Here is a 105,047-nt window from a genome sequence, read left to right on the forward strand (position 1 = left end):
AATATATAACGAAAGAAATCACCATTATGGTCTAGTTGCTTTAAAATTTCTTGGCAATCAAGCAGTTGAAAAAGGAAAATGCTGTAATTGATTGCTTGCAAAGCGTTGGATTTGAATTTATGAGCAGTCACGCAATTGATAAAACAAATAAATTTAAAATTTTTAAAAATACGAAGATACTATCACGATATAGGTGGCATAGGGAGGGGGAACATGAAGAATTTGGAGTTCCACTTGAAAAAGCTCTTGATTGAGATGTGTTATATGCTAGTGTCAATTATAGTGTTTTTAATTTGATCTGATAGCCTGAAACACAAGGAGAGTATTGTGTCTTAATTCAGCTGGACGGGTGCTTTCCAAATGTTAGCTTTATTTTGTATCCTTCAATGTAAAAACATGATAATATCCTCTCTCTCTCTGTATATTGAGTTCTCTCTGTCTGAAGCCGTGTATTTGTGCAACTAGGTAGCAGAGGACCAATTGAAAGAGGTGATTACCAAGGCTGGGGAGGAAGAGGACTTGTATTCTGAACTCCCTCAAACTAGTAATGAATGTACTTGACAGTAGGTAATATTTGTTTTAAAGAATCAGCTTCTGAGTAGAATAATTGGAAATGCCGAGATAGTCATTTTTAAGCTCCTGCATGGAAATTTTAACTTGGCTGATTTGTTTTCAGCAATTTTCTTTTAGCAGTTGTATGGTGCCTGTGCCTGTTTTCTGTTTATCATTGTTTAAAATTACAAAGTGCAGGTTATTGGGTTTTTCTCAATATGACAATTGTAGTATTTTACTTGTATAATTAATATAAGAATGAGTGGCAATAAGATTTATTGGCTATAACCTCCCTGTGCAGCCTCTGTATCTGAAATTCAATCCTCATGGTTTGGGTTTTCAATAAAGAGCTTGTAGAGCCATGTCTTTTTCAGATCATCAAGCATTTAACCATCCTGTGGCATTTTTTTTTTTTTTAAAAAAAAAAAAATTGTTATAACCTTTTGTCATGTTTCTCCTATCTTCAAAACTTTCTGTGTTACTTGTGGTGCTATTTTGGATACATATACGAACTTTTTCTTATTTGTTGCAGGCCTTTTGGTTGTTTCTTAAAAAAATGAGCAACCCGTTGAAGTACTTGTTGACCTTTTTAGGGCATCCTCACCGGATATTGCATATGTAAAAATAAAGTTATTTTTTCAACAATTAGAGATAAAAGCCACTACAATAAATTATTCATAGTCAAATATTTTAGCTTTAAGCTATAATATATGTATATGTAAAGGAAAAAACAAATTTGATAGTTAGTCTTCAATAAGCAAATTTTTATTTTATTATTTTTGTAACTCTTCCTCTTTCTTGATTTCCAACCCACAAAAAGCCACCAAACTCAAGAAAATGATCTTGGGTAGAATAAAATTTGGAAAAATATGATAAAATAGTAAAATAAATATTACTAATAAAATAAATAGGTAGAATAGTAAAATATGATAAAATAAAATAAATTTATAATTAAAAAAAAATAAATATTTTTAAAATTATTAATTAGTCATTACTATATAATAAATAAATTGATATTCAATGTAGAGATTTAATGTGAATAGTCAAACTCAAATTTATTTTATATTATTTTATTGTTATATAATGAAAAAATAGCTATTCTAATGTAAAAATTAATATAAATAAAATATCCAAAATCTAAATTCATCTTACATTTATAAAAAATATCTTTTACATATACATAATTCAATAACAATGATCTTAGCGCATGTAAAGGCAGAAAATTGCCGCTTTTGTGTATTGCGTCGCTTTCGTTTGTTTTTAGAAAAAGAAGTTCTAACTTCTCTCTAGAAAAACAAATCTCTCCGTTTGTTTTTGTCGGAGAGGAAGGTGTGAGTTCCGGCTCTACCTTCCTCTCCATTTCGTTTCCTTTTTCCGTTTATTTTCTACTACCTATATGTGAATATGCTTATATGGTAGTGTTTTTCTACCGGTTCAAATTTTCTCAAATCTATAGCTTTCTAGCCATGAACAGTCGACACGCGCCCCACCATCACGTTCGCCTTCCGCCGATCTTCTAGAACGACGTGGAACTGCGCCAAAATAATTTGCGCGTGGCCCTCATGCGCGGCTTGTTTCCGCACGTGGCTCTCACGCGCCGCCGCTCTCCGATAGCTCCGCCGGCTACACGGGTCATACCAGAAGACTCCCCGCCCTCCGATCCTCCAGATCGGCTCGTCCTCTCATCTTTTCATCCGGCGCGTGGCCTTCACGTACCACTCCAGAGGCACTGCTCGACTTTTCTGTGATTGCTTTTCTGCCCTTCCGATACTAATCTATTCGGAGTTTTTCTTTTCCTAACCGATGATCTTGTGAAAGAGACTAAGGATCTCACCAACAAATACTTCAAGGTTTTCAACTACAATACTTCCGCTTGCACCGCCTTTGGCGGTGGTTTACCTTCAAAACGTCTTTTAAGACGATACCCTCTTTATAGGGTTTGGATAGAGACTAAGAAATTAGTCTCAAAATCCTTTTTTTTTTCTTTTTTTCTACCTCGTTTGTATTATAATTGTTTATTTTGATAAATTTGTTGAGGAACCCCACCCTCTCTAACTTGTATTACCTTTTATTTCAATGTTATATGCCTTCTTAAGAAAAAAAAAAAAAAAAAAAAAGGCAGCAAATTGCCTTCTCTACTCAACGATGGTGCGGATTTTGAAGCATTAGTAGTTGGTGCACGATGATCGAGATGGTACTCAAGAGAAGTGCATTGGTTTTTTCCTTTCTTATTAGAAAAATATAGTTACAAACATAATTGTACACTAATCTATGCATCAATGTGATGTGATTGGTTAAAAAGTAGATTTTATTAAAAATAGTGTTAATTTAAATTTTAAGTATGAATGAATCAATATTAATACACATATTAATACGCGACTGTGTTTATATATAATAAAACTCTTTCTTGTTATGTTAGAAAGTATTGTACGATGATTTGTCATACTAGCATTATATGCAGATTAAAATATGGAAAGCACGTAGTTTTATGCACATCTTATGGACAAATTAGTAATTCAGGTACCAGAAACAAGCTATTGACTATAACACGATCCAAATGAGGTGAACTTCCAAACCGAAGCCTGAATTTAGTCAGGCTAGTTATTTATGTTTTGAACAGAAGAGTGTTACAACCTTGAAATATAGCTGATTTGGGGTATTGAAATAGTTTTTCTAAGGCTTCTTTAACTTGTATCTGAATATTGCTTGTATGTGGATGGTTGACACTTGACGCGAGAGCTTTATTCATCCATCATAGTATAAATTATGATTGGAAATTATATGTCTCTGTCAACTGAGACTTGACTCATGTCATTGCAAGATTTCCTAATTTAGGTGGATGTTTTACCATAGGTTTTTGTAAGTGTAATTCGTGTCACCAGTGCTTTCAAACTGTTAATCACGCGGTTGTATCATCTCAATCCCGGATTGTCATTTGGTACCATGAATTCCCTTTTTGAGAAAAAGGCTATGCCACTGATCTGTGATGTGCTTCCTATTTTGAGCTTTATTTCTTCTTTGCAGAGTAGCTAAAATTTTAACAGAAATGAGGGTTACATTTGGCTTAAATGACTGTCAATTACCTTTACATGATTTCTTCTCAGCAAGAGCTGGTTGAACATCAAGAGAATCCTTGTGCTCCTCGTGTAAGTTACTTAACAACTGGAATTTGTTTTGTCTACCATGAGATGATATCTTCTCGCTTTTGATTATTACATAAAGTGAGTCATCTTTACGAGTTATCCTAAAAGACAAATGCCTTGAACAAATTCGAGCCAACCTCCCCCAGGCGTAGTCCAACGGGGTTGGTTTAAGCATGAACATCATCGTAGCAGTAGAACTGAATCAGTATTCTGTTATACGGGTCCTAAATGTGCGCGTTCAATGTGAAAAATAATTTCCCATCTCACCCTGGAACTTGATGAAAAAGACTAATTAAACAGAGTATAATCGGATCGGAACCATATCCACTTGGTTTCTTGTTTGTTTGTTTGTTCTATAGCCTTCCGTGTAACTGTGCGAGTAATACGGGCGAGATAACTCCAAACTAATGCGACTCGATTCGTAAAGATATTTGGTATCTGTTTCGTGAAGGTAAATGAGATCCATCAAAATTAAAAACTTTATTTATTTATTTATTTAGTTTCGTGGAAACAGTGGTATCTACCGATAATTAATTAGATGAAAGTTTATGTTGAAAAAAATGCAGGATAATTGAACATGTTTGTGAATAAAGGATAATTATATATTAAACACGCATGGTCTAAACATAAGAATGGAGTATCAAAGCAGGGGAAAAAAAAAAAAAACAACAAAAAGAAAAGTACACAATTAGATTCCTATTAGTTATAAAGAATAAGAGATAAGATAAAAATTAAAAATTAAATAAAATATTCTTAAAATATATAGTTTTATAATTAAAAAATAAAAAATTAATTATATTTTATATTATAATTTTAAAAAATTATAATAATGATAGAAGAGGACTCCTCTTGATGTACCAAGAATTCAACTCCAAACCCAGCTGCCCAAGGACTCCAACGGCAACGCGCTTTCCCCAGGAACGGATCCTGGACACGCCAGCACCCAAATCTGATCCCACCCAAAATTGGACAGGCGAACCTTCTCATTTCAATATTCAAATATCAACGCCTTTACTCGGAACGGAGACCCTTTCACCCACCTATCTCTCTCTCTCTCATATTTGATTGTTTTCTCTCTCCTTAAAATCCACTTCTTCTCTCTCGCTCTCTCCTTCTCTATCTGGCCGCCACGAAAAACTGCTTCAACCCATAAAGTAGTAGTGGAACCGAGACCCCCCATTTGAGCAGCTACCCTCTCTACCCTCTTAGATTTGTAGCACTCTCTTCTTCAAGTTTTGCATATTTTCCCAGATTTATTTGTTGTCTTTACCAGCGAAGAAGATGAATGACCTCTTCTCCAGCTCCTTCTCTCGCTTCCGAAGTGATGACCACTCGCCGGACCACCACGTCATCGAGATGGCCTCGTCGGGTTCCACCGGCGTCAACCTTGACAAGTTCTTCGAGGACGTCGAGTCCGTCAAGGACGAACTCAAGGAGCTCGACCGCCTCAACCAGGCCCTCCGCAGCGCCCACGAGCAGAGCCAGACCCTCCACAACGCCAAGGCCGTCAAGGACCTCCGATCCCGCATGGACGCCGACGTCTCTCTCGCCCTCAAGAAGGCCAAGCTCATCAAGGTCAAGCTCGAGGCCCTTGACCGCTCCAACGCCGCCAACCGTAGCCTCCCCGGCTGCGGACCCGGTTCCTCGTCCGACCGTACTAGGACCTCCGTGGTGAACGGTCTCAGGAAGAAGCTCAAAGACTCCATGGAGAGCTTCAACACTTTGAGGCAGCAGATCTCCTCCGAGTACAGGGAGACCGTACAACGGAGGTACTTCACCGTTACCGGTGAAAATCCCGATGACAAAACCGTTGACCTTCTCATCTCCACAGGTATGCGCGCTCGCAGGATCTTTACCTTTTCCATTTCTAAATCCTAGTATGATATTTGTTTTGTGAAATTATCTGATTAAAAGGACTGCTTGGAGAACAAAACGAAAACTCATTTTTTAATCAATAAATGATTCTCCCAATCGGTTCTCAGATTTGGTATAGATTTTAGGCAAATTAGCAAAACTCGAGATTTTGACATCAACAAAAAATATGTGACAAATACATAACAGGTGAGAGTGAGACATTCTTGCAAAAAGCGATTCAAGAGCAAGGGAGGGGAAGAGTTATGGACACTATACATGAAATTCAAGAGAGGCACGATGCGGTCAAGGAGATGGAGAAGAACCTGAGAGAGCTCCACCAGGTGTTCTTGGACATGGCGGTGTTAGTCCAGGCACAGGGCGAGCAATTGGACAATATCGAGAGCCATGTCACCAGAGCCAACTCGTACGTTAGGGGTGGAACACAGCAGTTGCATACAGCTAGAGTGTTACAGAAAAACACCCGGAAATGGACCTGTTTTGCTATCATATTAGTGCTGGTTATCGTTTTGTTGGTGGTGCTCTTTACGGTCAAGCCATGGGAAAACAATGGCGGCGGCGGCGGCGGCGGCAGCTCTCCTGCATCTGCTAGCCCACCCCCTCCTGCTAGCCCCAGCCCTCCTGCGTAGGAAGGATCGCCGACTCTGTATACATGGGTCTGTCCTGTGCTGCAATGCATTATGGTTCATCTTTGTATTGAAGTTTGAGAACTCGACCTATATATATTTTTTTGTATTAATTGATTTCATTTTTTTATATAAATTTTGTGGGATTGAGATAAGATAGACTTGGTTGATTAGATGATTTAGAGACATAGATACGGTGGAGCTACCTACATACAGGAGCACTATACGATATACATTGCCATTTTAAGGCGGGCATGATGCAGAATAACTGTTGTTCGTCGCGGACAACCGAATTTGAGGCAGGCTTTAATGGAGAACACACCCCCAAAACCACTATCTCTCTCTCGATTTAAAGATTCATTTTCGTGTAATTAGTCTTCTATTTTTCTTGGTGTATTTGTATTTAGTTGTATCTTGTTGTTTGTAATGTGTATTTTTTTGGGATCCTCTCCCCTATACATATATGCATAACAATTTCCCTTTTTCTTTTTCTGGTTACGAGTTTGCGTAGAATAGCCAAATAGAGGTCTCTCTTTCTTTTTCCTTTGTCTTATTGTGGAGTTGGGGTCCCAATTATCAGTCTTCTTCGAATATACTTTTCAATGAGGAGCCACTACTTCTGCTTAGGGTTCACACGGAGGAGACAGAGGAGAGAGATAGAGGGTGTAAGGGTTTAGAAACCCATCCAATGTTTTTGATGAATCTTTCGAAGAGATGGAGGAGGGAGAGGGTGGGGATTGGGAAGGGGAGCACGAGATGAGTCTCAGAAATTAAGAAAGTGAAACTGGGATCATACACATCGTATTAATTTCCATGTAGATGATTCGTGCGTATTCCTGAGTGAAGTCTGCTGTACGAGAGTTTTCGTTAATCATTATAATTTTTTTAAAATTTTTAAAAAATTATTTAATATTTTAAAATTTTAAAATAAAAATAATATTATAAAACTATATTTTAACTTTATAATATATATTTTTAAATTTTTTTTCTCATTTTTTAAAACTTAAAATATACTCAATTCAAGTTATCTCATTACTACTAACAAACTATCTTACTATTATTCATAAAATTTTTATCTCATCTTATTCTCCAAATGAGCCCGTAATAAAGCAGCATTTGTGATAGTTTTTACTTTGAATCATTTAAAAGAATAATGAGAAACATCAATATCAAATGATAAAAAATAATAATATAGAGGCAATTTGTAACTAGACAGAATAATTTGAAGCAATGTTATATCTATACTTATATTATAAGCGAGAATCGATTAGCTACAGTAATGCACAGTAATTTTCCCTTTCCGTTTTAATTTATGTATTTTATAGTATTTATCTTTTTTGCCCTTTTCGTTGGTCTTGTGTGTGTCCGTGTCTGTCCGTGTAGTTGGGGTTTTATTGTCATTTGGGGTTGGGGCTTTTTGGTCATTTCGCTCCATGGGTTTAATTGTTTGGCTTTTCATTTCTGTCATTCCGAGTGTCCTTCGTCCGTTCAGTTCTTCTGAGTTCTTCGGTTTGCTCTTTTCTTCTCTCCTCTGTTTCATCTTCTCGGGCCGATTGTTTGATGCTGGTTCTGAGTGTCCTTTGTTGGCTTTTTGATGTTGGTTCTGATTGTGTTTTGTTTGGTGTGGATTTGGTTTCGGCTGTTTTGGGTTTTCTGGGTTTTCGGATTTCGTTCCGGGTGTGTTTATTTTCCGTTTGCTTAGTTTAGGTTTTTCGGTTCTTTTTTTGTTTCTTTGATCTGTTTCGCCTTCTCCGGTGGTTTATTTCGTCTTGCTTTTCGAGTTTTGTAGATTTTTTTTTGCATCTTTTCCGTCGGTTCTTGCCTTTTCTGGGTTTTTGTGGGTTTTTTCGATTCTCCTTTTGTTTTTGGTTGCGGGTGGGTCCGAAAGGGGAGAAAAATTGTGTCTTTTGTTGGTGTTCGATGTTGATTTGTAGTTCTCATTGTTTGTGGTTTTTCGGAGACTTCGAAAATGAAGAAAAATGAGGTTTTTTTCCTATTGTTTGGTTGTGGGTGCCTTTGGTTCGATTGTTTTGGAAACGAAGAAAGATGATTTTTTTTTTTTTACAATGTGCTTGTATCTGTTTGTTGTGGTGTTCCTTTGAGTTCCGTTCTTTTAGATTTTCGATTCTTTTTTTATTGTAGGTGTGTTCTGTTTCATCTTCTCCGATCGTTTGTTTGTGGCCTTTTTTGAATGTTCATTTTTGGATTTTTTATTTGTTATGTTCGGTGTGTTTCTTCTGGTGCTCATTGTGCTTTTTCGATTGTCATTGTTTGTGTTTTTCCTAAACGTTGGAAAAGGAAAAAAAATTTTGCTGCTCTTTGATTTTCTATTTGTGCCGTTGTCATTAATTGTGTTTTGTTTTTGGTATTGTATTAAAGTTTGGACTTATTTTTTGGGTTTTTATGCCAAAAATTTTTTTCCTGCCATGTCGGTTTGCATACGTGTTTTTCATGCCGTGGTCGATGATGAATTCTTTATTCTTTGCCTTTTTACCTGTAGTCAATGATGGATTTAATATTTTGGATTTATTTTCGTTGTTGTATTTTAAAGTTAGATTATAGTTTAGATCTCTTTTCTGATTTTTAAGATTTTTAATCCGCGGTCAATGATGCATTTCATATTTTTAAAAATTAAGACATATCTTTGTATGTACTTATAGATATGTACATAATGTATATGTGTACTTATATTATAAGCGAGAATCGATTAGCTACGACTGTCTACATTAACTTTTGCTTTCCGTTTTTAAATCCTTTGTTTTATAGCATTTGTCTTTTTTGCCCTTTATATTGTCCTTCTGCGTGTCTGTGTTTGGGATTTTATTGGTATTGTCGGTTGGGCCTTTATGGTCATTTCGGTTGGCTGATTAATGAATTTTGGTTTTATTCGATTTTTAGTATTTGTCTTTTCTGTAATCAATTTCCTTCATCTGTTTTGGATTCTCAATTCATTAATTTTATTTGAATATTTATTTTGATAGGATGGCAACTTAATGCTTCCGTAATATTGATGCGATGGAAACTGTAGTGTTTTTATTGTTTTGCCGCAGGTATGCTTTAGTTTAAATGCTGTCCTGTCCTGTCTTGTCCTATTCATGTTTCGTTTGGTTAATTTAGTCGGTTTCTAGCTATATTATTTTTTCAATCTGACGTGAATGTAATGAAGTTTTGTTGGTGATGTTTCTGTGGTCAATTTAGTATAAATATTTAAACATATTTAGATACTTTGAATCTGACTTCAGATTAATATAGCTGTATTTACTTTTTGATGATTTGCCGGCGTGGTAGAGATTTGTTTAAGAGATTTTTTTTGCCGGATTTGTCTTGTTACTTTGCTACTTTATTGGTAATTGCAAAACAGTGACTTATTTTATAAAAGCCTCTCAGCTCTGTATCCAGATGTCAATCGTTGTTTTATTGCTCGTCCTTTCTTTTACTTTTTTTGTTTACGTCTTTAACCTACTTATAAAAGTTCCTTTCTTAATTTCATTTGTATCATTTATTTCTATCATGCTTCCATCTCTCCTCAAATGTTTGCCGAGCTTCTTTTGGTTTTATAAGCAAATCTTCTGTTGACCTCAGAAGTTCTACCTTTTCCGTCGAAGGTTATTTATCATTGAGTTTCTATTATTTCTTTAATGGTTCAGGTTCTTAAATGTTGTTTTCATCAATTTTTATGGTGTTCATGTGTAGGGAATTATCTTATTTATATTTTTGCAGTAATGTTTTTTATTTTCTTTTTATATTATATTGAAGTGTTGCCTTTTAAGTTCTGTGCGTGAATTTACTTCATTTTTAGCTACGCTAAACTATAGTAAGTTCTGCCTTCGCTTTTTAACTTCTGTGTTTTATAGTGTTGCTCTTTTTTGTCCTTTTTGTTGGTCTTGTGTGTGTCCATATGGTTGGGGTTTTATTGTCATTTGCGATTGGGCCTTTTTGGTCATTTGGCTCCATCAGTTTAATTGTTTTGGCTCTTGCCTTTCGGTCATTTTGAGTGTCCATCTCTCTGCTTCGTCCGTTCGGTTCTTCGGTTCTCTCTTTCTTTCTCTTCTCTGTTTCATTTTTCTTTATTGATGTAAAGTTCATTTTTTGTGTTATTTTACATGTTATTGTATCTATCTGAGACCGCAGAATTTTTTACCTTTTGTTGTTTTCTGAAATGTTATGAGATCACCATTTTTGCTCGTTGTGGAGCTGGTTTTTTAAGCATGATATGGTTAATACATTACACCCTATTGTACATGCGGCTTTAGATTTGAGTGTATCTATCTGAGACCACAGGATTTTCTTGATGTTGTTCTTTTGCCATTTCTCTGAGACCACGATTTTTTTTTTTGTTATATTTTATAATGCATTTTTTTGTTTGCTTTACTGACTTATTCATTTCTGATTTCAAAATTATGTATAGAATTGTTGAGTTTTTTGTGGCTGGAATTTTGGACAATGTATTTTGTTCACTACCGATTTGTATTGTCACGGTTGATTCAAAATTTTTTTTTTTCGGCATTTTGTTTGCTTATGTTGTGCATTTAATAGTTCTAATTTGTTTGTATTTGATGCAGGGAATCGGGATTTCTTGTTTTACAGTTCAATTTCTTTAAGGTTTGTCTCTTATAGTTTTGTGTTAGATGTGTTTTTATTGTTTTGATTTGCTATTTACTTGTTATAGTTTTAGCTGTTATCTTGATGGCAGTTTTATTGTGTACTATTTTTTGTTCATATATTTCAAACTAAGTTATTGCATTACATCTTTTATGTTAATTGATGACTGACCAAATTATACTAAAGATATTGTTAGATAGCTTGTTGTTTTGATTTGTTAAGGTTTGTAGATTTTATAATTTTTTTAACTTTAATTTTGTGGAATCCTCATTTTTATTACGTGTATTTTTTGAAGAATAAGATTTAAAACTTAAGTTGGCTGGCTGCTCAATTTTGTTATAGTATATTTTTGTGATTCATTCAAACTTATGAATTGGACAATATCTTGGATATACAGATATTCAAAGTTTTCTTTTGTTTTTATTCTTTTTGGTTTAGATATTGTAATTTGTTTTTAGTAAATATAATTTTAGATTAAATATAATTTTAATTTATTTTTAGTAAATTCTATAAGTATTCATATTCTTGTATGTTAGGTTTTGTTGATAACATCAGGTATCAAATTTATATAGTTGTTCGAACATGGACTTATATATCTTTAGTTTTCTTTTTTAGTTATATTATATTTTGGAAGTATGAATAGATATTTAATTTAATTCCTTTATTCTTTTTGGTGCTTTGAAGTTTTGAAAACTTTCTGTTTTTGCACTGCTGTTTAATCCTTTAATTCCATATTTGTTGATATGTCTTTATTATATAATTGCTATCTCTAATTTTCATGTTCATTACGAAATTGGTATCTCTAATTCCACATTTCTTCATACGCGTTTATTATATAATTGACTAATTGTTTTGTTGAACTTTAAAAGAATTAATCATAAGAGTATCTTTTAAAAGCGACTTTAGGCTTGTATATTTTGTTGCGTACTAAAACAAATGTTCTAAAAAAACATTATAAAGCGTTCGTTTGCACACAATGTTTTTATCTAAGAAGAGAATGTAATTGATCTTATCCTGAACATTAACATGGTTTTTATTAAGTTACCGCTCAGTGTTATCAATTCTGTTTTTAATCAATATTGAACACCAAAATTGAAGCTGAAAATGTGTACTCATTTTTTTAATATTCCAAAATTGTATCTTAAGTAAGGTGATTTTCAACGAAATTCAGAGTTATTTCACATCCACCATTAATATTCTTTTATGTTTTCTCAAAAGTGAAGCAAATTTGTTTAATTTGAAACGGAAATATGGTTTTATTAGCGATGCCAAAAGCCTCTTTTCTGTGTCTGGTTTAAATTTTCTGTACTTATTGTGAAGTTTTATTTTTTTTAAACCGATCCAAAAAATTGTGATCCCTAGTGAAAGACAAAAAATAAACCTTATTATCATTCATCATGAGAAACGTGTTCTTCTTTGTATTATTATTGGGACTATTTCTTTGGAAGATATCTGTGTATGTTACCGGACAATTGGACTATGTATTCGTTACAAAAGCGCTGTAATAATTCATACTTTGATGTAAATTAGTACATTTTTAGTTTGATGTAAATATTTATATAATTTATTTGCATCAATAACCTCTAGAAATTGTTTTATATCTGTTTTGTAATATGTAGCAAATTTTTGCGTCATGACAATTAAATTCAAAACATTTAGAATATTCTTCCTTGCAAGTAAAAGTAAACAAATCTACTGTAATTTCTATATATATAGATATGTAAATGTTGCGGATTTAATTAAATTAAATTGCTAAATGAAAATTCATTTCCAAAATTTATTTAGATCCTTACATAATATTTGCTATATAATCTGAGCAATGCATTTATTTGTAATTATATAAACGAAAAGTATTCTCAGTGTTTTTTCTTGAAATTTTTATATTTAGTAAAATTTTTTAACATCTTAACATTATTCTGTTATCAAAATGTAAAAATAAAAATCGTTGTGTTTTTGAAATTTGTTGCTCACGTAAGGTTTATCACGTAAAGTAATAGTCCGAACGGCGCTTAAATGAAAATTTATTATTTAACCTTAATTATGGTGATAGATATCCATTCGAAATCTCGATTAATTTCATTAATTTTGGATGACGGTAGATATCCATTTGAAATCTCGATTAATTTAGAAAGGAAATGACGTAAATAAATATTTAAGATGTAAAAAGAATTGAAATAATTAATTTAACTATGAACTTTTATTTTATTGGTTCTTTAAATTTTAACCATATCCAAATGATGCATTATATATATCGAAAACAAACAGTTGTTTTTATTCATCAATATTTTTTTGAAAAAATAGAAATAGATAAATTCAATATATTTATAAATATTATTTAAAATTTAAAATTACTTGTTAAATGTAAAATATGTAAATAGTGTCGTTTTATCTAAAATCGTTTACTTTTTTATGAAGAAGTTGATAGAAAAAACATAATTATCTGAAATGTTCATTGTAGTAAAATTATGAGTATATCATATTAGTAAAAAAGAGAGAGATAATATTGTAAAATTAAATTATAATGATTAAAATTTTTAATAAAAAATTGACAAATTTAATTTTAGGCCACCCATATCAAATTTTTTAAATAATATTTTTATAATTGTTTTTGTTCATTTTTTGTTTAAGTATGAAATTTGTTTAAATATCAAATTTAAGGAGTTATCGAGTGACATATTTTTAAAATGAATGTTAAAAGTTTTAAAAAAATTTATAAATTTTTTGATAATATTTGGCAAAATAAATAATAATATTTTTATATAATAAAAAAAATTTTTATGTGTACAACAATTTATTTAAGAATCTATAAATCAATAAAAAAATTTAAATATATCTAGATAATTTATTTATTTTTTGTGCATTTTAAATACATTTTTCATAATTTGTATTAATTTTTTGATGAATCAATTTTCTTTAAAAAGGTTTAATTTTTATCTATTTTGCAAAATATTTTTTCTATATATATATCAATTCAAATATAATAATTATATATTTTGCAATTAATTTTTGTGATAAGTTTTTTTCAGAACACAAAAATAAATTGTTTAAACTAAAATTTAGTAATAATATTACGTATTGTTTAAAATTGGGTGAAGTTATTTAATCCTTCAATGAAAATTTTAGATAAAAAATAATATATATTTAAATTTGTAATTCAATTAATTACACCTTTTACTTAAAAAATTTATTTTGTATAGGAAAAAAAAAGGTGTATTTAAATTAAAATGTTTGCAATGATTTGAGAATAAAAAATATTTTTAATAAAAAGAAAAAAATATCACCTATTTATATAATTTTAGTACTAATGTCTGCAGAAAAAAAATAGAAATTTCATTTATTTTTAAGATTTTTGTAATAAATTTAATGAAATGTTTAATATTTATTAAATTTGAAAATAAAACCTAAATTCAAATCTTTTGATGATTCTTTTGTGTCAAAAATAGGAATTCCATTGTTATCTAAAGCTAAAAAGTACAAGGAAGACTAATCTTTCATCAAAAAATTGGTAAGTCTTTTATTTTACTGTTAAAAAAATTCATCATGTATTTTTAACCATTTTTTTCTTTGTTTGTATTAATTTTTTGATGAATCAATTTTCTATAAAAATGTTTAATTTATGTCTATTTCACAAAATATTTTTTCTATATATATCTCAATTCAAATATAATAATTATATATTTTGGAATTAAATTTTGTGATAAGTTTTTTTCAGAACAGAAAAATAAAATGTTTAAATTAAAATATAGTAATAATCTTACATATTGTTAAAAATTGGGTGAACTTATTTAATTTTTCAGCGAAAATTTTATATAAAAAATAATATATATTTAAATTTTTGATTCAATTAATTACAATTAAAAGATTTTAGTTAAAAAATCTATTTTGTCTAGGAAAAGAAATGTCTGTTTAAATTAAAATATTTGCAATAAATTAAGAATAAAACATATTTTTAATAAAAATAAAAGTAAATCACCTATTTATAAAATTTTAGTGCTAATGTTTGTACAAAACAAATAGAAATTTCATTTTTTATTAACATTTTTATATAAATTTAATGAAATGTTTAAAATTTATTAAATTTGAAAATAAAAGCTAAATTCTAAATCTTTTGATGATTTTTTTTTGTCAAAAATAGGAATTGCACTATTGTCTAAAGCTGCAAAGTACAAGGAAGATTAATCTTTGATCAAAAAATTGGTAAGTATTTCATTTTATTATTAAAAAAATTCGTGGTGTATTTTTATAATTTTTGCATTTAAAAACTTTTTCTCTTAAATTTTACATCTTTTACTTGTCATCTTATATTGAAATATCTTTATTATTTATTATTATTATACTCATTTTAAAATTGTCTGTCATGCATAGGTTTAATATTAATTATTGTTAGGCTTTAATTTATTTCGTTAATATATTTAGTTTTTAATTTTTGTCGAACAAATAATAGAATTTTCTTTAAATTCATAAGTTATTATTTCTTTTTATTGTAATGTAACAATTAAAATATTGTTATTGAAGCTTCTAAAAAACAATTAACAAAAAAGATGTTATATAAAGATTTGCCTGAAGACAAAAAAGCTGAAATTCGTCGAAAAGCTAGAAAAAGATATGCTCAGAAAAAAGCTGCGAAGATTAATTCAATTGAGCCAATATGTTTAGAACTATCATATATGAATCAAATCAATACATCTATTGATGGCACATCCAATGATTATCTACCGCATATCAGGAATGTTCAAAATAGTAATTTTGAACAATCACAATCCAAAAGATGTCGTCTTTCTGATGTCAACAGCATTTATGAAATTTCTTCCTCACAAGGAGCATCTCATGGAATTTCTTCCTCACAAGGAGCATCTATTTCTAGAACTGTTGATCTCTCTACAACAAATTCACTTGAATCTATAGTTTTTAATACTATATCAGATTCTTCAATGTTTCCAAATTCATCTATGGATTTGCTGAGCGAAAGTTCTGCATTTACACGGATACAAACAGCACAAATATCTGAACATCTAACAAGCCAACAGGTTTACTATTTTTTTTTCTTTATGTTAACATCTGATTTTTTTTATCAAAAAATGATCTTCTTGCTCAAATAGGATCCTTATGTTTTGGAAGCACAGTCAACTCTTCAGACGACCTCTGCAACAATATCTTTAGGTAAATTAAAAAAAAAACAAATTAAAATTATTTTAAACATTATATTATAGTATTTTTTCTCACTTCTAATATATTGGTAAATTCATTATTATTTTATTAACTGTAAATAATTTTATTATATTATATTTTTATTTCAATTTAATAGGTACAAGATGTCGTCGCTCTTCTACACATAGACAAATACTACAAAATATTCCTTTTGAAGCTTCTTTTTTACCAAACATGCCATCTTGCAGACATTGCAAAGCAAAGAAATTCTTCCATGAAACTAACAATTTTTGCTGTGCTGATGGATCAATTTCTCTGGCAACAAATGCTGTTCCTGAACAACTTTATACTTTGTTTGTCTCAAACAATCCTGAATCTATACAATTTCGGGCGTACGTTCGAACATATAACAACAAGTTTGCTTTTACATCTTTTGGAGTTAAATTTGACAGAAACTTAAGTCAAAGAAATAGAGGTATTTACACATTTCGAGTTCAAGGACAGATCTATTATTATCTTTCTGATTTACTTCCTTCAAATGGTCGGCCTTCAAATTTACAGTTATATTTCTATGATGCCGAACATGAATTTGAAAATCGGATTCTTGATTCAACTAGAATGGATCCATCAGTTATTGCACAGCTCATGGATATTCTTCGTGTCAATCCATATTCTAGATTTTTTCGCTCTCTTGGAGATTTACCAAGTTTGGAATGTCAAAAAATATGCATTAGATCAGATCCTGGTTTAGATCAACGTGTATATAATGCTCCTACATCATCAAAAGTTGCAGCAATTTGGGTTGAAGATGATACTCTAGAACAAATAACACCTCGAGACATCTTTGTTTACAACCATGTTGGTGGAAGTCACATTGTTCAATATTACTATGGATGTTATGATCCACTTCAGTATCCATTATTGTTTCCTTTTGGTGATATTGGATGGCATCAAGGTATACAAAGAATCAACAGACAAAGTGCATTTATGTCTAATCATAGTCATACTGCACAATCAATTGATCCACATCAATCAATATCTGCCGAAGAATTACTTAGACAAGAAGATCAAGGTTATACGTACAATTCCAAATGATTTATACATTTTATTTACAATTTACTTATTAAATATCGAAATTGTTAAATTTTTAGCCATAATTTTTTGTAGTGTTTCGAAGAAAGAGGAAAGATTCATTTGTTTCATGCCGCGAATACTATTGTTATAAGTTACAAATCAGGGAAAATATCAATTCTATTCTTCTGGTCTCTGGCCGACTGCTTCAACAATTTGTTGTTGATATGTATATTAAAATTGAGACATCAAGATTAGATTATTTTCGTAGCAATCAGCAACACATTCGATCTAAATTATATCAAGGCATTGTGGATAGCATCAACGTTGGAGAAACAAATGCTTCTAGAATTGGAAAGCGAATAATTTTACCATCATCTTTTATTGGAGGTCTAAGGGATATGCAAAAAAGATACATGGAGGCAATGACTTTAGTTCAAAGGTATGGCAAACCAGATATCTTTCTGACAATTACATGCAACCCAAATTGGAAAGAAATCTCTGCTGAATTGAAACCACATGAAGAAACTCAAAATCGTCCTGATTTAATTGCCCGAGTCTTCAAAGCAAAGTTAGAAGAATTGAAAGATCAATTATTCAAGCGGGAAATATTTGGAAAAGTTTCAGCATATGTTTATGTTATTGAACATAAAAAAAGAGGACTTCCCCATGCACATTTTTTGATCATCCTACATCGAGATTGGAAATTATATGAACCTGAATCTTTCGATCAAATTGTTTCTGCAGAATTACCTGACAAAAACAAGAACTTACATCTTTATACAGCTGTTACAAAGCATATGATGCATGGACCGTGTGGAATTTTGAATCCTGCAAATGTCTGCATGAAAAGGAATGGTCATTGCAAAAATAGTTACCCAAGACAGTTTGTCAGAAATACAACTATTGGAAATGATTGTTTTCCAATATACAGACGAGCTGATGACAAAAAAGTAGTCAAAATCAGAGGTCATGATTTGGATAATCGATGGGTTGTTCCATACAATCCTTACTTGCTTGCAATGTTTGACTGCCATATCAATGTCGAAATATGTTCTACAATAAAGGCAGTTAAATACCTTTATAAGTATGTTTACAAAGGTCATGACCGTGTTGCCTTTAATTTGGTTTCTGAACAAACCAATCAACAAATTGATGAGATTCAACAATTTCAATCAGCCCAATGGATTGCTCCGCCAGAGGCAATGTGGAGAATATATGGATTTATTATCAATGAGGTGCATCCAGCAGTCTACAACTTACATTTACATCTTGAAAATCAGCACCAAGTAACTTTCCGAGCACATGAAAACTTGACAAACGTTATTAATTCTGATCTTTCTGCAAAGTCAATGTTGACAGAATTTTTCTCTACAAATCAAGTTGACCAAAATGCCAGAAGATTGTTATATAAAGAATTTCCAGAATTTTATGTTTGGAGTCAACAATACAAAATGTGGACTGTTCGAAATAAACAAGTTGTTATAGGCCGAATCGTGACAGCAAATCCTTCTGAAGGTGAAAGATATTATTTGCGAATTTTATTGAATCATATAAGAGGACCATTATCATTTGATGATCTCAAGACAGTTAATGGTGTTTTAGCTCCCACATTTCGTGAAGCAGCTACAATGCACGGTTTATTACAAAGAGATAACAGCATCGAAGAATGTTTACAAGAAGCATCTCTTTATCAAACACCTTCTAATTTGCGGCGACTATTTGCAACCATTTTGGTCTATTGTAATCCAGCAAATCCAAGATATCTTTGGGAACTTTTTGAGCAAGACATGTCAGCTGATTTTCAAACAACTAAACATTCTCTATTAAATGTGAGAATGCAGGTTTTATACTCCATCTCCACAACACTTGAATCAATGGGTAAAGATATTAATTCATTTCAACTTCTTGATCAAAACATTCATTTTGATGAAGATGAATTTTTGTCTAGAGAAATTGATGATGAATTAGCTGTTTCAATTCCAGAAGAAGATATACTTGCATCAACATTGCTCAATACAGAACAACAAGTTGTTTACAAGTTAGTTCTAGAAAAAGTTTTCTCAGATCAAAATGCTGCATTCTTTATAGATGGACCTGGCGGAACAGGAAAGACTTTTTTGTATAAAGCACTTCTTGCAGAAATAACATCAAAAGATTTAATTGCTATTGCAACTGCTTCATCTGGTGTTGCTGCATCAATTTTACCTGGAGGTCGAACAACACATTCACGATTTAAAATACCTCTAGATAGTAACAAAAATTCTATATGCAGCGTCAGCAAACAAAGTGGACTTGCAAAATTGCTACAAGTAACAAAATTGATTATATGGGATGAAGCTCCAATGTCAAGAAAGGAAGCTATAGAGGCATTAGATAGAATGTTAAAAGATGTCAACGATTCAGAACTACCTTTTGGTGGAAAAGTTGTTATATTTGGAGGAGATTTTCGTCAAATTTTACCCGTTGTTCCTAAAGGCACAAGACAACAACAGATTGATGCTAGCTTGGTTTCTTCTTATCTATGGCCCATATTAACAAAGATTCATTTGACTGAAAATATGCGTGCCAGATTAGATCCAGATTTTTCAAACTACATATTGAAATTGGGCAATGGAATGCCACCAATTACAATTGACGAATATGTCAAGATTCCTACAACAATGTTAATCCCATATCAAGACGATAGTACTTCTTTGGATCAACTGTTGGATGCTATTTTTGATGATATTTCAGAATATTCAATGAATATTTCAAACATGATGAATCGTGCCATATTAGCACCAAAGAACAGCTATGTAGATGAGATAAACAATTTATTGATACAAAGATTTCCAGGAGAGATGAAACAGTATTACAGCTTTGACGAAACAATAGATGCATCTGAACAAGCAGTCATGGAAGATTTCTTAAATACATTAACTCCAAATGGATTCCCTCCACATCAATTGTTGCTGAAACAGAATTGTCCGATCATGTTGCTTAGAAATATTAATCCTTCAGAAGGATTATGCAATGGAACACGACTGATTTGTCGTAATTTTGATCATAATGTGATTCATGCAGAAATTGCAATTGGCCATCAGAGTGGCAAAAAAGTTTTTATTCCTGAAATTCCATTTTTGCCAAGACCAGATGAGAACAGTGGTTTCCCTTTCAAGAGAACTCAATTTCCTATCAGATTAAGTTTTGCAATGAGTATAAACAAATCACAAGGACAAACATTAGATCTTGTTGGGATATACTTGCCTCAACCAGTTTTTTCACATGGATAATTATATGTGGCTTTATCAAGAGCAAAGACTATTTCTGCAGTCAAAATTTTAATACGACCAATCTCAATAGAAGAACCAGAAAATAATTCAACAAAAAATATTGTATATACAGAATTGTTAACAATTGCTACTGCTACTTGAAATCATGCAGGTAATTAAATATAAGTTTTATAATAGATTTTAATCTCTAAAACAAAACTATAAATTTACTACAATTTTTTTTTTTAACATTTTATTAATTCCTTGTTTTTATTTTACATTTTTGTTAACTTCATTTTCTATATACTACCTTTTTATTCTATTACTTACACTTTATTTTTTTAACTTGCAGCCTTTGAAGATGCGGCCAATTTTTACATCAATCAGAGATATCACTCCAGCCACAAAAAAATGGAAAATCAAAATGATTGTCGCAGAAAAATCTCCTAAAAGAACTGCACAACACTCATCAGTCAAATATCAAAATTTGACCTTAATTGATCAAGAGGTATAATATCTATTTTTACAATTTCTATTTCATTAAAAAAATTAGATTAAATTTTAAAATATTTATATTTCCTGTTATTTACATTTTCTTTATATTTAGTTCCATTTTATTTTCAAAATTACTTCATTTTAAAAAAAAAATAAATCAATTCTTTCAAAATTATTTTAAAAAAAATATTATAAAATATTCTCACTTAAATTTTTTCAAACAACGCAAGGAAATCGTGTTCAAGCAACCATGTTTGGTAATGATATTGATTCAAGAAAAAACTCTCTGCATATCTTCCAATCTTATTACATCATAGATGCATTTGTTAAGCCGTTAGATCCAAAATTCAGAACAGAATCATACGAGTTTCAGTGGATTTTAAATTCTAAGACAATCATCAAAGAAGTACCAAATGATGAAATCCATTTAGAGCTACCGAAGTACAATTTCATTTCTATTGATAAGTTGGATCCCTACAAAGACTCAGTTGCAGAAATAGGTAATTTATTATTTGTCTTAAATTTTTTTGCTATAAATCAATTAACATTTTAAATCTTTTTTATCAGATCTATTAGCAGTTGCCATTCAGATGAAACCATCCAAAGAAATAACATTAACAAATGGACCAATTGCTATTCAAGAAATTTATGTCATAGATCAAAGGTAAAACAATCTCTTAATTTTATGCTTCAAGCATTCTTTTTTATTTTGACTCTAATAAATTTTCTGTTAATTTCTATATTTTATGTATTATAGCTTAAATCCAGTCAGCTTAACTATGTGGGGCTGATTCGTCAAAGATGAATGTCAAAAAATTTCTGAAATAATTCAGACAAAACCAATCATACTTGCAACAAAACTGAAAGTTCGTTCATACAATAGTATCTTAAATAATTTTTATTATTATCTTTTTTCATAAAAAATATATTTATGAAATAATAATAATCAATATTTATGATACAGGTTTGTCCTTATCATCACGGCCAACAAGCATCTTTACAATCAATCCTCTTCTCCCTGAAGCAGAACAATTACGAAAATGGTAATTAATATTTAAATAATTTTATTTATTTTTCATTTTCTTACTTATATTTACTTTTCATCCATAAATTAAAAAAAAAATAATCAAATTTATATTTATTTTTGTTACATATTTTTAATACATACATGTTAAATATTTAAATTATTTTTTTTCATCCTTTTACTAATTTGCATTTTCTTTTTAAATTTTAAGGGCAACAATCAATGATGCACCACTTGATAAAATTATTGCAAGATCATTAACATATCCACCTGTACCATTATCGTCAATTGATCTGCAAAAAATAACAAAAAATTGTGATGTTGCTGCATCAATGAAAAGTTTACAGCCAATGGAGGTAAAACATTTTTTTTTTGCTTTATCATTTCAAATTTTTATTCTTATATATTATCTAACATATTGTTTATTATATGCTACAGAAAGCAAAATTCTGGATCAAAGCAAATATAAACATTATCGATTTTCGCCAGATATTTTTTTATATGTCTTGCATCAATTGTCATAAAGGAATTGGACATAACCATAATGAAACTTTCCCCTGCTATCACTGCAAACACCAAACCGTTGCTCAACCACGGTATATATTTTCAAATAATATTATTTAATAATTCTTTTTAAAAATTTCTCATGTATATCTTTTTGTCAATATTAACAAAAAATAATGGTCTAATTATATGTAGCTGTCGAGCATACATTGAAGTTGATGATGGAACAGGAAAATTGGCTGCAGTGATATTTGGCGAAATTGCTGAAGAAGTATTAGGCTACTCTGCAATCGATTTCATGAATCACAACGGAGAGGTAAATTTTTCATTTCTGCAATTTTTATATTTAACAAAAAAAAATTACTTATTACAATAAAATACTCATTATTTCTTTATATTAACTTTTTCTAAATTAATTATATACACATTTATTCACTTTTTAATCCTATAAAATTTTTAACATATAGGAACATCTACCATTTATAGAAACAGTTGTAGCACAAGTTTCAGAAAAACAATGAATGATTCAACTTGGTGCAGATCCAGAAATATTCAATCAATAAAAACACAAAAATTTCAATATTCTCTCTGTTGGCCCTGTTCAATATGGCCCAGAATTGCAATGATCATTGCAAAAAAAAACAAAATTCTATCTATATTTTTGTTCTTTTGTTTAAATGTACACTGAAAACTTTTTTGTAAGAGACAATAAAAAAAAAACAACTAAGCAAATGTTCACAGCACGTTTCCCTCCACTAGTATAAGTTATAAATAGAGAAGTTTCGCATAGACATTTTATAAAAAAAATAAATTTCACTGAAAAAAATTATATAATTTTTAATATTTTTTAACGTGGAATCCACTTGTACGGAATTTGTCTGTTGTAACTTCTACAGATTATAGTAGATCTCTTATGGAAACCCAAAAGATTGAACCCTTACCAGAAGCAAGACCGGAAACCAGCCGACGGAAACAACGACGAACAACCAACACAGACTAGGGCCAGTCCCATGCCCAGTTGAAACAATGCGTGGACCTGAATATAACTCTCCGACGAATTGTTGGTCTTTCGACCCATAAAGTAAACGAAGTAATTTTTTTTCCCTCATTCTTTTAAGGGACTCCATCTTTATTTAATATTTATACTTTTCATTTCAATTTTCCCACCGAAGAAGAAGAAAAGTACCCGATTACTCTTCAACGCGTTATTCAATAACACTTGCACACCTAAAATCTCATACCATTACTCTGCAACGCGTTATTCAACCGCAGCTGCTGCACTCGGGGTGGTCCTGTAGACTAGACCCATTCCCCTGCAGCTATCTCTCAACTCCCTCTCTCTCTCTGATGTTTCTCTCTCTCTCTACAAACTGCTTCAACCCAAGAGAGTTGTTAAACCAAATTAAGACTCCATTCCAATTTGAGCAGCTAGCCCCCCCCCCCCTCTGCCCTCTTAGAACACTAGTATTAGCTTTATCAAAAGTTAATGTATTTTCAAATTTTGATAAATTTATTTAAAATGAACTTACATTAGATTCATCAAAGGGGTATTTGAGAAATTTTTAATTACATTATTTATTGCTCTTCCTTCAAATTTAAAGGTCTACTATTCCACCTTTAAATTAATATTTTATTCTAATTTTAATAGGCAATGGTTTTATTTTATTTTATTCTAAATTAGTTGGGATCGAATCAATTATTTAAGTACTAAATTAAATTATTAATGTCTATATGGTTATTATAATTACAAAATATGAAGAAAAAAATTAAAAATATTATTAAAAAAATAGTATTATATTATTATTTTGATGAATTTAATAATTAATCCAATGTAAAATTATAAATATGAAAGTTTTGGATTTATGAAAAATTTATACTTTTTATCAAATTTTAAAAATGAATTTGACGAGTCGAATGCTAATTATATATATAGTGCCCCTCTTCTTAAAAGTTCGTTATTACTATACCGTTTCTATAATCTCAGAATTAAGTTTTCCTCTCTACCAGCGAAAAAAGATGAGAAGTCTCTTCTCCAGCTCCAGCTCTGGCGAGCAAGCCTCGGCGGAATACCACCTGGTCAACCTGGACAAGCTCGTGGATGATGTCAAATCCGTTACGAACGAGCTCAATGAGCTGGATGGCCTCGACCAGCCCGTCCCCAGTGAGGACCTCCGATCCCGCACGAATGCTGCTGACATTGCCCTTGCCCTCCAGAAGGCCAATCTCATCAAGGTCACGCTTGAGACTAAGCTCATCAAGGACCAGCATGACCGCTTAAACCGCTTCTACACTCAGCTGATGATTATTACTCCAGTATTGATGTTGCTGGTTTTGGCCATGGCATTTGTGACCATGTATTAGAAAAATTCGATGCAATTAGGAGCTAATTATTATATGGTATGAAAAGTTGTATGTCAAATCCGTAGGTACTGCTGAACTCATATTCGATTACTTGTAACAATAAGTATTAAAGCCATGTTTCCTACTCGTCTTTTGGCCTTGATCATGATGATGATCAAGGCGATGGGCAATTTAATGAAATCACGACAACATGATTATGCGCATATATATTTTTGTATTACTCTTATCTTATTTGTTAATACTATACAAATAATCGATTTATAATATAATCTTATTTATTTGAGTTAAAAATATTATTTAGTTGACAAAAGACAGACAATTACTTATGATCCGTATACAAGAGTTATATTTCATTTTAGTATGATCTCTTATATTGTAATCCGATTAATTAAGAATGTTGAAAGTAGTTCCCACAAATTCATTTGATCGCTGATCAAGGTTTCTTAAATTACCATAACAAAGGAGAAGAGAACTGGGAACACAAATTTATAGTTAGACGTAGGGCTCACATATCAATGTATACTGGATTTAGATTCATGATCTTCATAAAATCAATCATTTGTTGGGTTTTGAATAGTTGTATAATGTTACTTGATTAATTATAATATTGCTATGTGTATTTTCTATGGATGTCTTAATAGATAAGACAATAATTAGAAAAGTCAATTTGAATAAGGCTGCTCATGATTGAAATCTATAAGTAACTATATATTACAAGAAAAATGAGTATTTATGACGAGTTATTTAAAATAAAAATAATTATTTGTGATAAAAATAGATTTATTGCGATAAAAAGTAATCATTTTAGTATTGTTAAAATAACTTAATAAGTATTGTTCTTGTAGTGCTTATGGGGGGTTTCAATCATGAGAAGCCTTGTTTTCGTAAGGACATATGCTCCAAGTATGCAGCTGGAGGATGGAGCTATTTTCATACGGACACTACAAGAAAGAAACAACATTTGTACCACACGTCTTTATTTTGAAGCCTTCAAGGAACATTAATGGGAAAATTAATGGGAAACATCGAAGAAGAAGAAGAATAAAATTTCAAATTAATATTCAACTACGCAGCTGCTGCACTCCGCGTGGAGACCTTTTCCCGGCCGTCAGGCGTCAGCTAAACTTTAAGCTTCCTAGCCTCTCCTTCACTGACGTTTCCTCCTTTTCATCTCCTTCCCTTTCCTATACGAAAAATACTTAGATTAGCTTTTTTAATTTTTTTAATTTATATGTTTTTAACATATTTAAATATTTTTAAAAAATATCAAAAAAATATTAGTATACTAGTGGTTGCTTTCTTAATCCGTAAATAAAAAAAATTAAATATAAGAACAGTTAAAATAAAAATATAAAATAGCGTTATTTTTTTTTTAATCAAAGAAGAAGAAAAGTATCCGATTACTCTGCAACACGTTATCCATTGAAGAAAATAAGAAGGAAAATTCCAATTCAATATTCAACTGCAGCTGCGGGGCACTCGGAGTAGACCCATTCCTCTCCAGCGTTTTTCAACTCCCTCTCTTTTTCTGATGTTTCTCTTCCTCTTCTCCATCCCTGTACGAGAAATACATAAATATCCCAAAACACCTCTCTCTCTCTTTCTCTCTCTCCAAACTGCTTCAACCCAATAGAGTAGTTGTTGAACTTAAAACCACCCCACCCTGCCCTCTTAAATATATATATATATATATATACTACCCTCTTTTCAAAATTTTCTTATTACTACACGGTATACCATTTCTATAATCACAGACAGAATTAAGTTTTCCTCTCTACCAGCGAAAAAAGATGAACAGTCTCTTCTCCGGCTCCAGCTCTGGCGAGCAAGCCTCGGCGGAATACCACCTGGTCAACCTGGACAAGCTCATGGATGATGTCAAATCCGTTACGGACAAGCTCAATGAGCTGGATGGCCTTGACCAGGACGTCCCTAGCGGCCCTGATCACGCCAAGGCCTTCAAGGACCTCCAATCCCGCATGATTAATGCTGCTGATGTTGCCCTCGCCCTCCAGAAGGCCAAGCTCATCAAGGTCACGCTCGAAACCAAGCTCATCAAGGACCAGCACGACCGCTTAAACCGCTTAAACGGCTCCTTCTTTCCGATTTTGATTGTTACTTCAGTACTTGCACTGATGATCATTTTGATTGCACAGGCCTTTTATTAGAAAAATTCGATGCAATTTGGAACTAATTATTATGCGAAATGATTTGGAATTAATTCATTTTTACAGTCGTGGTTGTGCAAGCGGCATGCAGTCGTTTTGAAAAAAATGAATTAATATAGGACCCACATAAAAAAAACTAACTTTTTAATCGTAGACCTCATTTTTTTTCAAAGCAATTGCGCGGCGTTTGTAATTCCACGACTGTACGTAGCATTGATGAATTATTATATATATCATATATAAATGAAAAGTTGTATGTCGAATTTTGAGTATATTAATTAATAAAGAATGATGCATGTTTGTTTAGGAGGCTTGTGGTAATTCGTACGTACTGTTGATCTCATGCATATTCAATTACTTATAACCATCGGTATTCAATTCGAGCCGATCTTCCATGCATGATTCGGTTGGGCGATGCTTCAAGTAAACCACGCAGATAAGCACCAACTAATTAATTAAGAATGGAGAGGGATAAAACTTTTAAGACAAAATATACAAAAGGTGATAAATGTAAAAAATAAAAATAAAATAGAAAAAAATGAGACTGAGAATGGAGAAATTCTTATTCGTTAATACTATATATAAAAATAATCAATATATAATATAATCTTATTTATTTGAGTTAAAATTATTTAGTTGACAAAAGACAGATCACAACTAGTGTACTAGCTTAATTATGTCCGTACGTAAGAGTTGCATGTATTTCACGCAGGATCAATGAGTGTACATTGTTCGTGGCCGATAATAGAATTGGAGGTAGACTTTCTTGGAGAAACGTACGTGGGATGCATGCACCCTTGGATTTAGATTCATGATCTCCACAAAATCAGTAATTTAATTTGTACGTTGGTGGTTGAATATAAGTTGTATAATGTTGCTTGAATATTAATTCTATGTATATTTTCTATGGATGTCTTAATAGATAAGATCACAATAATTAGAAAAGTACCTATATTCAAACAAGCTATATATATAGGCTGCTCAATATTGGAAGGAAAATGATAGCATATTTTACATCGATCACTAATTAAACGTGTCCATTTATATTTTTTAATTTTTTAATTTTTTAAAAAAAATTTCTTAATGTTTAAAAAAGTGACTATTAATAAAATTATATATATATTTTTTATTTTTTCTTAATGAACAAAGATGTTTAAAAAATAATTTAAAAAAAAAAAACTATTTGAGTGTGCATAGCAGCGTGCGCCCTAGCATTTTCCTTGGTGAAACCATAAAGATCGAACCGCGACTCCATATATAACATTTGTAACACGTCTTTCCTTAGAGGCCTTCAAGGAACATTAATGATCACAGAAGTCAATAACAACGAAAATAAAAGAAGCGTTGATAAAAGAATACCAGAATGGTAAACGAAGAAGAAAAGAAGAAAATTCCAATTTAGTAGTCAACTACGCAGCTGCTGCACTCGGTGGAGACCCTTTACCCTCCAGCTATCTTTAAGCTCCCTAGCCTCGCCTTCTCTGATATTTCCTCTTCTCCTTCCCTTCCCTGTGTTGTGCCTTAAGCTGCCCTGAAAATAAACACAAAATAGATAGAGATAATATTTAAGTGGTTCGGCAATTTGCCTACGTCCACTGAGCAGAAACACTATATTCAAAACAACTCTATCTCAAATGGCACATACACACTTCTCACACTTCTCTCTCTCAATGGGATGGTTTTCCCTTCATATGACCTCTCCTATTTATAGGAGAGGTTGAACTCATCTCCCTCCACATATGTGCTGGAATGCACAAGCTAAACACTCAACAATTCACATGTGAGGAACACAATCATGTGAATTGGATACCACCAACACATGGGCACACATAGTGGATGGCACACATGGGGTGGGTGGATGGCACACATGGGGTGGTCCCTCAACAATCACCCCCTCCACCCAAGTGTGCCACATTAGGATACTGCATGTTGTATCCTTCCAATGATTTCATCCCTTTATCGAAATGTTCGCTTGCCATGAGAGATCTCCGCTACCAAATGCGCCCTAAGGCGCCAATGCACCCGTAGGTGCTCAGCAGTATGAGATATTAATCAAGTCCAAACAGTGTTGGAACTTGATCCCGGTGACGACCTTTGTTAACATATCTGCTGGATTATCTTCAGTGCCAATCTTCTGAAGTAGAATGTCCCCTTCTTCCAATATCTCACGTACGAAGTGGAAACGGACATCTATATGCTTTGTTCGAGAGTGATATACTTGATTTTTGGCCAGATGAATTGCACTCTGACTGTCACAGTAAACGGTAACCTCTTGCTGCTTAAAGCCCAAGTCTGTTACCAATCCCTGTAACCAAATGGCTTCTTTCACAGCTTCTGTTACAGCCATGTATTCAGCCTCAGTTGATGACAGTGTAACTGTTGACTGCAAAGTTGATCGCCAACTAACTGGTCCTCCAGCCATAGTGAACACATATCTAGTTGTCGATCGGCGTTTGTCAAGATCACCTGCATAGTCTGAGTCAACATACCCAGTTACTAGACTATCTCTACCATTCTCGAACTTCAAACCAATATCTACGGTTCCTAAAATGTACCGTAGAATCCACTTAGCCGCATGCCAATGAGTTTTTCCAGGATTATGCATATAGCGGCTAATTAAGCTAACGGCCTGGGAGATATCAGGTCGTGTACACACCATGGCATACATTAAGCTTCCTACAACACTTGCATATGGGACATTTCTCATGTAGTCCCACTCTTCATCAGTTTTAGGAGACTGCAATGCACTGAGCTTGAAATATGGGGCCATTGGAGTACTCACCGGCTTCGTCTTTGAGTCGATGTTGAAGCGTTGCAGTATTCTCTTCAGATACTGCTTCTGAGTAAGGTGAACTGTACCTTTCATCCTATCTCTGCTGATCTCCATCCCCAGTATTATTCGAGCTTCTCCCAGATCTTTCATGTCAAACTCACGACTTAACTGAGTTTTTAAGCGATCTATCTCCCCATTGCTTTTACATGCAATTAACATATCATCTACATATAAAAGCAAATAAATGAAAGATCCATCTGCAAGTTTTCTGAAATATACACAATGATCGTATTGGCAACGAGTGTATTTCAGATCCATCATAAAGCGGTCAAACCGCTTATACCATTGCCGAGGTGACTGCTTCAAGCCATAGAGAGACTTCTTCAGACTGCATACCCAGTTTTCTTTGCCAGCTTCTTTGAATCCTTCTGGTTGAGACAGATAAATCTCCTCTTCCAGATCACCATGCAAGAAAGTTGTCTTTACATCAAGCTGTGCTAACTCAAGATCATATTGTGCTACCAAAGCTAGCAATATCCGAATGGATGAATGCTTCACAACAGGAGAGAATACTTCACTGTAGTCAATTCCCTCTGTCTGAGCGTAGCCCTTGGCTACCAACCTAGTTTTGTATCGCACTCCATTCTTAGCAGCTTGATCATCTTTCTAATTGAAGATCCACTTACAGCCAATTGTCTTCTTTCCTTTTGGAAGCGGCACAAGCTCCCAAGTCTGGTTCTGGTGAAGAGACTGCATCTCTTCATTCATTGCCTTTGTCCATTCAACTTGTTCACTGGACTGTATGGCTTCTTTGTAAGTGGTTGGGATCTCACCCCCTTCAGCTGGTAATGCATATGTCACATAGTCTGTATAACGTGACGGTACACGTTTCTCTCTTCTCGGTCTGTTGGTTGCTATTGATTCAGGTTGTATTGGAGGTACTGTGACTGGACTATCAACCTCATCTTGTCCGTGCTCTCCATTTGTTTCTCCTGAATCCTTTCGAGTGAAAAACTCCACCTTTTGCGAATCACCAGGTGTTTCGCTATCATGGCTGCATTCACTGGAATCTCTATGCTTATGTGACTTAAGCATCTCAGATTCGTTGAAGGTAACATCTCTACTGATGATCACCTTTTTAGACTCTATGCACCAGAGTCTATACCCTTTTACACCAGTACTAAAGCCCAAGAATTTTGTTTTCTTGGCTCTAGGATCAAGCTTACTCTCTTTAGCGTGATAGTAAGCAGGACATCCGAAAACGTGTAAAGAGTTATAATCAGTAGCATGTGTACCTCTCCACATTTCAGTGGGTGTCTTTCCGTCATTGGCAGATGCGGGTAGTCGGTTGATGAGGTGGCAGGCATATGTCACAGCTTCAGCCCAAAATTGTTTACTGAATCCAGCATCCAGCAACATACATCGTACTTTCTCTAGTAAAGTACGATTCATTCGTTCTGCCACACCATTCTGCTGCGGTGTACCTCGTACTGTGAAGTGTCTGACAATTCCCTCTCTCCGGCATACTTCCATGAAGGGATCTGAAGTGTATTCTCCTCCATTATCAGATCTGAGCCGCTTGATCTTTCTGCCGGTCTGAGTCTCAACCATTTTCTTCCAATCAAGGAAGATTTTCAGCACTTCATCCTTATTCTTCATCGTATACACCCACACACGACGAGAATAATCATCTACAAAAGTTACAAACCAATGTTTACCTCCCAAAGATGCATTTTGGGTAGGTCCCCAAACATCGGAGTGCACATAGTCAAGTATTCCCTGTGTATTGTGTACTGCGGTTCCAAACTTGATCCGCCTCTGCTTCCCCAATACACAGTGCTCACAGAAAGACAGTTTACCAGTTTTGGCACCTTTGAGTAAGCCTTGCTTCACCAGTGTTTGCAAAGCTTTTTCTCCTGCGTGTCCCATACGCATATGCCACAGACTGGAGGTGTCATCATCAGTCTCATCTAGCTTCTCACAGCCTGTGGAAGCTCTTCCAGCAACAGTACTTCCTTGCAAGAAGTACAAGTTTCCTCGCCTCAAACCCTTCATAGCCACCTGAACTCCCATTAGTACTTTGAGAGTTCCGTCTTCAATGGTGATTCTGAATCCCTTTGAATCCAGAGCTCCCAGTGAGATGAGATTCTTCCGCAAGTCCGCAATGTATCGAACTTCTGTCAGAGTCTTGACGCTACCATCGTGCAGCTTTAGCCGAATGCTACCTATTCCCTGAGTCTTACAGGCACTGTCATTTCCCATAAGTACTGTTCCACCTTCAATCTTTGTGAAGTCAGTAAACCAGTCCCGATTGGGACACATGTGATAGGTACATCCGGAATCCATAATCCATTCATCGGAATGACAAATGGATGATGAGCTTATCAAGGAAAAATCCGAATCATCATCTCTGTCCACGACATTGGCTGTGGTGGGTTGATTCTGTTGTTGTCCCTTCAGCTTGGGACAATCCTTCTTTCAGTGTCCTTTGTTTTGACAAAAGGAACACTCGTCTCTGGCGAGCTTTCTTCCGACTGATGAACCACGTGATGTGGCTCGGGTTTTCGATTGAAAACCTTTCTTCTTTCCGGGATACCTTGACTGGGGTCTCCCTCTTGTTGTTAGCGCTTCACTTGATGTATCTTGTTGTACCTGTTTATCTTTTCTCCGGTACTCATTGCTAATTAAAGAGCTAGATACATCTTCAAAACTAATCTTTTCCTTCCCATACAATAGAGTAGTAATCAAATGCTCATATGTATCAAGCAAGGAATTTAGCAAAAGTAAAGCTTTATCTTCATCTTCGATTTTAACATCTAAATTTAACAAATCAGCAAGAATTTGGTTGTAACTATTCAGATGTTCAGTCATTGAAATACCTTCACGAAATTGGAATCTGAAGAGCTTCTTCTTCAAGTGCAAACGGCTCTCAATGCTCTTCTTCGTGAACTTATTCTCCAATTTCTGCCAAAGTACCCTAGCATTTGTCTCTCTCATGACAAAATACTTTTGTTCTTTGGTAAGGCATAATCAGATTGTACTACAAGCTTGAGTATTAAGCTTCTTCCAACCCTTATCAGTTATATCGTCTGGCTTTCCTTCCAACGCAATATCCAACTCTTGTTGGATCAAAACGTCCATAACTTCACACTGCCACATGCCGAAGTTGCTTGTTCCATCGAACTTCTCAACTTCAAACTTGGCATTTGACACGGTGGACCGACGTCCAGAGCTACTGGCATTTTCAGAGCCCCTATCTGTTCCAGATCTTTCCATTTGAATTTAGAAAATTTAGACACAAAATTTCAAAATTCTAACCGTACGGATGAGTCTGGAATGATCCAAATAGTCGGAAAGCACTATTTGATTGTTGAAATCAGACTCCAAATGGCTTAGATCAAGCCCAAAATAGATATGAAAAACGGACGGTTCTGATCGTCTGGCGCGTGAGATGCACGCGCTGTGTAGGGCGACTGGTCGGCGCGTGGGCGCGTGGAGTGCACGCGCATCAGCTCCTGTTTGCGCGTGGGGGGCGCGTGGGAGCGTGTACTACACGCGCTGAAGCTCTGTCTGGCGCGTGGGGGCGCGTGAGCGAGTGTACTACACGCGCTGAAGCTCTGTTGGGCGCGTGGGGGCGCGTGAATCACACTCCCCACCTTCTAGAGGCGCGTGCGGGCTCCTCTAGTGTTCGTTTTCGATGCCGTTTGCGGCAACGGATCCGTCTTGACGAGAGGAACGTTGTGGTGTGATCAAAAGTTGATTCCGATCAACTGCAATTTTCTGGGTAGCACGAACCGAAGCTCTGATGAATTTTTACCGTAGAAATGAATAGTACCTCACTAAGTCAGTTCCCAGGAATGATTGGAGGGTCACAATGGACACACTTAAAATTTCCAATCTCCTAGACAGAACCTCCTTAGACTGTACGTATCCACACTACCACACCAAAATTCCACCCCACAAAAAAAGAGCCTAATTGGCTCTGATACCAATTGTTGTGCCTTAAGCTGCCCTGAAAATAAACACAAAATAGATAGAGACAATATTTAAGTGGTTCGGCAATTTGCCTACGTCCACTGAGCGGAAACACTATATTCAAAATAACTCTATCTCAAATAGCACATACACACACTTCTCACACTTCTCTCTCTCAATGGGATGGTTTTCCCTTCATATGACCTCTCCTATTTATAGGAGAGGTTGAACCCATCTCCCTCCACATATGTGCTGGAATGCACAAGCTAAACACTCAACAATTCACATGTGAGGAACACAATCATGTGAATTGGATACCACCAACACATGGGCACACATAGTGGATGGCACACATGGGGTGGGTGGATGGCACACATGGGGTGGTCCCTCAACACCCTGCACGAAAAACACATAAATATGCGTTAAACCCGGCCTCTCCTTAATTTTCTCCCTATCTGCCTCCAAACTGCTTCCACGCACAGAGTACGTAGTTGCTAAACCGGTAGACCCCATTTGAGCAGCAAGCCCCGGCCTTCTGCAGTACTCTTAAATTTGTAGCATCCTCTTTACCAGCGAAAAAGATGAATGGCCTCTTCTCCAGCTCCATCTCTCGCTTACAAGGCGAGGAAGCCTCGGCGGACTACCACCTGATCAACCTGGACAAGCTCTTCGATGATGTCGATTCCGTTAGGAACGAGCTCAAAGAGCTAGATCGCCTCAACCAAGCCCTCCCCAGCGCCCACGAGGAGAGCCAGACCCTCCAAGACGCCAAAGACGTCAAGGACCTCCGATCCCGCATGAATGCCGACGTCGCTCTTGCCCTTCAGAAGGCCAAGCTCATCAAGGTCATGCTCAAGGCCAAGCTCATCAAGGTCCAGCTCGACAAACTCAACCGCAAGCCTAACTATTTCGTGATGTTTTTGGGACTTATACTGCTTTTCTTCTTGATATATGTTGTCTTTCCGAACCTCCCGTAGGAAAACAATAATAGCAAGAGCCCCAGCCCTCCTGCCGTGTATGAAGGATTGCCATCTTCTCTTTACGACCATAGGCCGCGGAAAAGAAATTATTTTATCTGATTCTACTTTCGTCCTCATTTCCATCGTAAATAATTTATTATAATTTTTTTTTTCCTGATGATACATTTATTAATACTATTTAATTTTGATGGGCCTTGTGAGTTGTGACAGTATGCTTTAAATGGACCAAGCTATATAAAATGATTTGATATTGGAGAAATTATATTTGGAGACATATGCGTATGCGCCGTGATTTTTTTTTTTTTTTAAACAGTGAGTAAAGATGAGATTTATAGAAAAAATTTAATTTTTAAAGATAGATTCTTTTTTTTAAGTGAGTATACGACATTTATATAACACATGATTACATCTAACATTACTCTTATATTTTAGATACAAGAAATAAATTAATATTTTTTAGTAATATTATGCTTGCAACTCTTTTGTAATTAATTTACAATTCGCTTTATAATCAACTAATACAATCATGCCACACAATTAAAAATAAATTTGAACAATTTTCCGAGACTAGTCTCTACTTTATATAGAATTGTAAAAAGCTATTTTCCTAATGATTTTGATATGACATGGGACAATCTCCCATTTTCGAGAAGTAAAGTACAGTAACGATGACAAAAAGTCATAGCTAAAGCCTTATAATAACGAATAGAGGGTTCAATCATATGGGGAAGGAAATATGAGTCATGCAGCGCCTGGGTCACAATCAAACATATACAAGCACTTTATAGGATTTCTTGCTTCAATATTGTATATAGATTCACAGCATCGTGACTTGAGTGAATATTTTTCTTCTTCAACAAGGCAGCCTAGCCCTTCCGCATTGAACCCACCTGGATCCTTGGTATTGTAATTTGTACCTCACAGCAAAGAATCAGAGAACTTACTCATATTATCAAACACCTTCACTGGGTTTTCTCATTTTTCATTGGAAATTCACCATTATATCATTCTAATGATCGTATCGAGTCATTGGCAGTGAATGTTCATGATTCTACCGGATCCCAGCTTGTTCACTACCCAAACATGTACTTTCCACAAGACAGTGGATCTTGACAGGCCGAAGAACACCAAGATGAGGATGACAACGCTTTTATTTTGAGTATTCTGCATGTTCCTTTGCTGTTTGTTTCTTCCTTGCGTTTGCCATTATCATTATTGTTAGTTACTCCAAACACATTCCATCACCCAAGCAAAGCACGCGTGACTAGCTAATCAAGAATAGGAAAAATGCATTATGCTTCAAATACAGATGACAAGAACACCAAATTCTTGAGTAAGGCTTGGTGCTTCCAAAGTTTAAGATAACAAAACAGACGCCTAGTTATAGGCTACATTACTCCAAAAGTCAGACAGAGACATACTAGATAATCAAACTTTAACAACGTCACACTTTTATCTCTAATTCACAAACTCATATCCAGACCTTGATGCTCTTATTTAATTAGCTAAGGAGACTTACTTATCAATTACTCCATTAATCTACAGTACATTAAAGTACATCAGGCATCTCTAACCACCTTAAGCCGGAAAGGCTGCAAGGAATGTCAGACGACAGCCTCGATGCACGAGCCAAGAATGATTTGCCTTTCATAGCAACCATATGGTGGGGACAACCCTCTCAACCGAAGCCTGTTGCAAGAACAAGTTATTGCAATGAAACTTCTCCATCTGGTTGCAGCGAGGATGGACATTGGCGCATTTAGTACCAACACCACCCGATCCCTTGCTATCAGACTTTGAGGCTGCAGCAGTTGTCTACTGCTGCAACCCACTTACCGGGCATAATAATGCCATGCCCACCATCTATCCTGCCTGATAGAGAGTGGACAGAAGGCATGAGATGGTTGATTGGAAAGTGATCAAGATCTCCCCTAGAGAACATACTAGTCACCTCTGACACAGAAATATTTGAACCACTGCCATTAGCATCCTTTGAAGTGTTTAAGGTACCACTATCAGACTGCAGGACTTCAGAACTCTGGGAACCAGTCGCCTGAGAAATTTGTCCATCACTGGTTTTGTTCACTTCAGTTCCATTCTTTCGTTTGTTCAAAATCTTCGTGTTCAAGAAACGGCCACCACATCCCCTTGGTCGGCGCATAGCATGGAGATGGCGTGATTCATGCATATATGGCTGCAAAACAAATAAAGAAACTAAGAATTATAGCTCAATAATTCATGCATATCTGCATTTTATTTGAAGATTCATTTTCACAGGGAAGGATGGGCATACTTGTCTCAATAAGTACCAGAACCTAGAACTGGAAAAACCAACACTATGCTACAATTGAACTTGGAAAAGAACGAAAGTTTAGGTTTTAAACAGTAATTTGCAGAAAGAAACAATGAATATATTTCGTCTATGATACTCTAGACCAACCAACTGAATGCGGGCATGCTCAGGGGGTCATAACAAGTCCCGTTTTCTGTCCACAGAGAACTTGAGAGCCAACATGGCTCAAATGTGTTGCCCTTGACTTGAGGTACACAAGTTTGTAGCGAAGGAAAATTATCAGGGTGGGTCAATATCATAATCACAATTGACATGCAAAGTGATCATACCATAATAGACCAAGAGATTGAAAATTAGGTTATTTCAAACAATCCTGCCACGACTTTCAACCTTCACATCAATCACATTATATGAACATTTCCTACAACAAGAAGTAAAACATTAAGATCAGAAATCAAGTTATCCTACCTTACGAACTCTAGTCAACTTATTCTTCAGTGCTGCCTTTGCACGGGACTGCCGGCGCCTGATAATCCCATGGTACTGCTTAGCATTAACATATATGGGTCCATCATCAGTTGTCAAGTTCAATGGCAGCATAACTCGGCCCTAACAATTGTGAAAAGATTGGAAGGTGAATCAGTGAATACTGCTACACGTGCTGTTGTAGGGAATCATCAATAATATATAGAATAACTTTTGCTCCTTTTAGGATAACATTTGGTTTTACTTTTTCAGACAAAATTTCTTGCATTGGAAACAAGGAAAAAGATCCTCTTAAGTTTTAGCCTGAACTTGAGGGCTTAAAGTGGGAGAGAGATAAATACATGAAGTGAGCTCTACAGCATTATTGCTGTCCATAAGGGTTTTTTGAGCAACATTAAATATTAAAAAGATCCTCTTAAGTTTTAGCCTGAAATGAAATTCATTCGGATTATAATGCTGTCCATAAGGGTTTTTTGAGCAACATTAAATATTATAGGGCCCTCCCTCCCTCCCTCCCTCTGTGAGATCCAAATGTTTGGGTAAGAACTCGTGGATATTTTGATCTGAGATGCAATGGCCACAAGTTCTGGAATATAGCATACATGCAAACACACACTAGTTCACAACCAAAGCAGAGAGAGAAAGAGTTCACCAAACTTACTATTTCTCAGACCACTATTTTTAGGAAGAGCAAAGACCATAAATCCTCAAATAATCAGGATTAAAAATCCAGAGCAAAATTTTGATTCATAGGAATAGTTTACTTGCAACAACTCTAAATCTGCACAATTGGGTAGCCAGAAGAAATGAAGAGAGACAAACCGGAATTTGAGGTCCACAAGTTGGGAAGACTCCATAACATTGGTCCCCATAAGGATATTTTGCATAGATCTACAGTTTCAGTCCAGGAGAATTAGCAAACAATTACCACTCAGCAACAAACGACTAAATTAAAATTAGGGCCAAACAAGTGCTAAGGAAAAGTTTACCGTGGGCTGCCCAAATCCTAGCTCAAAGCAACCTCGATATTCTGGCAGAGCTGATTGGGGAGAAATTGCTACCTGAGATTTTTGCCCATCCCCTGACCTTCTGCAATTATCTGTAAGGGAGACTACTTTGCCAGTTAACAACAGTCAAATTGCAGTGCCTTGAGTACAAAAGAATTGCATGTGAGACGAAGTCAAACTTATGCTCGTACACTGGATATGAAAACTTGTTTGGATTTTCTATTATGCCAATAATCAAAATAAGCCAGCATCTAACAATCTACTAACTGATGGTTTTCCTTTGGAAACCACTAGGGAATCATCACCAACCGATGCATCAAGAAGGCCATTACCCGGCTCATGGATGCTACTTTCTCAATGCATACATATATATATATATATATATATAAAAGGTGGTTGGATGCTGCAATCCCAAAACTTCCCTCCAATAATCATTGACACCATTGAAATTCACTTCAAATTTACCAAATGAACCATTTGCTAATTAATGTTTTAGACCAAATGATGCACAACTGGGTTCATAATTTACTAAATCACATCTCACTTGCATTCAGAAAATATTTGGTGCCAACCAAATATATCGATATGCGTATTTCAAATACTTCTTGGATTCCATTCTAACAGCTGTTTCTATTTTCACTTCTTTTGAACTATAACAGTAAAATTCAATAAACAGTAGTACCATTTAGGCAAGCAAGAACTGCAAGTCACTCCTTTCTATTTTTGTTTTCTAGTCCATGCCATCATGAAGGATCAACATTTTGACTGGGCCACGAACTCTCTTCAACAAAAGGTTCACTAGCTTATATTTTCGTAGGTCTTGAAGTTCATGAGGATACCCATACAGAAAGCATCCAAATAGAGAAAAAAATTCAATATGCAGCATAAATGTACAGTGCTAGTTAGCTTTCAAGGCTCGTAGGTCTTGAAGTTCATGAGGATACCCATACAGAAAGCATCCAAATAGAGAAAAAAATTCAATATGCAGCATAAATGTACAGTGCTAGTTAGCTTTCAAGGCAAAGCCGCCTGGTGCTAGGAGATTACTATTTTCATTCTAGAAGGCCAATCAATTTAGATATGGCTATCTTAGTGACGGCTAGACAGTTACTACTACTCTTGATGATACCAGTGATGCAGATGATGATGATATAGAATACAACAAAATCCTTTTTGTATAGTTGTAAACTTCTATCATAATATGCATAACCGAACTTAATAAATCCAAGAAACGAGACAGTAGTAAATGGTCAGAAGCTATAGCATTAGATTACCGGGAAAGAGAGTGAACTGAGTTGTATTTGCTCTAGCCGCTGCTTGGGTACCCCTTGCTGCTTGTTTGTTGGTAATCAGTTGGTCTCCACCACTGGGGTGGTCCATGGACAAAGGCTTCAATTGGCCACAGGCTTCCCCATAAACCGATGGAGAAGTGATGGCACTCCACCAAGGCGCTGACAGCTGCCCTATTGGATTGTGGACAATCCCTTCACGTTGTTTGAAATAGAATGTTTCAGCAGCCATTTTAACGCTCCAAAATGGTCCGAGCAAGGTTTCTGAGGTTAACTGTAATTGGAAGGTTCAATCTACTCCCTGCAAATCTGCAATTCAAACAACATCCCAGCTAACCGTGTTAAATACAAATTGAACAAAATATGAAAGACTATGAACAAATAGTTATCCTCTAGGTACACCAAAGATCTTGAAGAGTTTAAATACACCATGATGCAATCAAGCCCATTTCTTAATTTCGTATATAATCCACAGGAACATCAATAAAGCGGGAATTAAAACGAGAGAAAAATGACCAAATTTTGTTATAAATATCAATATATCAATTCAAACCCATAAGAATATGATGGTGATCGGTATTTCAAGAAAAGAAAAAAAAAAAAAAAAAAAGGCACAAGATTTCCACAAACGCCAACCAAAATTTCAGGGAAAAAAATACACAGAACCCATTTGCTAAAGAACAAAAATTCGATAGACAAAAACAAGAAAGAAAATAGAACCAGATTAAAGCACAAAAACGTTACGCCAACAAGAGCCATACGTCGGAGAGTGAAACATAGAAACAGCAGAGCAAGTAAAGGTACAAAGTCAAGAGCTGGATATTCTTGTAAAACCCAGAAACGGAATGGTTTAGCCAGAACAAACTCTCAAGAATAGAAGAGAAGAATGAGAGCGCTCCCTCTACCTCTCTTAGTAGAAAGCAGCAACTTTGAATCGCCCCCATTTGGTACGAGCCATGTCTGTACAATTTCAAGCGAGTATACAAGAGAGAGACACAGACGGCCAGTAAATGGGTACAGGTGTAATGGAATACCACGCCCTCGGCCAATTAGCTTTAGCTTTCATGCAGCCTCCTTTGCATCATGTGCCGAATATATAAAACACACACTCTCTCTCTCTCTCTCTCTCGGGCGCAAGCACGGACACTCCCGGGTTTTACTAGGGGCCTGTTTGGGATTACAGCAAGAGATCTGTAAAACGGTATAAAATATTTATATAATAAAATTTATCTATTTGATAATTTTATATTAAAATATTTTTAAATAAAAAAATAAAAAATTACGTTTCAACAAAGGTCAGAAGTACTTCAGAAAAAATAATCTCTATTTTATCATAATATGTATATTACGAAATGACTCTCATCATTTTAATACAATGACAATTTTACTAATTTATATTTTTTATTATTTTCGTATAATCTATTCAAAACTTTACCTATCAATATTTTCTATTCTTCTGCTATTACTTATGTATCATTGAAGAAATTTTCTTTTTCATTATAATTATTGAAAAATCTATTAGACTATTATTATTATTATTTTATTATAATATTTTGTTTTTATCAAGTATATATCCTTTTATGTCATTTTTATATCAAAAAATACTTTTTAAATTTATTTCTAAACAAATTAATATGCTTAAAAGTGTTATAGATATACGGATCTCAAATAATAAATAGCTTTTCAATAATAAAATTTATTATGTTAAGTTAAATTATAAATTTTAAATTAAAAATAATATTTTTTATCCCAACTTCAAACATACATTAAGCGTAAAAATATCTACTTGGACTCTCGGCACCTTTTTAAGGCTGCTAATTTTCCTTTTTTTTTTTTTTTTTTTTTATTGGGAATGGTGGCCAAACACAATCCAAATTATAAAACCCGCCTGCAGGCTGTGTTAAAGAACCATCTGGAGGCTGGGCTTCCGCTTTTACACCGTTACAAATTATGAGGACAAATATAGAAATAGGCTTAGAACTTTTGAACATGTTCAGAGGCCCTTCCGAGAATCCGAGGCCTATTTTGGGTCCTATAGATTGTTTGTTTCTCGGGTTTGCTAATTCACACAAGTTGCGCATCATCTAGATTCTGGGTTGGCCTTTAACTCATTCCCCGGGTTGGGATGACATTATCTTTTCACTTCCTTTTTTTCATTCCAGTTTTCGTTGCCTAGGAATTCTACACAGTTACGGCTTTCGATGCCTGCTTTAAACCATATTTAAATGTTCTACAAAGGTTGACTATAACTTTCTAACTGATCAATGGGGAGCATTTGCTTTATCACTGAGAGGAAGAAAAGTGGTTTTATATATGTAGCATCCAAAAGAAAGATCGTAAAAAAAAATGAAACCATGATCACAGAAACCTAGAGGTAAGGAGGAGGACCAATTCTGCATAAACTCGATATTATTTTTGCTTGACCATGCGGAGATAACGTTCAGAAATAATAAATTCCAGTATCCACTTATTATTGCATGCTTTGATGATTTCAGCTTTTGACAATGAAGCAGTACCAAGCAACCCTAATATATAGTTGACCCCATAGAAATTATATATCTTAAATCTGTAATAAGATAGCAAAAGTCAACCAATATCCCCTTGGAATTTTGAATTTATAAATAATTAGTTAGGGCTCCTATAACTCATTTTAAAAAAATGCTCCCAAGACAAGCCGACCGTTTATTGTGAATGTTAAGATCAATAGACAAAATGATATTTGCAGCTTTAAAGCGTGTAAGTCTCGTGTACTTTTTTTGATAAAAAAAAGTAGACAAATCTGAAATTTACATGATTTTGTTTTTAAACGATATACCCTTTTTTTAATGTTCCAGCCAGTAGTACTATATATATATATATAAGAAAATGATAATATGACTCTCATATAGGCCTATTTATATTTTTATTTTTATTTTTTAATAGTTAAGGAAGTGACTATTAGTGAATTTTAATTTTATTTTTATTTTTTCTTAATGATTATGGATGTATATATATAGTTTTACAGGGATATATGATTATCAAACAGGCACTATGCAACTCCTTTTTTCTGTCTTTCACGATTGAACTTTCTGTCAAATTGGTAAATTTGAATTGAAAATAATATTAGAAGGTCAAATCTCAACCATCTTTTTTAATTAATTGGCTGAATTGTTGGAAAGATGTTGTGAAAAGCAATATTATAAGTCTGGCTAGGCATGCAACATCTTCATGAAGATCATACAATTATTTGTGTACTTAATATATACCATTTAGCCTAATATTGGTTCATTTCCATTGTTGGTTAATCTCGCTTGCAGATATATAGAAAAGGCTGCGAACCACCTTCTAGTTCTATATATGCGAATGCGAGATTCATTCTTCAAATCAACCCAACCTATGTTATATTCATGTAGGTTTTATATTTTATTTATTTTTTTAAAACAATGACACGGTGATTACAGAATTGACAGTTGCAAATATCTTTTCTCCTTAAAAAGATGGGCAGTGTCCGGGAAGGGATAATTAACATGAGCCTCTCAATTATAAGCTTAGCTTTTTTTCCTTTTTGTTGTCGCATATGATCATTTCATACCTACACGCCTCATTATATCTAGCTACTTGCCATGAAACGTCATTCATGACGAAACAATACCTAATGTATCGGTGCTAAAAAATAGTCATTCCTCGAATGTATACTTCTCCTTCATAATATACATATTTATAAATATGATTAGAGTTGGAGCATTGACGTTTTAAAAGGTTGGTAACAACCGATATATAATTATATATGAACACATCAAATTGAGTGTAGGCTTATTTTGAACGCATCATTTATCTCTTGATCAAAACATCAATATTATCGAAGGCAGGACACTATGATTGGACCATATTGCCCGACCTAAGATCCGACCAGAAATACTACTAGATTTGTTACTCTTTGGGCATGATCTGTTAGTTCTCTCGCTTTACAGTAACCATATTGTATTGAAATAAATCATGATAATCTCGAGGAGTACTACTCGTTATGACAACATATCATGTAAAGCAGGAGCTAAAAGCGTGGCAAAAAACAAACGTGTCATGTAAATTTAGGAAACCCCCGCACATGATACTTCTAACAAAAATCGAACCAAAGATAGAAACTCCAATCCTCTGCGACCAGGCGTTCTGAATCATGTGGTAATTACAAGCTGCTAGCTAGCTAGGTAGCGGGACCCTTTTATATACCTTTGCATCCTGTACGAAGAACATGAGAAAGATCTAAGACTGATTATATATATATATAAAACTAGTACTGATTCTTTTGGCATTTATAAGTACTATATGTCTTTTCGATTCGCTTTCTTTTTTATCATCATCTTCTTTGGTTGTTTCTGTTTGTGTTATCTTTTATTCCTTAACTGGTCTTTTAAATAGGGAAAAGGTTCTTCCACTTCCATGGTGTGTGACGGGTGCCACACGTCGCTTTGGGACCCCCCCTTCTTCCAAGAGTGGTTGCGGTTGGCAAGCACAAGAGCTATAGCTAGCTATACATGAAGTGGAAATCTTCTACAAGGGCACGTAATTAGATCAGGAAGTGGGTGTTCTCCTTTTTAGGTTGCTGTTATATCTGCAATACACATCAGATGGAGCCTACTTTTGCACTTATTTAAAGCTAGCTAGCAAACAACACAATTGTACGTGCTTTGTTTGGATATATATGCAGAATATGGCTCTTTATCATTGCTTTCTTTTTTCTTGTCGTTTTAATTTTCTTCCATCCTAAAGTAGCTTGCACCATATTCCATGGATTAATTGAGTGGGCATTTGAAACATTTTTTTAATGCATGTGCTGCTGACTATATATTAATTTTGATTGTTCAATATATATAAGATTATAATCAAGAGATTATGATCTATGTGATCAATCTTACAATTACATGAATGAGTTCAAAATTCAATTAATTAAAAGCACAAATTAAATCGACTTTAAGGCAAACCATAATCATGTCAAACATAGTCATGAGTATGTATTAGATATACGTGGTAGCAAAAAAAAGAGAAAAATTGTACCACAATTTCTTGTTAGTGCATAATTCTGATCCTCTCACTTAAAGTAATCATCAATCCTTATCATAGGAGGAAATGGATAACTGATCACCATGCCACTAATTAAGTAATTATTAGATTAATGTTTCTTGATTTTTTTACCACCTGGTCGTGGCGATTAGATCTTCTTGTACACTATGGTTGATATAATTTTAAAATATCTCCGATAGATTCTAATCCAACTTTTGGATTCAAAGAAATCTCTCTTGAATTATTCTGCGCGCGGCTAAAAGTTTGAGAATATTCCTTCTTTGTGATGGGAAGGACTGGGGGACCAACAAGCCAGCCATAGGTGGGTGAGGTCCTTATTGTTTTGTTAACTATAATGGTAGGCAATTTTCGAGAATTAGACAGCAAAATAATCATTAATTAAGCAGGCTAGACAAGACTTTGACATCTCTCATTGGTGAACAACGTAATTAGCACTAAGTGATCACTTATAACATTAATCAATCGCATGATAAAGTTATCTGGATTCTATAGTTCCTGTCTGCTGTGGTAGGCCTCAGCCTTCTTGAGCTGCATTATGTGATGATGCCTGCAGGCAACCAAAAAAAAAAACGGTTAAAGGGGAAAAAACAAGTATAGAACTAATTAAGATTGGATGGTCATGGACGTAGAAGCATGCATGCAGTTAGAAGTGAGTGTGCCTAAGCAATATGCTTGAGCTACTTCATTTGAAGCTGGTCAATGATCTCTCTCTCTCTGTATATATACACATCCCGCAAGTCGAGCGCTACAATATTTTTATCCTTTATATATATATATATATGCTGGTTTCTGTTACCAAACTTTTGCTTTCCTTTCTTGGTTTTGCTTTTCTTGTTTTGGAAATGACAATAAAGGATGTTTGATGTGAATTTGAGAATGAACACAACAAAATAGAAAGCGATGTGGTGGCCCTTGGTGACTTTTTGGACTGAAACTTTGGAGCCGAAAGTCATGACAGCTTTGAGAGGTAAGGGATATTTTTTTTTTTTCCTTTTAATTTTGTGTTTTAACAATTTGATTCGAGAGTGGCGGATTGGAAAAGGAAAACAGCTGCTTCTACTTTTACTACTTGATCATTTGATGGAGGAAACCATCAATTATTTATGATCAGTGGCGGATTAGGTCCAAATCATGAGGTATATACCCAGACTGATGATAGTGAAGAACCATTACATGGCTGGAAATGGTCCTTTCAAAGTCCATCTCTGTCCTAAATGGGCCACGCCACCCTATTCGGGCCGTGAATTGGGTCCATCACAGAACCCCTGTGAAGACCCCAGAAAAGAAGAGGCAACTTGTTCAAGTAAAGCATGTGGAAGAATGGCTTGTTAGATGTGTGTAGATGGCATGGAGTCCTTAATCTAAGTTGGCAATAAATACTTGCAAACCAAATCATCCAGTAATAGAAAAGATCAATCTCCTTCCAAGGTTATATTGGTATATCAAATGGGGAAGAAGAGTGCAAGTCTCCTCGATAAGGGGGTGATTTATGGGAGTATAAGGTGGTGACAATCATTGTTATCAAAATTCTATTGATATTGTTTCCATCTGAATCGACCAAATAGCAGAGGAAGTTCATAAAAAAACTTTAGAGTTGCCTGCAAAAAAGGTAAGTTGAATATGTTTCTCTCTCTTTTTCCTGTTCTGTTTTGGATGAAGATGAGCATTTTCTTTTAGAAAGAGAGATGGAAGAAGGAATAGTACACATATCTATTCCTTTTGCTCGTTCTTGACCATAAAACACTTGTCTCACACAATCTGTTGATTTATATCAAAGCACTGTCTTTGTCTGTGACTAGTTGATTTCCTATATGCTTCTTGCTAGAGCTAGCTGCTATTCTTATTTCAATCCCTTCTTGTTTAATCTCTTCATTTCAATCCCCTCTTAATATAAGAACAGAAAACAGCACACAATTCCTAAAACGATTTTTTCCCTGAAATATTGTTCCTTGGCATGAATTTACACCATCAGTATCCACACAATGGGTGTAACTTTTATTTTTACTGAAAATTTAAATTCATTTTTTCACTTCAACACTTTGGGAAACAAATATCCAAATTCTGTCACAGCTTTTTTGTAAACTAAACCAGTTGATCAAGGTGGTTCACAGTTTTATGAAACCTTTAAAAGAATGTAGTGGAAATGTAATTGATCCTAGACACAAAGTACATCAAACTTTTGAAAAATTTCTTTAACACTCTTGATTTCTATTAAACTATGTTACATTAATGCAAGCAAACTTAAGATACAGAAATTTCTATATAAATTCATAGAAATTTGAACACTTGGCAACACTCAAGATTACTTTGGATACTTTCTGTTTAAATACATTCAAAGCTCTCACTACAGAAATCCAAGTGAATTGATTCACTTTTGAAAAAAAAACAAAATTCAATGAAGTATGTACACTTGTATTGAATCATAATAAATATGTTCTTATCTAAGGGGGAAATAGAGCGCGTGGCTGCAACGCACCATACGATCTAGGCTCTAGTCCTTGTGAGATCGATCGATCGTTATACTTTTCAATCATGACCAATGATTGAATTGGACAGTTTATAATACTTTTCACATCTAATCTTGAACCGTTTCAGTCCATCAGATGCTCCTTCTGTTGTGGGCAGTGTTGATGATCAAGAATGGTTTTCTGTCCTATACTGTCTCATTCACTTTCTAATATCTCTCCTCTATGAATGAAGGTTCTGTGTGACTACATACAAATTCAAACCATTAAAAAGAACCAAAGGCCTGGAAATTGTCCAGCTAAACTTTCAACACCTAGCATTAAATAATAATGACTTTTCCTATCTCAGCCAGCAATATAATTAAACTCTCCCACTAATACGCCATAATATCATAATCTTCTGTACAGATTTTTTAACCTATACGTATAGAATTTTTAATGGTCAAAACGGCCTTGAACAAGCCCGTTTTCTTATTTTTCCAATTCTACCCTAAAATATTGAGGGTCCAGTCTTACCCCTGCTCCCTATATAAAGCCCTTGATTGATAGAGTTGAGTATAGTCATAAAGCAAGAGTTAGAGCCACCAAAGCACCAACCATGACAAGGAAGAAGGTCAAACTTATGTGGATTGTCAATGACAGTGCTAGGAAAGCCAGTTTCAAAAAAAGGAGGGGAGGACTACTGAAAAAAGTGAGTGAGCTGACCACCCTATGCGGTGTGAGTGCGTTTGTCATCGTCTATGGTCCAGACGATCAAGAGGTAGCGGTGTGGCCGTCCCAGCAGGCAGTGCAACAACTGCTGGCAAAGTTCCAGAGCGTGCCGGACATCGAGCGGTGCAAGAAAATGATGAACCAAGAGACATATCTCCGGGAGAGAACAACCAAAGTGCATGACCAACTGAGGAAGCAACAGAGGAAGAACAAGGAGGTGGAGGTGGGCCAACTTATCCGCCAAACCGAACATGGTAGGAAAGTGGAGGAGCTTGAGATGAACGAAATGGCTGGTTTGGCTTGGATGCTGGAGGAGAAGATGAAGGAGTGCCGGAAAAGGCAGGAATGCTTTGAGCCGGTTCCTCATGACCAGGGTTCTTTGCCTTCACCAAAGAGTGCAGCGCTTGTGGACGAGATGGGCGGAATGGGAGGTGGTACTACTGCTGCACAGGGGAAATTTCCCACTGAGTCTTTCATGTGGGATCAGTGGTTCCTTGACATGATGAGGCAAAATGAGAACGCTGCTGGTAGCAGCAATGTTAAGACTGATATAGGGCTCTCATCACATGCATATTTGGGTGGTCCTAGCGGTGCAAGTGATGTGGGGCTGCCCTATGGGAACTTGGGGGGAAGTAGAGGTGGGATTGAGATGGGGCTGCCTCTTGGAAATTATAGAGGTAGCAGTCGAGGAAGTGAGATGGGAGGCCTTCCCTATGGGAGTTTTGGAATCAACAGTGGTGCGAGTGACATCGGGCAGCCTCATGGGAGTTTTGGAGGCATCGGTGGTGGTGGAGGTGATATCTGGCTGGGGCTGCCTTATCAATATTGTGGGAATATGAGAGGCGGTAGTACTGCTGCTGCAAGCGCTGTGGGGCTTGGCATGCCTCTTGGCAATCCTGGCAGCAGCAGTGCCGGAGTCGACATGGGGCTGAATCCTGGGGCGTTCATTGGAGGCAGCAGTGCGGGAAGTAATGCTGGGCTTCCATACGATGTCACCAAGCCATGGCCTAACATTTTCTACAGTTAGAATTGCAGCGCATTTTCTCGATCTAGTGTTGCTGTTTGATGCAAAGCGTTATGGGGTCATTTCTGATTTCATGTTGTCCTGTGATTTCTCTATTCAGTGATGTTATGTTTCTGTGTGTTGATTTTAAAGTAATAGTGATGCATGTAAGTGTGGCAGAAAAGCCACAAGAATTAAGTAAATAAATGCATCTTCTTAAGGCGTGTCAAACAAAATAAAGATTCGTAACTCCATGTATTTCTGTAGTTAAGTACATGTCGTACGAAATTGAGTCTTCCTTGGCTCTTTTACATGCCATTGCTGCACTGAAGCATACATATTAACCACACGACTGTTGTGATCTTAATGGCCGCCAAATGTCCACTTCATTTAAAATTACGAAGGGAAAACGTATTGAGAATTGAACATGCAGTGGAGAAAGTCCAGACTAGCAACCGATATTGTATGTTCAACGTGAAGTGGAGCACATTAGAGCAAATGAACGTTAACAAGTCATTAAATGTGAGTAATCTGTACAAATTAGCATCTTTATTATTTTAATTATTGTAGTTTTCTGCCATGTACGTCTATCTAATAAATTGGGTGCCCAAGGGAATATAATATAACACCAACCTTAAAGAAACTTCATATAGTTATTAATTTTTTGGTTTCTCATACATTTATATTGTTGTCGCCATTGGTGTTCTAATGGCCATTGTAAAAGTAAGCTGTCTAGGTCCTAGGAGGCAGCGGCCACCACAATGCAACATATTGCGAAGCACTCTCTGGCAGTTTTACAGTGCAGATTTCGAGTATGCTAAGAGGTCAAGAGTAATAATATAGAGATCAAATCCCAGGGCGAAGAAACAAGGAGGTTGCACCGTTGCAATATACATCTTCTAGTTCCTTGCACAATTTCTTTTTTTCATTTTTAATGAATCCTTCCACAATTTCTTGTTTGTTGCTTCAGCAGACAATTTCCAGTGATTATTTTCCTGCTTATATGTCTTCCAACCATACTAGTTTTCTTTTCTTACCCGGGAAATGAATTCCAGTCATCAAAAACTTTTCTTGATGTGTGGCTCTGTCGGATCATTCGACGGAGTTGTTTATGAGAGTTGGAAGACATTAATGTTTGATATTGACAGGTTTGATATTAATGTTACATTGGCATCCACCATATTTTTGTAAGTCCTTGCCAGACGAGCTGCCAAACTTGTGAACGTTGGATAGACATTTCCTAGAATTTTTTAGCATATTCTAGGGTCCAAAGTGGAAAAGAAATAGACACATGAAGTGAAACTTTGTAGCATTTAATGCTGCCAAAATAATTTGCTCAGGCAACTAGTAATGTTGTGGGGTCCGCTTTATATGTTTATCTTTCTCACTCTAAATCCTAAAATTCGGTAGAAGATCTAAAGCTATGAACATGATTGGTGATATCGGGTTGAGATTTTCATGAGATTAAGAACCCGTTTATTGTGTCATGAATAACGTTTATCGACCAGTAGGTCCTAGGCGAGTATACTTTAGAAGCAAGGTAACCAGTCTGTATAGAAAGGAGTTGGAGTGATGCTCTTCTCCAATTCTAAAGCACGCTTACCTGAAGAGAAAAACGTTGAAATGTTTCAGGAGTGTGGAAATGGGTGCAAGCTGTGCGGATTAGGAAGTGGGTGCTAACAACTAACAAGCTTGAGAGTTCATGCCCCTGTTTCTGTTGTTTGGTAGTGGAGAATGGGGGGATACAACTGAATCTCATGAGAAATTTAGTAGTCGTGTCTTTCGTGAAACTGTATAAAGAGTTTCAAAGTAGAAATTTTATTTCTACATGCTTTTGAGTTTTGAATAGAAGATTATGGGTACTTTCACAGGCAATTGTTCATCATCGTCTTCTAATTTCACATAGAGCATATACCATAAAACAATAAACTATATATAATTACAAAATATTTGTGAAAGTTATGTGATGATACCAGAATTTAAAATTTAGCAATCTGCAACCAAGCAATTTAACACATTTGTACTCCCTAATATGCTAATTACCAGTAATAAAATTTCATACTCATACCGCATTCTGAATCGGTGTTTGTATTTTAGGTAGGCACTTTGTGACATTTAATCCTCCTCTCTGAAATGCTAACTACCAATTCAATTTTGAGATATAAAGATCCTTGCCCCACAGTTAAGCATTTGACTGAAATTATTTTTCTTACACAAACCTCAGATCACAAAATGAAAGTGCAGATGTTTTTGGACTAGATAATCACCAGTTCACAACGTTAACTAGCAAGATTGGGATAAAATTATGGAATTGAAGTGTGTTAAGGCTGCAAAGTCTGTTAAATCCTAGACAAGTAGAATAAAAACTTACAAAAAAAGGTTTAAGTATATAAATTTTACAATTAGAAGGGAAAGAGTACATATATATATACAGTCCATAACTCTGAAGATCGTTTATCGTTTATGGAAGATCGTTTACCAGCCCAAGTGCAGTTAGAAGATCTTGTCATACTGGCTAGTGAGAGAATCCTTGAGATTTGAATAAAGGCCATAAAGTGAGTACTGACGAAGGTTTTCCACTTCATACCATGAGTTGAGAGCTGAAAGGTGCTTATCTGTGCCGGAGAATGCCAATTGTATCCCAAGACTGCAGTCTACAGTGCCTCCACGGATCTTGCAACTGGATGTTTTGATTGCGCAATCCCGGTTGTTGAGGCAGACAAAGTTTCCAGAACATTTGGCGCAACCATCCCGTTTCCAATATAAGTTTTGCAGCCTGCCCTTCTGAAACTCAAGCACCTGCATTGCAAAATGTAATTGTTTCTATTTTTTTCCACGATGATTATGAAAGAAAAACCAGATCATGAATAATGAATGAAAGATGGATCTTCGACTTACAAGAGTAAAACTAGTTACGGTGTATGAACCATTTGCAACAAAAGCAGGAGTGGACCTTGCAGCATACTTCCGACCCGCAAATGCAACCATATACCCGTAAGAGTCCTCCTAAGTGGTAAAGGAGAAGAAACATTACAAATGATATTCCATAGATACATCTCAAGATTGATTGATCAACTTACAGTAAAATACCAAATCAAGGGTGAAAACGTCTCTTCTATTTGAGTAATTAAGCCCAAAACCATTCTTTGGTCGACACAGAATCAATTAAAAAAATTGACTACAGCAAGCAATTAATCCCACCCGAGCACTCCATTTTCTCATCAATACTTCGCAATGCTATAGAGAGATTGCTTTAGGTGGGAAGCAAGACGAGAAATTTATGGCAGATAAGCACATCCAAGCGATATATATACTGTCCATTGTTGGGTTTGTGGAGCTTGATTTTGTTGGTGTGTCAGCCCAATTTGCTGTACCGACCCAACAAGGATGTGTTATGATTTTTTGATGGATTTTCAAGGAGGCTTCGGTAATGGAGCATAACTTGGGCCGGACAACACCCCAGGGGAAAATTTTTTGGCACTATTTGTAATATAAAATAAAATAAAAAATGCTAGGCAAAAAGTTTGCTCAACACTCGCTTCAACGAAACTCGGACAGAGAGTTCACTCTAGGTGCACTCAACACTCCACCCGAGCGAATAATGCAAAAAAGTAAAAATTAGAATTTCCATTGTGCGACACTATAAATATGTACTTAATGAATAATTTAGTACGCCCTAAGTATTCCGAATAGTGAGATTTCGCCCCAAAGTGTATTTTGTGATTCTTCAGTATAATAAAATCCTCTCCAACTTTGTAAACGTAGGCACATTGCCAAACTATATTAATTTTGTGTCATGTGATTAATTTGCTTGTGTTTGCTTTCATTTGTTTGTCATCATCGTCGCTCCATGTTAATTTTGTATCGTTGATTATTTTTTTGTATTTGCTTTCACTTAATTGTCATCATCACTGTGTTTTCACAACATCCATTAGGGGTGTACAGGAACATATCAAACCGGCCTTCATAAACAGGAATCGGTTGCCATAGTCAGGAACCAGGCAGAGTCGATTGATCGGCGATAGGAATTTGGTGAAACCGACGTTAGCTGGTTTGTTCTCGATTTGAACCAAGTTCAAACCATCGAACCAGCTGATATAATATATATATATTTTAAGTCAAACAATTTCATTTCACTTAAGTGAAATAGCGTCGTTTTACACATATTGTTTAGGAAAAAAAATTAAAATGAAACAACATCATTTGGTTTAATAAACCAAACAACATCATTTGGAATTAGGGTTTGAAAACCCCTAGCCCCTCCCCTCCCTCTTCTTCTCCCGATCTCATTTCTCTCTTTACTTTCTCACTCCTCTCTAACTCTCATGTAGCAGCAACACATCTCTCTCTCTCTCTCTCTCTCTCTCTCACACACACACACACATCACGACTCAGATGCAGCAATGTGGCACCATTCTCTCTCTCTCATCTCTCTCTCTCTCTCTCATTGGTCTCATCACACCAAGACTAATGTCGCCAGTTTACTCCCCTTAACCAGCTGGTTTTAAACATGTTTAAAAGTTGTCAGTTCAATTTCGGTTTTGGACTGTAGCTATCGGTTTTCACCCTTAACATCCATCCCAACAGCACCAACCCTCCCCCCACCAAAAAGAAAATTACAAAAAAGGCCTATACATGGGAGTTTGCATTTAAAGGTTGAAACCAAAAACAAAATGTCTCGAACACCACTAGAGTTGCCAATTAGGAACTAATAAAAAGAACTTTTGAAGCTTGTCAAGAAAATAAAATTAAAGATCAATTATAAAGCTTAAGTCAATGATGCTAAAAGTAGGCCTGAGCTCCAACTCCAACAGAGTCGGATGAGTGCTTTCCGACCTCCGACTGGAGTCGGGAGAAAAATTTAACTCCGACTCCGACTCTAAACCAAAGGTTTGAATACTGTACCAGAAGCCGTACCAGCCAAGGCACTGGAACGAAATATTTTGGTACTAATACCATTTCGTGTACCGTTTTGGAATAGTCTATATATGAATAGATTATATATAAATACATGTATATATAAATTATAAATAGCTTGATTTGAATTGGATATCAAAAAATGAGTTGGTAATTTGAATAAATGAAAAAAATTAAAAAATTAAATAAAAAAAAGAAGAAGAAAAAAAAAAAGTAAAAACTGAAATATCGGCCAATACGGGCTGAAATATAAGTTGGTACAGGCCGAAATCTTAGCCGGTATGGCCGGTATTTGGGACAGCATGAAACAACTCATTTTTTTTGTATCTGCTAAACCATAAAAATAAAATATTTTGACCATACGGCCAGTACGATACAAAATTCAAAACACTACTCCAAACAAAGTTCGGAGTTCGAAGCTCCAATCGGATTAAGTTCGGAGTTCAATCCGAAATACGTACGAAGCTAAATCCTAAGTTGTTTTTCCTTGTCACCTCCTCAATCCGTAAAATGTCTTCGTCTTTCACCGACTCTCTCATTATCTGTATTTTAAACTCAAGTTTTGAAATCTACTGTGCGATCAATTTGGATTCGATATCTTTGACTCCAATCAACCCCCCGTACTCGGAGCTCGTAATCATACATTACATTCTTGCTCTGTTTTCTCAAAGAATTAGGTACGGTCTTCAATCCGTCAATCGGACTCTCGCCATGATTCAATTCTCCGCCTATGTTTCTTTATCTCTTTATTTTTAATTGTGTCCTTAAAAATTGTTTGCATGAGATCGTTGAGAATCTGGATTCTCTGTTTCCCATGATTCATTTCCTTCAGACTCATCCTTCAGACTTATTTAATGCCATGGGCCCATGAGATTTTCTGCGTGTGGCTTCTTTTTCCTCTTGAGCTCCAACTTTGCCGTATGTATTTGTTTTTACCAAAAAAATTCGGAGTTCTGAGTCTCCGAACTCCGAAAATATTTTCGGAACTACTCCGATTTTCGAACACTTCCATTCTTTCGGAGTCAAAATCGGAGCGGAAGTTAGACGGAATCGGAATAATCCGAGCCCTAGCTCAGAGAAAGAACTGAATGTATATCGTTAAAATAAAAAATAAAAACTCGCTATAATAGCATGAGTCGTACCAAAAGTTCCTAGTAAAGAAGGAAAACAGTACCGATCAAAAAAAAAAAAAAAGTAAAGGAAAACAGTAAGTTTTGGCACGAAATTAAGTCCTTAGAATAAAATCAAAGTCCTCTAGTATAGACGCATTAATTAATTTTTTTGTTTCAAATGTATCAAATCGTTTCGAAATTGAATTTTCAGTTGCTCAGAACACCACGGCACACAGCAACAAAGCAAACAATTTCAACTAATCGTAGAGAGAGAGAAAGAGAGAAAAGCTAACCGGAGTGAGGGAGGAAGAGTTGACGGTGAGGAGGGAGATCTCGTCAACCTTGGGCCTGAAGAGTGCGATCTGAGAGTTGGAGGAGAGGCCGAGCCTGCTGTCGCAAGGGGACAGCTGGAGGGTGTTGTTGTAGAAGAACGAGTTCCTCGACGCGAACGCGATCGCGAAAGTAAACCCGTCAGACCTTGCCACCGTCGTGTCCAAGCACGGTGAGAACACCCGATTGTTGTCGCTCGCGCAGACGGATACCGCCAGGAGCGCCACGGCTATAATAGTAATCTTCGTAAACGACATCGTCGCCATGGCCGATTTGGAGTGTTCTCAGGTGTCTGCTTATCTGGACTTGGAGGAGAGTCAATCAGCAAAGTTGAAGTACAATACGATGCCCAACGCTATTCTATTCGAGGGACGATTCTAGTGCTTCGTCAATAGAATTGGCAAATAGTACTGGAAAATTGTACCGTCAGATTTATGTCAACTTTAGTTTCTTGTCGAGATCGTGTGTCTCTACATTTAGTAACTAGTTGAGACTACTGTTATAAAAAACAGAAAAAGTTAAAGTTGAGTTTAGAAGAGATAAAAATTAAAAATTAAATATAATATTATTTATTATTATTATTATTATTTTAAAATTTGAAGAAATTAAGTTGTTTATTATATTTTATGTTGGAATTTAAAAAAATTATAATGATTAGATGATATAAGTTAAAGTGGGTTGAGGATCCAAACTAACCCGACAAAGGGTTGATCTAACTGTAGATCTCGATTTTGGTTTTTGATTTTTTGATTTTTATTTAATGATTAAATTCTTTTAATTATATTATAATTTTTATAAAATATTTAAAAGTATTAAAAAAAACACAAAAAAAGTAAGTAAAAAAATATATATGTTGCCTTATCAGATTCCAGGTGTGATTGTAGAGCCACTCTATAAAAAAATATATATATAAAAAAATGCGATCCTTTTTGTCTACATAAAACCTCAAACTCCACACAAAAGTTAAAAAAGAAATTTTTTTAAAATCATATTATAATTCTATTTTTATTTTATTATAAAAAATGTGATATATTTATTATTAGATAATTTTTTATTAGATATTTTTTATTATTTAATAATAATAAATATATAACATCTTATATAATTAAATAAAAAAAAATGAGAGTACGTTATATAATATCACTTATAAATGTACAACTTCCTGAGATTAAACCTACCTTACTCCTCATGGAGATGAACAGCATAATGGAATCTGGTGTACTTCTTGTCAACGTCGGGGGTTTTGACTATGCCATCGGAGTTCACCCAATGCCGACACCCTCTCCTCGCACTTATGGCAGAGGTCATTCCATTGGCAAGAAGGGATTGATGGATTGTCCCCCATAATTATCAACTGATAGCAGCCGTCTACTTGGTTCACTTGTCTTTATTTCACTACTACGAACGGCAAATTGATGGGCTTCAACACATTAGAAAACGTCAATATATCCCTTCATAATTCTATCATGATCATCAAATTCAAAACTCAGGACTCCTCTTTCCCTCCATTTCCATACAATGGCATGTGAATTGAAATCAAAGCAAGTATTATATATATATATATATATTTTACTACGGGTGAAATCATTATTTTATTTTAAAATTTAAATTTATAAAAAGAAGATAGATTATTATATTTTTAATATATCTTTACATTCGAACATAGGACAGTTGATCCCAAGTACCAAAAGTTGTAATTTACAACGAAATCCCATATAATAAAATATACCCATTTTTTCTAAACCTTATTTATTTGCAGATCCCATGACAGTCCCTCTTAACAATATACTCATAACAATATACTCATGGAACCATTGCTATATAGTGTGTTGACTGTTGAGCAAAATTTAAGCATCGTTCATCGACGGCTTCTAAAGAGATTTAATTCCCTCCTCTTTTCTTAAATTCACTCGATAGTCTTTTGGGCTTAAGCCTAAACCCAAACCTAAGTCAACAAGTCCTGATTCGAGAATTCAAGTTGTTAAGATAATATGATGATAATTATTCTACAATTTTAAATAAGTCGTCATTTGTTAACCGCTTCAAAAGATAAAAAAAATTCATATAGTTATCTTGTCATTTGAATTTTAAATAAAAGATTAGATGGTGCATACACCCAAAGGAATGCATTGGGATTTCTATTTATACTCGCCCATATATGACAATGAAATCATCTTCTACTAGAGATCCCTATTATCTTTCTTAACTTGGATATCGAAGGCATTTCTACACCCTCTCAAGGCTTTTCTCCATTTGGTTGCAGGTAATTGTGTGCGAGGCAGTGTGAAACAGGCCCATAACAGCCCCAATGCAATTAACTGGAAGATTATGTATGTCTCATAGAATCTTTTATCCTAAAACTGCATAAAATGCGTTATAACGGCGACAAAAATATTAACAAAGCGAAGTCTAATAAGAAGCATGCTTCGAGAAGCAATGGAAACCTAGGCAGAAAGTCAAAACAGAGAAAAATATATAACACCTACCACCTAACGTTCCAATCCCAAGCCCAACTACCAGTACTAGGTCTTCTTCTTCCCTCTCTTTGCCCGATAAGATTATAAGAACCTCCAAAATCCAATTTTCTTTCACTTTTGTTTCCTCAAATCCTCAGAAATCGGAGTTCCTTGATCACTATAATTTGCGCGAGTATCATTTATTTTGACAGATTGCAGAGTCTACTCTATGGAGGCCGTTCGGTTCAATCTCCTAGCATCCGTCCTTCTTTCGCTGAGTCTCCTTGTATCTTTGACTCTGGCAACGGACGTCAAGTACTGTGGTCAGTCTCTCGCTGCCTTTTTGAACCTATGCTCTGTTCCTTCGCCAAATTTTCAATTGTCCCAATTATTTTTTGCTGGTAATCTGTTTTATTTTGAGGACTTTATTAATCTGAAACCATGTTAGGTTTTTCTTTTCCTGGTGAATGGCTTACATGTATTGTGACTGATGTCGGGTTTCAATGATGTCGATTAAGAAATTTAATGTTATGAACTATATGTTGTCGCTCATGCGATCTGTTTATTTTGACTGAAAAACTTAATATCAGCAATAATTTCAATAAACTTTTTCTTTTTTAATAAATATAATAAAAGAAAAGAAAAGAAAGAGAAGTGAGAACTGTGATGCTAAATGAATGAGTTACATGATGTCTAGTAGTTTGATGGTGAATCTGAAGCTGACATAAATCAAGAAATTTATAAATTTTTATTTTTATTTTTTGTAGATAAGAATGTTGACTATGATGTTAAAGTCAAAGGAGTTGAGATAATCCCGGATCCTGTTGCTAGAGGCAAGCCAGCTACCTTCAGCATATCTGCCTCTACAGGTACTTCCTTTGCTGGTTGTTATTCATCGATCTTTCCCGTTCTGCGCATGTTTGTCACCCGTGCTTTAGATGATACGAGCTTGATGGCATGCTTATTCAACTAAAGCTGGAAATTATTGCTTTTGGTGAACCAGAAGTTATATGTGCATGATAGCCAATTGCATTTAGGTAGGCAAATGGTATTTCCACACCCCAAAATATGGGGTGGTGAGTAAGGTATCGGATGGATTCATGCAGAAATAAATAAATAAAAAGAATCATATATGCATGATGGATTGGTACTGACCTCAGAATCAGGTCTAGGCCAGCTTCCACATTCTTCGTTCTTTTTCTTTCTTTCTTTTTTCTTTTGGGTGATAGGTACGTTTGTCTGGCCTATCTTTCCAATTTTGTAATGATGTATACTTTGTTAAAGACAAAGAACAACTCTAAAAAGGACTTACCAAGAATGAAATTTATATAGACATTTATGTTTGAAGGTTACAGGTGTTCAATGTACATCTAACTAGTATATTATAGCTGTTATGGCTGTTTGGTTGTTATCATCATGGCATGATAAGTGAAATCTGCACTACCTTTTAAATTTCTAATTGGTAGATCGACAGCCATGTGAGAGAAGAAAATAACCGAGAGAAATTATAAATAAATTGCAAGTTTATTTAACCAATTGATGTTTAAAACCAATTATCTTGTGATGGATATGCAAATGACAATCCTCAAAGCTTCTTTGTTCAACGACCCCCCCCCCCCCCCAAAAAAAAAAAAAAACCCTGTTTTCTTGGTAGCATGTTGTGCTTGCATTACCGATATTGAGGGAAAGGAGTTCTTTTCCTTTTATTCCACCCTTTTCCATCTATTTAGGGTGATTTTATATTGGAAAATTCAGATCCATGAAGCTGCTGAAATTATGATAAAAATGAATACAACCAGGGCATGCTCACAACCTGGACGTAGCATTCCCTATCAAATAGCTTTTGGGATTTTATTTTTGACATGCAAACATGTATATGCAATACAGGGAAAGAAATTGCTGGAGGAAAAATGGTGATCGACGTCTCATATTTTGGATGGCACATCCACAGTGAGACCCATGACCTTTGCGGAGAGACATCTTGCCCTGTTTCGACTGGCAGTTTTGTGGTTTCTCACTCACAAGAGCTACCTGGATTCACTCCACCAGTAAGTCGTTATTCTATTAATTATTGAACTTTAACTTGTATTTCTTTTGAGTTTCTGTTGTGTTGCAAGCTGGAACAAGCCCTTCTATTAGTTGCTTAGGGTGTTACCTCAGAAGGAATTCACCCTTGTGAATTCGTCTAATAATAAACCATAGCTGGTGGTAATGTTACCATATAATTTATAATCTCCAATTGGCCCATGATATCTGTAAATCAACTTGCCTTTAATGATGGATATGAAATCCTTTCATGAGTGAATTTTTATGTTGACCAAGATATACATAATTTAAAACTAACAGGACAGAAATGCCTGAATCTCAATGATTTAATTTCTGTCTCTTTATCCGTATGTCTTTGTGTCACACCACATTCATCCACTAAATTGCTTGACTGCTAATTTCACTCTTGTCAATAGAGTGCCAAGTTGGGATGGAATAGACTCAGTTTTATTCAATGTTTGTGATTTTCAAACGTCTCTGACCATGTTTAACATATGCAGGGCTCATACTCGCTTAAAATGAAGATGTATGATGCAAACAAGAATGAGTTGACTTGCATTGGTTTCGATTTCTACATTGGCTTTGCCTCATCTGTGGCTGATAGCTAAGCGCGTTCAAGAATTAATTATACACTCAACGTCTCCATAAGCAGCGTATGACTAGCATGTAAAAAGGAATTTCGCCACAGTTGGTTCTTTCCCTGTACTGTCTACTTTTGCTATTAACATCTTATATATAATTATGACCATATCTACTACTCGGAAGGCTATGAGAAGTTAATCCTGCAGAGGAATTATGACATATTCTGCTGTTTTATGCATGATAAAGTGTTCTTGCATGAAGATTGGAACAATTTTTTTTACCTTTTTTCTTTTTGGTATGTGAGAGAGATAAGAGGGGGGCAATGATTGAATTATCAAGACTCGTTTGGCAATTTCTCTCAAGTCCACGGTGAAATAGGGCTCACGGCTCACGTGCTCGGATTGTACACGTTTTCTGTGCAGGATGATTCCTGACACGCATGTTAATAGGTAGATTGAACCCTACGTGTCCAAGGCCTCATTCTAAAATGCGGATATGACCCAGCTAGTGCGAGTTTAGGTTCGATATAAGATTTGCTAGGGGTATCCACTCCAGAGCCACTGAAATTTACTAGTAGCTCCAGAATGCCTTTGTCTTGAAACATTCCTTGCATGTTTAGATAATTGTGTGGAAACAGAAAGCCTTGGAAGAGTTACAGTAACATTTTGGCCGCGATAATTGCAATTGATTGCGGGTGGAAGGGTGAAATTTCGTAGTGTCAGCTGGTAAAAAGGTTGTAGTTGTCATGGGGAGGGTGCCAATTGATAGAAAAAAAGGATGAAAGGGAAAGATGCTGTTGTATTCTTGCTATTGAATTATTGCCATTTCCACACCTTGTCGCCCACGAATTAGCTGTGGGCCTGTGGCACCCTCTGTAAAAGCATTTGGAGGCCAATCAAATTGTGCCATATGCAGGTCGAGAGGGCAATGTCACCATTGTGGTAATCATGCATGGGCATTTTGGCCATAAGATTGTTTTAGTTTTGTAGTTAATTTATCCACCAAATGGTTGGTAATGGGTCAGTGGAAGCTAATGGGGGATTGGAGAGGGGTATTACATGGACATGCCAGCCCCATGCAGTGATCATTCAAACCTTTAAAAAGCAGCCCCAACATGGCTTTTCGGTATCCACTTTCCTGTCACTGCAAACCAAAATAGAGATACCTTCCATCCCTCCTGTCCTCTAATATCCTCAGTATCCATTCTCACCCTAAACTCACATGGATTGTGCTCGGAGAACTATAGAAATGAGAGGAAAGTTCTTTAGAAAAATGAAATTCATCCCCTCATTTACCACCTTGAAACAAGGTCTAACCCTTCAGCTAGACCCCTCGGAGAAGGTTTCCAGTCAAAACTATCAAACTTCACCAGTTTACAAGGAACAAGATGGAAAGAGCAACAGCCTCTCGGAGCTACTTGTTGGCGGTGCTGGCATATCTGAACAAGATAAACATCTTAAAGATGAAACGGAATTGGATTCCAATGCTGATAACAAGTACAGCTTTTCATCCTCCCTGAAGTCCAAAGACACAGTGACTGCCAAGGAAAATCCAGAGGTTCCAATTTTGTCACTTAGCATGCAGGACAGTGAAGAATGCCCATCTCTGTTAGATTTTGAAGAGAAATGTCCACCGGGAGGAGGCGATTCCATTATTCTGTACACAACAAGCTTGAGAGGTATTAGGAAAGCATTTGAAGATTGTAGCACTATCCGGTTCTTGTTGGAAAGTTTCAAAGTATTGTTCTACGAGAGGGATGTTTCGATGCATTTGGAATATAGGGAAGAACTGTGGTGCATCTTTGGTGGAAGAGTGATCCCTCCGAGGATTTTCATAAAGGGTAGATACGTTGGAGGAGCCGATGAAGTGGTGGGATTACACGAGCAAGGCAAGCTGAAGAAGCTCTTGGAAGGTATGCCACTTGACCTGTCCGGTTCCTCGTGCAGTGGGTGTGCCAATGTGAGATTTGTGGTGTGCTACGATTGCAATGGCAGTCGGAAGATCGTTGCAGACGGGGAGAATGGTGAATCGTACATTAGATGCCCTGAATGTAATGAAAATGGGCTGGTTAAATGCCCAACTTGCTGCTGAAAATCTAACTGATGTTACCTTGTTCTAGCTCTTAGTGATCTGGTATTTACCATATTTATTTCCTTCTCTTAGTTTTCGCTGGTCTTGATGTTGCAGTGTCTCTGCAAACTTGTATAATACTCACTTCTAATTGTTTTTGCATCGGCTTGTTTACGTGAAAAGAAGTATGCACACCATCCATGATGTTGTAGAGTTTTCAAGAGGGAATCTTTCATCTCGGGGTTAAATTTCAAGAGAAGAGAACGTTACTGCATTGGGATACATTATGCATTGAATTCGATGGAGAACATCTCCTAAATTATATCCCTAATGTTTTTTCATATCAGCCTGAATATTTGCAGAGATTAAGAACCTTTATGGGAAGATAAGCGATTGGATTCAAATAATTATATAAAATTATGGAATGATGAGTAGGGAATACCATATAATTTGAATGATGAGTAGGGAAGAGGATGCACATGGGTGTTGATAAGATTAAGAAAAAGTCATTGTTTTTAAGTATCAAGCATAAAGGAGGATTTGAGGTTATTATGAAGCTTCGCACCAACCACAAGACGTTGAATTGTGGACATTGCTTTTCCTCATGTTATTTTCATTCTATTCTTTGATGGTCAAGAAAGCCATTTTTTAATCAATTTAAAAGTAAAAGATGTCCTTCTTCGTTTTCGACTTTATCATTACCAATCATACTAATTGATATGACACATTTTAAGCTAATCATTCAAATAATATCACTTAAAATACGACACATCAATTCGTGTAATTGAAGATGATAAAAAATATTTTTACATGATGACAACTGAAGAACAAGACTGGATTTTGCATTTATAACATGAATCAAATAATACTTCACTTAACAGATAAATAATAAATAACTTAAAATACGACACATCAATTCGTGTAACTGAAGATGATGAAATTCGAGATGAAGAAAAGCATTTTTACACGACGACAACTGAAGAATAAGACTCGATTTTGCATATATAATAGGAATCAAGCAATACTATACTTAACAAAGATTGTGAATAGTATACAGTGGTGGAACTAGGAATTTTTTTGAGGAGGGGCCAAATTTTTTAATATGCGATACATTAAAATTTAAAAATCATAAAAACATAAATATATATATAATTAGATCTCGATAATTTCCAATATACATATAGAAATAAAATTATAAAAATAAAACATCTTAATATATATTTTAGATTTTTTACAATAATGTTTCATAAAATAATATTCATATATTATTATTTTTATAATAAAATACTTAGAATTTGCTTACTTCGTATAAACTATCAAATAATCTTTTAAAATATCATCTTTCATTCTAGTATATATGTAAGTTAGTTTATTAAGTTTCATGTAAATTTTAGATATTTTCATGTCACAGTAAGCATATAATGCTATAACAAAGACTTTAAATAAGATTTTTCTTGCTCAATGAAGTCTAGAGAATAAAACCTCTTAACTATTTTTCATATAGATCATCAACCTTAAATGATTTTTCTTGTATTTTCACTTTAGATTGCAAATTAAGAAGCCTAATACTGTATAACAAAAAAATTTGGAATCCATATTAATAAATTTATTATTTCTCCTAAACTTAGTTTTGATTTAATTTTGATGAGACCATACTCTTGAAAATAAATAATATATAGGAATTATACAAAATTTTAAGATTATAGGAAAAAAATTGAAGAGACATTTCTAAGTATATTAAAATATTATGAAATTTTATAATGAAATTTTATAGAGTATATAGAGATTATAAATTTTTTTGGGGGGATTATTTTCTATATTTATAAAATTATGATTAAAAACTAAGGTATATTTTGTTTTTTTTTTTTTTTAAATTATAAAATTAGATAGATGCAGTTCCGCCGCGGATTCTAACCCAATCGATCATGCATGCTATAGACAATGAGGAAAACCATGTGTATGTTCAACTACTTCCCACGGGGGCAAGAAGAAAAGGTTATTTTGGTCATAAATATGCGGGACGTTAAATTATTAAGAGCCGAGTGATGAAGGATCGGCCTTTCAATTTCGGCCTTGTTCTAACATTATTCTCACGTTTCCATAACAGGGCTCTACCATTTAAATCCCGGGCTCACGAAGATTTAGTGGACCGGACCGGGTTTAGGCTTGGAACTGTATTGACGACAAAAAAGCCCAGGGACCAGAAATTTAGCAAAACTTTCAGCAAAGCTGAAGATGAGACCCTTTCGTCTGCTAGAGTCTCTTCTTTTTCATTGACCGATATGGATAAAGGAAAATAATTCAAGCTTAAGAGCGTGGAAGCTCAGTAAATCCATTTGAAAATGAGATTTTCTATTCATCATTTATTTTATTTTATTCTTCTTAAATTAATTAAATTATTCTAATCATTATCCATATTTCATACGTTTGATATGGGAAAAAAATAAAAAAAAAATAAAAAATTATATATAGTGTGTGGTGTGTGGATAATGAATAGAATTTTTCTTTGAAAATAAGACTTATCATTAAAAGTAAGGTTTTATTTATTTATTTTTTACGTGGATTCTAAATTTGTTATTTACCAAACACTCCTTCCATTCCAACCAATCTTTTCGTAAAGGTTCTTTTTCTTGAAAAAAAAACATTATATAATTCATAATTATTTTGCTTTATTTTTTTGAGTGAGAATTTAATCTTTCTATTAATTTTGAATAGGCGGTTAAGGTTAATGGAAAGGCTTTTCTATCCTAAATGTTAATGTCTAAAAATTGCACAACAGGCCGGAATGAGAGAAAGAATCATTCTCGGCCCATTGCGACGATTTGAGCCTTAATTGGTGTAGTATGGAGTCTTGAACAATAAATAAATAGTAGTTTGGTATAGTTGTATGGTATCCGTGTGTACATCAATAGCAGTGAATAAGAAATAAATATAAGAAAAATAAAGATATAGAAACATTCAAATTTATGTAGTTCAGTATATATAATGTCTACGTTCACAAAAGTTTGAGAGGGAAGAATATACTATAAGACTTCCCTATATAAAGAGGGACATTTCCCTATATAAGACTTCTTTAGTATAGCTCTATCATGCTATCTTAGGCCCCTCTTTGTCCGTATTTTTCTCATTCAATAAAAGGTTCCCAAGCCTTGGCTATGCGCTAGCTATGATACCTCCAAGGTTAAATATTCAGCTAAAAGTTCCAAGTCATGCGAACTCGACGCCCTATCTCCACATTAAACTGAAATGGTTAAAAACTCTTAACCTGACTTTAATATCTTTATCATCATCACTATAATTGCTGTAAGAGAAAATGAACTAAATAAAAAGTGAACAGAACAGGCCGAAATGGGAGGAGTTGGCATTGAATTTGAAAGAAGATTGTCTTCGGCATGTCGTTTTCAGAAATTAGGCCCGAAAGGGACTTCTCCTGACTATTTTTTTGGGATAATTTTGTATTTTAACGGGACCTAAAAAAGAAAATTGGGTATTTGGGACAGTCTCGCAGAAATATATAATATACGAAGGATGACATTAACGTGCACCAACGGCCAGCTCATGGGAACTATTCGCTGGGACAGAATAAATACAATGGAATATTCTAAACATGCACTGCTAGTGCTGGGACCCCATAATAGAGTTAAGTTGCTCACAAGGTAGGTACAACGAAGAAGATTTTCTTTTGAGGGAATCAAAATGAAACTTTATAGGCTCAACATTTTGTCTCAAATATTTATATAAAGGCGCAAAATCGGAATAAAAAAAGAATAATGATAGCATTCCAACTAAATAACAATTTGTATACAATTATGTAATAGAATATTAATTTTTTAAATTTTATTTTGATTTTTACTTTTGATTTGATGTGATTAAATCTAATAAAATATATTATTTTATTTAAAATTGTCTATAAGATGTGAATAGGTTGTTCGGGTATCGCTACTCATAAAAATACGTTCGACAAAATGGTTGTCAGAAATTCGGAAACTTGAGAGTGTACAGGAATTTTGATTCTCGCCGTATAAGGTACAGGGATACGGTATATTTATGTCAATTGGCATGAGTAAGCAGCTGCAAGGACAGTTGGATTATGCCTTTTACCAGCCTGCAAAAGCTATCAACCTCTCAAAAGTGGAATTTTTCGAAATTCTCAAGAAAAAGTTGTGTTCATATGAAAAGTTCGGGCTGACTCAGTCGAGGAGGAGATCACGGTGGTGTACAGAATATCCCTTTCCAAGAAAGATAAGACGAAATAAGATGAAAATGCCAAAAGAAACAGGGAGGCACAACGCAAGCTCCATAAATTGAAAGCATACAGACTGTTCCATTTCCAGTCCAAATTAGAAGGGACAACCCCCTCTCTCATATACCACTCAAAAAAAAAGATCACATGGGCTCCTCTTTGTTAAACAAATTCACATCAAAAGACACCCCATTATCGAAAAAGAAAGACTAGTTAGAGTAATCACACTTCCTACAATTTACAGTAACTCCTACGAAGCAAAAGCTAATGGATCATCGACATTTTCTATTGTAGCTGCAGTCATTTCGGCTGCTGAAGTTTCAGGTCCTGGATTTAAGAATTGGGTGTAGTGGAATTCAATCTGTAACCGATGATGAATAGGTGTTGATGTCATTAGACCTTTCTTTATATCCACTTGCAACTCCCTTAATGGAATAGCAGCCAAGAAGCTCTTAATGTACTCTTTGCATGACTCCTTCCCTCGGCATACAACCTCCCCTTCCTCCTCAATCTTTAAGGGTTCCTCCAGCTTGGTTACTACCACCCCAGCTACAGGACTGTCTTCCTTCATGTTGGCCATTTGATTCTTGGGTTCTGCCGCTGTTGCAATCTGCTGGTCATTAGCTGTTTGTTCCTCAGCAACATTGGACATTTTGTAAATTACGGTGCTGCGATCAAATTTCAAGATATAGGCTTGATTGCATCCCTCATATAGCCTCTCCCCCAACGTGTCAATAATGTAATAAGCTTCAGGCTCAACCTTGAGGATGAAAAAATGGTCATTCCAACTGACAATATAAACCTGAGGTTCATCATTGCCAGGGCATTCCAAACCAGTGCGGCTAATCTCATCCCAGATGTTGTCAAAGGACATGGCACCATGCAGAAAGTCAAATCTTCCCTCATCCATCCCCTCTGGATGGAAAAACCCAATAAAGGACTTCCCAGTAACAACAGAGAGAGGGCGTATCTTGGCTTGAAGGACGGTTTCAAGATCAAAGTGCTTGTCAGGGAAGCGCTCCATGTAGGTTTCATTCTCACAAAGGTTCCTCCACTCCAATGAGCCTTCTCTAATTAGGCTATCAAATTGGGATTTTATGGGCATGAGGTCGTGGTTGTTCTGAAACCAGTCTGCGATGACGGCAACAAGGGCTGTACATGCACTCTCACCTGCTGCCTGCTCACTCCGCTGATCAATGGAAGCAAAGAAAACCTGGGTCTCAAGTTTCATGTGTCCATCACGACTAGTAAATTCTTTCTGCTCCCAACTGCCTATAGCAAAATTGTCATCCCCAAACTCAGAGACTGAGGATCGATTTGCAGATGAATCCTCCTCTGTCTTGTGCCACTGCCAAGATGGTTGCAATCATTTGATTTTAGAATTTCATCAAACCATTAAATTGGTACTGATTTTTATACCAAAACAAAAAACAAACTAGTAAAAGATTTTTTTTGATAAGTAACAAACTAGTAAAAGATTAAAAACAATTGCCACATATGTTTCAAAATTTAGACACGTCTAATTTGAGAACAATGAGATAATAAACCTATATATACATTTTTTTTTTTATCAAGTTTCAGTTTGCTTCTTTGATGTGCAAAAATTTTACAGCAAGGTAATGTTCTTAAGCAAAAGGTTGAAGATAGTGTTAATCATAAGAACACTACAAATCATCTTTCAAGATAATAAATGAAGTTTTCCCTTATTGTCCCTTCACCTAACAGTAAATAAAGAATGTGCACAAATCATGAGCTTCTTTCCTAAAACATAAAAAGATGCAATTAAGAGCAGACTCTTACCCCAAGAGGGAGAGATTCATCAGAGCTAAGCTGTCTACGGTCAAAATCGATGTCGTCCCCACCTTCTTCTCCATAGGCCTTCTTCAATAATGGTTCTCCTTTCGCTTTAGGAGACCTGAAGCTCAGCTTCCTCTTCCTCCACGGTAGGATGCTGCGCTTTGAACTTTGCAATAGAGATGGCTCAGACACTGATGTAGTTGAATCCTCAATGACGGAGCACCCAACATCAGATTTGCGATTGCTATAGTAAACCCAATCCTCATCTTCATTGTTAATTCTCATACTGGAGTAAAATGATCCTCCAGCATAATTAGCATATGCCAGAGAGCCATAACTAAAAGACTTCCTAACGCTGGTACTCTCCTTTCCCTCATCTGATTCTCTATCCTCGAACTCCTCAAGCGAGTCTGTGTCAAATGGGTAATTATACTCACCATCCTCGCTCCTGGCAGAGCACCTGCCCTCACTGCCCTCATCCTCACGGCAGGCCTTTTTAGCTCTCCTGGCAGACACGTACCCTGTAAAAATTTTTACTTTTCGAAGACCAGCTTTAATTGCAGAAAGCTCATCCTTTTCTGTTGAGACAATTTCTCCCGACTGGGTAGGCGATGGAACAGACACTGTTAATCTCTGCACCGGCTCCGTGGTTTCTTGAGCAGTTCTCAGTTCTAATAAGCTCAGAGATATCTGTATAAAAAATAAAGGTTAAGCAGAAGATATAACATGCACATTGAAATGAAAAAGAAAAACGCTAAGTATGTTCCCCAAACAGGTAACAGGTCATAAACCATGCTGAAATTGCCAAAGCAACAAATTGAATGACAGGGAAGGCAGAAATAGGCAGTGTAAAGTGATTAGAAGGCACATACACAGAGTGAAGGTGAAGGCTCCACAGCATTGCCAGAGTGTGTGAGAGGGATGTTTAATTCAAACTCTTTCTGATCAGCTGCAGCAGCATATTCAGAAAGGTTCAATGAAGCCGTTCCAACAACAGGAACCTTGTTCTTTGTCCCTTGACATCGATTCAATCCCTGAAGAGAAAGCATCAAAGTAGTCATTAAAATTTAATTGACAATTCTCTGGAAGCAAAAAAAAACAAAGATGGTAAAATCAGATAAAATGATTAAAAATCTACTAAAATTTCCAACCAGAATTATAAATTATTTTATCATAAGTTATTATTCTAACAACAACAAAAACTTATTCTTGATCATTGATAACTTAATCTTTTTAAAATTATTCTAACTAGAAACTAATCCCAGAAATGAAATAGGAACAACTTCGCTGTTAAAGAGCAAAAATTATAAACTAAAAATAAAAAATAAATCAGTCTTGGTCTCAAAATGTGGAAACGCTAAAAAATAACAATTACTAATTAGCTCCAAACCCATGAAGGGGGAATACAACCAACAAGTTTCCAAAACTTGACACATTTTCTGATACCTCGGTCCGTCAGAACCAGCTAGTCATGAACACAACCACCGGTCAACTACCCCCCAAGTTTAATCGATTACCACAAACCTTTGCCAAGTCAATCGCAGAATTAAAGACTTGATTATGATACCGAGTCCAGCCATTCCACAGACGAGGTAAGGAACGGAGAGATAATTGCAGAAATATAAAATACTTCTCACGTGCCAGTATTCGTCAATCAAGAACCATATTTACTGGCTTTGTTCATTTGCAAATTGATACGAACAAGAGAATACTTTCAATAAACTCAAACACGGCCCAAAAACGAAAACAACTAATAATCATCCAATGAGAATTAATCTCCTGAATGCTACTAGATTTTCAAGATTCACACCCTAAAAGCCAAAACAATCAAATAGGAAAAGAAAAACAAAAAAGCAAAATTTCTTCGACGAGATTAGTCACAAAAACTTATCAATCCATCGAACCCCTGAAATCCCCACAATCTTTAATAATTTAAAACCCGCTAGTCTATGTTTGTACTAGTGAGACATTTTCTCACAAGAAGACCACAGAGACAACCCAATAAAAGGAGAGTTTTAGAGAGAGAGAGAGAGAGAGAGAGAGTTCACATTGAAGACGGTGAAAGCGATCTCCCACGGATGAAACACATTGTCCTTGTACGCGGAGAGAGTACAGAGGCTCTGAAAGTCCTCGTCCCATTCAACGACTCCATTTAGTTGGGATGCAGTATCAGCCTCCACCTCCACCTCCCTCGTAAAGTTCCTCTTCACGGTCGCCCTCCGCAACGAACTCAGCGCCAATTTCGGGCCCTTCCACTTAATCTCCACAGTCAATCTGGGAGCAACACCTCCCTTATCTGCACTCTCCCGCTCCAGATCCCACCCCTCCAACCTCCGTACCACCAGCCTCGCCTCGTACTTCTTCGACACCAGAGGCGGCCAGGGTCGCCACCTCATCATCTTCGCCACCATTCTTCAACAAGACAAACGGGAACCCCGAGAATCTGAAGAAAACCTTAAGAAAATAAACTTCCAATGGTAGAGGAAACAAGATTTGCGAAAATCCCCAAAAGTAGCTGGAGTAATTTGAAGAGAAATCTTCCGGCAGATAAAAATAATCTTTTTAGAAAGAATCCGAAGGATTATCCTTTTTTCCCGAGAAATACTCCGGTAGAAAGAGTGAGAGAAAGACGGGGGTATACTCTACTTTATATAGTGGAAAATGAGAGAGAGAGAGAGAGAGAGAGAGAGGTTGATGGGATTGGGGCTGGTTTGGGAATGGGGGGAACCATGCAAGGGTCTTATTAACCATTGTAAAGAAATGACGGACCAACTCGGGTTAAGGGGATTAGAGGTATCTCCGGGAGTAACGCCGTATTAACGAGGTAGTTGACTTCCGTTGTGCTCTTTTTGGTCTTTTATTTTTTATTTTTTATTTTTTTTTCTAATCTACTGGGAATTTGGGATGGGATTTCAAGTTTATGCCTTTATGCAGTCATAATTGCCATTTATCCTTTTAAAGTAATTTTTTTTCTTTGTATTATCCGTTAAGCATCCATCGGAGTTTTTCTTCTCTGCTAAGTTGCCAACAGACAGGCACGGCAATGCCCTTTTTTGTGTTTCTATTATTTTTATATGCTACGTAGAACCTATAATTTAATTTATAAACATTTTTATTTTAATATTATCTTAGAATTTTAGATATTTAAAAACATTATTATATAAATTTTTTAAAACAATCTAGATTGTTGCTCTATTTCTTTTAATTATTTCCTATTGTTTTTCTGACATTCCTTATAAATCATAAATTCCAAACGACTGAAGAGTGAAGACAAACCGTATTCACATTGACGAAATTGCTGGGAGGATATATCTAAGCAGCTTATAATCTTCATCCTTTTATTTTAAGTCAAAGGAATTGAAAACATGGTGGTCATCCGGTACAGGTTATCATTATCCAAAATTTTACTTCTAAGCTAACTTACAACAAACCAACCCCAATGAGTCTATATATATCTTTACCTATTTTCGAGCTTAGCGTAACTTCTCATGTTCTTACATCAAATTTTTTTATATATACATTTTACTATATGGTATTTACACATTTTACGATTTTATGATATACCGTAAAAGCGTTTTATTAATAAGTCAACGTTTTAGCTGGTCCAACCAATTGTGTTTTGATTGATTTATTATGGAGTAAGTGAAGACTTTTTGGCTCCGAGCTTTGACTCCATGTGCAACATAATTAAGCTTGATCGATCGGTGCACATGTCAATTTTTATAATTTATTTATTTTGGATTGAAAAGGATGGGATAGGAATTAGGAATCGATCGAAGACTTTTGGGTACGTATCCGTTTATCATGTGAACATAAAATTTGAGATCGGGCACACATACAAATATTTGATCAGGAAGTGATTCAAGTTGAAAGCAATCGTAACCTCATATTGAAAATTGATGATTAATATGTTACAATCAGAGAAATAAAAAGATAGAAATAAAGAAAGAAAAATTGGCACTTAATATATACGATGATAATTAATATCGTAATTCCTAATACGTACGTGCATTGATATTTTTTAATTTTATTCGTAATAATTTCAGAATGTATAAATTTCGTGTATTCTCTTAAAAGTAAGCTTTATCATTAAAAAAATAATTTTTTTTTTATCTAAGTCTCAAATCTATCTATATTTTTATAAGAGAATGTATTTGCAGTCTTACGGTACGCAAGTCTATAAATCAAATGCAGTGGTATGATTAACAGCAAAGTCTTTCGATTTAATTTTTTTCTCGATTAAAATGTTAGATTTTGGCTATATAAGAAAGAAAAAAAATCAAATGGAGTAGTATTTGTGCAATTAAGAATAATTCTTCTGTTTTTAATGACAGATCAAAACTGTTGATCTTTAAAGTAGTTTGTAAACATGTATATATGTCTCTTTCCGACTCTCTATCAAAGACATTAATATTATGGAGCTAATTACTTAGAGATTGACGTTGAAAAGAAAATGAAGTTTGAGATCTAAGTTTAATATTTGTCATTATTGGTTATATATATATATATTAACTCAATATGACCATGTATAAATCTCACACAAATTATTATATTTTTGTGGAAAAAAATGAATGACATCGGACCTCATCACGCTTGTGACGTATAAAAACATGTCTTGTTCTTTTCATTATCCACTTCGATCGGCAGGGCTAAGTCAATGAATACCGAGCACCATGCATGCACGCAATATAGCAGTGGGGATCATCTCATGCACTCAAAACCCGCCGTTTTGGAATTGCGGTTCTTAATTTTTCAGTCAAGTAATATTATACATCATACTAATTTTATTCTACTTTCACAAGGAAATTAAGTGCAATACGTTCAACTATTTTTAAATGTATCATCCGTGCATGTATATATGTGTGTCATAATCCGAGTAAATTAATTTATTCTGGTAAAAGTATAAAACAATAAGTTAGTTATCGCCGTGGAAGTTATAGAGGCGATGTTAGAGTACTAGTAGTGGCCTCAATAAATTTTGGCCAAAATTTGATTAAGAAATTCACTTTTACAAATTTAGCTAGTCACTTTTCAATGACACCAAATAATAGACTCAACAAATCTATCATTATTTTATTAAAATATTGATTTTAAAATTTTCATTTATTTTAATTTTAAGTGTAATTTAAATATTTATTCATTATTTAAAAATTATACATTAATTTTTTAATACTTATAATCAAGAACTACTTTTTCCTTAAAAAAAAAAAAAAAAAAAAATTCAATACTAGAAATTCAATCAATTTCATAATCAATAACTCATTAATACATATGTCTCTGTATATGTCGCTTGTGTGTGTGTGAGAGAACCAGCAGGTAGCAACTTGAGAGTAGAGGCAGCATGAAGAAGTTTTTTAGTCACAAAATAATATTTAGCTAGTTGGAGGGGCTGGCCAAATTTAGCCAGTGAATTAATCTTTAGTTTTATAAATACTGTTCATTTATTGAGTCTATTACAGTGCATTAATCGTGTATCCTAACTATTCCTTAGCTAAAATTTAATTTTATTGAGTCCATTACTAGTACTCTTAGTGCCAAAACAATTCTAAAAAACTATATTTTAATCGTCTTATTATATATTAATATGCCAAACTCCATAAGGTAGAATTGGCCGGCCAGCATGCCTGGTGGAATATTCCCATGGATGTTCACGAAGCTACTCGTAGAAGACAAGCTAGATCAATGTGACCATATGCTATATTATAATTTGGGTATTATAATTAATATATTTAATACATACAATTAACCAATATTATTCTTTTTGCTTTTATTGACAAATAACAGTAATTGTTCAAGCTACCCATTGTATATTCAGTACTCGTGCAAGAAAATGCTTTCAGGAACCCAAATGACATAAACTGACTGGACTATGAATTTAGAAGAGTGATATTTGCCTTAGGTTGTGTAAGTTCATTCATTTAAAAAAGTGTATAAATCTGAGAACTATATAAAAAAATAGTTTTTAATGATGGACCCTTTCTTTTTTAAGAAAAAAGAAAAGAAAAAAAGAGTAGTTCAGCTTTTATACACAAGTAAACTCATGTATTCAACATTTCTCTTGAATTTATACATCAAAGCCGCTTCTAAGCGGTTGGGCTGATAACGGGCAGTTAACAGCCAGTCAATAGAATTTAGACACGTCAGTTATTACACCTTAATAGAAGTAGATCCGGTTACACAGGATAAAAGGCAACAACAAGAAACGGAGTGAAAAGAACAGCAGCCCTATCTCTGAAACTCGAACGATGATGAACCTCACCCCAACATTTTTCCACCTGAGCGCCGTCCACCTCGCCAACGCCACCTCCACCAGTCCACCACCACGATTCCGAGGCTGAGCCGTGCTTGGTTTGCCCACGATTTAGTCGGCCACGAAGCCGATATTCACGTCCAAGCCTGAGCGCCGACCACCTCCCGATGCCACCTCCACCAGTCCATCACGTCCATCACGATTCCGAAGCTGCCACCTCTGCCAGTGGGCTTTGATTCCGAGGCTGCCACCTCCACCACAATGCCTGAAAGTCGACCGATTGTCGTTCTCGCTTATGGGATGGGCAGGGGAGTCAGATTTAGATTACGGGAAGGGGTGGGTGGGGGGGGGGGTTTCGTTTCAAATTCAAGGAAGGGGTGGGGGGTGCTGCGAAAGGAATAAAGGTGTAACAGCCCGCTAGAAATTCAATTGTGAAATTTCTATTAACTTTAGGAATCTCGTAAAAAATCCATAAGTTTTCACGAATCCATTAATCGTATAGGTTTTTGTCTAACTACATAGTTAGTGTTATTATTTACTATGGTATTAGAAGTGTATTTTTGATTATTGGAGATAGTTAAAAGTGTCAAAATGTATTATGGTTTGTGCCATTAGACTCGGAGGGTTATTTAAAGTCTTATGGCGCAATAACATTTTTTCATATTTTCGGACAAAACGTCTGTTCAAAACTGTAGATATTATTGGATAAAAAGAAATATCTTGAGGTAATTTTTCGTGAATATTATTAGGTAAAAGTATTTTGAGTTGTTTTTTTATAGATATTATTAGATAAAAATATCTTAAGTTGATTTTTGTAGATATTATTGGATAGAATATTATGAGATAATCTTTTATAGATATTTTGGGTAGGAGAAAACCACACTTAACTCTCAACTCCAGCCTTATCACCTCCCTTATCTCGTCCATAAATGTGTCTAGCCAGCACCCATGAACTTATCTTCAATTACTCCTTCTAATAAAAGATTATCAAACACTCTCTCTCGGACAGATTTTAGGAGATCTTTTGCATGCCCATTTCGAAGCTGTTGTAAGTGTTTTATCATAAAGTCTCCTTCATATAAGTTGTTCCTTTTTTAGTCTAGTTTACATGGATATCTTATTTGCCCCATTTGAAGATCATTTGGTCAGTCAAATATTGTGTAAACTATAGAAAGGTCATTCTAGGAGATAAACTGGAGAATATGTTATAGTTTGGAGTTTTTGACCAAGCTAATGGATAGATATTGGTCCGAAATTTTTATGGAGTATTTTTAACATGTATATGTGACTATTGGTTGAGGATTTTTGCATGATTAAAGATTTTGATGAAAGATGTTCTTAGATTTAGAAACTTAGAAACTGGAAGAGGAAAAACAGTTTCTGTTTTGAGAAAGTTTAACTCTTTGGTGGTCTAAACCTATTCTAATGACTTTGATAATTTTATTGGAGGATCCTAAACATCTTATATACATGTTATATTATTATTTTGAAGATATTTGATGTTAGTTTCAAAGATATGAAATTTTATACAAAGAGATATTCAAATAAGTCAAAGTGTAGATATTCTTGGCTAAATTTATGTTTTGGTTAATTTCTAACCATATGATCTTGAATTAGAAGCTTATATATGTTTTAGGACATCTTTTTAAACCATGTGATGGTTTGGTTTGAAGATCATATATTTATAAGTCATAGATCAATAGATTTATCAAAACTAGTTGAGGGAAAAGTTTATGTTTTTGAACTAAGTGTAAAACCAAAAACTCCAAATGTTATTTTGTGATTTTGGTGACTTTAGTTTGATTATTTAAAGCATGGTTGATGTTAGGATGATATTATGAATATGTTAGAAGTAAGATTTGATTTTTTGAAATTCTTGGAGATGTTTTGATTTAAGGTCAAAACTTGTGATTCAAGTGCTTGGATCTTTTTACAAAAAAGTTTGGTGTTGATTATTAGCTTGTTCTAAATGGATGTTTTAAGTATGGTTTTGAACTTAGGATTGGAAGATGTTTGTTGCAAAATTTTGGTTTAAGCATGAGTTTTGAAGTTGAAAGGAATTGCAACAAAAATAAAGGGAAATGGCCTATGGATGTTTCGACCATAGTGTGTTCTTCATAGTTGTATTTTGTTTTAAATTTTTCTGAGTTGATATTTAAGTTTAGGACAAGATTTACATGAGGAATGTAAATTTTGGAAACTTTTGAAGTTAGTATGCAAAATCTTTAAGTTATGGGTAAAATGGTCATTTTCCCACATGTAGAGAGTAAAATGAAAATTTTACTCTTTAAGTTAGTATTTTCCATATTTCAAATTATTAGTGATTTAGTTCTAACTTTTAGAATCACTAATTACAGTTCCTCGTGATCGCACTTGAAGTTTTATAAGAAACGCGGAGATCGAGGTAAGTTAGCTTTTAACTTACTAGCAGTCTACTGTGTATGTGTGCTAAGTAAAAGAATTACAGTGTATGTATGTATGTTATCATATATGTCATGCCATGCCAAGTTATCATGTAATTGTCTATTATACAGAATTTATTCTGTCATCAATTTTTATCTGTTACACAATATATTCTGTCATGTATTACTATACATTACAAATATGTCATGCTAAATATGTTGTCTGTTATATGTTATGCCATGTTACGAAATGTTACTATCTTAAGTTGGTTATATATTTCAAATTATGTTCAAGTCACATTATGTTACATCAGGGCTTCAGTCCTTTCATATTCCAGTCACGTTTCATCTTGAGTATATTCAGTTTATGTAGAATACATGGGGCCACAACAACTGTGGAGTATGTATTTAACTGCATAGTGATGTATAGAATACATGGGGCCACAACAACTGTGGAGTATGTATTTACACATAGAATACATGGGGCCACAACAACTGTGGAGTATGTATTTTTAATGTTAAGTCAAGTTTGTGTAGAATACATGGGGTCACAACAACTGTGGAGTATGTATTTACACGTAGAATACATGGGGCCACAACAACTGTGGAGTATGTATTTTTCATGTTAATTCAAGTTTCAGAGCAAGTTCATGCTAAGTCAAGTTTTAGATCAAGTTCATGTCAAGTCAATTTCAATTCATAATTTAATTTAAGCTATGTCAATTATGCTATGTTGTACGCTAAGTTATACTTTAATTACTTATAAATTTGATTATGCATTTATGCTTTTACTGTCATACATGCATCATTAGTCTGTATGGAAGTTTTTTGTTAACTTGCTGAGATTTGTAATCAAATCTCACTGTGGTAGTCCCAACTACCATTCCCCCCGAATGGTAGATCTTGTTACAGGACCTGAAGGAGGATCAGGAGCTGACCAACTAGACACAGTCGACTGAACGACGGTCCGTCGTTAATGTTAATATAGTAGTTAAATTACTACTTGTACGATGGAGTTGCATCTCACTTTTGGATCATAACTATTTTGGAATAGTGCTGTGATCTTAGTTATTCAATGGATCTTTATGTATGAAGTATGTTTTAAGTATTGGGATATTTTCAGTTTGGTGCATAGTATTGCTAAAGAAAAAAATTATCCGCTGCGAATATTGCATAATGTTAGATGCATGTTAGGATTATTGCATCTTATATGTCATGAACGGGGGCAGGTAACCTTGTGTTGCATGTCTCGACGCTTCAAATGTCCGTCCGATCCCAAACGGAATTTGGGGGCGTCACAAAAGGGGTGGGGTGCGGTGGTTTGTTTCGTCGGCAGGAAAGGGGTGGGGTGCGGTGGTTCCCTTCGTCGACAGGGAAGGGGTTCGAATTATACAATTCTAGGTCTCGTTGGGTGGAAGGGCACGGGCACGGGTGGAAGTCTATTTGATGAGGATGGATTTCACTTAGAGAATTCTATTCAGTGTATCAAAAGTCCATATTAGTTCAGGTGGAAGTCTTACGTGTCAAAATATTATTGGATGGCTGTTAAATGGGGAAGGTCAGCTCGACCGGTTAGAAGGAATTCTCTTTATACATTTCACTAGACATTAGGTTTATCAGTTAATTTGACCAAATATTTTATCTGATTAAATTTAATTCAGAGAAAAGATTTATAAATAAAATTGGAGTTAAAAAAAGAAAAAGAAAAAGAAAAAGAAAAGACAGAAGAGAGGATCAATTAATCATCTAAACATATTCACATATTTATCAAATTTAATATGTAAGGTTTTTGGAGGAGGAAGAGAACATTTGCCGTGATTGATTACGTAGTTTATATAAAATAAGATGAGATATTTTGTTAAAATTTAAATAATATTTATTTTAAAATTTTAAAAAGTTGATGATTTATTATATTTTGTAAGAAAATTTTAAAAAATTATAATAATAAGATGAGATAGTTTAATTTTATATAACTAAATCAGCTATAATATTTTTAAGAATGATTTAATACTAGGGATGGACATGGTCAATTGAGTTAAGGGGGGCAAAAACCATGTACGGTGTGAATCTAAAGCAGCACTTGACTTTAATTATTTTTAAGAAGTATTTAATTTTTGTTCATAAACAGATCTCATCGTTAATGAAACGAAACCATATACAGCTCCTACCGTTTCACGACGACATTTCCCATGATCTTACGTTCTAAATATTAAAAAAAAAAAAAAACAAACAAACAACAAATGTGTCCCTTGTGACTTGTCAACGTTGTGAACGTATTAATGGTTAAGAAAGTCCAAATATATAATTCCATCATGTCATGTCATACCATGTCATTATTATTTATATAATGATATGTTTTTTTAAAGATTATTTCAAGTATTTTCCAATCTTTATATTTATACATGTATATATGTTACGTCGAGCCGGAAAGCTAGCTTTCTAGAACGACCGTAGGAAAGTATCCCAACCAGATACAGCTAACGATCGAAGGAAGGGCGTCCATCCTAAACAAGATGCAGGAAAGACTAAAGAGACAAAGGGAGTAAAAGTGGCCACAAACCAGAGAAAGTGGGAAGAGTGGGCACCACAAAAAAAGTAAGACCAATGGCGATCGAAACTACTAGCCACTGGAAACATCAAGTCATCGTGTAGGGGACAAGGACTTCCCTGCTATTGCTCTGTATAGGAAAGCGGCTTCTCTTCGATCGCCACCACTTCACATTTTTCGCATTTATTTTTTTAGTTATAAAACAGTTAAAGACACTATTAGTAGTTGTTGTGGCATGTCTCTACGTCATCCTCTATATAATTAATTATATATTTTAACGTGTCAAAATAAAAAAATCTTATATATCACCATTTTTATTTTATTTTTTAAGATATGAAAAATTTATTATTATCAGATGATCCTTTATTAAATAATTATTTATTATCAAATAATAATAAATATGTCGTTTCTTATATAATGAAATGAAAATAAGATAGAATTAATATGATATATAGCATTATTTGTCAAAATATAGACTTATATGGTTGTAGTAAGAGATTTTTGTAATCATATTATTCTGTCTATCTTTAGGCTTGCTTTGGATACTTATAAAACAGGAAGAACTCCGGTTTGTGGAAGATTTTCCCACTTTTTTTATTCATTTATTATTATTTTTTATTATCTTCTTGCATTAGGAAAAAAAAAAAAAAAGGTGCGAATGAGACCCACGTACATGATAAAGTTCCAATTACCTATATAGTTGTATTATTATGATTTTTCTCTCGAAGCAAGGTGACTATCAGCTAGAAACCCTTGTTGCTTTTGACTTAAAAAAAAGGGGTATATGTTTTGTAGCATTATTTTGCTATATATTGGTGCTGTTTGGTACCACCTAGCATACCCAAGTCCTCCTGGCCACACGTTTCGGTAGTGAGGTGGTCTCGTTTAGATATATATAAATAATAAATTATGAAAAAGTAATGATAAAATATTAAATAATAATAAAGTGATCCGAGCCTAAATCTAAACCACATAAGTGATATGTTGATTGTCAAACTATATATGATACAATATTGTGTTAGAAATCGTTTTCAAAATTCATATATACACATACGGATGCATGTGTATTGTATAAATTCATTTTTATTATAATAAATTTTTGTTATTAAATCGGTGTATATATAGAACATACATAGGAAAATATTTATATGGAATAATTTAATTTAAAAGATTAATTTTATAATTTAAATGATGTGTATAATATTTAATATGTATATACAGATTTGAAAATAGTATAAGCCTAATAAATATTGTCAATCACATACCCGTGTGTGTACAGTCATATCGATATTGGCTGACTCTGTTTGTCTACTTTCAATGGCTAGGTTGGCACTTGGCTGTATCCTTTGTTTTAATTCAAATCTCTGCAATCAGTGGGCCAATAAGAAAACCTTTTTCTACGTAGACCGGACGGGGTGCTTGAACAATTTTTTTGTCATAGAAATATGTAATATATATATATATAACTTCTGTTATATATAATTATTTTTTTATATATATATTTTTATATATTTTATTAATATGAATGGTTAAAATAATTATTTTATATTAAAAATATAACGCAACTAATTATATTAATAACGTGTATAAAAAATACGTAAAAATTATTATATATAAAATTTATATATATATAATTGCCATGGAAAATAGTAAGGTTATTATTCGCATGCAGATAATAAATTATTGTGTGTGTGGTATGTAAATCATGTTTAATTAGAACGTCACGCCATTTCTCATAGAAATTTTGTTTTCTTGTACGATGAGTCATGCAAACAAGACATTGAAACTACCACCAACAAAGATACAACAACTATATGGACCATAGAAAAAGACAAAGCTCAAGGGCAGCCACACAACAAACTTTCGTGACCTAGCTATGTATGCTATGAATTTATTTTAATAAGTCCCACATAACCCCAGCAGCCTTAGCCACTTAAACTATACCATGTTAAGCTACCATAATTAAATTCTCAGCTACTTTAGTCTTGGATGGTTCGTTAGGTCTTGTATTAGTCATCATTAATTCACTCACAATAAGAAATATGAATATCTATGATAAATTATTTGCGATAAAAATGGTTATTTATAATAAAAATTTATTCATTTTGATAGGAAATGGTTATTTATAACTGATCACGTATAAATATTTTTTTTATAATGATTCTGCTATATATATAATATGTTTCTTTATTTTTTTATTTGCTTAATTAATATTTATATGTAAGATATTCTAGCTATTTTGATGGGTACTCGAATTTATTAAGGTTGTTAAGAGACCAAATCCTTAACAAGGGTGAGGCATGCACCTAGCTAGAATAGGGGTTGTCATGCGGGGAAGAAGAGGGGGAGAGGGGGAGGTAGAGCTGTACTGGTCATCAATTTCATGGGAAACCAAGGGAGGCTGACGAAGGAAGGGAGGCTTCGAGGGACGGAGACGCTGCTTCAAGTCATCTTCAGCTTCAAGGAAGGGGAGGAATATATAGAAAGTGAAAATGCACAGATGGAGCTGGAAACGGAGGGAGGGAGAGAGAAAGAGAGAGAGAGAGAGGTGGACAACGGTGCGTTTTGATTTTTTATTTTGCCATGTCAGTCCACAAAACGGTGCGTTTTGATTTTTTTTTTGCTATGTCAGTTCGCGTTTGCCTGCGCTTATATGAGGCAACTGTATGTAGTGTTTTTCAGCTAGCTATCCCCTTAAATCGTCTGTAACAACCCTTTAAAAGCTGAAAAGATGTTTGTACTAATGGTTGCTAGCTTCTTCTCTTGACAAGAAGGTACATGCTCGATCACATTAATATTCATATGAAAATATTGTTTTAAGTACTGATTAGCACATGAAGTACTACTGACTGCAAAACAGAACTTGGCATGTAACGAATTAAGGGAATACACACGTCAAGTTCCATAACGTATCATCAAAGCAAAAGAAAATGAGAGCTACTGAAGAAAAGAAAAGTCATTATACTTTGGGTTGAGAAAGATTAATGATGGGGTTTGAATTTTTGTTCAGCCTTTTCAATGGAGGGCATGATTATAAGGGGAATTAGTGGAGGGTGGAGAGGCAATGAGGGCCACATCTCCCACTTTGATTTTGCTCCTCAGGTGGATCACCAAAAAGGGAATCCCAGGAATGGTGTTTTCACATTGGACGACAGGGTTTCTTTTTTGTTAAGGGATAAATCAACCTCCTCCGGGCAAGGTTACCATTTGCCTCATCAAAGCTCCCACCAACACTTTTTTTTTCCTTTTTTTTTTTTTAAAAAAAGGTAGTTAATTTATTTGCTTAGCAGAATTCTCTTTAATTTCCTGTTTCAGTTTGTGGACAAAGTACTACTGCGTACAGAGCGCATGTCTGGATTAATCTCAAAAGATGAGACAGTAATTATTATATATGGTGATACCAAAGCAAATATTACTCACTCGTACGTACATGAGCCAGATCAATATCGATGACAACGTAAACTTTCTGAGATTAGGTTGTTTTGCTTGGCATAAAAATGGAAGAAGTTTCACTTGACATTTCGGAAAAATAGGATACATGTTCATGACAAGTTGTTTTAATGTTGGGTTCCTACGCCCAGTGCAACTGAAAAAGGTGGCAGGATTTTCTCAAAGGTGAATGAATTGGCCGGAAAAACACTCAAGGGGACCGTTATTAATGTCTCCCAATGTTGTCATGGACTCATGATTCATGCAGCCTGCCTTGAACTTTTTTTGAGTTGAGGTAGAAAAAGAACTACTGCTTCTACTTCCCCATGTACCTGCTCAATCTTAAAGCAACTAGGGCGCAAAATTTAAGCGAAATAAAGTCAGGATTTGAACTCAAATTACTGTTCAATATCATAATTATTTTCGGCTAACTTTGTAATTCAAGGCTCTAACAGGGTGGATCAAATTATTTTGGTCAAGACTTCTCGAAGACTTTTGCACGATTGCATATATTATTTTTTTTTGGCTGTCTCTCTTCAGCCTTCATCTACGTACTCATTTTGGGTAGACAGTTGCGGACGAACGTCACGAACCAATCTGACATTCCAAACTCTGAATTAAATTAAGAATCACCCGTTAATACCATACTTAGGACCATGAGTCCAGCGCAATTTAATTGGAGTCGTTTCTTGTTGTGTTTTATTATTTTTTGCTCTTTTTTAACTAGATTTGAGATTTTTGTTGGGATCTTCCTCCATTGTTTGTACTATCATTTTATTCAATATGATTTTCATATTGCCCGCTAAAAAAAAAAATTAAAAAAGAAAAAAGAAAAAGCAAGTCCCAACGTAACACACACCCAAACAATGCCTGAAGATCAAATAATTAACGTCAGTCATCATTAATTTACACATTTGGAGATGGTGGTCTTGTTCATGGTTCGAGGAGGAATTACAATTAAACAGGGGGAAAACAAAAGCAAACCTAAATGCAAAAGACAACAATGAGAGACCAAGGCAGATTTTTTAGGAAGCTTGGGGGTGAGAGAAAATTGAAATGACCGTATATATATATCTATATATATATATATAGAATCAATCTTCCTCCTCTTCAACATCTTCGGGCAGTCCACTTTCATCCCCAATACCTTCAAGCAGTTTGTCAACGTCCTCTCCCAACTCCAGCAACCTTGCACTTAATTTGTCAACCTTGCTCTGTTCTTGCCCAAGGCACACAAGCAAATCATTCAGTTCTGCCTCACTCTCCTTCTGGGCTTCTTCCCTTGCCCCAGCCCTTATCGCCTCAAAATCTGGAAACGTTGATGGCTGTCCACTCTTCATTGTTCTCAGCTCCTTTTCCAGATGCAAGTTGGCCTGTTCAAGACTGTTATAAGCATCAGATAGACTCTTCAGATCGGATTCCATCTTCCCAGCTAAATTTTGATACATGGATGCCTCAGATTCAATATTGGCTTTCTCTGCTTTGAGCATCTCCAACCGTTGAGATGCTTCTTGAAGATCTCTTCGGAGAGTCTCCACCTGGACTCTATCCCAGGCACCACTTGCTCTCTGCTCAGGCTGTGAATAACCACCTCCACCTGTTTTTGCGAGGTCCTCAGCCAAAAGTGCATTCCGACTAAGAAGGTCCTGAAAAACAAGAGTAGGGCAGATAATAAGCAAATCCATATGTGTTTTGTACTTGTTAAATATACATACTGAAGTGAAATTCTATGGAATCGTTCTCAATCATTCCAGGAGCCTGTAATCACCAGCTCTTCTTGTATACCAAACTCAACAAGTCATTTGTGTTGACTGGAAAGATTAAAATGGTAGAAGATGCAGTGGCATAATATTACAATTATTGCCTATAAAGATGTTGAAATTGTTAGCAGCAGTACAGCATATTAAACATTTTGAAGACCAATAACACCTTTTGTGACTCCAAGAAAGGACATACATTTTTTTTTAATAGATAAGAAGGGATAAATACATCAGTGCTACGCTAGGGAAATGATATCACATCTAGTCATCCATCCGTGATGCTTTTCAAAAGAAAAATATTGAGAAATATAATATCATGTCAACAATACCTGTATCTCGGAGCACTGCTTCTCCACAAATGCTTTCAGCCGCTTGATATACTCCCCATCACTTTCCCCACTTCTCTGCTCCAATTCTGCTGGCACCACTGCCACCTTGCTCTTTGGGTGACTATAGACCTCAACCACGCTTTCTCTGATATCTGCTTCCAAACTCTTAACAAGGTTTGCAAATTGAGCATCAAAGATTGCTGACAGAATCGGATGGTCCTCATCTTTCTGATCAGACAAATCCCTCTCATCAACATCTTCAATCTCTGCCATACTAGCAGCAGTAGATCTTGTCAAAGGTTTGCGAGGCTGGGCTGACTTTGCAGAGGTAAAAAGGAAGCTTTTTTGCATCTCATCGAACTTCATGAAGTATGATGTAAGCCCAAGTTTCTGGCCTATGGCATCAACTACTGTGAATGCATCCTTGCCCTTATCAATGGATTTATTATAAATTACACATTCTCCCAAGAGACATGCTGCCAAACCCCTTATGCATACCATAGCAGAAGAATTTGACACCAACTCGAGCAGATATGTAAGGTGGGGACGTGAATCTAACAAGCAATGCACTGCACTAGGGCATTCAGCTAGCCAGGTGACCAGCAATTTCAAGATAATTGGTTGAACATACAGATTTCCTGATGTACTTGAGATTCCATCTTTACTTTTCATGGAGGAGGCGAGTACCATGTATTTCACCATCCGGTGCATTAGTGGCTCAGAGGCTCCTATGGATAGCATGGGTGCCTCAAGTTCAATGCGTAAAACCTGCAAATTCTCTAATAAGATCAGATAAATAACAGAGAGAGTCATTTTCCCCATCCAAGAAGTTCCAACTAAGAAAACCAAGTTTTTCCCCCTTACTTTAGGCTTCTGTTTTTCAATGGCCTAAAAAATAAAAAGGAAATACATCCCAGTACAGTTTAGGTTAAACATTGTCCACTCTTGGGATTAATCTGTCCAGTCCAGTGCAATCATTCTATGAACTTTTAACCCGATCATTATAATTTCTGTGAGCAACCCATATACATGGGGAGTATTTAAAAGTTACATCTGTTGGTCATACTAGTACTAGATGCAAGGTACGACAGAAAGGACTAGGAAATTCGATTGCTTACCCTTTCCTTGCATTGGATATTGTCTTTTAATATATGAGAGAGAACACTGGCAGCTCTGCAACAAGTCTGTATTTCAAAATATCAGCTAGGAAGTTTTCAAAAAGCAAGCGCCCAAATCAGAAATTTAAGTTCCATCGGCAAACATCAAAAGATCAAAATCTTCTTATGTAAAGATGACAAGATCCAACACTTTTCATCTGGTACTACTGTTTTACTTAGAACTTGTGTTTAAAAGTTTCACATTACCTCAAGATCACCATCCTTTTCACTCACAGTAAGGCCGCGCAATAGCATGCTGCAGGAGAAAAACACTTTAGGTTATTGATCAAAAGTAGCCTTTTCCACCTAAAAGAGGAAAAGAATTTGATGATCTATTTTTAATTCATTGGACGTAATTCAATTTCCCGATCCGCTCAGAGTGGAGTATTCAATAGTAAAATGCAGTCCTCAATACACATAGAATATACAAACCTTCCAAATGACATGTTCACATCCTCCTCAAGGGAAGCATGAGTCATTGAATGTGGTTGAGGAATCAATGTGGATGCTAACATTGTTTGGCCATCGGCATTTTTCTGATTCAAATGTGGTGGAGCAAGAAGCAAATTAAAATAAATCTTAAACATCCAAGGCCAAGTGGCAATAATTCACATTATCAAACAATTTAGTCTATAAAGTACACATTGAACATCCCCAAAATGAATTTAAAAAAAAAAAAATAGAGCAGATACACATCATCAACCTCACAAAAGTTCTTAAAAACATAATCAGCCGCAACAAACTCTTGCATACTAGACGTCCGCAAAAGGATTCGAAGAATTGAATTCATAGCAGGTTCTACTTGAGGTTCCTCTCCAAGAACTTTGCTTGCAAGGATATCGATATTCTTGGGATGTCCAGCAATCAGATCACCAATGCATCGTAATGCCTGAAAAAGAGAATAAACTATGAAAAGCAACTTAACCAAATATACCTTCAAGTTCCCTCATAATCAGGCATAGCCTATCAAAGTTACAATTGTATGTTTTTTTTTTTTTTTGATCGGTAAACAAATCTTTATTGATCAAGAGAGGGCAAATGCCCAAGTATACGGTACATATACAAGAGCATCGCCTATACGTACTAGTTTAAATTTACAAGGAATCATGAAAAGACATGTCATGGAAATCAATTACAATCAACTAATGGAGTAAAGTATTGAAAAACAAGTTTCTAAGCTCATCCATTGATCGCTCTTGGTCTTCAAAGCTTATTGCATTCCGCTCCCTCCAAATGCACCACCATAGACATAGAGGCGTCATCTTCCATATAGATGCAATTTGGGAGTTGCCCCAAATACCTCTCCAAGAAGCTAGAAAAGGTCATATACCCTTTCCAGCATCACCCAAGCTAATCAAGCAAAGACTTCATTCCGCAAGGTCATGGCAATCTCACAATGTAATAATATATGGTCAATGGACTCTCCACACTTCTTGCACATATAGTATCAGTCCATAACTATAAAACCACATTTCCTCAAGTTGTCTAAAGTAAGAATCTTCTCCAAAGAAGCCGTCCATACAAAAAATGTTGCCTTTAAAGGTGCCTTTGTCTTCCAAATGCTCTTCCATAGGAATGAAACTGTGTTGTGCATGGTCATGGTTTGGTAGAAAGAGTGGGCCGTGAATACGCCCTTCTTAGAGGGGCGCAAAATGATCTTGTCTTCACCTTCCCCCAACACACGAGTGGAGTAAACAAGGTCAAAGAATGCCGAAAAATCACCATTTCTCAATCTTGTGCATCTCTAAGGAAAGTAACACTCCATTGGGGAAGACCATTGGAGGTGGTGACTAGATCCGCAATTGATGCTTCTTTCCTTCTTGCTATGCCAAAAACTTGTGGAAAAACGTCCTTGAATGCCCGATCGCCACACCATAAATCATACCAAAATTTTACCTTATGTTCATTTCCGACATTGAAACAAGTGTGTGCTACATATGTGTCCCACCCTCATCTTATATGTTTCCATAGCCCAACTCCATGAGGCCCACTCACCACGTTTGAACACCAACCTCCCCATGCTTCAAAGCAATGACGGTTCGCCACAAGGCCTCTGTTTCTTGGTGAAATCTCCATAACCATTTACCAAGTAGAGCTTTGTTGAAAGATTTCAAATTCCGAATACCCAAACCTCCTTTGATTGGAGAACAAATTGTGGCCCAAAAGAATTTAAACTCATCATTTATCCCTCCCTATAGAAAATCTCGATGAAGTTTCTCCATGCAATAGGCCACCTTGGCAGGGAGCATAAATAATGAAAGGAAATACGTTGGTAAGTTAGAAAGAGTGCTTTTGATTAAAGTTACCCTACCCCCTTTTGATAAGTACATCTGTTTCCAACCAGCTAATTTCCTCTCCATCTTTTCTAGCACATCATCTCACATGGATTTCAATTTGAATGCCGCTCCCAACGAGAGGCCAAGATATTTCATAGAGATATCTTAAAATCCAAGATGGTTGCCAAACTCTCCAAATTGGGCACATGCCCCACTAGCACTACCTTTGATTTAGCCAAATTCACCTCCAACCCTGACACGACTTCGAAGCATAATAGGAGAGCCCTCAAAACTCGAATTTGCTCATGGCTGGCCTCACAAAAGATTAGGGTGTCATCGACGAACAATAAATGAGAAATGTTAAGCGAACCTGAAAGTGCCTCGCCCACTGAGAATCCTGATAGAAACCCACCCGCCACGACCCCTGAAATCATCTTGCTAAAAGCTTCCATCACAAAAACAAAGAGAAGCAGAGAAAGAGGGTCATCTTGTCACAATCCTTGGGTACTTTTCAAAAAGCCATTTTACGTACCATTCACCAATACAGAGAAACAAGCCATAGAGATGCAATGATGGATCCATGTACGCCATTTAGTGCCAAAGCCACATCTCTCCAGCATATAAAGTAAGAATCTCCAGTTGACATGATCATAAGCTTTCTCCATGTCCACCTTGCATCGGAGCCCCGACTCTCCCAACTTAATTTGACTCTCCAAGCATTCATTGGCAATAAGTAGTAAGTAACGAGTCAAGGATTTGCCTACTTAACAAAGGCATTTTGGGCCTTCGAAATCAAGCTTTCCATCACCTTGCTCAACTTATTCGCCAAAACTTTGGATAAAATTTTGTTAAACCCACCCACCAGGCTAATGGGACCATCATCTTTTACCTCTACTGCGCCAGGCTTTTTAGGAATGAGTGCTAAAAAAGTTGCATTTAGACTTTTCCCGAACCGCCCACTTTCATGAAATTCATGAACCCCCATGATATCTCCTTTAAACACATCCTAGAAAGTCTGAAAAAAGGCCATGGAAAAGCCATCAGGGCCTAGGGCTTTGTCGCCCGCCATACTTTTTACTACTAACCTGACTTCTTCCTCATCAAATGGCCTTTCAAGTTGTTCCATTGCCTGGGGATCAAGAACCTCGAAAGCCAGCCCATCGAGTCTTGGCTTCCACAAGAACTGTTCCGAAAGCAAATTATCATAGTAATTGACAATATGATCTGAGATCTCAGTTTGGTTGGATGAGGCCACTCCATCTATCATCAAAGTTTTAATAGCATTGTTTTGCCTATGTGAGTTGGCCACCTGGTGGAAAAACTTGGCGCATCTATCCCTTTCCTTCAACTATAATGCTCGCGATTTTTTACGCCAAGAAATTTCTTCCATAATAGAAATCCTTTCAGTGTCCGCCATCACCTAGGTTTTTCGAGCCCACTCGGTTTCAAATAGAACCTTCTCCTCTTCCACACCCTCCAAACCCTTCAGCTCTTCCAAGAGAACATTTTTTTGACTTTCCACATTACCAAACACTTGCATTCCACACCTTCAAGTCTATTTTCAAAGACTTTAATTTACAAGCCAAAATATAACTAGGATTGCCATTAAATTGATATGAAGACCACCATTGTCTTATTCTGTCCATAAATCCATCTGACTTCAACCACATGTTCTCAAATTTGAAGTACCTTGGTCCTCTTTGAATGCCATCGCAATTCAAAAGGATGGGAAAGTGATCCAAACACAACCTAGGAAGTCTCTTCTGAATGAGGTCCGGATAATGTGCCTCCTAATCCAAAGAGATTAGGAATCTATCAAGCCTTGACCAAGATGGAAGATCTTGGTTGCTTGACCAAGTGAAAGAGCCACTTGCAAGAGGAATATCCTGTAAATTTTGTTCAGAGATAAAGTTAGAAAAGTCTACCATCGGCAAGTTGAAACCTGAATCGCCCGATCTCTCACTCGGAAAACGAATGACATTGAAATCGCCTCCAATACACTAAGGGAGGTCCCATAAACTGCTAATACCTACCAACTCATCCCATAGTAAACTTCAGGACTTGTCAAGATTAGGCCCATAAACTCCTACGAAAGCCCACTAAAAAGCCATCCCACTTGTCTACATCCACACAAACTCCTAGTAATATGAAGGGAAATTACTGCCAGTTTCGTTTCTTGCATTACAGTTATATGTTAAAGGCAAGAAAAAAACAAAACCAATTCACGGAGGTGAATACATAAACCACCTAACACGGAAATATTTGATACTATGATACTGAAACTGCAAAACAAAGGCCCATTGGATGCACATCCTCTCCAATATTCTTCCATTTATTTTTTGATGACGAGGAAAATTGGAGACAATGCAAACGCAATATGTCTTTTACCAAGCTAAACCCCGGCCCATGTAACGTGCCCACATCACATGGACCAAGTAAATTATCAGTGAAGGGATATGACCCCTATAAATTGTTTGCACCCAAAGGTTTGAACCTTTGACTTGGAAGGAGCATACCCAAAGACCAAGGCCCTAACCAATTGAGCCAACCCCTAGGGGTTGCACCTCATCAAAAGGAAAAAACACAAACATTAGACAAAAGAATGTGGAAGATTAGCATAGAGCATTGAAACTTTAAAATAGGAATCTTAAGCATTTACTTAATGTAATTATCTTACCGTGCAACGGACAGCTACTGGTGCCCACTGGCTTTCAACACTCAACATCAGAAGATGATCCAATGTTTTTTTCTACAAACAATGCACGACATACAGTCTATGATAGCACCAAAGCAATGATTCTAATGCTTCAATTAATAGCAGATGGAAAGTTAGTAAGGAACCTGAACCAGAGCAGTTTTATTTGTCAGCATATTCGCATCTTTTCCAGGATCAGCCTCTGGACCTCCCACCATTAACAAATTAATGGTCTCTAATGCACTGAGGAGAATAATCGTCTACTGGCATGGCGTTTGTTCCCAGGACAAGAAGAAATAACATTAAGGCTTCTGTGACAGCATGCTCAAAGGCCTATGGTATAGATTTTACGATTATTTGAGTATCTAACCTTTTGCTGAGTGAAACTGTAAGTACTTCCCCGTAGCTTCAAAATTGATAATAAGGGGTCAAATCCCATAGTTTCCCTCAATAGTATCTGAAGCACATTTAAAATTAGCAGCAGGAAAGAACCTCATGCATTAAATTTTTGGATGCATAAATTATAATATGACCAAGGCTGCAAACCTGATTAGATGCATTATTGCGGAGAAGATTGTTCAACAATTCAAGAGAGTCCTGCACAGTTACATATATAAAAAAATTTTGACCAAGATATTCATAGAGTTCTCAAATGTTTGTAAAGAAAAATCAAACATTGTTTCTTATCGGTGAGAAGAAAAATAGAACTGAATGGAAGAATATCTAGACACATAGGGATGTCTAGAAGGAGGCGGTGATACATGACAATAACTTTGTCTTTCAAGTTCTGATAAAGAACAAAGGCCTCAGAAACAGGTCTCAAGACAAACACATGAGAACACTGCTCTTTTATTCTGACAGATTCTATGCAAAGAATGAACTTCCTTCACTATGTTTAAGTGTGTATTTGGGCAAGTAGAACCACACAAAGTAAAATCATGATGATGGATCAACAATATTTCTCACTGCAGTTTTACCCTCACCTAAATGTTTCACTGATACAGGGCAGATGGGCACCATTATCCATAAGGGGGGCACAAAAATTTAATACAAAGCATGTGGGTGTCAATATAAAAAAAAAGTGGTGAATTACAATTGCCCTTAACTTAGGCTACAAGTAGAATTGTAAATATACATTAAACGATGAAAAAAAAAGGCTTCCATTGATGCATATGGCCAATTAGTTTTATTGTATAAAGAGTGGTCTCATTTAGCTGAAAATTAGTGATGCAAAGAGGCACTAAAGCTCTGTTGTAACTTCATTTGTGAAACTCTCTTAGAAATCCATGGGCAAAAAGAAAAGGAACTTTAATAGTAGAAGCCCAATCAATAAAAGTCATTTGTATTTAATGCCCAGTCTGCAAACAAGCTAGAACGAGTAGATTAAACTTTCATTACAGGATGAGTAACGATGAATCACCTGCACAACGACACCACCCTCTGAACCCCCTTCCTCTTTGATGATGCTAAAAATCTTCTCGAATGCACCTTCGAAGACCACAATTTTTTGAATCTCCTAAAATCACAAAACCACATTACTTAGCAAAGAAAATAAAAAATATTTTGTAAGTGCATATTCACAAGAAAAATGAAATGAAGAAGTGAAATCTTACCTCAGCTTCACGGGTTAAATAAGTAAGCAACAATAAGGCCTCATTTCGAATGACCTAGAATAGCCACAATCATTATCAATAAGAGAACAAGACGATTACCAAAACATTAAGTATAAGTTGGAGTTCCCTTCTCACAAACTATAAAGAAAGCCAAAAGTTCAAAGGCTTTCAACAATTTTATTTTATTTTTAATTATTAGGTGAAAGATTAACAAACAGGAACCACAATCACCATGGAGAGGCTGTATGCAGAATTCAATTTTTCTAATAAAACCAGATCACATTTAAAAGCTTCTGTTGTATAGAAATAAGCCCATGATAAAGTTAAGTCGTAAAATTAAGAAAAAATAGAAGCAAGATGTCACAAACACACTTGTACCTCACGATCCATTAGCATATCCATCAGCCGAGTTATACCACGTGGAATGGTAAGAATGGCTTCCTGTAGCCTGAAGAGGAAATCAGAACAGATTCCTCCCAGCAAAACTTAAAAGAATAAAAAATTTAGGCACAAAAGCAAGATAGTAACTACAAAACTAATACCTATTGGGAGAATTTGTGAGGAGTGCTGTCAAAAGTTGAAGAGTATAATATCGCACATAGAAATCCTCCTCCGACTGCCAAAACACCAAGAGAGAGACAAATGAAAAATATCACGCAGCTTTATGCATAAACCAAGCAAAAAAATAACATAAACAGAGAAGGATATTAACCACACATTCATGATGATCCAACATGTAAGTGAAGAGATCTCACCAACAAACTTAGAAGAAGAGAAATGCTATCCACTTCTCTGGAAAGCAAATCAGTATTCATTAATGCTGGTTGAACCTCATTCTTTGACCCTTTTGCATGCTCAATAGGAGTCAGGGCACCTACAAGAGTTTCTAGAGCACCTCGAACCTGCACAAATGGAATGGGTGAAGTCATTATCATACTCAAATTTTTTTGGCAAGTCATTTTCATACTCAGTTTGTAGACATAATAAAACTAAATATCATTTTGTTATATAGTGGTTTTTCAGAATGAAATGTTCTTAAAACCAATGGAAGAGAGAATACAGCATAACAATCAATCTTGCAGACCAAGTAGGTAAACATCGGGGTAAAACTGAACTAGACCCCATTCCCTCCATGTCCATTCAATCTGAATCTTGCTGCATGAATGCACTGTAATAATAGTGAATTATTTTTCATCGACAGTAACAAAAAAAGGTACTCCAAATCTGTTCGGAGCTATTTTGAATCGGAGCTATTTGTACACATCCCGTGTACTAGGATCACATCCCTTATTGCCCATTTTATAAAAATTTCTTACATGTAAAAAATAACAAATAAGATTTTCGTGCCCCACTTAATCAGTTTCCAATACGAGCATAAAAGAGCCTTAGCATAGCAGAAAATCTGGTTCTCCATCACAACATCTGGAGAACCATCTCCATGACCTGAACACACTTAGATCCTCAATTTTTTTATGGTAAGTAGACTGTGGAGGCCTTCAAAAAGAGATTCTGAAATTATAGTCAAGTATATTTTCAGCAAAACCAACATCCAAGGCCAGAACCAAATCTGTGTGATTACTCCATCATGGTCATATGCAGTAGCTCCAATAAAATAATAGAATTTAGGGATCCAACTCCAGAAAAACGGCTTAGCCTAAATAAAGGAATTAGAATCTACAAAAATAAATATGTATAAGACCAATGTGTTTACATAACTGTTGAATGTAACCAATAAAACATAAAATGTCTAAGCTAATAGGACTGCCGATACTTAAGAAAATGTCATAACTCTTTTTCCACAACCTAAAAACCCTTAATCAAATCATCAAGCTGCAGACAACTAGAAGTCACAGTCAGTTCATTCTCTCTTTTTTTCTTTTTCTTTTTTGATAAGTAGTCAGTTCATTCTCTCTTAAATGGAGAACTTGGTAATTACTTTTTTGAGTGATGAAATTGGACTGAGAACAGGCAAAACATGACATAAAGGAAAGAAAGGGCTGTCACCATTTCAACATCGTCACGTTCTTCCTTTAAGACTGCCAAAATTACAGGGAAACCTGAAAAAGTAGACAAAATACATTATACAATGATATCATTATACAAAGGCTAATTCACTTCATCCAAAAAGAGAATCATTCACCCATTGCACCAAATGCTAGCTGGGCAGCTGGACTTTCTGCTACAACAGACTGAAGCTCGGTCATAGCACTCCTCCTGTCCTCTGCCAGTTTACCGTTGCTTATACGGTTGAGCAAGCGCTCAACATAGCTATCAATACAAAGCAAACAGTGGATTGATTACATGAATCAAATACTTCTTTTTCTTTTTCTTTTTTTTAAGGGAAAGATATACATGAATCAAATACTTCTCCAGAACATAATCCTGCATGTTGATGACAAAAGGATACACGGTCCGAATTCTTTATTTATTGGCACCAGGTGTTTGAGAACAAAAACCCGACTTATCCCAGGGGTGCACATGCCCTCAGTAAGGAGTTTTCTGCATGTACACCTCGGGTTATTCAAGGGGAAACTCTCCCAGTCCAATAACCCTAGAAATTGTTTGCACCCAAGAGGATTAAAACCCTAGACCTGGATGGAGCATGCCACCAAGACCAAGGCCCCTACCACTGGAGCCAACCCATAGGAGTTTTTTTTATCCTCAATAATCATTTTTCTTGCCCTTTAATCACCCGACAATACCCTCTCCTTTTTTTTTTTTTTGCCCTACCACTTGAGCCAACCCATAGGAGTTATGGAAAATAAAAGACGACTTGTAACTAAGGAAGCAAATAGCATTGTCAAATATTCAAAATGTAAAAAATGCGATTAAAAGAAAGGCAAAAGGTGGCGACTACAGAAAAAGACAGGCAATATTTATTGAAGATTACTAACCAAAACCAACGTATTTCTACATTAATCACCTATTCCAATGAGATAATACATTAGCTACCAACATCTATCACATTACACAGACCATATCTCCACCAACTCTAATAAAGCACCAACGGCAATACAAGAGTATAATTTTATCTGCAGTCTGTTTTGAGAAGGCAAATCATAACTGAGTCAAATACAATAAGCTTGAACTCATAAATATCATCCTCGTGGAAGAGAAACTTACCTGTCTTCGTTTGAAGCAGAATTCTCATTGCCAAAAACAAGCCCAACAACCCCCTACACAACAATTTGTTGCTTCATTACATATGAGTATATAGAATAAAAGCATGACTACCATTGACATACGAATATAATCTAAAAAGAAAATTCCAGCTAAGAACCAAAAAAACTATTCTTAGCACGAACTGAAATACCATAAATCCTACAATTGAGAGAGCAACTCAACAACCAATTAACTTATTACATCTCTGGAAGGGAAAATGAAAAGCATGCTGCTCGTGATTGCCAGAGAAACTCAGTCACGCTATGTGACCAGTAATCATGGTATGCAAGCATGAGATTCCAATTCACATTCACATTTTACATTAACTTTGAATATGCACTATTGGAGATTCTAAAATCTCACAAAAAAAGGTAATAGGGCCTAAAATACAGTAGCACAAAGGAAAATACGAAAATGTATGGTCAACACACCTAATTGGCAATAAGTACTTAGTCGATATATTAACATGTACAGCTATGAGAGCATGCATTACAAATTTAGGCATCGAAATTCGATAATGCACAGACTAACAAAAATTTAAACAAAAAAAAATATAAAGAGAGCGAGAGAGTGAGGCGACCTTGTAACCAGAGACCAAATCCATCTTCCTCGGTCACCAAATTGCAATAAATCCTGAAATAACGCCAAGAAGAATCTCCTCAATCTAGTAAAACTGAAATTAAGAAAACAATCACGGATTATTGAAATTTCGAATATCTGGAAAAATGCTCCCGAAACACAAATTCACGAAGAGTGACCCTAAATTGAGAGTTCCATTGAAATAAGCAGAAGTTATGACGCGAAATTACTTGACTGGGATGGCGAGATGATCGATTAAATTGATCAAAAGAAGCGTACCGATGTCGCTGTGCCCTTATTTTCCCGGGGTTTCGAATAAAGAGTTTTATTTCAGTTGATAAATTGAGTATTGACCCCAAAGACGAATCTATTGAGCTCAAGAAAATTATCAAAATAAAAAAATAAATAACAATAACGTGGCGATCACTGCTACGGAACCGCAAACCCTAACCAAGAGATGGAAAACCTTCGGTCCTTCGGCACGAGGAATGTGTCTCCGAGCCCAACCAATCTTTGGGTAGATCCAGATGGTCTAACATAATTGTGGGCTGCTCTATGTATTCATCGAGCCACTAGGAGTGAAAAAAGCCTGATTAGCATGTAGGGCTGGGCAAAATGAAAAGTACGGAAGAAGGCCAACCACTCTCGTGGAAGCCCATCCCAAAATACGGAAAATTCCTAGTACCAGACTTTCATTTTATTTATATCCTACCGTATAAATTATTATTACCCGTCAGTTTCTGAATTTTTCTTTAAAAACAATAAAGGACAGTCGAAGAATGATTAAAAAGAGTCATATTTTATACATTAAGCTAATGTTTTGTCCATGAACTTTTATTTCTCTTCAAACACTTAATCGAAGAAAAAATTTATTTGCAAGTCTATATTTTGATATGCTAAGATACCAATTATGTGGAAGATGTGGAGATCTGCTACACAATTAACAAATAGTATTTGGATATTGTTTTTATTATTGTAATGGGTCTGACAACAAGTAATGTGTTACGTACTAAACTTAAAGATAGCTGAACTCATCCAAAAACATTGATGTACAATATCAGAGAGCGATAAGAAGATAGTATATAACATGATTAATATCAAAGATTAGCCATCCAAACCGAATGGACCACGTTGGTATTAGACTAGTCCAACAAAGTAATAGCCTACGTTACACTTGTCCAACAGTCTTTAACAACTTTTGAATTCAAATACACTTGTAGAGGGTAATGATGATCAGATCCTTTTCGGTGCCAGCAATTGACCATAACGGCAGTCATAGTGGCTGCGCTCCTTTCCTGTGTCTTTGACTTTGGTCCTAGAGTTTTGAGGCTGGCTTTATGTAGTGGTCGGTCGGCCTTCCTACCGATCGAATGCCATTAGACAAAATTTTTCAATATGAGAGAGCCATCCCAAGTAGTATAAAACCATAATTACTACAATCCTTTTTAGAAAAAGGTGGGTTAACTAACGAAAGAAAGATGGAACTAGGGCTGTTCAACCGAGTCGGATAAAATCCGGCCCGGCCCGAAATCCGGTTATTCGGTTCCGGTTTTCGGCCCGGGTCAAATCCGGGCCGGTATCCGGATTCGAAAAACTGAATTAATCCAGTCTGAGTACCGGATTTTAAACCCGGATACAGGTTTAAAACCCGGTACCCGGGTGTTATAAATCATCCCACTGGTTCTCAGCGCTCGTCTCACCACTAATCTTCATAGTCGATTCCATATGCATTGTGTCTTCCTCCTTACTGAGTGCATCCACCACCACGCTTTTCCCTTTATCGGAAGAGGCTGCCGATAATGCTTTTCCCTTGGGCTTCTCGGAAAGAGTTTGAGATCCCACTAAAAGAGCACTCAATAATCCACTATCATCTTGCGACAATGGCGTCTCCAGTTCACAATCATTAGCATTGCTTGGAGCTCTCATAAAGTTCTCATCGCCACTGGTTGTGGATGAAGCATGAGTTGTTGACTGCGGTGGTGTTTGGTTTGAATGGGGCTCTGTTTCTAGTTCCTGAGATACACCGAATGGCTCATATGGAGCTCTTGCAGCCATATGCCCCCGACATTGTAATTCCTATTAAGACTCTCTGAACTGAATTCAATTAATGGAGATGAAATGGGTTTGGATGCAATATTCTGGTTAAACACGGTGGACGGTGATGATTCAAAAGGAGAAATGGGGGATAGTGGCAAAGTATAGCCTGAAATATTATTGTTTTCACTGAAAAACCTGAATTGGTTGCTAGGTTTGGAGTAGGAGTCATAAGATGCCCTGGTTAGGAATATAGTTTGCAGCCGAAGAGAAATTCATCCCCTCAAAGAGGGAAAGAGAGGGATTGTAGTTGAGCTCAAGAGGTTGAGAAGAGGAGAGTACCGCTGAGAATGAACTAGAAGAAGAATGATCTTGGTGCTTTTGGTGGAGGTGCTGTTGCTGCTGCTGTTGTTTCAATAGGTGAAACGCTGCAACTTCTTGCTGAACTTCTTGAGGGTAAATAGGCAAACCGGATCTTAGGTGTCTCTTCATTCTTGTATTCTAGTAGTTTTTTATTTCGTTGTCAGTTCGACCAGGTAACTAAAGGTAGAAAGCGGAGACTGTTTCGTTGTTTTTTATTCAAAGTTAGAATAAAAAATAGTTTTTTATTTCATTGTAATAAAATATAGGATTTTTTATAAACATATTTTCCTACAAAATCAATAATAACATACAGACTTTTTAAAACAAAAAAAAAAAAAAAAAAAAGGGTTCAATCCGGAATCCGGTTTTTTTAAAACCCGGATGCATCCGGGTTCCGGACCGGATCTGACCCAGTTTAACCCGGTCCGGGTTCCGGCCCGGATTTGAGACCCAGGTTGCGGTCCGGGTGTACCCGGGTTCCCGGGTTGGAACCCGGATGAACAGTCTTAGATGGAACCAGATGCATTCTTAAAAGAAAGTGCTTTGCCTTACCTATGATTATGAAGAAAGTTTTTTCCATTTTTTTAAACCGTATTATACTTCTTGAACAAAAGAATTCCGCCTTTCTTGGATAGGACAATAGGGGCCAACGCGACCCGGAGGAGAAAGCGACAAATAAGGAAAAGGTTAGGGATCTTGCTTAAAGAAATCATTCTATTTATTTATTTATTAATTAATTACAAAAATATTATTTAATAATATTATTTAAAAAAATATTCTTTAAAAGTATTAAAAAATGATTTAAAAAAATAAATATTTTAACTTAACGATAGCTCCCAAAGGTGGGTATAAATCCACACATAAAACCATGCAGGATAAATAGAAAAGAAAAAAATTAAATTCATCTTATTTATATAAGTTATAATCACTTTTGTATATTATTTATGTATTTTACTAATATAAAATAATTAATTTGATCAATCACATTAATAAAATATATAAATAATATATAAAAATGATTGTATATAAAATATATATATTAAGAAGCTGAAAGCCATGGGCCATGGGCATGTTGCTAAGCCATAGTTATAGGCAATTATGCAAAAGAGGTAAAGTCGGTTATGATTGTTAGAGAGCTTAATGTATGTTTAAGATGAGTAATATAGTTAAGATTTATAGTTCGGAGTTTAAATACTAATTGTTAATATTGAAAAATTACTCAACAAATCGAATTGGAGAAAAAGTCATTTTCAGCCCGTTTCAATGATTCGGACCTTGATTTGTGTGGTTTGCAGCCCCCACATCAATCCTATGTGGTTGCATGTTATCTATAAATCTACTATATATGGTTTATATGGTTTTGCATAATACTTACATACATATAATTTTGAGAGTAAATCTATTATAATGTAATTGTTTTACTGTCCCTCATGTACATATTATAGTATTACGCTATTTGTATGCAAATAGTCATATCAAATGTACAAATATGATGAATTGTACACCATTTGTGTACAAATAAGTCCACAAAGTGTCTGCTATTTGTTTACATCATCCAACATGCTATATTAACATATTCACTGCTAAATTTTCAAATCTAATCTATACAGAACAGTATGTTTATCATGTAATTGATAAACATCCACGATTACATCGTGTGATAGACACTTAATTTCACAATATATTCGTTTTAAATAATCACATGAATCATGTGATTTATGCAATAATCACATCGTAAATAATTACCGACATGTTGAAAATACTTGATCCGTAAAAACATGCAACAAGATTAATTTAATAAAAAAAAAAAAACGATTTCCAGGAAATATATGTTAGGGAAAAATGCATCCAAGAATCATAAATGGAAAGTGAGATTTTCGAACGACGATGAGAAACATTTTTGAAATGTCTTCTCCATGACCAAACACATCATCCAATAAATCGATAAATTTTCTCTATCGTCTTTTAGAAATCAGGCACCGAAAATGAAAAAATAAGCATATCGAAAGAGGGCAAAGGGGAGATGACTTTACAATCATTTACAGGAAATACCTAAATCGAGTTGAAATAATTGAAATATATAATTAAATCGATAATTGTACAAATAAAAAATAATATAAACAAAACCTATAATTCACAAGAAGTAGCTGAAATCCAAAAATTAACACACACCTGGCAAAAGGAGAGGGGAAGAGGACTAGAACACAATCGATTATTTAAAAGGAAAAAATTACAAGACAGAGAAAAGGGGATAGGATGAGCATGGCCAAGCTCTACCAGCAACTTTCAGGAATGGATGTGATTGATGAGATCGGCCGAACATAAGAGAAATGATATTTGCAGTCGTGGTTGTGCAAGCGGCATGCAGTTACTTTGAAAAAAATGAATTAATATGGGACCCACATGAAAAAAAATTAACTTTTTAATCGTGGACCTCACTCTTTTTCAAAACGATTGCGCGGCGTTTATAATTCCACGACTGTATGTAGCATTACTCCGAAGAGAAACGGAAAGACAAGGTAATAGCAATTGGTTAATGTATATTCATATGCAAAAACATATTTTTTTAAAATTAATTTTGTGAAAAATTTTCTTTCTAAATTATGTATATTTGAATCAAAATAATAATAAAATATATATTTTTTTATTTTTTAAAATTAATTATTTTATATATATTTTGCAATTAGCCTCCATTATATACATTTGGCAATAATAATACAAATATAATAATAAAAAATATGATTTTTTTATATATTATATTAAAAATATAATAAAATGATAATATATATTATATATAATGTGGTATGGGTGCGATGAACCCCCGCACCATGTAGGGATGGCTTTTTGACCCCGCCCCTCATCTACCGAGCTGGGGGGCAAGGTCAAAAATCCATCTGCCCCGTCCCCCATCTAGGTCACTCCATTAGGTTAAAAAAAATATCTTTTTTGACCCAAATTATAAATTAAAATTTATAAATACAAAAGAATTTAAATTCATTAGAATTATATTTTGGATTGTGTTGACCTCATAGGCCAACTTTTATATAGAAGGTCAAGGTAATATAATAATCATACTTAAACAATGTGAAACTTAGTAGCAATCACGTATAACTGTGGCCTGGCAACATGTCCATGGCTTTCACATACAATACAATAATGCTTCTTTTCCTCTCCTTACCTGATATCAGAGGGTTCATTTTATACCCTCCCTCGAGAGCCAGACGACCATACCTTGCAGCTGGGTGGAGGGGCGTCCTCCAAGAATCCCTTTCCACCATGTTTTATTTAATGCAGCATGGCCATTTGGATGAAATAACTAATAAAGTGCGGTCTCTTGGTGAACACATTTAATGTAGCGTGATCCCCTGATATTGATTTAGAGTCCAGTCATGTTAATCTGGCGTGCTTCATTCCCATTTCATTGGCGTAGTCTCTTGTGCCCCTTAAATAGCATCTCATCTCCCAACCCGGAAGCTCGTGCCCAGCTTCTATGAGTTGCGAGTCTCTAGTCGAGTCGTCGAAGGGCTCGACAAGTCTAGGCTTTTGGATACTGGGCCTGGCTTATGGGCCCATTGGAGTGTGGGAGAGATCCCCCTAATGCTTGGGGCTATGGGAAAAATCCCCCAAACAATAAATATATTACAAAATAAACTATAACCATTCAAACTATGATAGTATATTTTAAACAATAATTATTATAGTTTATTATAATATATTTAACTATACTATAATAAACTATGATAGTTGTAATAGTTTATGCTATGTTGTAATGAATTGTGATATTCTTCACACTCAAAATGAGGAGATATTTAATTACTATTCTGTTCTATAAATTTCGTGTCTGATTTGAGTCTACTTGAGATCTTTGTATTACTAAAGATTCGAGTCTGCTGTTAAAAGATTTATAGGTTTATCATTTACGTAGTGCATTACTAAAGGTTTATAGGCTCACCAAATCTCAGCGTTTTATAGTTGCATATTTCAAGTCCGAACCTATTCATTACACTTTGCTACGCATAGAGGATCATTGCTATATTCAACCATCCAAAAGACTTAGGTCTTGTACACTTGGATAATGAGATGAGATGGTAAATTCTTAAATTTTTTTATAATTTCATTATCAAATATATAAAAAAAAAATATTTTTCAATTTTTAATTTTTAACTTTTTCATCTATTCACTACCTAATTATTACAACTTTTAAAAATTTCAAAACAAAAAATAAAAAAACAATACAACATTTTTAAATTTCAAAACAAAAATTATATTCAAACAATTTTTAACTTTATAATATTTTTATTTAAATTTTTCTCTTTCATTCAAAACCTAATAAAATATCTCAACTTAAGTATATCCCGCTTATTAATGATTAATATACAAGCAATCATAAATAAATATACTCATTTAAGTATATCGCTATTAATTAAACTATTATTTAATTATAAACTTTTAGATTAATCTAATATCAATGTTATTTTGTCATTTGTCCTATTATGATAATAACATCGTCCTAGCGTTGAGAGTTCCAGAGAGAATACTTTCTCTAAAAAATATATTGCAAATTTTTATTGTATAATAAAGACGGGTGATTATGAGAGATTGTAAAACAATTATATTATAATAGATTTATCCTCCAAATGATATGTGGACGTATGTGTCATGTCAAATTATGTTAATCTATGTGTTTTGATCTCTTTTAATTTTCTTGCTTTTGTCTCATATTCACTGTTATGGATGTACGTACCAACGCTATATAAATCACACCGATCGAGGCACGAATCGTCTCAACAGGCCAAGTATGACTCTTTATTTCCTTTCAACTTGTGCGATTTTTGACATTTACACAATTGATTCTTTTCTAGTCCACTCAGTGACCAATACTTAGCCCCGGTATATATATAACAAGAAATGATTTGTATAAATTTTTAAATAAAGAAGTCGCACACAAACTTTTGTAAAAAAGTAGACATCACTTTAAAAATTTGTAGAAAAGATTATTTTTTTATTGAAGAGATCCAATTTTATATAAAAAAGATTTCTGCTTGGTCACTGAAAATTTTCAGATGAGAATTTTGAGTTTTAAGATTAAATATTAAAATATTATATTTTAATATTATTATTATTTTGAGATTTGAAAAAGTTAAGAAAAAATTAAATTATTTATTATATTTTATATAGAGATTTGAAAAAGTTATAATGATGAAATGAAAAATTTAAATGACCAAACAGTACACTAGACTTGTTTATTTAAAAGTTCCACCTTTACTCACATGTAATGTTACTTGTGGTGTATGACAGTTTTGGTCATTTTTCCCACGCAACTTTAATGGGTGGAATCTCTGGGGGAGCCCTCCTATTTCTTGGACGTATAAAAACAGTGGCCAAGGTTGAATAAAACTTAGCTGAAGGGGTAAGGATCTTTCAAGAATTGAATATTGTCATAAAAGAAGTAAGGATGTATGAAAGCTTCACGGTTTATTTTTTGTCAGCTATAATTGTTCTCACTAAGAATAATTTTCTTTTTTCAATTATTTCTTGTATATCTTGCCTTGTCATTTAAAGTTCGTACCTTTTCTTCTTCAAGAAGAGACAATTTGTCCCGTAGCTTAGCTAAGTCATTTTCTATCTTATAACCAGCTGATTCAACTGAAATTATACTAACTAGCTTGCCCTAAGCAAATAAGTCTTCCACCAACCGTGAAAGAGTACTTCCTCCAAGAAAAGCTAGTAACACGAGAGGAAACTTTCGGAAGCCTTTTTATTGGTAATAAATGAAAATTAATAATTTAAAAGGAAAAAAAAAAAAAAAGGTTTTAGGCGTTTAGAGGGCTTAACCCAATGTGAAATTGGCGTAGTTCAAAAGAAAAATTTTAAATATAAGTTTACACATTATATACTATATTTTTTAATTTTTTTATTAAATATTTAATATATAGATAATAAGTAACAAAATTTAATTAATTTAAAAAGGAATAAATTTAAAAAATATATATAGCGTGTGGACTTATATCGTCACAAAGTTTAGCCCAAAATCTAG

The 105,047-nt window shown here is 35.1% G+C and overlaps 9 protein-coding genes across 18 annotated transcripts; 5 read left to right on the top strand and 4 right to left on the bottom strand.

Annotated features, from left to right (window-relative positions):
- Positions 1–4,698: 4,698 nt before the first annotated feature.
- Positions 4,699–6,348, top strand: LOC122277391 (syntaxin-121-like). The gene is made up of 2 exons (XM_043087360.1): positions 4,699–5,526; positions 5,757–6,348. Exons 1-2 carry the CDS (start codon positions 4,977–4,979, stop codon positions 6,194–6,196), a joined length of 990 nt encoding a protein of 329 aa, XP_042943294.1. The 5' UTR covers positions 4,699–4,976; the 3' UTR covers positions 6,197–6,348.
- Positions 6,349–16,177: 9,829 nt separating this feature from the next.
- On the top strand, positions 16,178–20,289 carry LOC122275912. The gene is made up of 2 exons (XM_043085255.1): positions 16,178–17,015; positions 17,111–20,289. The coding sequence occupies exons 1-2, from the start codon at positions 16,178–16,180 to the stop codon at positions 20,287–20,289; spliced, it is 4,017 nt and encodes a 1,338-aa protein (XP_042941189.1).
- Positions 20,290–35,817: 15,528 nt separating this feature from the next.
- Positions 35,818–40,693, bottom strand: LOC122277356 (nuclear transcription factor Y subunit A-10-like). 3 transcript variants are annotated; one of them, XM_043087317.1, is made up of 6 exons: positions 40,529–40,693; positions 39,609–39,932; positions 38,317–38,438; positions 38,150–38,218; positions 37,310–37,450; positions 35,818–36,742 (listed from the first exon to the last, which is right to left on the bottom strand). In XM_043087317.1, exons 2-6 carry the CDS (start codon positions 39,853–39,855, stop codon positions 36,338–36,340), a joined length of 984 nt encoding a protein of 327 aa, XP_042943251.1. In that variant the 5' UTR covers positions 39,856–39,932; positions 40,529–40,693; the 3' UTR covers positions 35,818–36,337. The 3 variants fall into 3 exon arrangements, with proteins under 3 accessions (XP_042943251.1, XP_042943253.1, XP_042943252.1); XM_043087319.1 differs by having other exon boundaries at positions 38,317–38,426; positions 40,529–40,692; XM_043087318.1 differs by lacking the exon at positions 40,529–40,693 and adding an exon at positions 40,385–40,522.
- Positions 40,694–45,720: 5,027 nt separating this feature from the next.
- On the top strand, positions 45,721–49,374 carry LOC122275472 (uncharacterized transmembrane protein DDB_G0289901-like). Of its 2 annotated transcripts, XM_043084549.1 has the most exons (2): positions 45,721–46,290; positions 47,789–49,374. In XM_043084549.1, the coding sequence occupies exon 2, from the start codon at positions 47,991–47,993 to the stop codon at positions 48,882–48,884; it is 894 nt and encodes a 297-aa protein (XP_042940483.1). In that variant the 5' UTR covers positions 45,721–46,290; positions 47,789–47,990; the 3' UTR covers positions 48,885–49,374. The 2 variants fall into 2 exon arrangements, with proteins under 2 accessions (XP_042940483.1, XP_042940482.1); XM_043084548.1 differs by lacking the exon at positions 45,721–46,290 and having other exon boundaries at positions 46,337–49,370.
- Positions 49,375–51,130: 1,756 nt separating this feature from the next.
- LOC122276022 lies at positions 51,131–55,568 on the bottom strand. The gene is made up of 3 exons (XM_043085434.1): positions 55,183–55,568; positions 51,759–51,866; positions 51,131–51,659 (listed from the first exon to the last, which is right to left on the bottom strand). Exons 1-3 carry the CDS (start codon positions 55,483–55,485, stop codon positions 51,354–51,356), a joined length of 717 nt encoding a protein of 238 aa, XP_042941368.1. The 5' UTR covers positions 55,486–55,568; the 3' UTR covers positions 51,131–51,353.
- Positions 55,569–57,697: 2,129 nt separating this feature from the next.
- Positions 57,698–60,541, top strand: LOC122276023 (putative phosphatidylglycerol/phosphatidylinositol transfer protein DDB_G0282179). Its single transcript, XM_043085435.1, has 4 exons — positions 57,698–57,998; positions 58,443–58,544; positions 59,563–59,723; positions 60,222–60,541. The coding sequence occupies exons 1-4, from the start codon at positions 57,905–57,907 to the stop codon at positions 60,327–60,329; spliced, it is 465 nt and encodes a 154-aa protein (XP_042941369.1). The 5' UTR covers positions 57,698–57,904; the 3' UTR covers positions 60,330–60,541.
- A 145-nt stretch (positions 60,542–60,686) lies between these two features.
- LOC122276021 (uncharacterized protein At5g39865) lies at positions 60,687–62,572 on the top strand. Its single transcript, XM_043085433.1, has one exon. It carries the CDS (start codon positions 61,525–61,527, stop codon positions 62,392–62,394), a length of 870 nt encoding a protein of 289 aa, XP_042941367.1. The 5' UTR covers positions 60,687–61,524; the 3' UTR covers positions 62,395–62,572.
- Positions 62,573–66,637: 4,065 nt separating this feature from the next.
- On the bottom strand, positions 66,638–71,088 carry LOC122276493. Its single transcript, XM_043086268.1, has 4 exons — positions 70,462–71,088; positions 69,286–69,447; positions 68,417–69,103; positions 66,638–67,964 (listed from the first exon to the last, which is right to left on the bottom strand). The coding sequence occupies exons 1-4, from the start codon at positions 70,822–70,824 to the stop codon at positions 66,867–66,869; spliced, it is 2,310 nt and encodes a 769-aa protein (XP_042942202.1). The 5' UTR covers positions 70,825–71,088; the 3' UTR covers positions 66,638–66,866.
- A 12,803-nt stretch (positions 71,089–83,891) lies between these two features.
- Positions 83,892–97,098, bottom strand: LOC122275598 (golgin candidate 6-like). Of its 7 annotated transcripts, none has more exons than XM_043084717.1 (20): positions 97,080–97,098; positions 96,615–96,667; positions 95,996–96,048; positions 95,013–95,140; positions 94,877–94,929; positions 93,628–93,774; positions 93,415–93,488; positions 93,251–93,320; positions 92,873–92,926; positions 92,680–92,775; positions 91,806–91,856; positions 91,630–91,716; positions 91,406–91,519; positions 91,242–91,313; positions 86,992–87,177; positions 86,721–86,824; positions 86,496–86,544; positions 86,250–86,315; positions 85,132–85,899; positions 83,892–84,688 (listed from the first exon to the last, which is right to left on the bottom strand). In XM_043084717.1, the coding sequence occupies exons 2-20, from the start codon at positions 96,636–96,638 to the stop codon at positions 84,137–84,139; spliced, it is 2,748 nt and encodes a 915-aa protein (XP_042940651.1). In that variant the 5' UTR covers positions 96,639–96,667; positions 97,080–97,098; the 3' UTR covers positions 83,892–84,136. The 7 variants fall into 7 exon arrangements, with proteins under 7 accessions (XP_042940651.1, XP_042940650.1, XP_042940648.1 ...); XM_043084716.1 differs by lacking the exon at positions 97,080–97,098 and adding an exon at positions 96,893–97,073; XM_043084714.1 differs by lacking the exon at positions 97,080–97,098 and adding an exon at positions 96,893–97,073 and having other exon boundaries at positions 96,615–96,707.
- Positions 97,099–105,047: the final 7,949 nt, after the last annotated feature.

The sequence above is a fragment of the Carya illinoinensis genome, chromosome 9 (genome assembly GCF_018687715.1).
Source record: "Carya illinoinensis cultivar Pawnee chromosome 9, C.illinoinensisPawnee_v1, whole genome shotgun sequence".
Taxonomy (NCBI): Eukaryota; Viridiplantae; Streptophyta; class Magnoliopsida; order Fagales; family Juglandaceae; genus Carya; species Carya illinoinensis.

Coding starts and splice junctions, on each gene's coding strand:
- LOC122277391 (XM_043087360.1), top strand. CDS start 4,977: ATGAATGACCTCTTCTCCAGCTCCTTCTCTCGCTTCCGAAGTGATGAC. Junction 5,527..5,756: donor TGACCTTCTCATCTCCACAG/GTATGCGCGCTC, acceptor AATACATAACAG/GTGAGAGTGAGACATTCTTG.
- LOC122275912 (XM_043085255.1), top strand. CDS start 16,178: ATGCCATCTTGCAGACATTGCAAAGCAAAGAAATTCTTCCATGAAACT. Junction 17,016..17,110: donor ACTTAGACAAGAAGATCAAG/GTTATACGTACA, acceptor AATTTTTTGTAG/TGTTTCGAAGAAAGAGGAAA.
- LOC122277356 (XM_043087317.1), bottom strand. CDS start 39,855: ATGGCTGCTGAAACATTCTATTTCAAACAACGTGAAGGGATTGTCCAC. Junction 38,439..39,608: donor TCAGTTCACTCTCTTTCCCG/GTAATCTAATGC, acceptor CTGGCAAAGTAG/TCTCCCTTACAGATAATTGC. Junction 36,743..37,309: donor AGTTGACTAGAGTTCGTAAG/GTAGGATAACTT, acceptor TTTGTTTTGCAG/CCATATATGCATGAATCACG.
- LOC122275472 (XM_043084548.1), top strand. CDS start 47,745: ATGACAAGGAAGAAGGTCAAACTTATGTGGATTGTCAATGACAGTGCT.
- LOC122276022 (XM_043085434.1), bottom strand. CDS start 55,485: ATGGCGACGATGTCGTTTACGAAGATTACTATTATAGCCGTGGCGCTC. Junction 51,867..55,182: donor ACTCTTCCTCCCTCACTCCG/GTTAGCTTTTCT, acceptor TTTACCACTTAG/GAGGACTCTTACGGGTATAT. Junction 51,660..51,758: donor CCGTAACTAGTTTTACTCTT/GTAAGTCGAAGA, acceptor TTTGCAATGCAG/GTGCTTGAGTTTCAGAAGGG.
- LOC122276023 (XM_043085435.1), top strand. CDS start 57,905: ATGGAGGCCGTTCGGTTCAATCTCCTAGCATCCGTCCTTCTTTCGCTG. Junction 57,999..58,442: donor AACGGACGTCAAGTACTGTG/GTCAGTCTCTCG, acceptor TATTTTTTGTAG/ATAAGAATGTTGACTATGAT. Junction 59,724..60,221: donor TACCTGGATTCACTCCACCA/GTAAGTCGTTAT, acceptor TAACATATGCAG/GGCTCATACTCGCTTAAAAT.
- LOC122276021 (XM_043085433.1), top strand. CDS start 61,525: ATGGATTGTGCTCGGAGAACTATAGAAATGAGAGGAAAGTTCTTTAGA.
- LOC122276493 (XM_043086268.1), bottom strand. CDS start 70,824: ATGGTGGCGAAGATGATGAGGTGGCGACCCTGGCCGCCTCTGGTGTCG. Junction 69,448..70,461: donor TCGCTTTCACCGTCTTCAAT/GTGAACTCTCTC, acceptor CTTTCTCTTCAG/GGATTGAATCGATGTCAAGG. Junction 69,104..69,285: donor AGCCTTCACCTTCACTCTGT/GTATGTGCCTTC, acceptor TTTTTTATACAG/ATATCTCTGAGCTTATTAGA.
- LOC122275598 (XM_043084717.1), bottom strand. CDS start 96,638: ATGGATTTGGTCTCTGGTTACAAG. Junction 92,776..92,872: donor ATTTAACCCGTGAAGCTGAG/GTAAGATTTCAC, acceptor TTGTGATTTTAG/GAGATTCAAAAAATTGTGGT. Junction 91,520..91,629: donor ACAGTTTCACTCAGCAAAAG/GTTAGATACTCA, acceptor CCATGCCAGTAG/ACGATTATTCTCCTCAGTGC.